General features: G+C 47.5%; 1 protein-coding gene across 1 annotated transcript; it reads right to left on the bottom strand.

Moving 5' to 3' along the window:
- Positions 1-42,494: 42,494 nt before the first annotated feature.
- MARCO (macrophage receptor with collagenous structure) lies at positions 42,495-82,756 on the bottom strand. The gene is made up of 16 exons (XM_060625584.3): positions 82,555-82,756; positions 68,542-68,643; positions 67,227-67,448; positions 65,871-65,906; positions 60,791-60,835; positions 60,430-60,474; positions 60,003-60,110; positions 56,483-56,581; positions 56,351-56,386; positions 55,766-55,864; positions 55,611-55,673; positions 47,305-47,349; positions 46,212-46,310; positions 45,584-45,628; positions 44,907-45,083; positions 42,495-42,755 (listed from the first exon to the last, which is right to left on the bottom strand). Exons 1-16 carry the CDS (start codon positions 82,661-82,663, stop codon positions 42,625-42,627), a joined length of 1,461 nt encoding a protein of 486 aa, XP_060481567.2. The 5' UTR covers positions 82,664-82,756; the 3' UTR covers positions 42,495-42,624.
- Positions 82,757-144,179: the final 61,423 nt, after the last annotated feature.

Raw genomic sequence — 144,179 nt, 5'->3', positions numbered from 1 at the left:
TCATTCCAACTCCTCTGATCTTCCAATAACTGTGGCCTCCCTGACTGCTCCCTTTCCTTGGGTTGCCCTCCGAGTGCAGGAACGTTTCCCTCCCTGTGTCCTCCCAGAGGAAGGAGGAGTAGTTTTTTCCACTTGCCTTCTTTGCGCTCTTCTCTCCAAAACAGCTGAAGCCGGAGCTCTAGCTTTGTCCCCTAATTTGCGTGCACCGGGCTAATGCATGCCCACCTAGCACGCATCATTGCAGCTACTTTGCACCCACAACCTGGTTCTTTAACAGCGACCTGCTGGGCCCCTGGCAAGGCCCTGGAGTTGCTGATGCTGCCAATGTGCTTGTGGTCACCTCGGCTTGGATTTCCTATTTTTCTCCCCCTCCTGCATTTGCCCGCCTCTACCCAAATGTCTCCAGTGTGCTGTCCTACGCGTACCTGCCTATTGGGGTCAGCTGCAGTGACCAAGCAGGGTCCCCTGTGCCCCTCTGCTCTGGTGAAAATTTGCCTTTGCAAACCTTCAAAGTTTGCAAACCTCAGTCAGCTGAGAGAACGCCACTGTCCGCTGAGGGCAGGGAGGGCTGGGAGGGGGTGTGCTTCTGGGTCTTAGCCTCTGCATGAGGCACTGCATCTCTGCACTCAAAGCAGAGATGGCTGGTGCTCAGGATGTGCTGTGGACAGACCAGCACTGGGACAGGCAGCACAGAGTCACAAATGTGAGACTCCAGCAATAAGACATGAATAAAAGAGGTTGGCCCTGAGTATGAAACTGCCTGTTAACAAAATAACTGTTAACAGTCAGCATTATCCATACCATACGGGGCTTTTATGTGGCTTATATCCACAGACGTCTCTTGTTAGGAATGACCAACGTGACGTGTTAAAATGACTTCAATTGTGTCATATCTTGTCCAGTTGAAATTTTTTTTAATTTTATTTTTTATTTTTCTAAATTTCCATCCAAATGAGTTAGCATGTAGTGCAACAATGATTTCAGGAGTAGATTCCTTAGTGCCCTTTCCCCATTTAGCCCATCCCCCCTCCCACAACCCCTCCTGTAACCCTCAGTTTGTTCTCCATAGTTATGAGTCTCTTCTGTTTTGGCCCCCTTCCTGTTCTTATATTATTTTTGCTTCCCTTCCCTTATGTTCATCTGTTTTGTCTCTTAAAGTCCTCATATGAGTGAAGTCATATGATTTTTGTCTTTCTCTGACTGACTCATTTCACTCAGCATAATACCCTCCAGTTCCATCCACGTTGTTGCAAATGGCAAGATTTCATTCTTTTTGATGGCTGAGTAATACTCCATTGTATATATATATACCATATCTTCTTTTCCATTCATCCATCGATGGACATTTGGGCTCTTTCCATACTTTGGCTGTTGTTGATAGTGCTGCTATAAACATGGGGGTGCATGTGTCCCTTCAAAACAGCACACCTGTATCCCGTGGATAAATGCCTAGTAGTGCAATTGCTGGGTCGTAGGTTAGTTCTGCTTTTAGTTTTTTGAGGAACTCCATATTGTTTTCCAGAGTAGTTGCACCAGCTTGAATTCCCAATGTCTGGTTGAAATTTTAAAGGGCTTTAAGTGAGACAAACTTTCCAGGCTGGGACACTCACCTTTGGAGTCGTGGGCCATCATGTCAGAAATCTAACTACCAAGATCGCCATGCTGTGAGGGAGCCTGGGCCACAGGAGGAAGCCATGTGCAGACCGTGGCCAGCAGGCCTGGATAAGCCCCGCAGCAGACAACCAGCATCAACCGCTAACCTTGTAAATGGGTCAGCTTGAACATCCAACCCAGCTGGGGCTTTGGATGACCCCAGCCCCAGATGATCTCTGACTTTTGTAACCCCTCTTGAGACCTCAAGCCTGGTAGATCCCCTCCTGAATCCAGAGCCACAAGAGAGTGAACAAATAAAATCGCTGTTTTAAGCGACTTAAAAAACCAGCCAAAACAAAAGCAAACAAAAATCTACCTTTGTAGAAGTAGAGGCTTTTTCAAGTTCACAAACTGCCGACACTTGCTACAAAGGGTCTTTAACTGTAAGAATGAGGAAGTCACTGAGGGTCCAAGAGGGGGAGTGATTTGCTCGAATCCAGGGTGCCGGTCCCCTGGGCTGTGAAGTCTTGCTCCTGTCACCCTTTGTGCCCATCTGCTGGACAGCTCATCAGACAGAGTCGTCCACTGTTGGACCACAGTGCTCCCTCTGACCCGTGTCATTTATTTACAGAAGGCTTCTTTACTCCAACAACTCCCCCTGGATGCAAATATCAGGGAGCAGGCCCCCTCAAATCAAGCCCTGCTGCCTCAAACCTGGGGTCGCTTCAGTGTCTGAGGCTACCCAGTTCTGGAAGGGCAGGGAGACAATGCAATGGTTGAGACAGAGATGGTGACGTTTCCACATGGCTTGAGGGGAAAGGGCCTGTCTGGGTCACCAGACTAGCCTCCTGTTGGGAGCGAGAGGGGGTGAACAGCGCTAAACCAGTGCTGCTTAGTCAAGCAAACACAGGCAAGAAAGCAACCAAGAAGGAACTCACCCGCTTCCTGATGTGGGGCAGTCTCAGGGACCCCCTAGGGGGGCCCCAAATGGGCTTTTAAGCATCTGGGGGTAGCACTGCCTTCTGGAAAAGTGGATGCACTCAGGGAAAGATTGACGGACCCCAGGAGGCTTATGTCAAGCCCCCGGCCCTCTCCAGAGCACAGACAGGAAAAGCAGCCCTGTGGGTAATGGGAGCGGGGAGCAGGCAAGTATGGGCCGAGGAGCGGAGAGAACGTGGCCCCGTGGCCATCGCCACCTGGAAACAGCCCCCACCCCCATCTCCCACCCAGGAGATCTCCAGGCCTGGGGTCACGGGCCACAGGAGAAACCCAGGCTGCTGGTGGTCTGGGGCCAGTCCTGGCCGGGCCTCGAGAATTCAAGCAATTCACTCTCTTCTTGGAATTCCATTTTTCTCATGTATGTAATAAAGATCAAGCCAGGCATGCATGAGATCATTGGTTTTAAGCTCTTTCTTTTCGGTCAGAGAATTCTTTATTCAAATGGAGTCTTACAAAGAATAAAACAACAATTCTTATGAAGTACAAAGCAAAAAAGAAAAAAAGCAAAGCTTCCTTGGTTACGGGTGGTGGTGGTGGCAGCCGAGAGGTGCCTGGAACTCAAGCCCTGGGCCCCAGCCACACCCTGACCTCTGACCCCTCTGATTTCCCAGTTCTAAGTACCCATGATTTTTTTTTTTTTTTAAGGAACAGGGCATCCTGGAATTTTTTTTTTTTTTTTGGAATGTTTACTTATTTATTTATTTAGAGAGAGAACGAACAAGCAGAGGAGATGCAGAGAGAGAGAGACAGAGAATTCCAAGCAGGCTCCATACTATCAGCACAGAGCTTGACGTGGGACTCAAGCCCACAAACCCTGGGATCACGATCTGAGCTGAAACCAAGAGTCCCACACTTAATTGACCGAGCCACACAGGCTCCCCCACCTTCCATGCTTTTAAAGGAATATTTGTTCTCCCACCAGTTTTCGGGAGAAAATTTGGAGTCAGGTAAACCCTCGGTTCAAATCCCTGTTTTTCGGGACAAGTAACATACCTGGTTTACGTTTCCTTTCTTTATTTACGAAGTGTATCGATATTCCCTCTGGGGATCTTAGGGGGTTACAGTGTCCCGGGACGGAATCTGACACACAGTACGCACTCCTCACGGTTGTCCTGCCTTCCTCCTGTGCAGGTTGGTCTCGTATCTTGTCTCCCCAGTCCTACCAGACGCTGTTCAGGCTCTTTGCTGTGTGATTATGAGCCAGGCACTATGCTGGGTAGTCGCTAGTGGGGATTTAAAGATAAATAAGACAGACTCAGTGATTTCATGGGGTTCACAGGCTAGAAACTGATAATTCCCACACAGATGGTTTGAGGAAATGGACAGGTTCAAATCTAGATGCAGGACTTCATATTTATCTTGACTAATGTTCGTTTTATAGTTCTGGGCTAAATCTTTGGGCTTGTTTCGAATCTTCTTTCTGTCTTCAAGCATAATAGCTATCTCAGCTTTCTTTCCTTTATCTGCAAGTGTAACCAGCATAGTTTCCATATCTTTCTAATGTCATGACCAAGACGGTGACAAGGACTAGGGCAGGAGCAGACTTGGTCTTCCCGCCAAATTAATTCTAGTATGTCCATCAGCCCTGTGGCTGTTCAAAAGTCATCTTTCCTTTCCGTGCACACTCCTACACCTTTTTATTTTATGACACTTTGTAATAAATCTGTTTTTATATGCACACTCATAATTTTACATGCATGCATGAATATGATGGTTTCACACACACATATATCACCATACATGGACATCACTGAGTTTTTTAGTGACTGTTCTACATTAATCTTATACACTTTTCTTTATCTTATTCTTCTTATCAACAGTAACTCATGAAAATCACTCCACCTCAGAGCTTCAACCCACAGGTCAACTGTCACAGCGCTAATGCAGCCTGTTAAATGCTCGCATAACAGACTGTCGTATGAAAAATGTGCCCGAATTTGTTCAACTATCCCTAATTGATAGGAATTCACTTTTTTTTTTTCTGTACAAGCAATAAATATTCTTGTATATATGTCCTTATATACAGGTGCTTTTATTCCTATGAGATAAGCGCTGAGAAATGAGACTACTCTTAATTGTAATAGCTTAATTTTAATAGATGCTGTCAGATCACTTTCCAAAATGGCTGTCATAAATCATATTTCCACATAGAAACCAGCAGAAGGCATTTCCAGTGTTTTAATTTTTGCATACCTGATAGCTTAGGAAGCGACTGCTCATCGTTACTTTCTTAATTAGAGTTGACATGTAAGAGTGTATAACATACTGATTTTCAGTTTCAGTGTGTATAACATACTGTGTATGTTTCAGGTGTATAACATACTGATTCGATATTTGTATATATTGGAAAAGATCACCACGACAAGTGTGGTTAACGTTGGTCACCATACGCAGTTACAGAATTGTGTGTTTGCGTGTGTGATGAGAACTTGTAAGATCCAGTCTCTTAGCAACTTTCAAATATGCCACACAATCTTATTAGCTATAGTCACCATGCTGCATACCGTCATTGCTACTTTAGTTTACATTTCCCTGACTACTTCAGAATTTACATATAGTTCATGTTTGTTGGTCATTTAAATCTGGTCTCCCGTGGATTGTTGTCTTCGTAGTTTCTTTACCTATGTTTCTATCAGTCGTTCGTCCGATTCTTGTCGATTTGTATGAACTCTTTACATAATACAGATTTAACTCTATCTACCGCGTGCATTTTCCCAAGTCTATCTTGTGTGTATCGACCTAATTTTTGGTATCTTTTGCTGTACATAAGTTCTGCTCTGCTTTGAAAAACTGCCGGTTTGCTATACATAAGTTCTGCTCTGCTTTGGAAAACTTCCGGTTTTCTAGTAGCAGTTTGGACGGAGTCCTTGTCTCCAGATTAAAGAGATAGGCTGTTGGATGTAATTTTTATGTATTTCACATTTTAAATCATTCAGCCATCTGAAATTTATTTGTACTTTTTATTTGTTTTGCTACTTTTAAAATTTATTTATTTTGAGAGAGCGAGCACGCACGCATGAGCAGTGGAGGGGCAGAGAGAGAGGGAGAGTGAGAACCCCAAGCAGACTCCGTGCTGTCAGAGCAGAGCCCGACATGGGGCTCTAGCTCATGAACCATGAGATCGTGACCTGATCTTAGATGAAGAGCTGGTCGCTTAACTGACGGAGCCACCCAGGTGCCCCTGAAATTTATTTTTTGTTTTTATTCCCCACAAATCGAAATGCCAGCTTTACTGTTTTATTTCTCCCTTATTTTATAATCTATCTCTGGATTTTCTATTCTGTTTCACAGACTCACTTATTTACATTTATGGGAATGACACATTAATTTGTTTATAGGGACTTTATACCATGTTGTGATATTTGGTAAGTCAAGTGCTCACTGTTTTTTTTTTTTTTTTAAATATATTAACAAGCGTCAGACATTTAAAAAATATATAAATCATTTTATCCAGTTCAAATAATCCTATTGGGGTTCAAATTGGAATTACACTGAATTTATAGATACCAATGCTGGGAAAGTCTAGTTGGCACAATACCAAGTCTCTCCATTCTCAAATATTTTATCTGTTTCCATTTGTTTAGCAGACAATTTCTTTTTTTTTTTTAATGTTTATTTATTTTTGAGAGAGTGAGAAAGAATGCAAGCAGAGAAGGGGCACAGAGAGAGGGGGGCAGAGGAACCAAAGCAGGCTCTCTGCTGCTTTTGACACGGGGCTCAAACTCACAAACTATAAGATCATGACCTGAGCCAAAGCAGGACCCTTAACCCGCTGAGCCACCCAGGCACGCCTGTTTCCATTTATTTAGATCTTAGTTTATATTCATATTCTTTGATAAAATCTTGTAATTTGCTTCCCGTGGGCCTTCGGCCTTTCTTATTAACCTCATTTCTTAGCATTTTCTAGTTTGTGTATGTAACACTTTTTTTCATTTTCTTTGGTCATATACATTGCTGGAAAGGAAGCCATTGATTTCTGTATACTTACCTTGTATCCTGCTACCTTGCCAAATTCTCTTACACACTTTGTTAAGTTTTTCTAGTTAGAGTCTACTGAGTTTTCTAGAAATGCAATAGCAATAATCTCCTCAGCATAAAAAGAGAGCACTTTATCTTACCTTTTTAATGTTTATAGCATTTTCTGGTCGATTTCCTTTACCAGAACAAAATAATTGAGTAATCATACTGAGAACAAGTATCCCTGTCTAGCTACTGACTTCTCATTTAAATATTTTTAGCATTTGGCATTTAGAGTAAGATTTTCTTTTCTTTTTTGTTGTATTTATGTGACCTAATACTTAATTCTTTGTCACACTTATTATAATTAAATCTTTATTATATTATATTCATATCTGAGTATTTTCTTTTACTATTTTAGTTAGTTTTTTTTTTTTAAGTTTTTTAATCTTTATTTTTGAGAGCGAGAGAGAGGGACAGAGTGCGAGCAGGAAAGGAACGGAGAGAGAGGGAGTCACAGAATCCGAAGCGGGCTCCCGGCTCTGAGCTGTCCGCACAGAGCCTGATGCAGGGCTCGAACCCACGGATCACGAGATTGTGACCTGCGCTGAAGTTGGCTGCTTCACTGATTAAGCCATCCGGGCACCCCTAGCTAGGTTATTTTTTTTTTAATGTTTATTTATTTTTGAGAAAGAGTGTGTGGATGTGCATTGTGAGGGAGAGGCAGAGGTGGGGGACAGAGGATCCGAAATGGGCTCTACATTGACAGCAGTGAGTTCAATGCGGGGTTGAACTCCTGAACCATGAGATCATGCCCTGAGGCAAAGTTGGACACGCAACCTGCTGAGCCACCCAGGTGTCCCTATTTTATTTAGGTTTTAACTAGAAATAGCTGCAGACTTCTATCAAGTGTTCTTCAAGCATTTACTGATGGGATCACATAATTTCTCCTTTCATGTATCGACACACCTGATTACGTTAATAAATTTCCAGATACTGAGCTAGTCTACATTTCCTAAATAAACCCTACTTGAGTTTAGCTTATTTTTTCTTTTGAAGCATCTTTACTAGCTAATTGTTTAGATCGAGCGTTCCCATCTGTAGACATACTGGCCTATACCTTTCTAAAATAGTCTTTTTTAAAAAATTTTTTTAATGTTTTTATTTATTTCTGAGAGACAGAGTGCAAGCTGGGGAGGAGCAGAGAAAGAGACACACACAGAATCGGAAACGGGCTCCAGGCTCTGAGCTGTCAGCACAGAGACCGATGCGGGGCTCGAACCGTGAGATCATGACCTGAGCCGAAGTCGGATGCTTAACCGACTGAGCCACCCAGGCGCCCCTAAAATAGTCTTGCTAAAATAGTTTCTGACACTAGAGTTCCGCTGTCTTCATAAAAGAGTGCTGTCCGTCTTTTCATAGGGCCGAGAGTAAGCTATTTGGCATTGGATCACCTGGTATTTCAGTATTAGATAAAACACAGCTGTGACCCTCCTGGGCCCTGGTTATTTACTGAATCATAGCTCTCCACTCATTTTCTTACTTCTTCCTCCATTATTGCTGTTCAGATGTTCTGCTTCCTCTGGTGTCAATTTTGGTAATTTGTGTTTTCCAAGAAATCATCCACGTCTTCTAAATTTTTAAATCATTGTCAAAAAGTTGCAGGATTAATTTCTTGTATTTTAATTTCTCTTGCATTTGTGCTTTTATACACTTTCCCATTACTAATCTCTCTCTTTCTTCCTTAATCAAGTTTGTAAAGACATATTTCATGTTACCGTTCGTTTCAAAGTACTTGATTTTAGATTTATATTCCCTCTCTCTCATTTTAAACATTTTCCTATTTCTTTCATTTCAATTTTTGTCTTGGTGAGTTTCCTAGTCCTAGTTTTAAGAAATTTCTTTTGTTTACATGTTTTAATTTCTTGAGTTCTGAGCTACCTTAATGTTAATTTTAAATGATTAAGGTGTTTAAGGCTAGTCATTTTTATGAGTATGGCTTTTCCTGACCCATGGTTTTGTATAAAGTGCTCTTTTCGCTGGCTTCTTCAGAAGTTGTAATATCCCTCTCTCAATACGAAGATTTTCTAAGATTATAAATTTTAATTTCTAAATGGTTAAGATTTGTTTTTTTTTTTTAATTTTTTTAACGTTTATTTTTGAGACAGAGAGAGAGCATGAACGGGGGAGGGTCAGAGAGAGAGGGAGACACAGAATCTGAAACAGGCTCCAGGCTCCAAGCTGTCAGCACAGAGCCCGACTCGGGCTCGAACTCACGGACCGTGAAATCATGACCTGAGCCGAAGTTGGCCGCTCAACCGACTGAGCCACCCAGGCGCCCCAAGATTTGGGTTATTTTTAAATAAGTTTTATTTATTTTGAGAGAGTGACAGAGAGAGCAAGAGCAAGCAGGGGAGGAGCAAAGAGAGGGAGAGAGAGAGAATCCCAAGCAGGTTCCGCACCATAATCGAGGAGCCCGACACAGAGGGCTTGAACCCACAAACTGTGAGATCATGACCTGAGCTGAAACCAAAAGCTGGTGGCTCGAGCGACAGAGCCACCCAGACGCCCCAGTCATTTTTTATTATATATTTCGAATTTTGTTCAGATATGATTAGAGAATGTGATCTCTACTTTATAGCTATATAATCTCTATTTCTAGACTATTCAAAACATTTCTTTTGGGGAAAGAACATGATCAATATTTTATATAGTTTGTGAACATAGAATAAGTATATTCTTTATTCAAAGCAATTATAAATTTTATATAAAGTCAAGATTATTGAGTTTTTAAAATTAGGCATGTCCATATTTAATGTATTAGATATGAAATATTCTAATGGAATTGTATTGAAATCTTTGTGTATAATTTTAAAAATCAAGCTCTTCCTACATTTCTAATAGTTTTAGCTTTATATGTTTAGCTGATACATTGTTTCGTGCATACAATTTATGAAATATCTTCTTGATAAATTGTACCACTTGTATTATGTACTGTCCCTTTCTTTGTCTCATTTAGTGTTTAACCTTAAATTCTACTTTGTCTAATATTACATATTGCCACTCTTGCCTTTTACTCATTCGCATTTACCGCGTATTCTTCCCATGCCTTTAATTTGAATCTTTCATTGTCGATTTCTTTTAAGTGTGTTTATTTAAATAGTGTCTAAATGCTTTTGGCTTTAACCCTCTCCGATTAGCTCTTTTAAAGAGATAATCCAATGTATTCACAAATGATTTAAAAGCTTATATCCCTGCTTTTTCTTCCCTTTCATATTGCTTTATGGTTATGATTTATCTTACATTAGTTTTTCTGTTTCCATATTTTCACTGGTTTGATCAAATTGTTACTCATCTTTTACCTTTGTTAATCTGTACATTCTAACAAAACTGGTACATTCTATTAACCTTTTTGGTTGCTTGTACTCATAATCACTTATTTTTCTTTTATTGTTATTACAAGCAAGATACTCTTTTACCAAGCAAGACGTTCTATTTTTATATTGCCTTCCCCCCATTGTTGCCCTAGGATATAAAACCGTTAGCCCTTGCCCCCCACTTTTTCTTTCCCCTTCATCCCCTCTCCCAGTCCTGGAAGAGATATTTGGAATGTCTCTCACTTCCTTCCCCACCCTACTGCCCCTGCTGGCCTAGTGTTGCTCAAATAGTTTAGTGCTTTTAGGTCTTGACTGTTATTAGAATTCCCTCGAAATGTCTCCCTTCAGTTTCCAGATTCTGAATTTAAGATGTATATATTTCTCATTTCCAGAGAACCCATTATCCTCCATCCAGGAAGACTGGGTGTTATTTATTCAATTTATTTAATTATTACCTTTTCGCTATGTGATCCCTTTTCATTTTCTTCTAGATCCCCAACACTTGCATGTCATGTGTTGTGGTTCCCTCCTCCAACTCTCTAATTTTTTCCTTCATGAGGTTCATCTCTTTATATTTCGCCCTGCGCATTAGTGTATATTATTTTCACGTGACTCTCTAGGCCACCAATTCATGTCTCACCGGTGCCACCTTTTCCTTTCTTTCATGTGCCACATTGGTTAGTTGGAAAATCCCCATTTCGGCTTCAGAAAGTCTTTGTGTGTGTGTGTTTGCTGCTTTTGGTTGCTAAAGAGTGCTCTGTTTTTCTGTTCAGTCTCAGAGATAAGGAATTTGAAAGCTGACATAGCCAAGAGGAATTAAAATACAAGAGAAATAGTATGTGTCACTTTTGAGCAATAATTATAAAATCTAAAAGAAATGGGTCATTTCATAGCAAATAAACTTTCTAAATTGACCACAGAAGAAATGGAACACTGAAAGGACCAATTATCCCGGAAGAGAAAAGAAAGTGATTAGATTGTATGCCTGAAATTAATATTATACTTCATGTTAACTGGAACCTAAGTAAAAACTTAAAAGAAGTTTTTTTCAAGCAACATCTTTTGTTAAGGTATCAATCTTTTCAACCACAACAAAAAAGAAAGAAAGAAAAAGAAAATGACTAGAGATACACTAGTAAATAACCAGGGTCCAGTGAGACAGCGGGTGGGTTTTTACGTAACATTTAAGGATCAAGAGAGGAACTCTCCTTGGCGAGGTGTGTATTTTTCTCTGATAGGTCATCCTCTTTCTGGGCCCCTTGAATAGAGGTCCAGGAGGGATCCCCAGCAAGGAGACTGAGAGGGACGGCACCTTGCAGGTCTATTGGGGAGTTCTCTTGGGCTCATCCCCAGAAGAGAGGGAAGGAAACAGGACTGGGAAGAGGAGAAGCTGAACTCTGATGGGCGGTGTGCACCAAGCTTGATTTCATGAAGAGATCTGAAGTATGGCCCTTCAGGGTTGTCCAGAGCTGAGGTGAGGGGGCTTAGATTTTACACTCCCATACCCAATCAGGTTTTCAGTGTTGTCTGTCCTGGAAAGTGGGCATGACCTTGGATATGCCAAGGCAATTCCCAAAGAGGGCTGGCTGGCAGTTGTCTGTCTGCCTACAGCCTCCCAGAAGCTCCAGAAGGGAGAGGGCGAGTAGGCAAAAGATCTTCATTCCTAGTCTAGGTGGTACATCACAGCATCCGATACAGATGAGCCATTATTTTTCTTTGTGACCTGCCTGAGCTTCTGTCTCTTATTGGACTATCACAAGTTCTGAACTGGTGGTTGTTGAGTAGTCCCCTCGCTGTGGGCCATTGCTGCTGCAGCAAGCTGGGTGACCGTCCCTCTGAGGTGTGCAGAGGACCGTCTCCTGATCCTTTCTTTTCCCTCAGCCACTGGAGTGTGGAGGACTCCGCTCACTCATTCAGCTATCTCTTGACCAGGCAGATGAGCAGGGGGAGGGGAGGGGTGGCATATGCCCTGGTCCCCTGGGGGACAGATTTCTGCAGGTAACCTCCTCTCGTGGCCTTGCTGACTTACCATGCTTGACATCCTCATCATTCTTTATCCTGGAGGAGAAAGTCCTGTATCAGTTTCCTTGACCATGATCCCCATGGTGCCCGGGCTTTACATAGGTCACCACGGGTCCCAGCCGCCGCTTGACCTGGGAGAGTGAAATTGATGCGAGCTGATAGTGGAGAGGAAGGGGGCTGAACACAACGCACCTTTTCCTGGGAGTCCCTTCCCCCCCACCTTTCTCACCTGGTCCAGGAGACCCATGCAAAATATTTTATTTGTTGAGTAGCTGAAATCAACACACTCACTCAGCAGCCAGTGGACCCAGCGGGTACTGGGCTGGAGGCAGGAACGAAATGAATGTGCTCCGTTTGGAGGTGAAGGAAAAGTTTAATTAGCCACCAGACAGGTCCTTAATTGTGTGTCCATCCCTGGGTTAGGACTCGTGGGGATTTCTGAGAGGAAAAATTAGCAATCTCCGGGAGACAGTGTTCTCTGTGTATACTTCCATTCAAAGATATCATTGTTTATGTATTTCAGTAAAGCCTTATGTCTTATACATGAGCGTGAGCAGGTGGAAATGTTTACTCAGCCTGAATCCCTGGTTGCAGATCTGTCTATGATCCAGGGCCTTTGAAATTCAGACATATTCATGAGGCTGAAACGTAGAAGCTCTTTGTTAAGGCAGAAAAACTGTCTAAAAATAACTCACATATATAATTCTATATATGTCTGGGAATAGACATGTTAATTCAAGTATCCCAGTCGTGGAGGAGCCTGGAGTTGGTGACTCCCGGAAAGGGCTGTTGAGGCCCGTCCAGTCGGGGCAGGGGCTGAACCCTGCCAGCAGTCCTGACTGCCATCTCTACTGAGCGGAAGGAGGCAGAACCACAAGGAACGTGGCAGGCAGAGCCGTGGGTGCACAGGGAGCTCTGTCTGAGCGTGGATGTTGGAAGGAGACACACAAAAGGCAGAGTCGCAGCCAAGGACAGATGCTAAAGCTCGCTCTGGGGGGGTAAGAGCATGTCAGGGAAACTCCAGTATTGAATGAGCCGAGGTTTGGAAGAAAAAGTCAAGGACGAAAGAAAATTAATTTCTTTTCTCGTTTTGCTTGGAGCTGGGAAAATATGAATTTGGGTGCTGTTTGGGGGTCACTGGGGTGTCTTTCTGCCACAGGGGTCAGGTGCTCCCCCAGCCTGGGTGGGGGGGGCAGGTGCATGACAGGCAGCACCAGTCACAGGGCACAGACAGAATGCACACGCACCCACACCTCTTTCGTTGTTTTTCCTCACTAGAGTTTTCACACGAGTGGGAAGGATGCAGGGTTTGATGCGGGAGGGGAAGCCCAGGAAAAGTGGAGTATGGAGAGGGTATACCCAGCTATGAGGGGCAGAGAGGCAGGGGGTGGGGGGCCAGCCCTGCCAGAGCCTCACAGACATTTATCTCATTCGAGTCCTGGGCTCATACAGCTCTATTCCAAGCGGGAAAAGAGATTGATAATATGACTTCAGAGATGCACTCTCTGGGATCGCTCAAGACAGAAAGAGACAAGAGAGAGGGAGAGAATGCTCCCACCAACAAATGCGGTGCTGATGTGCAAAACCGGAAAACAAAACCAAGCCAATTTCCAAATATGAAGCTAAAGGCCATTGACCTTGGTGTTAGTGCCTGGAAAACTCTCTGAGTCCAGTTGTGGAATCGTCCGTTTGTAAAGTGCTTAAGGAAGAAAGCACTTCCTTTAAGGAAGAGCCCAGTGAGGGCTCACGAAGAAAGGTATGCCAAATATAGGTGCTTTTGTTTTAGTAGGGTGAATCTGGCTGACAAGGGTGCCGGAACATCAGCAAAGCATTTCTCAGTCTCTCAAGATAGAGAAGGCACCTCAGGGTCCAAGGGCGCCTGGGTGGCTCAGTAGGTTGAGCGTCTGACTCTTGATTTCGGCTCCAGTCATGATCTCATGGTTCGTAGGTTCGAGCCACTGCATGTGGCTCTGCACTGACAGAGGGGAGTCTGCTTGGGATTCTCTCTCTCTCTCTGCCCCTCCTCGACTCACACACATGTGTGCTCTCTCTCTCTCTCTCAAAATAAATAAACTTAAAAAAAAAAAGAAAAGAGGTAGCCTGGTCCATAACACAGAAGCACGTGGGCTGCCTGACAGTAGGAGAATTTGTGGGGGTGCTGAAGACATGCCCCGAAAGAGTGTTGGTGACTGGAAGGTCTCCTGCGGTCTACCACAAGGGTCTGTTTTTAGCCAGGTTCTGCCTTAGTTCAGAAAGTTAAGCACGGTGGCTACAACCAGTTTGTGACTTGAATGAATCTTCCACCCTTGGCTCAGACACTTAGCAGGTGTGTGACCAAAAATACTTTACTTTGAGCCTCAGTTTCTTCATCTGCAAAGTGGGAGATAATTCTACCCCTACTTACAAAACTATACGTACATACATACATGTATACGTGTAGATATGTGTGTATAGATACATACATACAAATATATGTTATAATGTGTTATGTATCTATATGAACACTAATATGTCTATATGTATGTAAATATATATAACACATACTCTTAGCGCAAGCGTGGGATGTCGTGCGCACTGGACCAGTGATTATTGGGTGGTGGTTGTTTAATTTTTTTTTTTTAACGTTTATTTACTTTTGAGACAGAGACAGAGCATGAACGGGGGAGGGTCAGAGAGAGAGAGGGAGACACAGAATCTGAAACAGGCTCCAGGCTCCGAGCTGTCAGCACAGAGCCCGACGCAAGGCTCAAACTCACGAGAGATCATGACCTGAGCCGAAGTCGAACGTTTAACCGACTGAGCCACCCAGGCGCCCCGGGTGGTGATTGTTTATCTGAGCACATGACCACTTCTTCCTTGGAAGGCAGGGGCAGGAACTTATGTCCTTGAAGGGACCGTTTGGGTGGCCCCAGGGCACAAATGTATGCAAACAATACGGACGTTATGAAAGGGGGAAATTTAAGGTTGGAGTACGCCTAAAAGAAAATAATAAATCCCAAGCAGATTTGCTAAACGAGAATGGATCGCGGCACTCTGGCCAGAGGGAAATTTAGGAGTTAGCGCAGCAATTACCGCCCCGTCCCCCGCCTCCCCCTCCCTGGAGTTATAGGGCGCACCGGAGAGTCTTTAACCGATGCCCTGTAGCCGGAAGAGTAATTCACCAGGCTGGGCTGTACATCTAAAGAGAACCCTGCCTGAGACCAAACATTTTTTCTTCCAAATTAAAAAGCAATTTACATCCCTAAATCACAAGCTGCTGAGCTCTCCCCAACACCACTATGCAAATCTTATTCTATAGGCAGATAGATTGAGACGGCAGTAAGAAAAAAAAAAATCACTGCTCCATACATTTAAATCTTTTCTGCTCTCTCTGCCTAGGGCAGAGCAGAGTGCACGCCCCCACCTCCATTGCTTCCAGAGTCTGGCTAGGTCTGCCCCACGCACACAGTCCGTTCACTGGCTAAGCATCTGCTGAGTGTGGGACAAAGTTCTGGCCCCCATCTGAACTGTCAGCTTGGTATGGGAAGCAGAGAGCTAATCAAGTCCCAGGTGTCCAGCTGGATCCCAAGGAAGAATTAGGTGACATTAAAATAAAATGGGGGAGATGATTAGCTATATAGCATCCATTATGCATGACGGGCTCTCAAGTGGCAATTCTCACAAACGAAAGCCCCCGGTCGGTATCAATACCCCCAGGTTATCAGGGGGATACTGGGTGAGGTGACTATTGCCCCTTGAGACTGGGCTCTGATTCATGCAAGGTGGATTATGTGCCCGCCCTCTGGACCTTTCATGGTGGCACCACGATTGGCAAGGTGGTGGTGAGCGGGAACTCCAAAGGAGTGTGTGCATTTGTGTGAGCATATGCTTGTGTGTGTGTGTGTGTGTGTGTGTGTGTGTGTGATTTTGGGGGGTATCGTCAGAAGAGAGGAAAGCTAGGCTGACAAATCTATCAAGGTCACTACATGTGACATTGTGAAAAGGAGGCAGAGGCATCCAAATGGACCACTGGGATTTGGGTTGGGCCAATGTGACGTTGTCAAATGTGTGGTCCAGTGCTGTCGGCATTGAGAGTCACCCAGGAAATCATGGGCCTGACCTCAGCCCTAGAGAGTCAGACTCCCTGGGGTGGGTCCTGGGGTTCTGCCTTTTTGAGAAGCCTCAGAAGGAGCAGAGGGATAGCTCAACAGTTCAGGCATCAAGGGGCCGAGACACATCTCACCCACATCTTTCTTGTCACCTTGATGGTCTTTATGTGGAGTAGAGCCCAGTGGCTTTCAAACCATAAGGACATCTTGTAGGACCACGGGCCTCTAAGAACATTCATTCATTCATTCGTTCATTCTACACCTGTTGTTTACCTACTATATGCCAGGCACTCTGCTAAGTGCCTCGAGATAAACGGGCCATAATTCCCAACTTCGGGGAGCTTACAGAAGGCAGGAGTGGAATGTGTTGCTTTTTGAGCCTTCCTCGAGAGCCTCGTCATATATTGCTGACAGATCAACCTCTCAGTAATTGAGAGTGAATGAATGGAGTTGGTAGGACCACCAAGCTTTCCTTAATGACTCACAAAACGCAGGCATGCTGTAAAGAATCAGAAGAAAAACCTAGGAAATTGTAAAGACCGGCACGCTGTCCGACGAAGGGCAGGGTGACTTAGCAGTTGGTTGAGGTTATTGTCTCCACGTGAGAATGTCTAGAGCTCACCAGTCAGATGGTGTTGGCCAGTGGCTGGGCCCACAGGGGGCCGTAGGTGCACCCATCACAGATCTTACTTTGGGGCTCTGGTCTATATTACCCACCAAACCCCATCCGTTAGGTGCCCAACTGTCTGTTAAACAGGACATTTTATCCCCTGTCTCTCGTGTTCACTTGCAGCCTACAGCTCATCATGAGGGGGAAGAGAGGACTTTTAACACCAACATGTTTTATGAGGCTTCTCTTTGGCCAAGAGAAGCCAGGAGGGAGAGAGCTGGAGGGGAGGAGGAAAGGCAGCTGTCTTTCCCCGGAGCAGGTGGGAGCCCCTGGGGGTGGGACACAGTGTCTTCAAGTTCATCTCTATGCAGCGGCAGCTCCATGGTGGGCACCCCAGAAACGCTAGCTGAATATGTGGCTGACAGTCGTGACAGCTGACCCCTGATGGGGGAGCCAGCCTGCCTGGCCGGTCTGGGCCCCCTAGCCAAGAAACAGACTCCCCTCCGACGGGTGCCCTGGAACACCCAACATGGTGGCCTCTTTTTCATCTGTCTTCCCGTCACCCAGGTCCTCGCCGAGCTGCAGGGATCTGCTCAGTTCCTCTGGTGAGGAGGTTAAAGAGCCCTCAGCTGTGTGCTCTCCTTTGTGGGGTTCCTTTGGAGCCCCCTGCCTTCCTGCTTGCTTCAGGGCCTTTGGCTTTGCATCCCTATCTCCCTGGTAGGAGCTGATCCAACTGAATATCCAATACCTGGGGTCCTGGGCATCCCCAGCCAGTCCCTTCCCGCATAAGGACACGCGCCTCGGGCAGCTGAGAAGATGCTGTCCGGTTCCAGGCTGTGTCCAGGATCCCGTGTCTTCTCTGTGGCCCTAGGAGGAGCCTGCACATCCACCAGCCAGATGTCACCCACCCGCCTGGGGGTGCGGGCTGCAGCGTTTCTGGAGAACAAGACGACAGAGATGAGCTCCTTTGGGGAGCTTGGAATCTCTTTGGGAGACAAAGCCTCGTCACCACCAAGCCCCCGGGGAGCTGCGCCTAGCACCTTGGACAGCAGGTGGCTGAGGGCTGGAGCAAGGGGTCAACAAGGGCCTCGTGGGAGGCCGGGTGACAGCTGGTGCTACCAGAAGAGGCGGCTCCACGGGGAGGTGACAGGGGTCACTTGAGGTTTGCACGCTCAGGGAGGCCTGGTGCAGGTGGCTCTCTGCCTCTGACATCTCATGCTCAGACCACACGGCTCCTTCAGGACCCTGCAAAGGGGCCTTCTCTACAAAGCCGGGGGACCAGGAGCACTGATCACCCCTTCCTGTGCCCTCGCCCAGCGTCTGCGCTCCTCCCCTTCTGCTCTCTTGGGACTCAGCCTAGGGCACAATGGCTTCGAAGTCAGACCCAGCTCTGCTGATCACACCTAGTGACACCTCCGCATCTGGGCCTTGGACTCCTCCACATCCGTCCGTCATAATGAGATCTCTGCACAGCGTTGATATGATGCTCGCGAGGCCCAGTGCCTGGAACCTCCGGGGCCCTCCACACACATCTGCTTCTCCCCGGTGCCTGGCTCCCCTCACCAGCCCCTGTCCTGCCCCTCCAGCCCCCACCCAGCTCCTTCCTGCCTGTTTCCCCTTCGCTGACTCCTCTCTGGGGCCCAGGAGAGCCCAGTCCCGGGAAGCTTCCTTAGCAGGATGCTTTGGCCTTTTTGGTTAATAGGGAGCAGAGGGAAGGCTGCAGCGTGCAATGGTGGGGATGAAGGCTCAGAGAGCTGGACCCCCAATGAGGAAAGTACACGTCCAGCCAGCCTCTCACCTTTTCTCCATGTTTGCTGTGGCTGGGGGAAGGGGGGCTGCCCGGTTACAGACACTCCAACCCCTCTGAGACCTAACAGAGACCGAGGACAGGGGAGTGTGACGGTGGGTACACACGTTCTGGGTCAAACCCTGCTTTGGCTACCTACTCAGCTGTGTGGCTTCCGGCAAGTTAGTCTCCCTCTCTGCGCCTTGGACTCCTCCGGTAGAAAATGGAAAATGATGCCAGAACCACCCTCAAAGAGGGTGATATGAGGACGAAATGAGATAACACTAACAACATGTTTAGCATGGTGCAGGGAACATGGGAAGCATGAAATGAAGGATAAAAACTAGTAAATATGTGCATTTTCACAGAGTTGCCAAGCCCAAAGAACAGAACGATCCTTAGGGTGTCTGGGGCCCCTGGAAAATATTTGATGAAAAAAATGTGTTATAAAATCCATGCGGAGTCTGATGATTTATTGATGAAGACTTGGAGTAACGGGCAGAGAAGAGGCACTTAATTGTTTACTGGCCCATGAGCGCTCCTGAAGGCTCTTCAGAGGGCCCAGCACTGTCTCTCCCCATTCAGGTCCAGGACCGGTCTCACTGTACTCTCTACTGACAAGAGCACATCCCTGGCTGGTTTCGTATTTCCCACCGCAAGTAACAGGTGGTATAGCACCATTTAAACTCCCAATGCCGTGGCCTTGCGGAGCGTAAGCCCCTGAAGCTGCGTCCGTCTTTGGGGGCTCTGCGGTTCCCCGGTGTCACTCCTTGGATGCTGGTGGACAGTCAGCCATTGTGCTGTCGGTGAGTCACCCTCACCGACGTCAGGCTGCGGTTGCGCTTTGTCCCCGATGACCACGTGTGTGAGACCCGCCCCAAGACCTCCCCCCGCCCCCCTCGGGAAAGGGAGACAGTGATTCATTTTCGGGTCCCGTTCAATTTGCCGCTTGGAATTTCGTAGCGTACACATAACACAACGGGACTCCCGCCCCCATCTTCTCTTGAACTCATTGGGCCGTGACTACCGCGCCCCTGGAAGGTGATGGCTGTCACCGCGGCCCAGGTGCCTGCCTCTTCGCGCCGTCACCAGCGTGGAGGATAGGCCAGTGGCCCCGGGGGGAGCCAGCAGACTGGTGCATCTGTGCAGTGTCCATCTCTGGACTGCCTTTAGATGGGCCCCGGGGCGGGGGTGGGGAGCGTGCTGTCGCCACACCCGTCAGCCATAAGCGATGGCATCGCCAGCATTGTCCAAAGCTCTGAGGAGACAGACATGCCCCCCCCCCCCCCCCCCGCCGCCCACCCCTGGAAACTGCCCGACTCGGAGCCGGAGAGGAGGTGTGGGCACCATCCTCGGTGCCAGTGGTGGGAGGCACACGGTGTAAAGATGGGCCCCGCCCCTCCCACCGCCCTCAAGGGTCACAGACCTGCAGCAGCACCGTGATGGGCATAGGCCCGCTGAGAACCAGCACGTGGGCCTGCAACGGTGGCTCGAACTTAAGGCTCTGTGGTGGACTGCAGGTGGCTCAGAGCCCCCGGATCTATCCTCCGTCCGGCATGAATGAGAATTTCCCCACATCCGCATGTCCGCACATTCCAGGGGCCCCGGCCCATGCGGCCAGTGAAAGGAACTGGCTTTCCTGGAAGGCGGTTCCCCCGCTCTCCTGGAACCGTGACCCGCCAGTGGTTGACGATCCCCAAGGCGTGGGTCCTGAAGCTCCTTCAGGGGCTTTGTAGACGCCGTGCAAAGGGGAGAGGGTGTGAGAGCATCTGGAAGGGGAGAAACAGCGCCTGAGGCTCCTGGCAGTGCAGGTCTGGACTAGGGGTGACCCCCCACAGAGGCTCTGCAGAGGACCTTTCTCAGGTACTAATGGGGACCTGAGAAAATTTCAAGGAGGGGGCTTTTGGAAGCTGGGACCCATGCAGGCCCTGGTCTGGGCTTGGGGTGCCCTGCCTGAGCAGAACTCCCAGCCCCAGCTGGTCCCAGGTACTCGAGGGAGATTCAGAGAACTGCAAGGAAGGCACCCCAAAGTGGGGTCCCCTGGGGCACAGGGCCAAGGGCAGGGGTCTGCTTGCCTAGGCCTAAGGAAGCTACTTCGGGGGGGGAAAAAAAAAAAGCTTAAAACAAAAAAAAAAAAAATCAAAACAATGAATGAGATTTTGAGATTTTAAATCTAAGGGGCATGAAAAACCGAACTGTGTAAGAATTTCTCTGCTCTGCCCAGTGTTCACCCTAACTGCTGTGGGCCCGGCTGGGCTGCGGTTGGGGACACATGGGCTTGGCTGGGGTGGCAGTGGGTCAGGTCCCCAAGGGAGGATGCTGTTTGCAGATTGAACTCAACAGGTTGGTGCCTCTCCCTGGGCCTTGTCTTCCCGTGCCTGTGCAGGGGTACCCAACCTGGTTGCACACTGGGGTTACTTGGTGATGTTCCCAGACCTGTGCCAGACCAGTCAAATCAGAATCTAGGGGTGTTCTGTGTTCAGGAAATGGATAAAGAGAGAGAATGAGAAAAGCATGGGCTTTGGGGACAGCAGGCTTGAGTTCAAATCCTAATTCTTTCACCAGTATGCTGTGTGACTTTCAACAAGTTAATTAACCTCTCTGAGATTCTGTTCCCTCCCGTGTAAACTGGATACCTCATAAGACTGTCATGAGTTCAGTAACGGAGACCATGAACTTCGGGCAGATATGTTTTGTACTTTCCGGACTGTGTGAACTTGGGCAATTATCTAACCGCTCTTGAACCTTCACTTCTCCAGTTTTTTTTTAAACAATGTTTATTTATTTTTGAAAGAGAGAGAGAGAGAGAGAGAAGGCAGGGAGGGCCAGAGTGAGAGGGGGACAGAGGATCCGAAGCAAGCTCTGTGCTGACAGCAAAGAATCCAATGGGGGGCTCGAGCCCATGAACCATGACATCATGACCTGAGCCAAAGTCGTACGCTTCACCGATTGAGCCACCCAGGTGCCCCTCCAGTTTTTAAGTGGGTGTAATAATATTCCCTCACCACCACCCAGGGCTGATAGGATAAGACCAAGTATTTTAAATACCTAACATAGTGCCTGGCACCCAAGAAGGAATTAAAAGCAAAAGATTATTATCTTGCCCATGGAAACCGCCTTGAAGGGTGGAGTATCCAAATCCCCCATCCGGTTTCCGGCTGTCGCCGCTTCCCTGTCACTTTCCTGTCTGCCTCTCCCCGCCCCCCACCCTGACAACACACACCTCATCAATCCTTCTCTCCCCTAACTGCTCCAGTCATATTAATCTTCCTTGTTCTTTCTTATCTCTGAGCCTTTGCTCCTGTCAGGTGCGACGGAATGATCTCCCCTCTCCTCTCTGCCAAAGTAGGATGAGCGTCTCGTTCACGCCTTTGTCAAATTGAAATTTTCTCCATGGCAAAAAATACCAGGAACGAAGTAAAAGGACAAACCAAGGGAATAGATTTACATATTCTTATCCAGGCGATGTGAGGAGCTCTTACAAATTAGTGAACAAGCGTAATAACTCAGTTTTTAAAAACAGGAAATAAGCACACAGGCAGGTTGCAAGCAGGGACGTACAAACGGTCAATAAACATCTGACAAGAAGCTCCGACTCACTCAGTTACTGAAAAACCCACAGCAGAACAATGAGGTGCCATTTTTCACAATTATCTTGGCAAAATAATGATGACAGTAGAGTCAGGCGAAGGAATGGGGAGGAAGACACAGCCGGGGACTGTTCATGGGATTGTAAACTGGTGCAGCCTGTTTGACTGGCAGTTCGACAACTTTACCAACGTTTTCCAGGCTTTTCTTCATTGAGAGGGCGGTGCCACTGCTCGGAGCTATTTTATGGTTGTAATTGCTCATACCCTTCACCTCATTCAACAAATCCATAGTAGACTCCCGGTTGTCGGTTGTCGACAGGCGTGGTTCTTGGTGTTGGGATGGAGAGAGGAGAGCAAATCAGCTAAGCACCGGTTCGTTTCTTCCTGCTGCTGTAACGTGACCTGAAACAACATGGCTTTAGCACCTTACAGATCTGCAGGTCAGAAGCCTCACGGTCCACGTCATTGCAAATGGCAGGATTTCACTCTTTTTTGTGGCTGAGTACTATTCCATTGTGCATATGTATCTATATCTATGTCTATGTCTATATCTATATCATCTAATCTATATCTATATCTACCTATCTCTTTTTAATCTACATCTGTATCTCTATCTCTATCTCTATCTATATCTTTCTAATCTACATCTGTATCTCTATCTCTATCTATATCTTTCTAATCTACATCTGTATCTCTATCTCTATCTTTCTAATCTACATCTCTATCTCTATCTCTATCTCTATCTCTATCTCTATCTCTATCTATCTCTATCTTTCTAATCTACATCTGTATCTCTATCTCTATCTCTATCTCTATCTCTATCTCTCTTATCTCTATCTCTATCTCTATCTCTATCTCTATCTCTATCTCTATCTTTCTAATCTACATCTGTATCTCTATCTCTATCTCTATCTCTATCTCTATATCTTTCTAATCTACATCTGTATCTCTATCTCTATCTCTATCTTTCTAATCTACATCTGTATCTCTATCTCTATCTCTATCTTTCTAATCTACATCTGTATCTCTATCTCTATCTCTATCTTTCTAATCTACCTCTCTATCTCTATCTCTATCTCTATCTCTATCTCTATCTTTCTAATCTGTATCTCTATCTCTATCTCTATCTCTATCTCTATCTCTATCTCTATCTTTCTAATCTACCTCTGTATCTCTATCTCTATCTCTATCTCTATCTATCTCTATCTCTATCTCTATCTCTATCTTTCTAATCTGTATCTCTATCTCTATCTCTATCTCTATCTCTATCTCTATCTCTATCTTTCTAATCTACATCTGTATCTCTATCTCTATCTTTCTAATCTACATCTGTATCTCTATCTCTATCTCTATCTCTATCTCTATCTCTATCTTTCTAATCTGTATCTCTATCTCTATCTCTATATCTATCTCTATCTCTATCTTTCTAATCTACATCTGTATCTCTATCTCTATCTCTATCTTTCTAATCTACCTCTGTATCTCTATCTCTATCTCTATCTCTATCTCTATCTCTATCTCTATCTTTCTAATCTACATCTGTATCTCTATCTCTATCTCTATCTCTATCTTTCTAATCTACCTCTGTATCTCTATCTCTATCTCTATCTCTATCTATCTCTATCTTTCTAATCTACATCTGTATCTCTATCTCTATCTCTATCTATATCTTTCTAATCTACCTCTGTATCTCTATCTCTATCTCTATCTTTCTAATCTACATCTGTATCTCTATCTCTATCTCTATCTCTATCTTTCTAATCTACCTCTCTATCTCTATCTCTATCTCTATCTCTATCTTTCTAATCTGTATCTCTATCTCTATCTCTATATCTATCTCTATCTCTATCTTTCTAATCTACATCTGTATCTCTATCTCTATCTCTATCTTTCTAATCTACCTCTGTATCTCTATCTCTATCTCTATCTCTATCTCTATCTCTATCTTTCTAATCTGTATCTGTATCTGTATCTGTATCTGTATCTGTATCTGTATCTCTATCTCTATCTCTATCTCTATCTTTCTAATCTACATCTGTATCTCTATCTATATCTCTATCTATATCTTTCTAATCTACATCTGTATCTGTATCTGTATCTGTATCTCTATCTCTATCTCTATCTCTATCTCTATCTCTATCTCTATCTCTATCTTTCTAATCTACCTCTGTATCTCTATCTCTATCTCTAGCTCTATCTCTATCTCTATCTTTCTAATCTGTATCTCTATCTCTATCTCTATCTCTATCTCTATCTCTATCTTTCTAATCTGTATCTCTATCTCTATCTCTATCTCTATCTCTATCTCTATCTCTATCTTTCTAATCTACATCTCTATCTCTATCTCTATCTCTATCTCTATCTCTATCTCTATATATCTCCATTCACCAGTTGATGGACACTTGGGCTGCTTCCATAGTTTGGCTATCGTAGACAGCCAATGGATAGATTGGCTATTGATGCCGCTATAAACAACAGGGTGAATGTATCTTTTCAAATTAGTATTTTTGCACGCTTTGGGTAAATACCTAGTAGTCCATTTGCTGGATCCTAGGGTAGTTCTATTTTTAACTTCTTGAGGGAACTGTATTCTGCTTTCCAGAGTGGCTGCACCAGTTCACGTTCCCACCAGCAGTGTGAATGTGGACGGAGCTAGAGTGTATTATGCTCAGTGAAATAAATCAGTCAGAGAAAGACGAAGACCATATGATTTCACTCATATGTGGAATTTAAGAAACAAGACAAATGATCATGGGGCGGGGTGGGGGGGAGAGAGAGAAAAGCCAAGAAACAGTCTCCTAACTACAGAAGACAAACTGCCGGTTCCCAGAAAGGAGGTGGGTGGCCGGGTGGGTGCACTAGGTGACAGGGATTAGGAGGGTGCTTGCTGTGATGAGCACTGGGTATTGTATGGAAGTGATGAAACGCTAAATTCTACCCCTGAAACTAATATTATGCTGTATGCTAACTAAGTGGAATTTAAATAGAAACTTAAAAAACAAGAAGCCCTACAGTCAAGGAATGCATCTCTTTGCCTTGTCCAGCTTCTAGAGGTCCCCTGTGCTCCTTCCCTGATGGCCCCCTCACCTTTACCCTGACTTTGACCTTCCTGCCTTCCTCTAACAAGGACACCGTGGTTACATTTAGGTCCCACCCAGATAATGCAGAATGCTCTCCCCATCTCCAGATCTTTAATGTAACTGTATGTGCAGAGTCCCTTTGGTCACCTAAGGTAACATATTCACGGGTCCTGGGGAATCGGATGCGGACGTCTTTGGGGATCTTTTTTCTGCCAAACACACAGCCTCCTGGAGTTAATATTCTGGTGCTTAAACACAAAGATATTCATGGCAACATTACTTGTAACAGCAGAGAACTTGAAAAGCTTAACCGACTATTAATAGCAGACTAGTTAAATTGGTTATGATGCCTCCATTTAGTGGAGTCCCAGGCTGTCAAAGATCTGAGCAAGGTGGGGGCTGTTTGTAGTCACAGGGATCCATCTCGCAGATGCTTCGCTGAGTGAAAAAGTGACTGCAGGGCAGGATGAAAAGTGAGCTGACAGCTGAGTGGAAAGAAAAGTGCATATGCTTTGATATGCATAGAATGTATTTGGAAAGATACACAAGAAACTGTTAATGAGACCAGAACTGGATTGAGGGTTTGAGTCAGGGCGAGACTCTTCATAATATATCCTGTGGTATTGTTTTCCTTTTTCACCATTTGTAGAAACAACTTTTCAATTAAAAAGAAATCTAGCTAGGGAAAGGATGGAAATGAGACCATCAGTATCTTAGCGGCAACACCTATCACTTCCCAAAAGATCTGCCCCAATTCTCTTCTGACTGATATGCCCTCGAGGGCATCCTAGAGCAGCTCTGGTCCTGGGAGGGCTGGCTGGAGGGCCCAGGCAGCTGGAAGAACACAGAGGTGGGACCTGAAGGCAAGAGGGCAGGCAGGAGAACAGCCAGGTATGATTCCTTCCTTCCTTCCTTCTGTATTTCTTCCTTCCTTCCTTCCTTCCTTCCTTCCTTCCTTCCTTCCTTCCATATTCCTTCCTTCCTCCCTCCCTTCCTTCCTTCCATATTTCTTCCTCCATCCCTCCCTTCCTTCCTTCCTTCTTTCCTCCCTCCCTCCCTCCCTCCCTTCCTTCCTTCTTTCCTCCCTCCTTCCCTTCCTTCCTTCATTCCTCCCTCCCTCTCTTCCTTCCTTCCTTCCTTCCTTCCTTCCTTCCTTCCACAAATATGTACAGAAAGCCAGTGTGCAGAGCCTGAGTCAGCATTGGGAGGGGGAGCTGGGGGGTGAGGGGCACTCCCTGGAGCCTAATCTCTTAAAGTCCCCTCTCACTTCAGACCCACGAACACTTGACAGGCGCCCTGGGTCTGGGAAGTCTGGGCACCTGGGTACTCTGCCTCACCCTTGATGAAGTCAGATGTGAATTTTAGAAAACCCCTTGGGCTGGGAGGGGGAGCGGGGCACAGAGACCAAGAGGGGCAAGACACGAGGCAGGGCAGAAGCTGGAGGTTGGTTCGGGGGAAGCGGGACAAAGATCTGGGTTAAGACAGTGGCTGCTGGGAAGAGGGAAAGGGTCTGAGGATGACCTGGTGACAGATGGAAAAGACTGGGGAAGCTGGAGGGACCCCTTGTCTCCTTTCTGAGAAGGGGCGTGAGGGGGACAATGGTCCTACTGTGAGAACGTGCAGGCAAAGGCACTTGCGGGACGCCCAGAGGATGATGACGCTGCAGGGGTGGACGAGGGGCCAGCAGCACGGTCCTCACCAGAGGGACAGAGCGGTGGCGGTGCAGGGAGGGGAGGCGCCACAGCGACCGGGCTGCACTTGCATGCATGGCACCCCGCTCCTGCTCACCTCACTACCATAGAAATAGCAAAGTCCTCTAAGATGATTCAAGCTTTACTGAAGAATGACAACACACACACGTCACTCACTCGCATTTTCTCTCTTCCTCTTCCCCCTCCTCTTCTTCATCTGCTTTGGAGGTGGCTTTGGGAGGAAGCAGATAGAGTTGGGGTGACCACCCCCAGCTACCACGTGGCACCGTTCCTACCAAAGAACGTATGGACAGCGAAGCAAAGAGAGAGTGAATATCAGTTTTTCAGGGCCAAACAGAAGAGAAAGAAGCTGGGGAGGAAGGCTGAAGGGGGTGGGTCAGGGAGACAGCAGGGTAAAGCTCCAAAAAAGTTTGAGAAAATGAAGGAGAGACAATGTTTCGAAAAACACATAATGCATTTTGAACTTAAAACACATTTTTTTTTTAAAGGAGGCAACGGTTAACAGTGTCAGCTATCTCCTCTCTCTCTCTCTCTCTCTCTCTCTCTCTCACCTATCTATCCATTCATCCATTTGTCTAATCCATAGATACCTAAGGCATGTCTGCCAAGCACAAGGCATTATGGTAGAATCTTTAGGCAACGCTGTTAAAGTACCTATACTCTAGTTGGGTGACACTTGAAAACTAGCCATAAAATATTGAAGTGGCAGCTTACCCCTGAAGCCACAAAGGAAAAGATGGATAAATCTGACCACACACAAAAAATGAAAAGCTTTAGTCCAAAAAAAAAAACAAAAAACAAAAAAACAAAAATAACAAACCCTTCAGTACACACTGCAGAGGTATTTGGAGTGCATGTGACGGTCGGCCCATTTCCCTAATTTACATTGAAAGAATCATTGAAAGACCCCAAATGAGCAGATGTGAACAGGAAGCTCCTGAAAACGAAAGCCAATAGGAAAAGTAGTCTCAACTTAACTCATAATTAAAAGAACGTGATTTAAAACAGCAAGGAGACTTCAATAATCGCACCTCCAGCTTGGCAAATCTTAAAATGCTCATTACTATCAAGTGTTGTTCAGGGTTAGGGGAAATAGGTACCCTCTCACTCCCGGTGGCAAGTCAACTGGGAAACCTTTTTTGGAAGCGCCTTTAGGACTATGTCAGCATTTAGAACACATACCCCATTCGACTCAGCAATTCCACCACCACGTACACAAGGTATACCAGTAGGAACACTCAGGGCAGCACCGTTTGAAGACCGCAAACTACCTAATATCCATCGACTGGGGACGGGAGGGATGAGTCATTTTGCATCTCTATTGTGGAATATCGTGTTAGCCATTAGGAAGGATGGGGTATAATAGAGAACAGTGTGTCTAGAATTATGCCATTATGTTGATAAAAAGCTTAGGCAGTAAGCTGTATGTGGATTACACTCAATTTGTTTTGGAAGGATACATGTGAAACTGGTAACCGTTTCTGTCTTAAAACACTGTATGAATGGTTACTCCATCAGGCCAGATGAGAAATGCAGGAGCAGGTCTTTGGATGGAAATCATGAGTCTGGCTTTTGCCTGTTGAGTTTAAGGCATATTTAGGGGGAAGACAGAGAGGGGCTCAGTGCAGACAGAAAGTCACTGCTATTATCTACTTTATGTTTTCAAGTACTATTTCAACTCTCTACTGTGTGCGTGTATTACTGTTGCCTTGTAACAGATTTTAGGTAAAATTACATACTAAGGCAGTAATGGAGTAGTTGGCCCAAGGCTGCATGTGAGAAACATTGAATTGCTCAGCCAACAGGGGCTGGGATGGGAGGGCTGTCTGGTCACCCCTCTGCACCATGTTGTTTTTCTATTTTGTGAAGTCCTTATGTTACTGCGTATTGTTCATGGAGGTCCTCAGGAAAAGCCCCCCCCAAGATGCCCGAGATGTTCCCCCACCACCATTAGCAGCCCCCGCCATCTTGCCCCAAGATACAGACATGGCAGGTTTGTTCTGAGCAGCTTCCGTTGCATGGTGATCCTTACATGTCCAAGTATTGTCTTGGCCAAAGACAAAATGAGTCACTAACTTGGGTAACTGTGTGTGTGTGTGTATGTGTGTGTGTGTGTCCCAAGGTGGCACAGCTCGGTGAGTGGAAGGAGCCCTGAACTGGGGACAAGGAAACTTGGGTTCTAATCCAACTCAGCAGTTAACCCAGCTGTGTCTCAGTGCCGATCTCATTGCCTCTCTGGATCTCCCTCACTTGCCTATAAAATGAAAGAATCCAATTCAAGTCACGCCCTACAAAGATCCTCGTAGCCCAGACATTCTGGTTTTGCCACATTTCTTTCTAGACCCCATTGCAAGCCTTGGTTATATTTTCCTCCATTTCTCTACTTTCCCATAGAGCCTCCTGTAGAGCTGAGCCAACAGAGGGCTGGAGTGGTTGGCATCCTAGGGTGGAGAGTTTGCGCCTCGAGTCAGTCACATGTCCTCGGATTGGGACTCCGTTTCTGCTTCTTACCAGCTGTGTGGCCTGGAATAAGCTGATGATCTTTTCTGAGACTTGGTTTCTCCCTGTATAGAGTACCCTCAAGGTGGTCATGGAGATTAGAGATGCTTCCTCTCAGGGGCCTGGCACACAGTAGGTGCCCAATAAAAAGGGAAATTCTTATCACTGCACCAGAAAGTAATGACAGGAGGGCACAGAATGTCTACGCCCTCACCTCCTTCAAGGCTTCTCAAATGCCCTTCCTTCAGGCATCTGTGTTGCCTCACTGTTGACTGTATGAGTCATGCCCTATTGGAATTGTCTCTGGATACCCCCATCTTCCTCATTAGACTCTGAACTACTGGATCACGACGTTCGCCCCCCGATCTCTAGTACTTGGCACGGTGGCTAGCACCGAGAACTGCTCTACAAACATTTGTCGAGCTAGTGTAGCCACGTGCAGGCTTGTGGGGCCTGCAGGCTTTGGACGGTGGTTTTGCCCCTGGCCCACGCTTTGGTCCGGACCACCTGTCCCAGCTCTGATTGAGCTAACCCAGGAGGGTTCCTGTACAGATGGGGGTGAGGAGGGCAAACTGATGGAAGCTAACCCAGGGAGGAGGTTCATTTTCAATTAATCGCAGCCTCTTTTGTCAATGACAGGAGGGGCCACAATCGGCATCACAGAATTGCTCTAATTACCTCTGAAAACTCTCCACACTTCGGATGCTCTGGGAGGGCCTCCGCAGCGGGCCCAGGCAGCCCTGATGACTCCCTCCTCTCTTCCCCAGTTAGTCAGCTCCTCTGGGGCATCCCATAGGTCAAACTCAAGCTTCTCTTTTCCACGACCTGCCCTGTTCCCAAATTCTCCGTGTTGGTGACTAGCACAGCCACACTCCTGGGCACCCCAGCCAGGAATCAGCCTGGAGTCCACCTTCCATTCTGGGCATTGAGGGCCCATCCTGTGCCCAGGCCCCTGTCCCAGCCCTGGTCCTCTCTTGGCTCGGCTGCTGAGCCAGGCCCCTCGCCGGCCTTGCCTGTTGAATGTCCAGCCCCTACACCCTCCTCACCCAGCTCTCCCTTTCTACAACAGCTTTGCCCCGGCCTCACTCCTCTGGCCAACCTCGATCAGCCTCCCATGAGCTCTGTCACCTCAGGTTCACCATCCTGCTCCATGTCCCTGGACCCCATATTAGATCCTCTAGTTGTGTGTTGATGATTCCTCTCCCCGGCTGGACCGAGAGCTCTCTGGGGTCCTGGCTGTGATGGGCCCTCTCTTTCTCCCCTCCCAGCCCCTGCTACAGGGCTCCTGGTGCTTAGAATGTGCCTGGGCAAGTTTTGTTGAAATGGAATTAAATCCAACACCTTCAGAGAGAAAGAGGCTGAAGAGAGAGCTTTCTTCAAGGGAAGGGAGGACGGCTGTCAAATGCCGGGAGCACCTCCTGATGCCAGAGAGCTCGAGATGTAACCAGCGGCTGCAGACCGGCTGAGACCATGCGTGAGCAGCTGCTTAGGAGCGCATTTGTTCCCCTGCGCACTTCCCAGATGGCACACCCGTGAGATTGTTGGCATGAAGGCCCCTCCTGGTTCTTTGCTGTCCTCGCTGGCCAGTCCTTGGATGAAGCCCCTACTTGGGGAGTCCTGCATGCACAGACTATTGGAGATGGTAGGGGGCTTTGCAGTGACCTAGTCTCACCCTTCCTTGTCCGCTAGAGAACCCAAGCTCTTCAGAAGCCCCTCCATCAAATCTGCCGGAGGACCCACCGCCCGCCCAAATTCTTTACCCGGGAGTGTGGGTATGAGAAGAGGATTGCCAGTGCAGGAGAAGAACATGAACTTCTAGGTCAGCTTGTGTTTAGACCATTAGCTCTGCTGCATACCTGCTTGCTGGGTGGCCCTGGGCAAATAAGGTAACCTCTCTGAGCTTTGGTCTGTCTCCTCAGTAAAATGGGAGTTATAGACGCTCATGGGATTGTTCCGAGGAATTAATGCATATGAAGGACTTCATGGAGCACCTGGGTTGAGTGCCCAACTTCGGCTCAGGTCACCATCTCATGGTTGGTGAATTCGAGCCCCGCGTCCGGCTCTGTGCTGACAGCTCAGGGCCTGGAGCCTGTTTCCCCCGCTTGCGTTCTGTCTCTCTCTCAAAAATAAATAAAGATTAAAAAAAAAAAAAAAAAAAAAGAACTTCATATGGTACCAGCTCATAGTCAGTGCTTAATAAACGGAAGTTTCCCTACATCCTAAGGGAAACGGACCCAAGTACGTGCCTTTTTGAAAGCATTCTGTCCAGGGCCAGCTGTAGATTGGTTATTCCCGGGGAAGGTGAGGAAGGAAGGAGGAAGGACTTTAGTGGAGGCCCGGGCCGGGCACAGACGAAAGGCGTGTGTTTCTTCCGAGGCAGGTGGGTTGAGACCCACCGGCCAGCCGACCTTGGCCGACCGACCGCAGCGTCTGGAGGTCTGTACACGGGCAGAACCGCGGAGACCGAGGCAGCTGCCTGGCGGGCTGGGCATGGCCTGCAGCGCCCCCTCGTGCCCACAGCGAGAAGGCAACCTCCCAAACCACCACCACCGGATCTGCTTGTCCCCAGGGCTTGTGCCCTGAAGGGAGAGCAGGGTCCTGTCAGCAGGCCCTGAAATCAGAGGCAGGATATGTTTAGAGGAAAGGAGAGGCCTGAAACCCACCCTTTTCCAGACCGCTCCTCAACAGCAGCTCTGCCATCACCTGCAATGGTCAGTCATTGCCCAGCATATACCAGATTCTTGCCCCGGGGAGCGACAGCCTGTGTGCATTAAGCCCCTGTTATGCCCCTTGTTGTATTCTTCCCAGTCCCGGCCATAAGGGCCAGAGGGCCAGAGAAGAGGTTTCATCAGCTTATCAAAGGACTGCAATAAGAAATCCAGATAAAAAATGCCATTAAATGTGTATCTTAAACTTGGAAAGTTCTTGTGTTATCTTTTGCATGATTTTGACGTGCACTTACTGGGGAGACACCATAAAGCTGTTTCGCATGTGTTATGAAGACTTTACCACAGAAGGGCACCTGGGGGCTCAGCTGGTTAAGCGTCAGGACTCTTGTTTTTTTTTGGCTCAGGTCATGATCTCTTTGTGGGTTCAAGCCCCGCGCCCGGCTCTGTGCTGACAATGCAGAGCTTGCTTGGGATCCTCTCTCTCTCCACCTGCCTCTCTCTCTGCTCCTCCCCACCTCGACACACACACACTCTCTCTCAAAAATAAATAGGGGCACCTGGGTGGCTCAGTTGGTTAAGCGTCCGACTTCGGCTCAGGTCGTGATCTCGCGGTCCGTGAGTTGGAGCCCGGTGTCGCGCTCTGTGCTGACAGCTCAGAGCCTGGAACCTGCTTCGGATTCTGTGTCTCCCTCTCTCTCTGCCCCTCCCCCACTTGTGCTCTGTCTCTCTCTCTCTCCAAAAATAAATAGACATTAATAAATAAATAAATAAATAAATAAATAAATAAATAAAAGATTTTACTATGTAGATTTGGGAAGCAGGGCTGAAGGAAGGAATTCCAATTGGGCCCTGGGTCTGGCTGGGGTTCAGAGCAAAGACCCCCCACATTCCTGGGCCGGCCCAGTCCATTGCTCTGTCCTGAGAATGTATTCACTTGTGGCTTCCCCCATGGACCCTGACCGCAGGGGACAGGAACTGGGCCGTTTATCTTTGTGTCAGTGACTCCCTCGTAGAAGGCACAGGTGAATGAATGTCTGACACATTGCAGGGGAACGTGCAAATGCAAGATGTTGAGATTGGGAACAGGGTGGCTCCCAGTGGAAAGGGAAACAGAGGTGCAGCACCGTGTTAAGTAAGAGGGGTCCTCGCCAAAAACGCCTTTGAATTGTCATTAAGGCGTCGGCAGCTATCGATACAAGAGACACCCCCCCCCCAAAATCCGTTGGGTTCTCGGGCAACAGGACTTGACTGGGAGGTGAGCAGTGGCATGGGGTGAGGCCCAGAAGGGCAGAAAAGGAGGCCAGGGGGGCGCCTGGGTGGCTCAGTCGGTTGAGCGACCAACTTCGGCTCAGGTCATGATCTCACGGTTTGTGAGTTCGAGCCCCGCATCAGGCTCTGTGCTGACAGCTCAGAGCCTGGAGCCTGCTTCAGATTCTGTGTCTCCCTCTTTCTCTGCCCCTCCCCCACTCATGCTATCTCTCTCTGTCTTGGAAATAAATAAACATAAAAAAAAAAATCTCATAGAAAAGGAGGCTGGGGCGCGAGGCTCAGCAAAGGCATCTTCAGCAGAGTGCACGGAGGGCCACTTGACCCTGGCATCAGACATGCCTGGGTTCAATTCTGGCCTCAATTCTGTGCACGTTGTGTGTGACCTTGAACACAGACCTCCTCAGCTCTAGAACGGTTTCAGGAATCTTCACCCTGTAGGGTTTTTTTTTGTTTTTTTTTTAAGTGAAGGCTAGTTGACACACAATGTCACATTATTTCGGGACGTACAGCCTAGTGATTCGACAAGTCTATTAACGTGGTGCTATGTTCACAAGTGCAACTGCCATCGGTCACCATACAACACCATCCCCGTTCCATCGACCATATTCCCTAGGCTGTGCCGTTCACCCCCACGACTTATTCATTCCACACCCAGAAGCCTGCGCCTCCTACTCCCTTTCACCCATTTTGCCCATCCCCCACCCCCCACCAATTATCAATTTGTTTTCTGTACTTAGGGTCTGTCTCTCGCAGGTTGTTTTGAAGATCAAATGAGAGGATGAGTGTCTGGCCCAGGGTAAGCCTCGGTGGATGGCAGCATTTCCAGTAAAGGCAGCAGTGGGCTGCACGCCCCCCCGCCCCCTCCGCCGCCCACCCAAACCCCAGAGTCAGATCCTTCTCCCTTGACACTTCCGGCACCCGTCCCTCCCTGCGTTCAGCCGCTGACCTTGGTTCATGCCTTTTGAGAACGTAGAAGCAATCAAATGAGAACTCCACCCGTCCCTCATCTTCCCAATACCCAATGCACGGCTTCTGCGTCTTTATTCGGATTTTCACCTTCCTTCCTCTTGCCATGGAAGAGCTCTCCTGCTCCCACCAATTGCTCTGAACCCCTCTGACCTCTAGCCCTTGTAAGGACGTAGCTGCTGAAATTCTGCCCTGTCTCCCGATTTACTACTTTCTCCCTACCTACTGGGTCCTTCCCATCAACATACAAACAGGACTTAGTATATCTTGTTGTAAAATACAAAGTCCTCCCCTGCACGCCTCGTCTCCTCCAGCTGCGGTCCCCTTCCCCGTCACAGCCCAGCGCACCCTAGGTGTTCTCTGGACCCCATGCCTCATGTCCTCCAAGGGGCTTGTGCTCCAGGACACACAGAGAGGGGGACCAGGACTGAAGGTCTGAGCCCAGGATGGGGAAGACGCTGGACCCTTTGATGGTGCATCGTGTGCTTTTACCGTCCACTTTAAATAACAATCTCTCTTCTGCTTGCGAATATACATTCATGGTATATATTTATTGTCATGGTAGACAACTCCCAACGCATAGAAAAATAGAAAAAATACAATAAAAACCAATGCTAAAATAAATCAAAAATAAAATGAAATCCATCAGGATCCTGCCAAAGAGAAATATTTTGGTGCATTTGTTTCCAATTTTTTTCCCAAAGCGTATACATTTAAAAATTTATTTATTACATACACATACACCTTACATATGTACACACACATGATATATACACACTATGTGCCGGGCACTATGCTGAATAATTGGAGGACACTACTAAAAACACAGTTCCTGCATACACAGCAGAGAGAGGCAATGAACAGTCTTTTTTTTTTTTTTTTTTTTTTTTGGAGAGAGAGAGAGAGAGACAGAGAGACAGAGCGTGATCAGGGGAGGGGCAGAGAGAGAGAAGGAGACATAGAATCTAAAGCAGACTCCAGGCTCTGAGCTGTCAGCATAGAGCCCAACATGGGGCTCGAACTCATGAACCATGAGATCATGACCTGAGCTAAAGTCAGACGCTTAACTGACTGGGCCATCCCGGTGCCCAGAACGGTTCTGAACTATGCTGAGTGCCATCTTACTGACTGGATCTGGGCATATGGGGATCAGAGGAGATGGGGCCGGAGGAAAAGTGGGGGCGAGGAGGGATGAATGGCCACGGCTGTTCTGAGGGACTGTGTGGAGCTCCTCAGGCTGGAGAGTAAATTTGGGCCAAGTGACAAGAAGCGGTTCAAAGGCCAAGAGGTCAGTGGGGCCAGATGACAGAGGGCTCCTTCTACCACGGATGGGAGAGGGGACCTTCTTATAATGGCAGTGGGTGTTCTTTGAAGGGTGTGAAGCAAGGAGAGTGACCAGATGTAAGGCCACTCTGGCCGCTTGGGGAGAATGGCTAGGAAGAGGCCAGACTGAAGGGAGAGAGACCAGCTGGGAGGTGAGCATCACATAGGCCCCTGATGGGAGCTCGGGCTGTGGTAGAGGCAGGGGTGGGAGGTGGGGGGACTGGTGGACACACTCAAGAAGCATCTGAGGGAGAACTCAGACATCTGCGGCGTGTGATCGACTCTTGGTTAGGGGTGGTGAGAAGGAGAAAACTGATTTTATTAAATTGTGGTCCTTCTGTACATACTGTTTTACAGCGAGGGAGACACAGAATCCGAAGCAGGCTCCAGGCTCCGAGCTGTCAGCACGGAGCCCGACACGGGGCTCGAACCCACAAACTGCAAGATCGTGACCTGAGCTGAAGTCGGACGCTCAACCGACTGAGCCACCCAGGCGCCCCTAGACTCCTATTTAAAGTGCCATTTCTCTTTTGATTGTTCTGAACACCTTTAACATAAGTTAAAGGTGCATCTGTGTGGCTCTGTAGCGTTACGCACAGTGCTCCACGGATATACTTCTGTGGGTTTGTAGATGCCTAATTGGCCCAGTTCCACCCCCTCTCCCATACATGCGTTTTGTCCCTTTGCCATCCTCCTACTGAAGGTGGAGGGAACATTCCTGCCCAAGGACTTTGGGCTTGGCCATTGTGACTTGCTCTGGCCAGCGAAATGTGGCCAGAGGTGACAACGTGCCGGCTCTGAGCCTGGGCTTTAAGAAGTATCCTGTATTCTTGCTTATCCTTTGACGTTGCTGCCTTTACCAGGAGACAAGTTGTGGAGGGAATACAGGTGGCACAGCTGGGCCTGATCCACAGCGAAGAGCTTAACCCAGCTGGCCCTGCAGCTTGAAGCAGCGCCCCCTAGTGGAGCCCAGCCTGGATCCGCCAATCTCCAGCCGACCTGCAGGTGCAGTATAAGAATTCTAACCTACCAAATCTTGGTGTGATTTGTCGTGCAGCAATAACGAACCAATACAGGGGGCATTTCTTTTTTTTTTTTTTTTTAATTTTTTTTTCAACGTTTTTAATTTATTTTTGGGACAGAGAGAGACAGAGCGTGAACGGGGGAGGGGCAGAGAGAGAGGGAGACACAGAATCGGAAACAGGCTCCAGGCTCCGAGCCATCAGCCCAGAGCCAGACGCGGGGCTCGAACTCACGGACCGCGAGATCGTGACCTGGCTGAAGTCGGACGCCTAACCGACTGTGCCACCCAGGCGCCCCACAGGGGGCATTCCTGATTCGTTCCTTTTTCTGTTTCAAAAAGCTCAAGTCACATCTCGCCAAATTCCCCTCCCCCACACCCGGGAGATCCATCTGTATTTCTATTTGCAGTGGTTAATGGTGTTCTTTTCCTTCCTCTTTGACCAACACCAAAGATTTTTTTTTAATTGCTAATTTGACATTCAAATAAATGACCTCATGGGTTGTTGTTGCTGTTGCTGTTGCTGTTTTTTGCATTTCTTTAATTGAATGTAATGATGAACTTAAAACAATGATTATTGGACCATGATCTCTTGTGAATTGATGGCTTATATTCCTGGGACTTGATCTAATTGGCCTCTGATTGCTCCACTACAAAGGGGAACTGAAGAGTGTTTAAATGAAAGAATTCCTCGAGTTCTGATCCCCTCCTCAGTCCCAAAGACTTAGAACATCCCTATCAGGGGAGTGTTGTTTGCATATTATTTTAATGCAGGCTCCCATATGGCAACAATACACATTTCCTGAATGGTTCCCGAGTCCAACATGGTGCAAAGGAATAAGTGCATAAGTAGAAGACCTGGGGATGAGTTTTACTGAGCAAAGAAAAGTCGCCTTATGTCTCCCAGCCTCAGTTTTTCCATCTGCAAAATGGAGGTATTAATGAAACATTCCGTCTGATGCGGCGGCGAAGGATAATCGGCACAAAAATATAACGCATCCAGCATAGTGCATATCACACAGTTGGCTCTCAGAAAATCTTAGGTTCTGTGCTGATTTCTCTTTCCTTACATGGATGGGCCATTGGGATTGAGTGAAAAGAAAGATTTGTCTGCAGCAACAGTCGTCAGAAAAGGTTTCCTAAAGGAAGTACAACGTCAACTGGGCCATACAGGGTGGAAAGGATTCTGGAGTGGTGGGTGGAAGAAGATACAATATTCTAGGCGTGGAGACAGGTTACAGTGGAAGCTTGGAGTCAAGCTGTTCTCATAACTACTGTTACTCAGTTCCCAGTATGTACCAAGAGCACGGGCAGTTAATCCATGTGAGGCACTATATTATTTTTATTTTTATCATCATCATCGTCATTTTCCCCCCTTTACAGATGGGGAAACAGAAACTCAGAGAGGGTATGTGACTTCCCCAAAGCCACACAATCGGTCATTGGTGCTGGGATTTAAATTTGATCCCAAACCCCACACGCTTTCCCCAAAACCACCCCCAGCGGCCACGCAGGAGAGAAGCTATCCTTCAGCTGCGGGAGCACAGGAGCCTCCGGCCTCTGGGCGGCGACTTCCGGATGCACCTCCACTTCCTGGTCAAGTCTGCGCACTTCCGGGGCAGCCTGGCCAGGGACTGAATGGGGCAGGGGACGGTGTAGGGCCTGACTATTCCTGCCCAGCACGGGACGCCTAGAGGGGACAGAGTCATGTCTGCATGTGGGTCTCCGTCTCTAGTGCCTTTTGTCTTTCACAGGCCTTACCCCCAGTAAACGTCTCCCACTGCCAGCTCTGTCTGTGTAGGGCCCTGGAGGACCCACGGACCCCATCTTAGTGCATCCTACCCCACAAGCGTGGCGCGGATGGGAGGGCTCTGAGAACACCCTCTTGCCTGGGGCACAGGGCCCAGCAGGGCAGTTGGGGGGAGGCAAGGGTCGAGGGGTGGACTGTGGAGGGTGTTGAAGGATCATAGTAAGGAGCACGGAGCATTTACCATGTGCCGGGCACGATGCGAAATGCTTTCTTTTTAGCTATCATTTTGATTAATCCTCACAAGAACTCTGAGAGGGAGGAATTCTTACTATATTTTATAAACAAGGAAACCAGGGCCCAGAGAATTTTTTTTTTAATTTTTAATGTTTATATTTGAGAGAGAGAGAGAGAGAACGAGCGGAGGAGGGGCAGAAAGAGAGGGAGACGGGGCAGGCTCCATGCTGATAGCAGAGAGCTCCATGCAGGCTTGAACTCACAAACTGCGAAATCATGTCCCGAGCCAAAGTCCTACGTTTTACCGACTGAGCACCCAGGTGCCCCCCGGGGCCCAGAGAATTTCAACACCTTGATTGTCCAGGTAAAAGCCTGTTATAGGCTGCCCAGCCCAGGCAGCCTGGCTCCAGAACCTTCCCTCTTAGGTGCATCTCTATGGTTGGATGCCAGGGAGCTCTCTGGGCTTTCCCTGCTGGGCAGGGGAGTGATGGGGGCGGGGGGTGCAGATTGTGCACAGAGGGCCATCTCTGTCCTGCTGGGCCGGGGGGCCCTGTGCTGGTTTGTGACCTGCGGGCCTCAGCCAGGCCACAGCATTTCCAGGAAGAGGAAGCAGGAGGGAAGAGGATTACTGCACATGAACAGCAACGTCTGGCAGAGGTTAGGCAGTCATGCCCAACATTCAGCAGCCCCAGCCCAGCCTAGTCTGCTCTCGGGCAGTTGAGGATGCTGTCATGCTAATTTTACCCACTTCCCCTCCTGCCCCACAACCAGCCCTCCATCAGCCGCAGAACCAGCGTGCCCACGCTGCGGCCATGTGCCCCGCCCTGCCCTGCCCGGCGGAGGTTCTGGAAGGAAGGTTTTCTCAGCTTAGCTTGGTCTGAGAGCTAATGAGGGGAGCTGCCTGGCTGAGGTGCGGGCGGCAGCAATTTTCCTTGGTCTCTTAAATGTTACTGGTGCCAGACAGACCTGGGTTCAAATCTCTCTGCCTCTTACTGGCTGGGTGTCCTTAGTCGAGTTAATTGTGTTAGGGGGTTACTGCTACATAGCAAACCACCCCCAAAGCCAGTGGCTTTAAGCCACAGCCATCTGTGATTGCCCATGCGTTTATGGCTTGGTTGGACAGTTAGTCCCTCCAGCGTGGGTCAGGCTTGACCAGCCTTGGCTGGACTCCCTCATGTGACTGGGGCCTAGGCTGGCTGGTGGAGGCTGGCCCCAGCCGGGGTGACCGGACCCTGCTCCACATGCTCATTCATCCCCCAGTGGGCTAACCTGGACTAGTTTTCATCACATGATGAGAATTCCCAGAGAGAGAGAGAGAGAGAGAGAGAGTGTGAGAGAAGAGACCTGGCCTCTGTTGACGAGCTGCAGGGTCACGTTGTGAAGGCCACGGATGGAAGGGTGATGAATTGGGAGCCACGTGCCGCGGGTTTATAAGATGAGAATAGTATCACTTGCATCGCGTGATGCTCTCGGCTCCCTGTCCTTTTCGGGGATGTCACTCACGTGCTGCCACAAGACGGGGCACAGGAGAGGTGCAGGGAAAGGAAGTGTGCTACGCTCACAGGTCCTAGTGAGACAGAGTCACTGCAGGCCGAGGGGCCGCCACATGGTGGGGAGTGTTCAGGTTCAGGGAACAGGTTGAGCCATACAGGTGGGGAGCAGAGAGACCGAGGACCCATGGGCAAGGGCCTTTATGGGGGGGTCAGGGCGGTGCACAAGCAAAGGGCGTGAGGGCTCTTCACGGGTCCCCTTTGGTGTTTGACTATCACCAGGTCATAGTCGTGGGAGGTGGGAAGGGGCACCTGTGGCAGGGGGCCACCTTACCATACCGGTACACCTGGTCCCCTGGGCTGGGTGCTCACAGCGTGTTTTGTGGGGATGTTGATGCAGCAGGGAGATAGGAACTTTTAAAATTTACAATGCACCTAGTAAACCATGAGCTCCGTGAGTTTGTTTTGAAAGCTACCCTTATAAAATGTAAACTACCGAGGATTAGACTCACCTTTGGAGAAAGCCGTTCCTTCCTTTCCTTGGGAAGGGGTTTCAGTGGGGAGGTCCTCTGTCACAATAATTAGAGTACGATGCACAACATTTGAGGGAAGACGGTGATGCCATCCCAGGGCAGAAAAAGCTGAGTGCTGGGTTTAGCCTGCCTTCTTCCTTCCTTCCTTCCTTCAGGGAGTCGATCAGAAAACAGATAGCAAGAGCCCGTTGTGTGATGTGTAGGAGATAGATCGATTGTCAGGGGCACTTTCTTGTAAGCCATGTGATGCATGTGGCCCACTGCCTCGGGGAATGGGGAGCCTTTGAAGGCCTTATGTGGGCATCAGCATGGTTTCTTTGTCATTTCTAAAGATCTCTCAGGCTGCTGCCCAGAGAATGAAGAGGTGGCTGATGGGGTGTGGTGCAGGGAAGAGACTGATTAGGAGATGTTCCAAGCATCTGGACTATTGGTGCTGTGGCCTGAACCGTCGTGGTTGCAGAGAAGGAGCCAGCTGGATGGGCTGGAGAGATGTTTTGAAGGCAGGGCAGTAGAATTAATGGGACTGGGTGCCTGGTGCTTGAGGGGTAAGGGATGGGGAGGCGTGGGCTTTGGCATTCAGTTTCTGTCTTGGGCCCTGATGGAGGGAGCCATTGGCTGAGATGGGGACGCAGGAGTGGCAGACGATGAGTCAGACCTTAGCTTCCTGACCTTGAGACACCCACATGGAGGTGGCTGGTAGGCAGATCTGTATGACTAGGGCTTGGGAGAGAGCTCTGCACTTGGAGTATAAGCTAGGGAGTCAATAGCTCAGGGATGGAAACCAAGGCCATAGATGGGAAGTGACTGTGAGCCTAGGCCTTAAGGAGCATCGTGTGTGCCTGCTTACATTTTTATGCTGCTGCCTTCACCAGGAGACAAGTTGTAGAGGGCATCTAGGTGGCAGGCTGAGCCTGACCCTCAGTGAAGAGCCAAACCCAGCTGGCCCTGCAGCTTGAAGCAGCGCCCCCTCGTGGAGCCCAGCCTGGATGGGCCAGTCTCCAGCCGACCTGCAGGTGCACGAATGAGTAAAAACTAAGAATTCTAACCTACCCATACTTGGTGTGATTTGTCGTGCAGCAATAACTAACCAACACAGGGGGTGTTCCTGATTCGTTCCTTTTTCGGTTTCAGAAAGTTCAGCTCACATCTCACCAAATTCCAGCTTCTCCATCCCGCAGAGATCCACCTATGTGTTTATTCGCGGTGGGTAACTCCTAGGCCCGGGCCTTCCATTGCCCCTCTGTGGGTTCTAACCTTGGCTCCCCTGTTTACAAGTGACCCTGGGCATTTTTTCCGAATGCCCTGAGGCTGAGCTCCCCATGGGTCCGGTGCAAATGATGGTACCTCAGAGTCATATCACACATGCATCTCACTCTCCCAGATTTACCATTTACCCAAAGCATTTATAGTGGACAGAGAGAGAGAGAGAGAGAATACTCGTGAGAGTGCACTCAGAAAATATATAACCCAGGGGAAGCTGAAAAGGGAGTCAGAAGCCAAGTTGCGCAAAGCATGAGCCCCTCCACCCTCTTGGTTTAATTCAGTTCATTCAGTACATGTTTACTGAGTCTCTACATGGGTGAATAAAACAGACAAAAGTCCTTTTATTTATGGAGCTCACATCCCAAGGAAACTAATTTTCATGCTTAAAGGCGCCATTCCTATTTATCACGCACCATGATGTCAACCACATGCCGACGTCCTCACTCGCTGGCGAACGGCCCCAGTGCTGGGGCTGAATGATGGTCATGCCTCACACTGACTTCGGGCACTCTTCGGTTTCCACATCGCGTTTAGATCCCCCGAGTTGAGACGCCACTGTCTCCCCGGGAGAACTCAGTGAAATGTGTGCGTGGAGTGGGCTCATCCGTAAGGGATGAGAGGTAGGAACGAGTGATTTCGGCCCCAGCCAATGACATTACCAGCTAGTGCTTTGAGCTTTATTAGTGACCCCACCCCAGAGGGACCCCTCGGAGAGCAGTGGCCCTCCCCCAGGTGAGCTGAGTGCCCATGCCTGCAGACACTTTGGGAGAGGAAGTGGAGGGGCTGTGGGGGGTCAGCTGCATTCCACGCCTGCGTCCTCACTGTGGTTGCAGTTGTGAGAGCCCCAGCTATTCTTGTTGCAATTCCACAGGGTCCCTTCTGTCCCTTGACATGCAACGTTATCCAGCCAGATCTGCCCAGTGCCTGGAGATACGGAAGGCGAGGAGAGAGAGGAAAGCACAATTAGGGTCAAACTTCCATTTGTGGGTAGACTGCCAATTTCCCTTGCATCCACTCAGGCCCAGGGTGCTGACAGCTGGTCTAGTCTCTCTCTTTCTCTCTGTCTCTCTCTTTTTTTTTTTTTACTTTTTTTAAATGTTTATTTATTTTTGAGAAAGAGACACAGTTCGAGTGGGGGAGGGACAGAAAGAGAGAGAGAGGGAGACACAGAATCCGAAACAGGCTCCAGGTTCTGAGCTGTCAGCACACAGCCCAATGCGGGGCTCGAACTCACGAACCGTGAGATCGTGACCAGAGCCGAAGTCGGACGCTTAACCGACTAAGCCACCCAGGCACCTCTCGTCCACTCTCTTATGTTAACTCCGCTTCTATTCTGCTTTCTACCCTTTGGCAAAGGTCTCACCCAAAGATTAAATGAGATAGATTAAGATACATTATGATATTCAAGCTGTTATTAATTATTATTACTTAAGCTATGCACTGTTTGAAATTTCCTCCTAGGGGCTCCCAGTGTTTACCTCTTTCCTGCTGATTCACAGCAGCCATACCTACCTTCTTCAAATGGCCTTTTATTACCAGGCCATCCTCTGGCTGGAAAGCATTCACACATTCTTCAAAAACCCCTAACTTCTGATATAAATGATTTCAGATCAATAGCACAGGGAAAAACAGCAGGATGACAGAGTCCCCACTTACGATGGTCTGATTTATGACTTTTCAAGTTCACGATGGTTCAAGAGTGACCCACGTTCAGTAGAAATCATACTTGAGAATTGTGAATTGTGATCTTTTCCTAGGCTAGAGACATGCGGGGCGGTGCTCTTGGGGTGCGGGCCAGCACGAGCTCTCAGTCAGCTAGGCGACCACGAGAGTCAACAACCAATAGACTTAGAGCCCTTCAGTACCCAGATGGCCATTCCGTTCATCACTTTCAGTATGGTAGTCAATCAATTACAGGGACAAGTTGACAACATGATAAGTAGGTTTCGTGTTAAATAATTCTGCCCAACTGTGGGCTCCTGTAAGTGTTCTGAGTATGCTTAAGGTAGATGAGGCTAGGCTATGATGTGTAGGTGAGGTGTATTAGTTGCATTTTGTGCACAATGTTTTCAAATTAGGATGAGTGTGTTGAGATGTAACCCCATCGTAAATCGAAGAAGATGTGTATTCAGTTATAGTAATTTATACTACAGTGTGGCCATCTATATAAGGGTAATCTACATGAGGAAAATATATCCTTTAAAGTAGTGTCACAATCCAACTGGAACTCAGATTAAAAAGCAGGTGGGTGCTGGGGCACCTGGGGGTCTCAGTCAGTTGAGCGTCCGACTTCGGCTCAGGTCATGATCTCATGTGGGTTCGAGCCCCTCGTCGGGCTCTGTGCTGACAGCTCAGAAACTAAAGCCTGCTTCAGAGCCTGTCTCGCTCGCTCTCTGCTCCTCCCCCATTCACGATCCCTCTCTCTCTCAAAAAATGAATAAACATTAAAAAAGAGAGGAGGCATTTTGGAGTAGAGTAAGGGCAGAGAGTATTTAGAAGTGTGGGCAGGAGAAGCCAGCCTAGTGTCCCTGCCAGGTCAGCTCTTGTGGCCAAAGAAATGATCTCAGCCTGGGGTCTTCACTCCTTTGTTGAAAGTTTGGACCTTTTGCTGGAAGACACAGGACATCTTTCCAAAACGAACTTTAGGAAGTCCCTGCCCCAATTTATTTTCTCTTCCTTTTGCACCTTCTCCTTAAAGACGGTCACAATATGGAATGTCCTCGTGTCTAGTTCCCAGAAGACTGAGAGGAACCCCCGCGTTTGCCCGTCCTGCAACTTCTCTGTCCTTCCGGGGCCAGCGCCTCAGCTGGCCTTCAGAGAGCCATGCCTCGGCCACGGAGCGACCTGGCTTCAGGGAGGCGCAGACCGCGATCCAGGCCAGGTCAGCCAGAGCCCCGACCAAGAATTTGCCGTCACTGTTGCGGAAGACAAGTCCTCTCTCTCCTGGGGCCGCCAACCTGGAAGGCTGGCAGCCAGGGGCACTTTTCAGATGCTTAAACCAATCCCTCTCTTTTAACCCAAACTCCCTGAGGCACTTGGAACCGAAGGGAAGGCCTCAAGGAAAGACGCACTCACCAGGTGCCACATTGACAAGGGCCCTTCCCCTGGAGTAGCCCAGCATGCGGCAGAAGACAGTGGCATCTGAATGGTCCCAGTCGTCGTCACAAATTGTCCCCCAGACGCCGTTATAGTAAACTTCAGCCCGGCCTCTGCTGCTAGTGCCGATAATCCTGACGGACACCAGGGATTCACCTGGGTGAAAGACATACGTGGGAGAGGTGAGGAGAGCAGTCTAGGGCTTTGCATGGATGTGTGCTCTGCCTGTCCGTTCTTGGAAGCTCTGTCGTTAGGGAAGAGCCAGCCCCCCGCTTGGCCGTCACCAGAGCAGGGAAGATCCCACATACGGCACAGGTACGACCCGGCCGGCAGCCTCCATGCACCTGCAGCTGGCCTGGCCTGGCCTTGTGGGGAGAAGAAAAGGAAAAGTTGAGGGGGTAACGGGAGGGAGGGAGAGAAGGGAGGGGGAGACAAAGGGAAGGGGGGAAGAAGAGAGAAAGAGAAGGAGTCGGGGGGAGAGGACGGGAGCTGTGGCTCTCCGCCATGGGCAGGCCTAGCCGAGGGATAAGCCTGTTAGCTTTTCCCAAACCGAGGGATTTCTCCGAGAACCAGGGCCTCTCCCCACCGCACCTGCAGTTTTCAAGTGCAGAGTTTCCTCTAAACCACAAATTAAAGAGACTAGAAATAGTGATTACCTTTTTGACCTTTTTGTCCCTGTATTCCTTGCTGTCCAGAGGATCCTGTCACAAGGACAAAAAAAAAATCCCGCCCCCCCCAACACACACAATTTGAAGGAAACCAAGAAGCCAGGATCCCCTCACCCCTCTTTGCCAGCAGTGGAGGAGGGTGGGGAGGTCAGATGGTCTCCTGCAGTTTTGCAGGTGACCTGGCATCATGAGGGCTGGATGGACCACGGGCACCCATGGTTGAGCCAGACGAAATAGGCTTACAATACAGCATGAAGGATTTGAGCTCGACCAGAGAGGAGCATTTAACAGGGGAGAAACATGTGACCCCATCATGTGACATGTGGGAAGTACATGTGACAGACAGGGGAGGCATCTCCTTTGTGGAAAGTTGCAGCGGCCGGGGCATTGGCTGGGCGTCATGCGGACACACGTTCACGTTTGCCTCTCTGAAACACCCACAACGTGCCTTCTTCACTTCTGTGTGCTCAGGGCCAAGGGCAATCCCAGCACAGAACTTGTCCGGGGTAGAGCGGGGGAAGCCAGTAAACGTCTACACCTCTGGTTCTGGAAACTCCCAAACCCCTGACAACAGGGACTCTCCTCAGAACCCACAAATCAGAGACCGAGGCCTGACCTTTCACTCCTGGCTCTCCCTTTTGGCCTTTTAGTCCCGGTGCACCCCTGAGGCCTGCCAGGCCTGGGCTTCCCTGGCTTCCCTTCATGCCTGCAGGGCCTGGAGAGGAGAGAAACCATGTTAGTCAGATGCTTCGCTCTGCTTTCCGAGGGGGGCCAAGGGCCTTGGTCCTCAATGACTGAGTTGTCCTCGACTACCACGTTTCCCACCTCCGTGAATGGGCTGCTAGGATGTTCAGCCCGTGTCTTTGGTCCACCTTGGAGGGACAGTAGGGTGCAGGGTGTTGTTCTGATCTCCCCACTGACTCTCCTACGAATGCCGGCTGGGAACACACAGGTAAAAACAGCGGACAGGATCCTGGAGGGCCTCACCGAGCGACATAATTGTGTGGAAGGTGTGGCCATTCTGAGAGAACTTGCCGTCGTGTTTCTAGGTCTCGAGTTCTCCTTTAGTAAGTTCAAACAGGAACGGAATACCCAGATCATGAGGCAGAAAGAGGGTTCAAGAGATGTGTCTGAGAAGTTTTGCGTTGGCGCCCGTTGGGGTGGGGGCTGTGGAGAAGGCTAGAAGCGAGTGCTCTGTGGGAAGTGCCATGCGCAGTGACCGACCACGCGCTTGGGCTTGGGAGGTGATCATAATAGGCTAGCGGACAGCAGCAGGAGGAGGGGAGGAGCTTGAGGGGCCAAAGGGAAGACAGAGATGGACCAGCGCAGGTACGGGGAAGCAGATGAGGCCTCGCAGCCCACTGGGGAGGTGGAGAGGAAGGCCGCACAGCTCCATGGTGGCCACACGGCCTGAAGCCACCAGCCGGCCCCGGCTCTCCAGGCTCTTCTTCACCCCTTCTCTACCCTCAGTGCGGCCTCTCTCCCTACCCGCCCAGGTCACTGAGTTCTGTCGCTCTCCAGGTTTTCCAGGGGCAGGAATCTGAGACTTGAAGGACAGAGTCCTGGAGTGTTAGCATCAAACAGGCTTGGACTCTAGCCCCTTTGGGGGAAGGTCACAGCAGCATGTTCAAAGTCAACAAAACCTGTCCTCCAAGCACGAGGTTTTCCAGACATCATTCTGAGAAATTAAAATGAAGCTGGCCCTTTACCTGGAAATCCTGATTCTCCTTTTGTTCCTTTCTGTCCTTGAAGTCCTAAGATCGAAATACAAAAAAGAGGGGAAGATAATAAAACTTAGATATTAGACACTTTTAATCTTAGACAACCTCTACCTTTTGTCTGATTAATGCAGACGGAAAGATACATTGGTTCTCCACGATTGTTTAAAGCCTCCTGAGCAGAGCATAAAAGGAGACAGACTGCAGATAAATGGGGACACGTGTTGGGGACAAATAGAGATGGAGTGGAGGAAAGTCTGCGTTAGACAGACAGACAGACTCTGGATTTACTGGCTGGCCTTCTTTGTCCGATTATAACCTGACTTGATGGCTAACTCTAATCCCGTTTCTTCCTGATGCATTTGATTGGAAAGAAGTTGAGGGATATTTTGAAAACAAAGCTCTCTTTATTTCCAAAAGCCTGTGGAGGGGACTCACTGGCCACCAGGAGTGCTTGGGGGCTCTCACCCATAGTAGATGCCCCACAGAATTTGTGGGTTCATTTCACTGTGGCCCTAATGTGGCTAAAGATTTATGTGGCTAAAGGGTCTCGTGTCCAGAAGATGGAAAAATTATCACTGCAATCATTGGTGATGATCGTATTTGTGGTTCTAATGTGAAAGATCCTTCCTTCCCCCCTCCTTTCCTCCCTCCCTCCTTTCCTTCCTTCCTTCCTTCCTTCCACCCACTCACCCCGTTATTCACTGACTCATGGAAGGCCCACTGTCCCCAGCACCATGCTGGGTCACAGGGAGATAATACTTTGTTGGTTTAGCAACATTGTGGTTTCCTTTTTTTTTTTTTGTATAAACTTTTTTTTAAGTTTATTTATTTTAAGAGAGAGAGAGAGCAAGCCAGCGGGGGAGAGGCAGAGAGAGAGAGGGAGAGCATGAGAATCCCAAGCAGACTCCATGCTGTCAGTGCAGAGCCGGATGAGGGGCTCAGCCCCCAAATCGTGAGATCGTGACCCGAGCTGATATCAAGAGTCGGACGCTTAACCGACTGAGCCACCCACGTGCCCTGCAACATTGTGGTTTCTGGATTTTAAGTGCCTGTACCAATTTGATTTCAGAGAGAGACGACTCTCCAAAACCCACAAACTTGGGGAAACGAAAGCTCAGTATCGACTGTGAAGTACCAGTTACTAGAGGGTAACCAGAGGAACACTGTGCTCACCACCACACCCTCGACTGGTGTCCTTCCCATGGCACAAGCCCACTGGTGGCAATCCCTGGCAGCCACAGGGAACTCAGTTCCCCAGCTTGCCCATGGCCTGGGGGGAGTTCCTACCTGGGGAACTTCCTGCCTCTGACTTCAATTTCTGACTTTCCTAAGCACCTACTGTGTGCTGGTCAATGGAGGGCAGGCAATGGGCCTGGCGGGCCTCTTTGGGACCCCTTTCTGGAATAATGAGCAAGGGAATTCCTGGCTCCCAGCAGCCCTTCAGATGATTCTCCTGAGGCCGGGAGCTGCCTGGAGGTAGATCAGAAGCCCCAGGGGCTCAGACCTTGGCACCACAGAGGCAGGAAGCACTGGAATGATCTGAGAGGGCAACTAGTTCAGCTCCTCGTGTTAGGGATGGGACAGAACTGAGGTTCAGGAAGCTTCTTCTAAGGGCTAAAGGAACCTCAGAGGTCAGACCCTGGCAGGCAGGCCCCAGCTCACTCCGGGGTCATTTGCTCATGCCCCAGCCCCCTTTGTGGAATGCCCCACTCCCTTCATCCCCCAGAGAACTCGGATCAAGCCTATGAAATCTGCTAAGATGTCAGATGTCCCTGACTGCAAAGCCTTCTCTGGCCTCGCCCATGGATGGCATACTTCCTTTCAAGGTGGCAAAGTGGCCAGAGTCAGAGAGCCTGGGCTTACATCCGCCTCTGTGACCTTGAGATAGGTGCTGCCCTCTGGGAACCTCACTTTCCTCCTCTGAGTCTCCTGGCTGCCTCGGGGGCCCTTGGGAGACTGAAACGGAGTCATCTGTGTCATGTGCTGAGCCTCACGTCTGGCGTGGGCTCAGTAGACCCTGTCACAGGGACCCCATGGACCCTGTTTGCACGTGTCTGTCTCCCCTCTTGGCGGGGAGTGCCTCGGACGCTGGCCCACGTGAGTTCCAGGCTCGCTGCCCAACAAGTCCCATAAATGTTTGCTGGTGACCTGAGGTCACCCAGCAGAGGTGGCAGATGCTTCTTGTCCGCTCACCTACAGCTGAATTGCATGCGTCCAGATGAGAGAGGAGAAGCCACGCTCAGAAACACGTTATTAAATAGGAAAACGGGTCATACATTGACTCTTGGCTCTTTGCATCCTAGAGGGCACCGTATTGCAAAACTCTCTACCTTAAGAGTCTGTCCCTGGAAGCAAAGTTCAGGGACCCCGGGCCTTGTGACCTCCCCTAATTGTCCCCTCCTGAAGAAGTGCCCATCTCCAGCTGTCCCCAAAGCACCAAACGACAAACACCCTGTACAGACAGGAACCATAGGGAATCCCCTCTTCTTTAGACCTATGGTCCCTGCAGCCTGACCCACCTGGCTCATTTCTCACACCCTCCTTCCCAGCCAGTCACCCCCCGGGGACTCTGCCTCTGCAGCGTCCTGCTTTCTGCCAGGCACCGCTCCAGGGGCTTCACAGACACCGCCTCATTCCGTCTTTCAGCTGCCCTGCAAGGTAGTGCCATTTTCCTTCTTACAGGGGAGGAGGAAGTCCACAGTCACAGACGCTAGGTGATTTATCCAAGGTCATGCAGGGAGTGAGCGGTGAACTTGAGTTGTAACCCAGGTTTGGCCTCCCACTGGGTGCCGTAGCTCCCTGTGTCCTATTCGCAAGGCAGCTCACACCTTCCTGAAGTTTCCCTCTCGGGCTGCCTACTTGGTACCAAAGACACTCCCGGCCCCACCGGGGGCCATCTCGTTCCCCTAAAGGAGTAGTCAAACTCGGGGTGCATCGGAATCACCAGCACAGGGCTTGCCAAACAAAGCAGCCTGTTAGGCTCTACCCCGGGATTGCTGATTCAGTGGATCGGGGGTGGGGATCTGAGACTCTGCATTTCTAGCAAGCTCCCAGGTGATTTTAATGCTGCTGGTCCAGAGGCCACACTTGGAGGAGCAAGGCCTTAAACAATCCTTAAACTCACGGCCCACCTTCTCCAAACAGCCTTCCCGTCTCTGAGGCAAATAAATGCTGAGTTTCTCCTCTTAACCACAGCTTCCTGAGTCTTCCTGGATATTGCACACATCTCAAGCTGAGGGGACCCCAAAATATTTATTTGCAAGGTGTTTATTTAGAGAAATATCTTTCTCCCAAGAAAATCGTGTAGTTAGAAAGCACACGTCGTCTTATTGTTCAGCGCTTAGCTAGTATTTTGCCTAAAAGCTTAGGTTCCTGCTTTGAGGGGAAACTGCCAACTTCAAACCCAGAGTTATCAAACTAGCAGGGATCTGGATACTATTCTAGACGATTCCTCGCATTCCACAGGGGAAGAAACTCAGGCCCGGGGCAAGCTGGGGAGCAAGTCTCCCAACTCTGATTTAACGTAGAAATTTCCAGTACATTAGGAAACTTCCTTCAATACTTTCCTGACATACAGACTAAGTGCAGCCTGGCAGGTTGAGGATAAGTTTAATAACTGACAGATTGAGCTGTGTAGCAAGAAGGGGACCAAAAACTTGGATGCATGTAGAATTCTACAGATACCTCTGAGAAATTTAGAGGAAAATGAGAAAAGTTTTACAAGCGACAATTTAGTAATGTGATTTGGTAGAATTTAATAAGTTCTGGGGCTAACCCAGTCCTTAGATATGGCGGCTGGAATGAACTGAGAAATTATATTCACAGTATAGGGCTTAATTGCTATTATGACGAATTCTTTTTGCTTACCTTCAAAGTAAAATGTCCTAAAACACAGATGAGAAAATGGATTGCAGGTTATTTGCATTTTGGCTTTGCCTCAAGAGGAAAATCAAAGAACGTAGAAAATTCAGATGCTTGTTATATTTTAGACGGGAAGGCTGTTGAGATGCAGAACTTCTGATCCGATTGGTGTTTTGGAGCTTAAATGTTTTGGTTGCTTCTAACATCATTTTATGAGGTGGAATGATAGAAAGTGAAATGCCAATCACAAGATGAAGTAAGTTCTTCCTCGTGTCCAAACAAACTTCAAAATGGCTAAGGGATTTTGAGCTAAAATTAATTTTTGTGTGGGGTTTTTGTGTTTAGCAATTCTCCCCACTTCAAAGTCAAGTGATTTTGTAATCCTTTGAAAGCTCAAAGGTTAGAAAAAAACAGGGGCGCCTGGGTGGCTTAGGCGGTTAAGCGTCCGACCTCGGCTCAGGTCATGATCTGGTGTTTTGTGAGTTCAAGCCCCGCATCAGGCTCTGTGCTGACATCTCAGAGCTCGCAGCCTGCTTCAGATTCTGTGTCTCCCTCTCTCTCCGACCCTCCCCTGCTTGCCCTCTGCCTCTCTCAAAAATAAATAAACATCAAAGGTTAGAAAAAAACCAAGTTTGGGGAGTTTCGTAAAATGCCGTTTGGTGAATGGGTGAAGGAAAGGACCGTTAGAGAAAGTTCTGCTGAGTGATAATGCCCTACTTAATAAACTGTGCACCTTCCCTTCCCAGCAGAAGAAAAAGAATTTCCTCCTCACTGTCTTTAATCTGAGACGGCTCCTTTCTCGCAAGAGGTGTCAATGAGGGGAAACATTTCACTTGGATGCGCTGGGGTGTGGTTAGTGGCTGTTCATAGCGGCAGGGGGATCTGGTGATGGGGCCAGGATTTACCCATCTGCTGTGGAATGGGAATACAGGCGATTCTGACTTCTCTGGAGTTCTACACTATGTTATTCTATGTGACAAAATCTGGAACAGCGTAACTTTGGAATCTGACTTTGGGATCAACTCCTGGATTCAGAGTATATTAACTGTAAGCCCCCCGCCTGCCTACCCCAGGAGAGGTTTTGCCTTCGGGGAGTCTTTGCTTCTCCTGCTGTAAGGTAGCGAAACTCAGGAGTGTGGGCAGGGGAACTAAGATGATGGGAGTAAATCCCAAGCACAGTGCTTGGCCCAGAGGCATTGTTAATCATAAACAGATTTATTATATATATAATATAATATATTAATATATAATAATATTATATATATTATATATGTGTATATATACATATACATGTATGTACATATGTATATATGTATGTACATATACATGTATATATGTATACATATACATATATGTATATATACATACATATATGTATATATACATATATATAATATATTAATATATATTAATATATATTATATATGTATATTATATATAATATTATATATTAATATATTATATTATATATAATATATATATAAATGTATATTATATACAATTAATGCACGATAATGGGATCTAGCTGTTACTTAGGTCAAGCGAAGGCACTATAATTTCTCTGTTTTCATCTAGGGAGGCTAGATATTCTCTTGAGAGATTAATGATTTTATTTACAAAATGGGAAATGCATTGGTTTGAAAAACTGGCTTGATAGGATCAAAACTGGACAAACACCGTAGTGCCTCCGGTCTGGGGAATACCGATGTCCTCACATGGAAAAGCATGCGTTATCTTCTATGGTGAGAAGGCCTGGCCCCTGGGTGGGAGCCCAGCCTTCCTTTTCCCACTTCAGAAATCTAACTTCTCCAAGAATTCATTAACCTCTGACCCCGGGATGGTATGGAGACCTGCCTATGGGCCGCCAGACTGTGGACCTATGGCAATTCCCTCCTGAGATGTCCATGTGGGCCATTAGCTCCTAGATCAAGACAAGCATTTGGATTTGTGTGGGAAATCTGTGCAATTTTACATAAGCTGTAATTATCACATGCTCTGCTTTGGAAACATAATCACCATGTTTACTTGGGGAGTCAGAACTAAGGAAGAACCCTTAGAATGTGCCCGGTTGGTATTCACCAGTAGGCCTGATCGATGGAAATCCCCAAAAAGGTGCTCAGCAAATATACAGGAACTTGATAATGGGGTTAAAATGATCCCCAGGCTAAGGGCCAACTGTCTCTCTGCTGTAAGGGAGGTGGGTTTGGGGGTAAATAATGAAGAGCCGTAACAGGGCCTGAGAACTTCATGTTTCCTTCTCAGAGTGGAAGAACCTGCTGGAGCCTCAGCTCTAATCTTCCCTGGACTGGGATGGAGAGAGAAGGTGTTGCTCATCAGAGCGCCTGATGGGGGGCAGGGGGCACGTTCAGGCTGCCTGGGCAGAGAGACAGCATGATGGAGTGCAGTGGGTAAGTCCATGGGCGTTGGGTCGGCCAGGTTTGGGTTCTGGCCCTGGCTGTGTCTTCTCCTGGCCCCTCGAGTCTGGGCAAGTTCCTGTGAAATTGTACTCACAAGAGTGCCGCTCCCACTGTGTTGTCACAGAAAAGCTCATTATCAAGAGGGGCTTTTACTATGTAAACCCTCCCAGGACGTGGACTACAGGGCAGAATTCCATACCCTCAGACAGTGGGAGACACAAGTTGGGGGCTGGGGAGTAGGCACAGTGTTCCCTGTGCGTAAAACCATGCTTTACCCCTAATACCCTTGCTTAGTTAAGAACCGTTGGTCTGGCAGTGGGGGAAGGGTGTGGACAGGTGGGGACAGAGACTCATTGCTTATAGCCGAGGGATAAAAGCCATCATCACTATGAAGCCAAACAAAAAACTCAGGGAGAGGGCAGCCTCAGGCCCTAAATTCAGACCCCCTAAAATCTGGGACCAGGGAAGATGAAAATATATATGATCAGGAGGAAACAGCCAACAAGTCAGGGGCATCTAACCCCCACACCCAGATGGAGCCTTTCTAGAAGGTGAAACCTTGCTGGCTGCCTTCAGGTGGCATCTATATGGCATCCTGGAGCAGGTCCCCTGCCCACACTGACACATAGTGCATAAACAAGAAATTGACTCCGGGGCTGGATGGACTGGAAGGGCAGTGGGTGTTATAGCGGCCTGCGCCATGGCTCCTAATAATCTTCAGAAAAGCCGAGATGGTTGAAGGCCCAGAGTCCAGGGCCAGCCAGGAGGTGGCCCCGCTTATCCCTCTGGCCAGAGCTCCTGACCCTCTCTCACATCTCAACCCTAAATGCCAGGGACATCAGCCTACAGAGCCCTCCCTCATTCTTCTGTGACTTTGCCTGCTCTGTTCCCGCTCTCTAGATTTCCCATCCCCTCCTCACCATGGCCAAGCTCCACTCATTCCATGAGACTCAGCTCAAGCTCTTACATCACTCCCGGACTGCGCTACCTTTCACCACCCCTGCCAGACAGGGGACACTGTGAGACTGAAGCAGTTAGCTGAGTTAAGTCACATTTGTTTAAGGAATCAATCCATCCATCAGTCAACCACTTGATCAGCGAGCACGGAGAGGACGTGCCCCTGGTGTGGGTCTGTGCACCACTCTGCCTGAGGGCATCGGGCTGTCTAACCCGGCAGGACCTTCTGCTCGGGCGGAGGATGGAGCCACAGAAGGCTGTCCACAGCCATAACCTTGAGCTGCTACCACATTCCAGGCTGCGCTTGGCTTTCTAAAGGGCATTTGTCACGTCTCACTTCTCCATGCAAAAGCCCACAACACAGTGTGCCTGGCACATCCTGGCAACAGTCTGTGTGCCTGTCTCCTGCACCAGCCTGTATGTGTGAGGCCAGGAAGCAGGTCTTACGCATCACAGTGACCCAGTGCCCAACACAGTGGCCCACACTTTCTAGACCACTGTAGGCGCTCAGACTTAGGGACGCGACAAAATTGGCGTAGAGGTTCGCAAAGCAGACCGCACTGGTTTGATGCTTTGTAACCTAGACGAATTTGGCATGAAGGTTCATCCTGTAGTCACTGTGAGTTTGATTACGTGGGTCCCTCCTCCCAGCCCGAGTCCCTCTGGGACAACGTGCAGGAAGGGGTTTCTTGACACCCCCTGCCCACATTCAGAGCCCTGACCCTGGGGGCCCCCCTGCAGGTCAGCAGGAGAGAATAGAAACTACGCACACAGCCGGAAGGCAGGCCAGGGGACAATGAGGGCCAGCTGCCCTTCTCTTCTCTTTAATGGTGGAGGTTTGGTCATGGCATTGAGGCCTTTCAGGGATGCTGGGCAGAGAGAGGACAGCCCTAGGGCTCTGAGCTAAAAGGGCCCTGACAGAGGGAGGTGTCCTTAATCGGGGTGCCTCAGGGGCCAGAGCACAGGAGACTCTGTGCCTCCTACTGGGGGGCCCCCTGAGGCAGTGTTCCTCCCTATCTACCCAGCACCCATCCACCCCCTACCCACACCCTCCGTTACCTGAGTCCCCCTTGCTTCCCTTCATGCCGTCGGCTCCTGGCGTCCCGGGTATCCCTGGTGGTCCTGTACAACAGATGTCCGGAGAGCATGAGGGCTGGGCTCTGTGGCTCTTCAGACACCACTCCCCATGCCCACGGCAGGGCCAAGGACCTCACCTGTCAGCCCAGGGGGGCCAGCGCTGCCGGGCTCACCCTTGGCACCTGGGGATCCTGCTGCGCCCGGAGAGCCGGGAAGACCCTGCGCTCCAGGTTGTCCTGCAAGTTAAGTGACAGCTGCAAGGTTGGGGGGTGGTCGGCAGAGAGCTGGCTGCCCACCCCTCGGCTCATCTGTCTTCTCGGCTGTGACACGTGTACCTCCTACCAGCGTGCATGTTCCCTGGGCAGTTTTCCACATCTCCCTTTAGAAGCCACGAGCGAGCCCAGTTAGTAGGAGAAAAGTTACAGCCTGAGCCGTGTGTTCATCGTTACCATCACTCTGCAGTGCCTGGGGCTCGCGGACTCCCTAGGCACCCCGGTCGTGGGTGTGGGCTCCACACCCCTGCATGGCGGACTGCGGCAAAGGTCTAAGGGGAATGCCAATCGAGCCTGTTCCTCCCAGGCGGGGCCCGGTTTTCAGAGACCCCCCACGTGCTCTGGGTTAACACTACAATGAAACTAAAGACAGTGGAGTCGTGTCCCGGACTTGACTTTGCCCAGGGACAGTAGCAGCTCGAATGATGTCTGGATCCCCAGAGTTCTTACCTTGGTCTCCTTTCATTCCAGGAGATCCAGCCGCACCTAAAATGAAGAAGGACTTTTAGAGATTTTGTTCCCCTCTAGCTCAGCCTGTCAGAGAAAAAGGGAATATGGACAGGCCGGTGGACGGCCTCTTACCTGGGGGGCCTGGCTTCCCTGAGTCACCTTTGCTCCCCTGGGCTCCGGGGGGTCCCATGACCCCTGTATCTCCTTTCATGCCCATGTCTCCCTTGCTTCCTGAAAAACCAAGGAGTTGTGGTCAGGCACGGAGGGGGACGCAGCTGGCAGCCAGGTCCCGATGACGCTGTCCCACCCAAAATCCAAACTCAAACTCCTTGGGATCCGCCTACCTGGTTCCCAGAAGTGGAAGATACAATGGTTGGCCTCAAGGAGCACACCATCTTGCCCCAGAGACCAGATGGAAACGCGTGAGAAATAGACGAGGTCATGGAGCCCGGCTGGCATGCAGCCGAAGGCCCAGAAGCCAGGCTCTCAGGACCCTGGTCAGCACGCTGGTCCCCTTGGGAGGGACCACAGCCCAGGCTGAGCTAAGTGCTGCCCGGCTCATTTTAGTGTCTGCATTTGGGGAATTTTTTTTTTTTCAAGCCTCCCAAACTGAAACCTGAATATTCCAGAATGCCGATCCCAAGTGCCGAGAATAGAAACGTGAAGGCATGAGTGGAGAGGAAAACATTGCAGCAGCTCGGACTCCTGCCAGTGCTCCAGCCACAGCCTTTCCTGGTGCCCAAGGTCTCAAATTTTCCACTTGTCATCAGCATTCGAGGCTTGTCCCAGCCTGTCCTCTCCTCGGTCCTCCATTGCTCCCTCCTCCTTTCTGCGGCTGCATGGCGCATTATCAATTGGGGGAGGCTCCTTGCATGGGGCCTGCCAACCTCTTCCCAGTCTGCGGGCTTGGCTCCCGAGCGGGCTGCACACCCTCGCTAGCCGTGCCAGGCTGGGTCTGTTCATCAGCAGCCCCCTGGCTTGGCTGGTGTTCCTGGAGCTAGTCAAAGTCCCATCCCGGCAGTTCCCTCAGCCCTGGGACAGGCTTATTGGGATGGAATTTGGTTAAAAGGCTCCACTCCACTATCTTCCCGATATCAGAGCTGGGAGGACTCAGAGGGATAGCAGCCTTCCCTCCTGTGCGTTGGGAAAGGAGACAGAGAGGTCTGAAGCAGCGGGGCGCGGGAGGTGGGGGGGAGAGTCACGGGTCATGCGAAGCTTTCTGGTCTAAGCGTGGGGTGACGTTAGGGGCAAGGCTCAGGAAGTAGCTTCTTTCAGGTGGTTTAGATACTTGAAGGATGACTATTCCCTGACGGGAAACAAAACAATCAGAAAGAACTCGGTTCTAGCTGAGATCACTTATGGCCTCAGGGGCAAGCCCCAAAGAAGGCGATCCTTGCTCATTCAAGGTGTGCGCTTTGGCAGAAGGGACAAATGGCATTTGGCAGATGGGACTAGGAATTACTTCCCTGGAGGAATATGTTGGTGCCCGACTGCCCCGGGCCGGCCGGAACCACCATGTTATGGGAATCCCTAGGCTGCCCGAGGATTCGGGAGCGTGCTCTGGGCCCGAGTCTGTGTGTGGCTGTGTGTGGCTATGACTGCCGTGTCTCCATCAAAGGGGGCGGCCTGGGGAAGCAGGGCGTTCTCGGTGAAAGGCCCAGAGTCTAGCCCTACCAGACGAACATCAGCTGCCGTCTGGTGTCAGAACTTTGCCATCACAGCTCAAGGCAAGGTGAGGAAAACGCACCTGTCCCCTGGCCCTTCCCCAGGGACATTACCCCTTAGCGGGGACAAAGACCACAAAGCCTCAGGACCACTGGAGCGGGGCCCCTCGTGCCAGCCCTGTCTGCCAGCAGGGGCTTAGGAAAACAGCGGGTGAAAGAGACCTTGCGATCTTGGGAGAGGAAATTTGGGAAGAGGAGGGGTGGGTCAGAGTCCTGATTTCTGAAGAATTGAAACTTTCGCATTTCCCCTCGCCAACCACAGCTTTTCCAGGCCGAGTGCGGGTGGGGGGGGGGGCCCACCCCGGTGTCGGGTATCTGCAAATCTGGGGCGCTGGATGAGTGTGGGAGGGAAAACAGTAGGGCGCAGACTCCACAGGCAAAAGTGCAGGCTGTCACCGCCTCCCCTGGGGCTGGCAGGGCCACCTTGAGAAAGTCTGGGCCTCCCTTTCCTGTTACATAGAGAACTATGGAGAGCAGCCTTTGGAATCGCCGTCAGAGGTCAACTGTCTAACCATCCGCCGGGTGCACAGATGCCCCCCCCCTCCCAACCCTCCCGGTCATCTCAGCACAGCTGGCTCTCCTGATACCTTTGATCACGGCTCCTCATTCTTCAGGATGGCTGACACCTGCCTGTAAGGGCCCTCTTCCTGAAGCGTGCACCCCAGTATCTGATAATGTGAATAATTCCTATTCGTAGGTACAGTGCCACGCATCTTCTGTCTTCTACTCCAGTTGTAACTCAATCCTTATTCAAGGTTGCTTTTATTATCCCCCTCTTACAGCTGAGTAAGTTGTGGATCAGAGAGGTCAAGTCATTTGCCCAAGGTTGCCCAGCTAGTGAGCCATACGAGGACCCAGATGTGTCTGACCTTAGAACTGAAGTCCTTCCCTTTCTACCTTAAGGGATCCCTAACATCATTCATACGGACGGTTATCATTTGTTTAGTGTTTAACCGTGTGGCAGAGAGTTTGAACACATGATCTCTAGGGACTGCCCTACAAAGTATGCATAATTTCATTATTATATATATGTTTATTTATTCCTGAGAGGGCACGAGTGGAGGAGGGGCAGGGGGGCGGGGGACGGAGGACCCGAAGCAGGCTTTGCGCTGACGGCAGCCAGCCCGATGAGGGGCTCGAACTCACAGACCGTGAGAGCGTGACCTGAGCTGAAGTTGGAGGCTCAACTTCAACAATCAGGCGCCCCCGATTATTATCATTTTAATGGCCATTCTTTTCGGAAATGAAGACACTAAGCCTCCGCTGGTTAAGTCACGTGCCTAGAGGCACACGTGGACAGGTGCAGAGCAGGGGCGACGTCAAGCCTTCTAGCCGCACGGCCCTCATCCCCCCTCTACTGCACCCCATAACCACCCGAGGGGGCTTCCAGAGGCCAAGCGACAAGGGGCGCGAAAAGTGCTCTGTCGTGGCCGGAGCCCCTGGGGCAGCGCTTCTCAGAGCGTGCCCCCCAGACTTCCGGCATCAGAATCATCCAGGCCTTTGAAACACAGACTCTTGCACTTTGAACAAGGGCCCCAAATGGTTCTGACGTAGCACCTGCTTCTAGAATCAGCCCCTTCACCCTCCCTGCCAGCCAGTCTCCCCTCCTGCCCTGTGCCCACCTCACGTCCCACTGCCACCCCTCGCCGTCCTCTCCTCAGAGCTTGTCGCATGGCCTGTGTCCTCACTTGTCACCGGTTGTGCCTGGCATAACGTTGTGTCTCTCCCCCCCCCCCCCCCATGCTACTCTCAGCTCTCACATTCCTGGCCTCTGCTCACCTGGACGGATGGGACACATGTGCTCCTGGGGGAAGCAGAGCACAGCCCTGCCCTCAGTGGGACCAAACAGACATGCTTACAGAGGGTCGGGGCCCAGCTCCCCCTCAGCCCCTCCCCCACAAGCACCAACACCCCCACCAGGCCCTTACCTGGGAGGCCCAGGTCTCCTTTGTCTCCTTTAGCCCCAGGTTCGCCTTTCAGGCCAACGAGTCCCCTATCACCTTTGCTGCCCTTCTCTCCTTGCCGTCCTGGGGTGCCTGGGCAGAGAATGGCCAACAAGATGGGCTCCTGCCGCCCTCCCAAGGAGGACTCAGGAGCCGCCCACGGGCTGTTCAGCAGTGGGGCAGGAGGCATTTTGAAAAGAAAAGAAAGGGGCCTCTGGAAGAAGTCCGGGGGATGTTAGGTCATCTCTTGGGTGTCTCGATGAGGCACCGTAAGACTCCAGAGCAGAGGACTGTGGGAGGGCACTGACCCCCTGGGGCTGTGGGTGGGGATGTGGGGAGGGGGGACCCGGGCAACTGGCTCAGCACCTCAGCCAAGACAGGGCTGAGCCCAGGCAGGGGAAACATGCGTTACCAGGGGCTCCTTGTTTCCCTGGAGCGCCGCTGGGTCCTTGGAGGCCTGCGGAGAAGGAAAGAAGAATTAGTCACAGTGTTCCAGGCTCTTCCGTCAGCTGACGTTCTAGAGCCTGTAGGAGGGGGCGAGGGCCCAGCACGAGGGGAAGGAAGGGCTTCAGTCTGTCTCATTCTCTGTCTCTCACACACACACAGACACCCCAACAGTATCAACATTCACCCTTCACAACAGCAAGAAAAAGAGAGATTGAGAGAGAGAGAGAGGAAAGAAAAGGCTGAGTTGTTAGACACAAGGGTGTAAATGAGCCAGGCCCCTGCCTCCTGACTCCCCCCGCCCGCGCACTCACCCAGCCCCTGCCCACCTGCCTCTCCCTTGATTCCAGGCGGGCCTTGGAGTCCCGGGAGGCCTGGAAAGGAAAAGGAATTCAGAACGTGGCCTGGACAAGGAGGAGAAAAAGGATTACGGGGCTAGTAGACAGACGCTCGTATCTGCCGCTCCCTGGCATGCCTCGGTCCCCTCAGTCCCCTTCTCAGCCGGTGGCCTTGGCAGGCCAGGGATGCCAGACATGCCCTGGGCCCCTTTTGACCTGGAAGACCTGAAGAAGAGGGGCACAGACACCAAGGGGCCAACCAACGAGGTGGGGTGACAAGGCCACTTATCACACCTTTATGTATTCAACGAACTGTCGCTGAGCACCGAGAACGGGCCAAACGGTGTGGGCAAGAAAAGGAAAGGCAGGGCTCCTTCCTACAAGAAGCTCAGGGCCTAACAGGCGAAACGCAGTCGTATCGATGACGTCACCTGAGAGAGGCTGCATCACACAGACCTCGTGCGAATCTCTCCCTCATTTTGAGCCTCAGCTTGATCGTCAGTGAAATGGGGCTAATATGCCAGCTTTGCAGGGCTGTCCCGGAGGCAGGCTCTGGATAAATGGAACCTGCTTTTGCTGCACCTTGTGCGCGGTTCTGTCCCTTTCCCAGGGCTGTGTTGCAGGCTGGAGATGCACAGCACCCCGGGAGCGCGGGACGTCCTGTCCTAGTCCGTTCGGGTTGCTATAGCAAAACACCGCAGGGCGGGTGGCTTTGAAACGACAGACATTCATTTCTCCCTGTCCTGCAGGTGGGAAGCGCAAGGTCCTATATCCAAGAGCTGGTGTGGTCGGGTTCTGGAGAGGGCCCTCTTCTGGGTTGCAGACCACTAACTTCTCACTGTGTCCTCACGCGACAGTGGGGAGCTGAGGGAGCTCGTTGGGGTCCCTTTGATAAGGGCACGGATCCCATTCAGGAGGGCCCTGCCTTCAGGACTGAATCCCCTTCTAAAGACCCCACCTCCTAACACTGTCGCTTCAGATGTTAGGTTTTCAACGTATGAATTTTCATGAGAGAAAAACACTCAGGCTGTGGCTCGTCCCCCACATCTCCACGAGGGGGGTGACTTTCTGAGAGGCGTGGCTTTGCCTGAACTCACACATGTGGAGAGAGGCCGGCAGATTCCAGGTCTCCCGATGGCAAAGCCTATCCCCGTGTCAGGGCACCACGATGACAAGGCCTCTTACATGCTTTCTACTTCAGGGTAGAACCCCAGTCTGATTGGTGGGACCCATGATGCCATATCTCTCCTACGTGCACAAGACGGGGGGGTGGGGCGGGCAGAAGCAAGGAAGGAGAGCAAGGGACTAGGGTCTCTCTCACACAAATCTCAGGGAAGAGCACTGGAGAATCAGTTCAGGCTCTGACCGCTGGCCCCCACTGACCAGCCTTTCACACGGCCTAGCCCGTTTTCCCATGTCACATGGGAATGCCGCCACCTGCCTCACAGGGTCCTCAGGGGACCACATGGGGTCATGGGACACGGTAAAAACCCAGGGAAAGTGAGCTTTGGCTACACTTACCAGCCAAAGGAAAGAGGCAAGAACTCCAGAGACCCTGCGAGTACAGGGCTCAAGGCCAGAGGCTCCGGCCCCTGGCCCTTTAAGAGTAGTGCCCCACTTGTTGATAGGACAGGTCCAGTCCCTCAGGGGAATTTTCGAGGCGAGTCCCTAGGATCCTATGCCCGTCAGTATGGCTCCTTCCCACCACAGGCTACACAGGCTGTACCAGCTCTGCTGCGGTGGCCTGGCCCCCGGGGCGGGAACGGGACTCAGGCTGCAGAGTCCGACTCTGCCCCTCCAACTTTGCCTGAGTTAGCTTAAGTCAACGTCCCTCTGAGCCTGCTTCCTCATCTGTGAAACGGGGGTAATAGCAGCAGCCACTTGGGGTTAGCATGAGGAGTCAACCAAAATACGTAGCTAGGGGTGCCCCCTTCACCTCCCCTGACCCAGGCCGGCCTCGTCCCCGCCGCTCCTAGCCTGTCTTCCACCTCTGCTCCTCTGGTTCTTGCACTCCAGCACGTGGGTCTGCCTTCTTTGCCTTCCTACGCTCACCAAACCCCCTTCCTACCTCAGGGCCTTTGCACATGTGGGTCTCTGTCTGGAACCCATATTTCCTGACACCTTCTGCTCATACCCAGGTCAAGGCCACTAGGTCTCTCTGGGAAACCCCTTCACGTGTCGGGGTTAGGCCCTTTCTGTGCCCTCCTTACCTAGGGAGTTGTCCCAGTCTATCAGAGCAGAAGGGGCTGGAACCAAATCATGCTTCCCTGGGGGCAGGGGTTCTGTCTGTCTTTTTATGTCTGCGTTCCCAGTGGCTGGACGTTGCCTGGTCCTTAAGAGGCTTTCAGTAAATATTTGTTGGAAAGTCCGGAACACACAGGGGAGGGAAAGAGGTGTGGGTGGGTTCCACATCACCCTTTCCCCAAACTTGACTTAGGTGCAGCTCCCCTCTCCATCCCCGCTGTTCTGGAAGCTTGGGCCAGAGTGCAGTTTCTCGGCAGGCTGCCTCAGGGCCAAACCGGTCATCCTGAGCCCTGCACCCAAACGTCCTCTGGGATCCACCTATTGGTCACCAGGGGCCTTTGCAGGAAAATGTGCCTTTGGGGAGCCCTAGCCAGGCGAAGCAGGCCATGGGGGAGGGGAGAGAGATTGCAGCCTCCCCTGGGTGGGCCAGGGTGGTGGGGGACGCTGGGAAGGTACTGGTGGTGGGGGCGTTGCTGAGCTCCAGCTGCTAGAATCAGTTTCCAGCCTCTGGTTTCTGGGCTCCAGAAGAGAGAGAAAGACAGGGACAAAGAGGTAGTCAGGGACAGAGAGAGGCTTCAAGAGACATGGAGAGAGAGTACTGGAGATTATATACATACATACACGTACAGAATCTTCCTTGACTCACAGTGGGCTTAGGTCCCGATACACACAACATAAACTGAAAATATGCTAAGTCGAAAATGCATTTAATGCACCTAAACATTAATGCCTGTGACAGCTCAATCTCACCCACCGTAAACATGCTCGGAACACTGACATCAGCCTACAGTTGGGCAAAGTCATCTCACGCAAGCCCACTTTATAACACGGTGTCGGCCCTGTCATGTAACTTCCTGACTAGTGTACTGAAAGTGAGGGTCAGGATGGCTGTCTGGGGACAGAGTGGTTGTCAGCGGCGTGGTTGTTTGCGACCAGGAGCTGCCCCGCCCAGCTTCGCGAGAGAGCGTCGTCCTGCCTGTCGCTAGCCAGGAAAAGATCCAAATTCAAAATTCAAGGTACAGTACCTGCTGAATATGTATCACTTTGGCACCGTGGTAAAGTTAAGAAATTGTAACTGGAGCCGCTGTATGTCAGCGACTGTGTATACGTTCACACAGAGAGAGAGACGGAGACAGAGGGACAGAAGGGAGGACGCTCTCCACCCTGAGGGTGAGCTGGGCTCTGTGTCTTGTTCCTGGAGCACTGGGCCTGGGGCGGGTGATGGAGCAGATTTTAAACGTCAGACTAAACCCACTGGGTTGACAAGAGGTGTAAGCCCCCATCATGTTGGCTACGGCGGTAGAAGCTGTTGGAACAGCATCTCCTTGGAAGGGAGGAGACGACGTTCAATCAGGCCGGGACTGCCCCGGAATTAGCGCATTCAATCTGCCCCAGAAAATAACAAAGCAAATAGTAACAACAGATAACAGCAACGACACTATCGAATGCTTCCTCTGAGCTGGGCGTTGGACTAAGCATGTTTACCTTCATCATTTTAATTCTCGCACCAATCCCGGGAGGTCCTGGGATTATCCCCTGCTGCGAGGGGAGAACACAGAACTCAGAAATGTTAAGTGACTGGTTCAAGGCCACCCAGCTCCAGAGGGAGCCACTGTTTGTCCCGGTGTGATAGTCACACAGTGCACACTCAAAACTCTGCTGCCTCAAAACTCTTCCTGGCCAGCAGGGGCGCCCAGGTGGCTCAAATAGTTAAGTGTCTGACTCTTGGTTTCGGCTCAAGTCATGATCTCACGGTTCGTGGGTTCAAGCCCCGCATCCGGCTCTGCACTGGTGGTACAGAGCCTGCTTGGAATTCTCTCTCTCCCTTTCTTCCCTGTGCGCACGCGCGAGCTCTCTCTCTCTCTCTCTCTCTTTCTCTCAATCTCTCTATCAAAAATAAATAAATAAACATTAAAAAATAAACAACACAACTCTTCCTGGCCAGCAGCGTGATCTGGGCCATATGTGAAAGATTCTGAAGCCAAGGAGTTTTGTCCCAAGAAGGCTGTGTACCCTTATCTTCCGGGTGGAATTTCAACCACTCAGGTGACAGAAAGGAGTAGGACGTGAATGAAGCGTGTGCACACGTGTGCAACGAAACCCGAGTGTGTTCAAGGAGAAAGAGAAAGCAGCCGAGGGGGTTGTCCTCAGAGAGCACTTGCCATTGTCAGACATTCGTGGCCCGCCACTTCCCATGAATCTTCCAGCATCCCTATGGAGTGAGCCCAATTGTCTCCCTTAGTTTTGACACCAGTGAGTGGCTGAGGGTCCAGAAAAGTTAAGTACCTGGCCCCAAGTCACACAGCTGGTAAGCAGCAGACCTGGGATTAGAGGCTGCCCCTCCCGTTACGGTCCACCCCTTCCCCCATGTCATTACGGTGCTCTAGGAGAGTTGTGCGGCCCTGTCAACAATCACGGCAAGGTGGGGAGACGAGCTAGGTGTTGGGTAATCAGCCCTGGAATCAGTGCTTATGGGAGACAGAGGGGGAGTCCTGCATGGGCAGCAGGGACGCCAGGAGGAGAAGGAGCAGGGGGGATGCACGTAGGTTGGCCTCGGAAGATGGCTTAGAATCGGCTGGGCGCGGTGGAGGGAGAGGTCACTTCTCATTTCAGGCAAGGAGCAGGGTAGAGGCCCAGAGGCTGGGAGTCCCAGCACGGTCAGGGAACAGAGAGCAGACCCGACTGAGGACCAGTGAGTTTGTAGGGGGGCTCTGGAGGCCGGTGGGAGGTAAGCTGGGGTTGAGGCCCAGAAAAGCACAGGCCCAGGAGCCCCTGGGGGAAGGCTGTGGGGAGCGGGCAACGTGGGTCAGAGCGGAAACGAACGTACCTGGAGCGCCTCGTTCCCCTTTGATCCTGAACAGCTCTGCAAGGGGAGAAGAGAGGGTTGTAGGCTGGGCCGGGCGGGCGCACCCAGCTCAGAGCTGGAAGGCTGTGTGCCCTTGGGGCTGAGGAGCAGGGGCTTCAGGCAAACGGGGGATTTGGACAACAGGGGCCCAACGCTCGGGTATTTTCCAGGAATGAATGTTTTCGAGAAAGCCGGATGTTTGGTTGCAGGTAGTGGTCTGCACCGGAGAGCTGTGGATCCCTGGGAGCTGCAGAAGTGTGGAGAGAAGGTTGAGACCCCCGGAGTCTCCCCTGTGTGGTCAGAAGACCTTGGAGCCAAACCCACGAAGGAAGAGCCTCAGGTTAAAGGCAGGGCCCCTCGTGTGGATCACCACCTTTGTATGTCAATGAAGAGAGGGCTGGTCCCGGTGTCTGAGTGGCTAAGCCTGGACTCCACCCATCTACCACGGCTGTCACCTCTCCTCACATCAGGGCTCGGCCTCTGTCTGCGCTCACGACGCAGCCTCGGAGGGATTTGCCCACCTGGACCCTGAGTCCTTTCAGCATGTGCTCCCCTGGGCACAGAACCACCGTCATGGAATCAGCCCCCAAGGCTGTCTCTGGAGACAGAAGAGCCGGAGCTCCAGGCCACAGTGTGAACGCTGCAAACATATCACACCTAGGAGCCGGTTTGGCCCAGATCAGCTCTTCCTGCGTGGGCACAGCCAGAGGGTGGCAGGTGCAGTGGCGGACAGCCTCGCCTGGCCCAGGGAAGACCGAGGGAAGGCGGAGGGCATTGGCATCTCCACCGTCCACTCTGTTTTCTCCCGTGCGCAGCCCTATCTTCCAAGCCACCACACTTCCCCAGCAGGCCCACTGCCCCCTCCCTCCAGGGTTCCCACGTGACCTGGACCAGCTTGGTGCCTTCCGTGATGCTCTCTTCAGCCACGAGCCAGTATTAGTTGGCTGCACGGGAGTGGTCTTGGGAATCGTCCCAGGCTCTGTGTTTTACCCACCTTCCCAAACATTCTAGATCCATCTGTGGGCTTTGTGACTAAGACCTGGCCTTGGGCCGATTGCTCTGGTCCCTGGCTCTCGGAGGTCATACTCTGCTTGGATAGGGCACTTGCACCCTAGGCTCTTGACCCACTGTCTGCAGCCCCCGATGGGGCTGTAACCTCATGCCCGTCCATTTGGCTCTCACCCCTTGTCTTGGGCCCCAGGGTCTCATACTCTGGGTTCTGGAATGCTCTCTTTGCCGGGGAAGGACTTTCAGGCCCAAAGATCCCCTTACCCATGAGCCAGCAGCCCCTACTTTCCATCCTCTGAAGGGTCCCTGTGCAAGGGGAGGGGGCCAAACCTGGGTTTCGAGTGAAGTTGTCCACTTTCCGCAGCAGATGCTCCTGCCTGGTGCGGACCTGGGTGATCTGGGCCTGTAAGACTTGTAGCCCCAGCGCGCCCCCAGGGAGGTGCGGGATGGGCATTGACTGGAGCAGAGAGAAGGACGGGTTGTCCTCGGCGCCCAGCGTTCCATTGGCGAAGTGTATCTCCAGGGCCCAGAGCCGCTCCTGAAGATTCAGAACTGGACACCCCACCCCCACCCCACAACACTCTCTTAGGGACCTCATTAAAGCCCCGGGCATGTGAGCATGTCCCTGACATTCCTGTGTCATATGTGCATGGCTTCTGTGGGTCCTGAATACTAAACACACATGTCATGTGTTATGAGGACCTAACGTGAGCACAGAGCTCTTTCCGTACCTTGCACATGTGTGCTTTATACCGGGCATGACGTTACACATCATAGAATATTCCTGCGTGGCCTAGGGATGTACCCACAGCATCGCGATCAACTTCAGCCTTCCTGGATACTCTGGGTGTGAACGTATGATGACTAATGTACCGGTGTGATCTAATCATGTGTGACCTTAATATGCGAGTGACACATGTTTATGACAGCTGAGCACACGATGTCCTTGCATGACTTCTGTGTCTGCGGGTGGAATTGCTTCATGACCTTAACATTTGGACTGGGGACACTTTGAAAGTAAGATCATGTTAAAATGAACAACCGGGGGTCCCCCGGGGGGCTCAGTCGATGAAGCGTCCGACTTCCGCTCAGGCCATGATCTCGCGGTTCATGAGTTTGAGCCCGGCATGGGGCTGTGTGCTGACAGCTTGGAGTCTGGAGCCTGTTTTGGATTCTGTGTCTCTCTCTCTCTCTCTCTCTGATCCTCCCAACTCACGCTCTGTCTCTCTCTCTTTCTCAAAAATAAATAAAAACATTTAAAAAATTTAAAAAATAATAAAAATAAAATGAACAATCCGCTCAATAGAGCCCTTTCACACCCAGACGCTGGGGATCCTTGATGAAAGACACACATGACATCCTGGGTGAAGTTATCGCACTGTTCACCGCTCTAGACACACATAGGTTCACATGTGCTTTCTCTCTCTCTCTATCAATATGTCTCTGTCTCTTTCTCTCATACATACACACACACACACACACACACACACACACACACTCCTCCCTGGCCACTCCCCACCCCCTCCATCAATGTAGCTGCCCAGAGACTAAGAACTCTCTCTCCACAGGTGACCCCAGGGCTCTTCGCTCAAACCTGAGCCCTTTGTCAGCCCAGGAAGCACCAGACAGCACCAGATCTCTTTACCTTTTACCACCAGCAGCCCGGCACCTGCGGTGAGGAGAACCAGGTAGATGGCCACCATGACCATGAAGCAGTTAACCGTCTTTCTCTTCCTGGACTTCGGATCTGAAACACAACCCCGGTAGAAGGTGGCTATTGTAGAAGGCAGAGAACAGGGAGCCCCAAACTGCGTCCGATTCCCCTCTGTGTGAGGGGAGGGTAAAGACCGTGAGGTCTTTACCCCGTGAGGTCGAGGGTAAAGACACAATGTCTCACTACCCCTAAGTCTTCCCCCGATCCTCCTCTTCCCACAAACCAGGAAATGCTATCATCGGTCACTCACTGGTGTGCTGGGCACACAAACACCCATGCCACACGTCATCAGTTGGAAGAGTGCAGTCCTTAAACCAGGCTCACTGCCAAAGCCCCTTCCAGTGCCTGGAAGTAGAGGGCTCTCAAGAGACGTTCGGCGGATGAATTAATGAGTGAACATACTTAAATTTCAAAACTTTGGGAGGAGGATGCTTGTTGCCTCTTTATAAACTGTGGGTGAGGTTCGGAGAAGTTGAAAAACCTATCAGGTCGTGAGATGCAGATCTGGAAATCAGGTTCAGGCTTTGGCTTTCTTTGTCTTTAGATTATGTAATTATAAAAACACAACCTGCTTAATATAATTTATCAAACAATATAGAGAGCATTGCAAAGGTTAATGATCTTGTCATCAGGGACTTCAGGGGACCTGAGTTCCTTGGCGTCCTAACCCACTGACATAAGCTTTGCTGGCGTTCTGGGGTGTGGCCTTCGTCCTGCTTATTCGTGGAAACTGACAAACCCGTACCCTGCTGAATGGACTTGTTTTTTCTTTCGATTTTACCCAGATGACGTCATATTACATATAATACAGCACGTTGCTTTCTGCAATGAGTGATTTTCTACGGACATTCCTCCAGTCTTTTGTTTGTTTGTCTTTTGTCTTTTTGTAGAGAGAGATTGGGCCATTCTTTTAACAGCTGCCTGATATTCCTTAAAGACAAGAGCCACAATTCCTGCAGATAACGTCCCCGTTGACAAGCTGTTTCCAGTCTGGGGTGTTACAAAAGGAGGCCACGGTGGTTCTAACTCCAGTGTTTTCCCCATTCCAGCTGTCTCCCCACTTTGGGGCATCCAAAGGTGGGGAGCCGGCCTACTCGGTGCCAGGGACTGTCCTCTATCATCTCTAATGCTTCCCACAATCCTGCAAGGTAGGTGTGATTATCCCTTTGTACAGACCTGGTGTTCAGAGAAGTTAGGGCAACACAACAGGCATGTGTCCCTGGGTCTGTCTAACCCCAAGGCCTGAGCTTCCCTCATCAACCTACACTGACAGTCGCCCTTGGAAAAATGCATTTGCAATGAACTCCAAGGGCAGGTGTGAGGGCAAAAGGGATCATAGGTGAGCCTCCCAGGGGAGGGAGGCAGGGGTGGTGAACACATTTTTTTTTTTTTTTTTGCTTTGTGGTAGGTGACGGTGTAGAGGAACCTCGCGTCTAGTTTCTATCACCTGTGGAACCGTTACTATTCTGCTGATGATCCTTCCAGCCACCTGCAGGGCACATGCCTCTGCGTTGGCATCGTCTAATGCATGGTGGTCTCAAGATGGCTCTGGCAGAGGCAAGAGGAGTGGTTATTTGATTGGGTGGTTTTTTAGTTAGTGGCACTTGGTTACGCTTCGTCTAGCACAGACTGTCCCCCGCACTGCCCCTCCCAAAAGGGGGGCCCACACGGCGGCCTCGGTGAGCACTCTGACACACAACTTGGCCAAGTCGCTTCCCTATCTTCAGCCCTCCAGTGGCTGTTCACTGCCCACTGTCCTGTTCACCTCCTGCCAGCCAGTTGTCCCGTGGCTACACCTCCACACCACACCCCACGTGGACCCTGACCAAGAGTCAGGCCGGACCACTCGTGGTGACACCCTTCTGATTCCAGGCCATGTATCTCCTCTGAGTACATGGCCCTGCCTCCTCCCTTCTGCGTGACTAATTCCCCCTCATCTTTGGGGAGCACGGCGGAGCTCCTCCTGCTCCAGGACGCATTCTCTGACTCCCCTGGGTTAGGTGGGATCCCACTCTGCCTCCCCACATCGCCCTGGGTTTCCGCTTGATGAGGCATCCATCTCCCTGAACCGTGTCTTGTTTATGTCTCAGTTTCCCCCAAATAGCCCGGAAGCTTCTTGGACTGCCTTCTGGCACCAATGTGGTGTAGACCACACGCGACGTGCTGGAAGATGAATTTTCAATGGATGAATGAGTGGCCGCAGAGGTTGGGCGCTGAGCACGTGCAGAGTGGAGCACTGCCAGGTTAGAAGTGTTGGGAAAGCATCAGGAGCGCAACGGCAGACCTCAGGTAAGCGTGTCTTTGTGGCAAGGATGGGCAACGCACAAGGGAGGCCTCGCGTTTAACAGAAGATGGCGGACGATGAATACAATCTTGTAGACAGCACTACACCTTGTAAAAAAATGTTTGTTTTAAGATATATAGAGAGAGAGGCAGAGAGAAAGAGAAAGAGAGAGAGAGAGAGAAAGAGAGAGAGAGAATCCCAAGCAACCCCATACTGTTAGCACAGAGCCCGATGCGGGGCTCGAACTCACAAAGCAGACAGCACTAAAGCCAAGGAAACAATGGGAATAGAAAGATAGTGTGCTTCAGAGACACGGTGTTAGAGAGGTCAGAGGTGGCAATGAGGGCCAGCATGGAAAATATAGATATTCTCTTTTCTTTAATTCACATTTTAGTATAATTAAATTGGCAAGGGGACACATAGCTTTCTTTAACGGCTTTAAAACATATTTAGATTCAAGTTAGTTAACATATGAAAATACGAGTATGTTCAAACCAGATGGTCGGAGGGGTGGAAGGCATTTGAGTAAGGATGATGAAAGGAAAACCAGACATGATAGTATGAGGGGAGTAGTTCAGGGGTGTTCACTCAGGCCCAGGATGCTTTTTTTTTCTTTTTATGTTTACTTATTTTTGAGAGAGAGAGAGAGAAAGAGAGAGACAGAGCATGAGTGGGGGAGGGGCGGAGAGAGGGAGACAGACTCCGAAGCAGGCTCCAGGCTCTGAGCTGTCCACACAGAGCCTGACGTGGGGTTCGAACCCACAAGCTGTGAGATCATGACCAGAGTTGAAGTCGGACACTTAACCGCTTAACCAACTGAGCTACCTAGGTGCCCCAACGAGGGTGGTTTTTTAAGCCGGAGCTATCATGTAACACAGAGGCAAGGTATTTTAGAAACTGGGAATGGCATTTCTCTAACTGACTTTGTACAGAGCTGATAATCTGATAAAGTTTTCTTTTTTTTTAAAATAAGATTCGGGATGAATCTTCTTAAAGTTTTTATTTATTTATTGTGAGAGAGAGAGTTACGGAAGGGGCAGAGAGAGGGAGAGAGAGAGAGAGAGAGAGAGAGAGAGAATCCCAAGAAGGCTCCGTGCTGTCAATGCCGAGCCCAAGGTGGGGGTCGAACTTGCGAACGGTGCGGTCATGATCTGAGCTGAAATCAAGAGACGGACACTTACCCGACTGAGCCACCCAAGCGCCCCAATCTGATAAATTCGTTACCGTCTATGCCGATCATTTAAGCTCTAAGGGAGTAGAAGAAACTGCGAAGGAGTTTCTCCTCCAGACTGGATCTCCCCAACAAGGAAGAGCAGTCTGAGACGAGAGAATGAAAGAAGCCGCTGGCAAGCTAGAAAGAGCTTCCCTGGAGCAAACCGTGGTGAGTCTGGCTGAAGAGTTTAGAGAAACAGTTTTCAGAAATGTGGCAGCTCTATTGTTTGACTCCCAATGAAAATGTGGCTCCAGAGGCAAATAAAATTTCAATTCTATAAAAGATCTCCACGAATAAAAAAAAAAAATCCATACGCAGACTCTAGGGTTCCCAGGCTTGCCCTCTCCCAGCTCCTTGTGCTGTGGCAGATTTGGCTTTGGTGGGTGCAGAAGCACCCCCCCCCCCCCCCCGCCCACCCCGCCTTGAACCCAGCACGAGGCTGCTGGTGGGCAGGCCCAGGAAAGTGGCTTCTGCCCTATTGGCTTGATGTCTCCACCCCCCCGCCTAGCACCACTGGACAGTTTGAGGAAGTATCTTCTGCCCCTGCAGGCGGCACCAGAAGGGAACCAGCAAGGATACCCATAGCATCAGGGGAACAAAGTAGACCGGAACAGCGTAGTGAGGGCTCTGAAAACTAAGTTGATATTGGAACCACAGCCCACAACGTGGGCCAGAATGCATGTGATACCAGCGATGTGATTTTCTACCAAAACAGAAGATTTAAAAGGATCCAGCGTCTCCTAACATACTACACAACGTGTCCACGATACAACGGAAAACCACTCATCATACCAAGAACAGAGAAAATGGCAACCTGAATGAGAGAAGATAATTGGCAGGTGTCAAAAACATTGGACTTATTTGATAAGGACTTGAGAGCGGGTAAAACAAAAAGGCTTTAACGCTCAATTACAAATACTCTTTAAACAATAAAATAAAGAAAAATCTTAGTGTTTATTTCTTTTTGAGAGAGAAAGAGAGACAGAGAGAGAGAAAGGTAGCATGAGCAGGGTAGGGGCAGAGAGAGAGGGAGACACAGAAACTGAAGCAGGCTCCAGGCGCTGAGCTGTCAGCACAGAGCCCGACGCGGGGGCTCGAACCCATGAGCCGTGAGATCATGACCTGAGCCAAAGTCGGACACTTAACTGATGCTTAACCCAGGCCCCCCAAACATATTTTTTTAATATACAAAAAAATAGAGAATATAAAAAAGAACCAAATGGAAATTGTAGAACTTCAAACTACCAATTAAAAAAAGAATCTCACTGGATGGGCTCAACAGTGCAATAAATGTGATGAAGGAAAGAATCAATGAACTAAATGATAGAACAATAGAAATCACGCTTTCTGGAAAACAGAGTAAATTGACTAAAAGAATAAATAAAGAGACTTAGAGACCTATGTATCAATAGCAAAACACATAACATTCATGTCATTAAAGTCCCAGAGCGTGAAGCCGAAAAAAATATTTAAAGAAATAATGGTGGCTGAAAACTTCTCAAATCTGGTGAAAGTCACAAACCTACCAATTCAAGAAGCTGAGCAAACCCCAAACGTGATAAATTCAAAGCACTCAATAACAAGACACATCACAAGTAAAAAAGCTGGGGAAAAAACAGCCCTACATACCAAGAAAATTAAAAATCTAAAGAAAAAGAAAAAATCTTGAAGGGAGCCAAGAAAAAATGACTCATGACCTATAGACATACCGATTTGAATGATAGCAGATTTCTCATCTGAAAGCGGAAGTGACATGACATTTTTCATGTGCTCAAAAAATGAGTTATCAACTGTATCCAGTGAAAATATCCCTTAAGAATGAACAGGAAATAAAGATATTCTCAGATGAAGGAAAACTACACGAAGTTATTGCTGCTAGATCTACCTTTACAGAATGGCTAACAGAGGGCGCCTGTCTGGCTGTCAGTGGAGCTTGTGACTCTTAATCTCAGGGTTATGGGTTGGGTGTAGAGATTACTTAAAAATAAAATCTTGGGGCGCCTGGGTGGGTCAGTTGCTTAAGCGTCCAACTTCGGCTCAGATCATGATCTCACAGTTTGTGAGTTTGAGCCCCGCGTCAGGCTCTGTGCTGACAGCTCGGAGCCTGGAGCCTGCTTCAGATTCTGTGTCTCCTTCTCTCTCTGCCCCTACCCTGCTCATGCTACCTCTCTCTCTCTCTCTCTCTGTCTCTGTCTCTCTCTCAAAAATAAACATTAAAAAAATTTTTTTTAATAAAAATAAAATCTTAAAAAAAAAAAAGAAAGGAAGAATGGCCGAAGGAAGTTCTTCAGACAGAAGGGCAATGATAACAGCAGAAAGCATAGCACTTGCAAAAGGAAAGAAGAAGAAAAAAGAATGAGTAAACATGGAGATGTGTTTAGGCCATCTCTCTCATGATTTTTTAATTTTTTTTTTAACATTTATTTATTTTTGAGACAGAGAGAGACAGAGCATGAACAGGGGAGGGGCAGAGAGAGGGAGACACAGAATCTGAAACAGGCTCCAAGCTCTGAGCTGTCAGCACAGAGCCTGAAGCGGGGCTCGAACCCACGGACCGTGAGATCATGACCTGAGCCGAAGTCGGCCGCTTAACTGACTGAGCCACCCAGGCGCCCCTCTCATGATTTTTTAAAATCACATTTTTTTTAATCGATTTCTTAACAATTTTTTTAATGTTTATTTATTTTTGACAGAGAGAGAGACAGAGCGTGAGCACTGGACAGGCAGAGAGAGAGAGAGGGAGACACAGAACTGGAAGCAGGCTCCAGGCTCCAGGCTGTCAGCTCAGAGCCCAATGTAGGGCTCGAACTCACGAACTATGAGATTATGACCTGAGCCGAAGTCGGAGGCTTCACGGACTGAGCCACCTGGGCACCCTTTAAAATCATATTTGATGTTTGAAAAAAAAAATCATAATTATGTGATACCTAGTGCATGTAGAGGAAATGTTTAAGATGATTACATTTCAAAACTGGAAAGGCTCAAAAGACATAAACGGAAATAAGATTTCTACACTTGACTGAAGGTGGTAGAATGTTGATGTCCGTAGACTGTGATAAATTATATATGTACGGTGTAGTGCTCAGAAAAAAAAAATTAAGAAAACTATTTCAAATGATGAACTAAAAACAAACAAAAAAATATAAATAAGTCAAAATGGAATCCTAAAACATGTTCAAGCAACTCATGGGAAAGTAAGATAAGAAAAACTGCTAATGGGAACCAGAGGAACAAAGAGAAAATGCATAATAGCATGGCAGATTTAAGCCCTAACACATCAATAATTGCTTTAATGTCAATGGTTTAAAGATGTCAGTTAGGAGGCACCTGGGTGGCTTAGTCAGTTGGGCGTCTGACTCTTGATTTTGGCTCAGGTCTTGATCTCACTGTCGTGGGATCGAGCCCCATGTCAGGCTCAGCATGGAGCATGGAGTCTGCTTGTGATTCTCTCTCTCTTTCTCTCCCTCTGCCCCTCTCCTGATCGTGTGCACGCTCTCTCTCTCTCTCTCTCTCAAAATAAATAAATAAACTTTAAAAAACAAACAAACCAATGAGAAGGCAGATAATGACAAAGTGGATTAAAAAGCATGACTCAACCATATGCTATCTCTAAGAAAGTCAACAACAGAGCTCCCATTTGTATGAAGGAAAAATTGATATAACTGAAAGAGAAATCAATATATCCACGATAATACTGGGGATATTAACATCCCACTCTCAGAAACTGATCAAAAATCAGCAAAGCTATAGGAGAAATGAACAACAGCATAAACCAATAGAATCTAAAGAACAGTTATAGAATATTCCATGCAACAATAGCAGAATACACATTCTTTCCATGCACACATGAGATATTCACCAAGATAGACTATATCATGGGTCCTAAAACAAACCCCAACAAAATGGAAAAGAAATGAAGTTGCACAGAGTATGGTTCCTGACAATCGAATCAAAACAGAAATCAGTAACAGACAGACAAGGAAAACCTCTAAACACTTGGAATTTGTTTTTAAAAATTAAATAATGTATGAGCTATAAAGTCATAAATATTTTTTTTTTTTTTGAGAGAGAGAGAAGGAGAGCAGAGGAAGGACAGAGAGAGGGGGAGACATAGACCCCATGCAGGCACCGTGCTGTCGGTGCAGAGCCTGACATGGGGCTTGAACCGATGATCTGTGAAATCATGCCATGAACCAAAATCAGGAGTTGGATGCTTAACTGACTGAGCCAACCAGGTACCCCTTAAATAAAAATTTTAAAAAAAGCAACTGATTGAAAGTGAGAATACAACATATCAAATTATTGGATTCAGCTAAAGTAGCACTGAGAAGGAAATTCATAGCAGCACTAAAGGCTGACATTACAAATAAGGAATGGTCTCAATCCAATAAGCTAAGGTCCTAGCTCAAGAAATTGGAAGAGAGCAGCAAAATAAACCCTAAGCAACCAGAAACAAACAAACAAACAAAATAACAGAGATCAGAGCAGAAATCAATGAGATTTAAAATAGGAAAACGAAAGAGAGCATCAAAAGAACAAAACATTGGTTCCATGAATCAAATCAGTAAAATCGATAAAGCTCTGGCAAGACTCACAAAGTTAAAAGAGGAAAAGACACAAATCATCAATATAAGGACTCAAATAGGAGCTATCACCACAGTTCCTGCAGCCCGGAACAAGAAAATAAGAAAATCCTGTCACTGACTTTATGCTCACAACTTGGAAGAAATGAATCAATTTCTCAAAAACTACAAACTACCAAAACTCAGCCAATAGGAAATACATAATATGAATGTCTGTATGTATTAAATAAACTTAATTTGTACTGAAAAACTCCTGAAAAAGAAATGTCAAGGCCCAGATAATTTTATTGGAACATCCTATCGAACCTTTAAGAGAATTAACACTAGCTTTACATACTCTCTTACAAGATAATGGAAGAGTAGAGAACAGTTCCTAACTCATTTTAGGAGGTCAGGATTATCTTGAAAATGCAAACCAAAGATAACATAAAAAAAGAGAACTGAAGATCAGTACCTTTCATGAAATGTGACATAAGAATCCTCCACAAAATATTAGTAAACCATGTTAAACAATGTATAAAAAGAATTTATATATACCATGACTAAAGGGGATTTCTAGGTATGTAACTCTGATTCAATATCCAGAAATCAATCAGTATGATCCACCATATCAATGAGCTAAAGAAGAAAAATCAGATAACCATATAATGGACACAGAAAAAGTACTTGACAAAATCAAATTCATACTGAAACTCTCATAATTATAATTCATAATTCTAACTCTCTTTATAAATAATAAATTCATAAGTAAAAACTCTCAACAAACTAGAAATAAAATAGAATTTCCTTAACTTAAAAAAAAAAAGGAGCATCTAATGGGGGCCTGGGTGGCTCAGTCAGTTAAGCGTTCAACTCTTGATTAGGGCTCAGGTCATCGTCTCACAGTTTGTGAGTTCAAGCCCCGCTTTGGGCTCCACTCTGACAGTGCAAAGCCTGCTTGGGATTCTCTCTCTTCCTGTCTCTCTGCCCTTCCTGTGTGCACGTGTGTGCTTCTTTTCTCTCTCTCTCAAAAATAAATAAATAAAACTTGAAAAAAAAAGGAGCATCTAAAAATATCTAAAGTTAACATGATACATAATAATGAAACAGGATCATTTGCTCTGAAGATTGGGAAGAAGGCACGGATGTCTGTTCTCACTCTCTTATTCAGTCACTACTGATATATTCCTGGCAAATAGGTGGAAATCACAATTAAAACATAATGGCATTTACAGTCGCTCCAAAGGAAATGAACTTTTTAGATATGAAGGCGACAAAATGTATACAGGAGGTGTAGGCTGAAAATTTGAATACCCTGATTAAAAAACAAAACCAAAAAAACAAAAACAGAGACCTAAATAAATGTGGAGATGCACTGTGTTCATGGATTGTAAGACTAAACATAGTTAAGATGTCAATTCTCCAAAACTGACCTGGAAGTGTAACACAATTCCAATAAAATCCCAAAAAGGTTTTTTTTTTTTTTTTTGTAGGTATCAGTAAGCTTATGCTAAAATTTACATGGAAAGGTACAAACTGTAGAATAGCTAAAATCATCTTGAAAAAGAATAAAATGTGAGGAATAGCTACTTGATGTTTCGACATCGACAAGTATGGTGTAGTATTGGTTACAGGAGTAGAATTTAGTGATTCATCACTTACATATAACACCCAGTGCCCATCCCCAACAGTACCCTCCTTAATACTTATCACCCGTGTAGCCCATCCCCTCACCCACCTCCCCTATAAAACTTTTAGAATTAAACATAAGAGAAAACTTGTGGGCCCTCAGGCCAGGTGAAGAGGGCTTAGACTGTAAATCTGTAAATCTGTAAATCTATAAATCTCTAAATCTGCAAAAGGGGAAATTAGACTGTAAATCTGTAAAAGGGAAAATTGCTAGGTAGGGCCTCCCCCATAGAATTAAATACTTTTGCTTTGTAAAAGACTGTTAAGAGGATGAAAAGACATGTTACAGACTGGGAGAGGATATTTGCAGACATTAGCAGCCGTTAGGAAAACGCAAATCAAAATTACAATAGGATATCGCAATCAGGCACCCATCGGAATGGCTAAAATAAAAATAGTAAAAATACCAATTGCCGGCAAGGACTCAGAGAAACTGAGTCAGCTGTACGTCACGGGTGGGAACGTAACATGACACAGCCACGCTGGAAGAATAGATCCGCCGCTTCTTAAAAAACCAAACCCACACTTAGAATGCAGCCGCTGCACTTGGAGGCGTTTATCCCGGAGAAATGAAAACTTAGGCTTACACAAAAACTTTTTCGTAAATGATCATAGCAGCTGTATTCGCAGTAGCTGCACACTGGCAACAGTGTGTTACGTCTTTCAAGGGGTGCGTGGTTAAACACGCTGCGGTACATTCATATCATGGGATAATACTCACGAGAAACACCCCTTAATAAAAAGAGCTGTTGATACATAACACCAACTTGGATGGATCTCGAGGGAATCATGCTAGGTGGAAAAAAAGCCAATCTTAAAAAAGTTACATACTGTGTGATTCCGTTTATACACCATTCTTTAAACGGCAAAACTGTAGAATTGGGGAACCGATTGGTGATTGCCAGGGGACGCGGATCGCTGGTGGGGGGCGGTGAGGGGTATGTATGTGTGGCTATAAAGATAACATGACACAGAGTCTTGTGATGCAACAGTTCGGTATTCTGATGCTGGTGATCGTTACACAAATATGCACATAGGATAAACTCATAGAGAACTATTCACACACACACACACACACACACACACACACACACACGAATGCATGTAAAACTAATGAAATCTGAGCTCTATAAGTTGTGCCAATATCCATTTCCCGGTTGTGATATTGTAGCTACGCAAGATGTTCTCACCGGGAGGGAGAAACCGGGTGGGGGGTCACAGAGACTTCCCTACACATGTTTTTGCAACTTTCTGTGAGTCTGTAATGGTTTCATAATAAAAAGCTAGGAAAAAAAGAACTCAAGGGTGGAGCTGGATGTCTAAAAGATGCTGAGAAATAGGGACGTGACAGAAACCAAAGTCAGAACAAGGACCTGGAGTGACAGCAATCTCGCCAGCGCCCAGTGTTCAGGTCTATTTGGAGAATATTTAAAATCATCTTTAGAGCAGGAAGAAGAGACAGCTAGACCCACCGCTGGGGGGAACGGTGCTTCCTGCTAAGCAGAACAAACAACTTTTCCACCCGTGTGTTTGGGGGTTTTCACTGTCAAGAAGTATGTTCTCAGACGGAAATTGGTGGGAAGGCGTACAAGAAGCAAGACGTGAGGCCCGAAATAGTGGAGGGCTCCGGGTGAGAGGTCCAGACAGATTCCATCCCACGGACCGCAAGAGCTTCCTGATGTGCTAACAGAGCTCCTTCTTGAGAAACCAGACACACTGGGGGAAAGACAGGAAGCTCAGTAAAGAAAAATGTCCGTAATTTTCCAAAAGGTGCACAGGAGCGCATCCCAGAAGGATACTGACACAGGGGACAAGGGGAGAGTTTCTTGTTCAAGGCCAGACGCTCTGCCGTTGAGGGGGAGGGGGAGGCTCGTACTGGTCCCCAAGGAAACACCGGGGGTTTTGGTGGGCCTTCTGCGCAGCAAGACCAGCGGTAGGTTGAGTCTCTTCAGAAAACGAAAGCCATCTTCAGGAGACATAAGGAAAGGGAGGGAGCAAGGGAGGAAGAAAGAAAGGAAGATGCTTGGAGCCATTTAGTGCTGAAGCAAAGAGTTTTATTCATTTCAGTAAGCTCTGAGGGGGTCACTATGTTACAGAGCCTCACAGAGATTACTGTTCATAATGGCATTCATCTGGAAAGTTCCATATGGTCCGCGATCTTTGTATGAGAAGACAGGAAGTTGTCAATGCATTTAGAAAAATGTTCCTTCCAACGAAGCTGGAGGGTTTTGTTTGTTCGTTCGGTTTTTGGTCAGAATTTTAGTTAGTGGCCTCTGTAAACCAAGTCAGAAAGCTGGAATCCCTCCTTGAAGCTGGCCTCCCCCCTCACTTGCGTTGCCCCGCCATTAGAGTCCTACTGACGTGACTTCTAATATCTTCCAGAGCATTCTCTCTTTCCCTTCCTCATAACCATTGCCTCTTATTGTCTCTTGCTGCCATGCTTCTCTCTGTCCTCAGAGTTACTCTTTGTAGCTCGTCCTGTAATCAAGTAATCTCAAATGCAAACCAATGCCTCTTTGCCCAATGTCAAACGTTCAACGCTCCCCATTGCCTTCAAGACAAAGTCTAAATTAATTGGTCCCAGTCTCGGTCCCCTCTGAACTTCCCCACTCAATGTTGACCCCACCTCATGGAACCATCTGTATTTCTCTAAATATCCCCTATGAATAGATCATAAACTTGTGGTCCTCTATTCCTGCTCCAGCCAGCATCTTCTGTCACTAATTCCCTTTATTCTTTCAACTTTAGAAGAGTTCCCACCTCTGACCTTCACATGAGACCAGGTTGGATCTGTCCATAGATCTGTCCTGTGCTGGTGACAAATTGCTCAGAAATAGTTTACGGGTGGCCTCATCCTGCCATCCTCCTGCCACCACCAACGTGACTGAAGACTCCCCATTTACTCTTGCTTGTTCCCTCGGTGCCGAGAACAGTGCCCAGCAGGTGCTGAATATGTTTGATCAGCTGACTTTGCTTGCACATTTTCAGTACCTTAAAAGGCACATATCAGCAATGCTGCATTCCCCCAAGTTCTGAATAGCCAACAATTTGCGTGCATGCGTTCTCTGTTACCACACTGCAAATTCCTAAAGGCAGAACACCCAACCCCTCATCTTTGTACCCCCTTAAATCCCAGCCGGTGACCACACGAACAAATGCTGGATGGGAGAGACAAATTAGGCCAGGGGACAGAACTTCGCTTGCTCTGAACATACAACTTCCAGAAAAGACTGGGAGCAGGAATGACTCATTAGTTCAGAAGGCAATTCCGAAAGGATATTCTGGAATGGAAAACCAGAGATCCCCTGTGGAAAACACCCCCTGGTGACTTTAAAGTCTAGAAGATTTAAAAAATGCACCACCTGTATAACAATGAGGGAGAAAATAAAGACGACAGAGTTGCCTGAATTTTTAAAACCTGAAGCGAATCTAAGACAAACTAATTATGAAGCTACAAACATAGCCTAGCCCACACGAAATGCAGAAAGCACTCCCTGATCAACACATCAGTTATTATGGAAGTCACCTAGAAGAATTTTCAAGGAATTACATTAAATAACTATGTGGCACTGGCTTTAGTTTTGTGGAAACTTTTCATCCCTCTTGTTTCGTTTTGCCATTTCATCGCACAATCTGTGTGTCCAAATAAGACGCTAATAAAAAGCAGGAGCGGGGGCGCCTGGGTGGCTCAGTCGGTTAAGTGTCCGACTTCGGCTCAGGTCACGATCTCACGATCTCGCGGTCTGTGAGTTCGAGCCCCGCGTCGGGCTCTGGGCTGGTGGCTCAGAGCCTGGAGCCTGCTTCCGATTCTGTGTCTCCCTCTCTCTCTGCCCCTCCCCCGTTCATGCTCTGTCTCTCTCTGTCTCAAAAATAAATAAACGTTAAAAATAAATAAATAAATAAATAAATAAATAAATAAATAAAAAAAAAGCAGGAGCGTATGGTAACTGCATTAATCTGGGGAAATTATTTGAATACAATTTATTGCGAAGCTAAAAAAAGCAACCCCAACTATATGCTAACGATACAGCATCTATTACTCGCATTCTACGAATTCCAGCTTGAAGCATTCCAGAAATGGATTAGTGAGAGTCTATGGCACAAACCTAGGCTTCCTATCACCTTGTCCATTCTCATGTTGCCAACAGAAAAAGTACATCACCAGGGAATGCCATTACTGGGAAGGAGTACTTTACCGTTGATTTCAAAGGTCTCCATAGCAGGGAACATGGTTTGGTTGATAGTTTCTCTTTCTCCAGTGCTAGCCAAGAACTTGTCCTCCTTGAGAATTTCTTTATTTTCCATTGTGAAGCTTTATAGATGGCCAAAAAGTCCTGCAGCCAGCAGAAACGTTCCCCTCAAGAGGAACCACTTGGGGGAAAGATTGTTCCTATTTAACCACTGCAGCTAATTGTAGGACACACGGCACTTCCCTTTGGCTCTGACTTCTGAATCTGCAAAATGTTTCCTGACATGATCAGAATGGGACATTTCTCAAAAACAGGCTATTCACATGTGGAGCTCCTGCTCCGTGCAGCTGCTCGTTAAGGGGGGGGGAGTGTCAAGGTGGCTTTAGGGCATAAGTCACAGGTCCTTGGAACCACCCCTCGCTCCAGGCTCCTGAGAGCAGGGTGGTGGATGACCCCAAGGAGGATGTTTCCCTCCCTTCCCTCCGCCCACCAGAGCCCCGCCATCATCGCAGACCCAGGACACTGTCCCAGGACCTCCGCAGCTTACACTGAAATCTCCCTCCTTTGGCCTCCTTTGGCCTCCTTTGGCCTACTTTGGCTTCAGGGTTCATCTTTGCTCCTTAAAGTGTGGACCCGGGACCAGCAGCATCAGCATCACCTGGGAACTTGTTAGAAATGCAGTCTTGGGTCCCGTCCCCATGTGAATCCAAATCTACAGTTTCACTAGATTTCCGGGTGAGGTACATACACGCTGGAGAAGCACTTCTCTGTAGCACACATTGTGGCTTTTGATTCTGTTTCCCCTCGTATTTTCCCATGCTCTGTGTGGGTCCGCCCGTGTGCTTGCTCTGGCCCCAGTAAGACCTGGACTCCTGGAAGGGAGAAACCCCTTCCTTGGCTCCCTCTTGTCAGGCATTCCCCATCCTTCCTGGATGGATAGCCGGGTGGTGAAGCCACAGACCCTACAAGTTCAAGTGTTCGGGTTCGAATTCCACCTGCTCCGCAGAGGAGCTGTTTGACCACGGGGACATCAGGCGGGCTCCAAGCGCCTCACTTTCCTCGATCGTAAACTAAATAGGATGGTGATATTCGTTTGGCTGTTGGCTAAAAGGATGAGACCGTGAATAACGGCCAGGATGGCACCTGGCAGGCAGTGGGTGCTCAGGGGGCATGGCTATGATCGCTAGAGACGTGAGCTTCCTGGTTTCCGGGGAGATGAAGGGAACGGCTTTTGCCTCAAAAGGAGCTCACAGTCCGGTATGCGGGGAGAAAGTGGATACAACCGAATTCTAGAAAACTGCTGTGAAAGGAGGCAGTCACTGAAGCCCCTGACAGAATGGCCTGGAGGCAGCAGGGCCACCAGAGAGCTTGCTGATCAGCTCCGGGTTCGAGGGCTGACCGGGGCTTTGCCTGGAGAGCGAGATGGGTGGGGGGTTCCCAGGTCAGAAGGGTGGTGAGTACAGCGCACAGGCAGGGCCGAGGCGCCACGAGACTTTGGGGCTGCTTGGAACCCGAGAGGTGAGGAGGAGAGGTGGCCGGAGATGAGGCTGGGCCCCGCCGAGTCACTTTCTCTGGCCTGTGGCGTGTGACAGAAAGCCAAACGGGAGAGGAACTCGGGAAAGTGAGTTACTGGCAGTGCCCACAAGGCAGAGGTCCCCAGTGGTGCCTGCGGTTTCAGTAATCAGGAAGTCCCTGGCTGGGGCTGAGGTGCGGGGAGCTGAAGCCAGCACAGGAAAGGTTAAAGGCGAGGAAAGGGAAGCAGCTGTCAGCTCTAGTCAGAAGTCTGGGCCACGGAAGATAGTAGAGGCTGCGGGGGGTGGGGGTGGGGGTTTCCCCTGCAGGAGGGCAATCCTCCAGGGACAGGAACCTGCTCATTTCTGCTCCCCCTGCCTGGTCAGCTCCTCTCTGGCCAGGAGTAACCCTCATTCCCGGTGGGCTAGTTGCCGAGTGCATCATCCTTGGAGGGAGCATTTAGTGGATCTCAAACGTGGTTCTTTTGGCTGTAGATACGGGGCCAGAAAGACCTGGGCCACAAACCCAACCCTTTCATGAACTTGCCGGGTGACCTTGGGTGACTTTCACTTCTCTGGGCCTCAGCACCAAGTAACAGTGCATCGAACCATTAACGGGTGTCCAGGGTTTCTCAGGGCCCAGCACTGCGCTAAACACGTGTGTTACTCAACACTCTCTACAACATGCAACTAGCCTCAACTCTTGTGGTTAGAAAGTGAGGCTGCCAGAATTGGAATCCAGGGTATTCTCTCTCTCTCTAGCCTGGTCTAGACCGAGTTTGATCCAGAAGCTGTAACCCAGTAGCTCACACTGGAGGAGTTTTTTGGGAACACACATACCATTTCTCCCCACCCCCCACCCCCCCAGCCTGAGATTCTGGTTATAACACAAGCCCCATGGTTGGATCTATGTGCAGCCAGGCTGAGGACCTTTGCACGCCCAAAAATAAAACAGTCACACGTAGCACAGAGACGCGTAGGACTCCTTCCTGGAAGCATCCATTAGGGGCACCCCTACAAAATTATTGCTATTCAGCCCTTTCTGACACGTAGTAAATGGATACTTCATAGGATTCAAGCTAATCCTCTCGGCCTGCAGGGCTGGGCCTAGAATAGGTCATTGAGGCACCAGCTTCCGGTGCAAAGAGATTCAGTAATCAAGGTCGTTAACATTTTAACACGATATTTTAAAAGTCAGTTAAATGCAAAAAGCCCGTGATGAACAAAATGTCAGCATCTTAAAAAAAAAAGACAGGATCCCACGCTGCATTTGCAATGATCCATCGCTTACTCTCCCTGGTCCCAGCGCTGCTCTTTACTAAGTTTCGGCGACCTCATTTGCAAAAGGGGACACCGGTAGTTGTCTTGTTTGCCCACAGGGTGGGCATGAGGGTCCGACAAAACAATAATAGCGTAAGCTTGTTTATCAGTGGAAGGGCCCTCAGGAGAGTGGCATCTCCTGTCAAGCCAGCATGTGATGTGAAACTCCTGCACTGTTAATATGACCCTTAAAAATCCCTTATATCTCCCATAAAGTACAAAACACGCAATTTGGGAAATACTGTACAGTCTCTTCTTAAGTGTCTTCCACTCAGACACTTTTATCTTTGGGAACAAGGATCGGGCTGTTTTTTTCTCTCGAGCACCGGCTGAAATGGTTAACTTGCCTTTGGGACTGTGTTGTTCAAGAAATGCGGGGTTTGGCTTTACTTTTCCAGTGCGTATAATTGGATTGGAGAATTTTTTTTTTTTTACATTTATTTATTTTTGAGAGACAGAGTGAGACAAAGTGAGAGCGGGGGAGGGGCAGAGAGAGAGGGAGACCCAGGATCGGAAGCAGGCTCCAGGCTCTGAGCTGTCAGCACAGAGCCCGATGCGGGGCTCGAACTCACAGACCGTGAGATCATGACTTGAGCCGAAGTCGGACGCTCAACCGACTGAGCCACCCAGGAGCCCCCCCCCCTTTTTTTTTTTACAAGGATTGAAGAATTTAAATGTGTGTTCAGAGTTGCTCTGATGTAGTTACCTCAAGTTCTGTTGTTCTCCAAAGTGACAACCAAGTGGCTCACGGTGCTCTTATCAGACAGGGGTAATGTGGCTGGAGTCCCAGGCAAGTGGGACCCCATGCCTGGTGGTCTCTGTACAGCTGGGCTTTCTATGAACTAGTGGATCCCCAACTAGTTTAGCTGGTGGGTCAGCCGGCAGATCAAGAACTTCTGAGCAGCCTCGTTCCAGCTGAACACTGGGGCAGCCATGTTAATGCATGATGTAAAAATCGCCAGCACAAACCCAAGTGTTCAGAACAGGCAGACAAAACCCCACAGCAAGCAGGCAAGCCCAGTCTCCAGTGGTGGTCCCAGAGTTTCCATCGTACCTCCCTGGCTGTTAGACCACTTATTCTGTTGTCTGCCTGAGCTCATCAGCAGAGACAATGGAAAGGGGGATCCAGGCAATGTATAAAGCATACCAAAGAAAAATGTTAAAAGTTCTTTGACTTTATTTTTCTTTCTAGCTGTGCGGGATGGTGGTGGTCAGTGGCCCCCCCACCTAGCTCATCGCCTGGTGCTTAATGAAGCTTGGTAACTGCTGATTGCAAATCGGGCTCCTGGGTGGCTCAAATGGGTGAGCATCCGAGTCTTGATTTCGGCTCAGGTCATGATCTCACGGTTTATGAGTTTGAGCCCCGTGTCGGTCTCTGCGAGGCTGGCATGGAGCCTGCTTGGGATTCTCTGTCTCTCTTCTCCTGCACGCACACTCTCTTTCTCTTTCTCTCTCTCTCAAAAAAAAAAAAAAAAAAAAAAATTAAAAGAACATTTTAAAATAACTGCTGATTAATTAAAAAAAAAACCAGCAACACAAATGGCCATCATTGGGTGAATAGGTAAATAAATTGTGGTATGCCCATTCAATGGGATATTAATCAGCAGTGGAAAATAATAAGCAAAAGTATGAGCAAAAGAAGCCAGACCTCAAAAAGGGCATCGTGTAGGACTGCATTTATATTAGGCTTCATAACAAGCAACATTCATCTGTGGTGTCAGAAAACAGAACCATGGTTCCCTGGGTAGGGGCTAGGGGGCAACTGATTGCATAGGAGCACAGAAGAATTTCTGGGGTGATAGCAATATTCTGTATCTTGATTGGCACATTACTTCCAAAACATACTGAACTTCATGCTTGAAAGGTGTATACAGTTTCCAAAATATACCTCAATAAAGCTAAATGGATATAGTATATAAATTATACCTCCATAAAGTTAATTAAAATAGCAATTAAAGGCCTCACTGAGCCACCCACACCCTCTCCTCCCTGAGTGGGGAAACTTACCCACGCTTTGGGACTGCCACGTCAGGACTGCAGCCTGTGCTTTCAGAACAAAGAAAAAAAAAAGTGAAATAAACAGGTCTATGGTGAGATTTTCCCACTGATCCAATGCTACTCCCCCCACCCACAGCCCACCCAGGGCAAAGGTCTGATTTCAAGAACATGAGTTCTCCTGACCCCAGACCCTATCGTCTACTTTCCTGACATCTGCAAAGTTTTCACAGACGCCAAATCCTTTATTCCCTTGCCCCATTAAAATGTGTCTTCCCAGGGGCGCCTGGGTGGCTTAGTCAGTTAAGCATCCGACTTCGGCTCATGATCTCACAGCTCGTGGGTTCGAGCCCCGCGTCGGGCTCTGTGCTGACAGCTCAGAGCCTGGAGCCTGCTTCCGATTCATGTCTCCCTCTCTCTCTGCCCCTCCCCTCCTTACACTGTCTCTGTCTCTCTCTCAAAAATAAACAAACATTAAAAAAATTTTTTTTAATGTGTCCTTCCAGGGGTGCCTGGGTGGCTCAGTCGATTAAGTGTCTGACTCTTGATTTCAGCTCGGGTCATGATCTCACAGTTCATGAGATTGAGACTCGCGTTGGACTCTGTCCTGACACATAAAGCTTATTTAGGATTCTCTCTCTCCCTCTATCTCTGCCCTCCCTGCCCATGCTCTCTCTCTCTCTGTCTCTCTCAAAATAAATAAATTAACATGAAAAATAACTTAAATGTGTCCTCCCAAGAGAGGAAACATTTACTTATCCATTCTGAGGTATAAACAGGCAATATTATTCTATTCCCAGAGCAGGTTTCGGGGGTTGGAGGTGATGCAGCAACGGGAAACAGTGGGACCACCCAGGTCCCTGGAAGTCTCTGAATAAGAAGATGTTAAATATGCACTGAAAGAGAGGTAAGAGTCACTGTTAGGAATTTTGGTGTCATAGTTGTGCCAAGGGTCACCTGTGCTAATTCTCATCGATCTGAGACAAATTGTGCCCGAGCAATCCGGGGCTAAGGGCAAATGGGATGGAACAGAGAAGGTAGGAGACACATCAGAACTGCTGTGGAGGCCAGTTGGTAGTCACCCCCCATTCGTTCAACTGATGATTATCGAATGCCTACTTGTCCCAAGCTCTATGTTGGTGGGAAAAGAAAAGAGAGCCCTATCTTCCCTGATGAACTCGGTCTTCACCCTCCCAGGGTCACATGCTCCTAGGGGCATCTCTACCTTGTCATTTTTCATGATTGTAAATCCTTCATAATCCCTCCTGTCTTTGTAGCTCATTCCTCTAAGAGAGTACTTCCAATAATCCTTTGCCTCAAGTACTTCTGCTCTGTTGTTCTGCCATCTTCCACTGTCCCTTACCCCTTTCCTATCCTCTCTCTCCTACTCAATCAACTTAAATTTATGTTCCTTATAAGCACCCCCTCGCCCACATGCTCAATCCCCAACCCACTCTTGCTTCACTGTACTCACTTGACAAAAACCCCAATGTGGATTGGACCCAACCCTTCGCACAACCGAATGTGACTGGAGAAAAGGATGCTTATGGTCTTTTTTTAAATCTTTTAACACGCACTGAAAATGAACCTTAATCCCATCTGGCCATTGTAGTATGGGTTCGTTTGTTTGTTTGTCTGCAGTATGCTTTTCGACCTCCTCTCCCATTCAACCCCCATTTCAACCTTATTCAACCTCCTCTCCCATTCCACCCCCATTTCAACCTTATTCAACCTCCTCTCCCATTCAACCCCCATTTCAACCTTATTCAACCTCCTCTCCCATTCAACCCCCATTTCAACCTTATTCAACCTCCTCTTCCATTCCACCCCCATTTCAACCTTATTCAACCTCCTCTCCCATTCAACCCCCATTTCAACCTTATTCAACCTCCTCTCCCATTCCCCAGTCTCCCAACCAACTCTTCCATGCTTGTCTTCACTCACCTTGGCTCTGTCTCCATCATCACTCCCAGCTTATGACTTTGCTCCCCTCTTTAGTAAGAAAACGTGAGCAACCTGGAGAGAAATTCTCCAGGCTTCCATCACTAGCATCTGCTCCCAAGATCCAGCCTGTGTTCCTGTGACATAAACGAACTTTCCAAGCTCCTGTCAAGAGCCAAGCCTTCAACCTGTGCACTGAATCCGGTCACCACTCACCTGCTCAAGGGTACCTTCCCCGGGGTCATTCTTCCTTCTCTCTTTATAGCATCGATTGTACTGTCTCTCCTGGATTATCCTCAACTGCTGAACATACGTAACCATTGTTTCTCCCATAAACTGTTATTTTTCCCCTTCAAAAACACTGGCACTTGACACACTTCCCTACAACCTACTGCCCAATTTTTTGCTTTCTTTTGTAGCAAACTTCCTCAAAATTATTGTCTGTGCCCTCTGTCTGTAATCCTTCTCCTCCCACGTTCTTGTAAATCCACCCCAATGAGGCTTTTATTCCCAGTGCTCAACCAAAACTACCCTTGTTAACCTCACCAACGGACTCTTCCTGGTGCCATCCTACGGTCAAGTTTTCGTCCTTATCATACTAATCAGAAGCACTTCAGAGGGATGCTCACTGTCTTTTCCATGAAAAATGTCTTCAGGTTTTTCTTTTTTTCTTTTTTTTTTTTAAATTTTTTTTTTAACGTTTATTTATTTTGGAGACAGAGAGAGACAAAGCATGAATGGGGGAGGGGCAGAGAGAGAGGGAGACACAGAATCGGAAGCAGGCTCCAGGCTCTGAGCCATCAGCCCAGAGCCCGACGCGGGGCTCAAACTCACGGACCGCGAGATCGTGACCTGAGCCGAAGTCGGACGCTCAACCTACTGAGCCACCCAGGCGCCCCAGGTTTTTCTTTTTAAGACATGACACTCTCCTGATAGTTTTTCTGCCTCACTGGTCACTCTTGGCTTCTTTTAGTGATTCCTTCTCTTTCCCCCACCTCTCAGTGTTGAGCACCTCAGGGCTCTATCCTTTGTTGGCTTTTCCACTTACACTCACTTCCTTGGTGATGCTGTCTCATCTCATGGTTTTAAATTCCACCTATGTGTGATTACTCACAAATTTATATTTCTAGCTCAGACTTCTCTCTTGCACTTCAGGCTCATATCATGTCATACAGACATCTCAGGCTGGCTGCTGAAACTGCCCTCCGTCTTAGTTGATGGCAGCCTCGTCTCTCCAATTGTTTCAGTAAAAAATCTTGAAGTCAACCTTCACCCCGTTGTCTCCCTCTTTCTCTTGCCACATTCAACCTATTTGGAAATCTTTTGCCTTTACCTTCAAAATACACCCAGACTATGAAACTTCTGAGTGTCTCCCTTTTACCACTCTCGTTCAAGTCACCATGATCTCTCATCTGAATTACTTCAGTCAATATAAATGGTGTCTGTACTTCTGTCCTCGGTACCACATAGCCCACATTCAATATGGTAGCCAGAGTTATCCTTTAAAAATATAAATCATGAGGGGTGTCTGGGTGGTTCAGTCAGTTAAGCATCTGACTCTTGATTTGGGCTCAGGTCATGATCTCACAGTTATGAGATCAAGGCCTGCATTGGGCTCTGTGCTGACAGCAAGGCCTACTACAGGGCTTCTCTCTCTCTGTCCCCCTCAAAATAAATAAATAAACTTTACAATATAAATCATGAGTGATGTTAGGGAAAATAGTGGATAAGAAAGTAGCAGGAATGGCTCTCTCCAGCTGGACAACAATTATACTGGTAGAAACCGTCTGAAGTGACTATGTTGTAACTGTGGAGTTCATTTGAATATTTGTCATTTCCAGGAAACAGCTTAGCTGATAAATGGCAGTTAATTTCTATTGATTTCAGCCATCAGTATGGTGGCAACTACTCATTTCCCACCCACTCTCGGCCCCATGGCAGACAAATGTGGGGACAGCAGCCCACATTTCTGACATGACTTGCTAGAGCCAGAGTGGGCAAGAAGGACCTTGTCTTTCAAATAATATTGGAGTTCTGTGTTCTGAGTATGCATTGCTGCTTCAGGCTACTGAGGGGAAGGCATGGAAGCTATGCCATTTTTTCATTCCCCACCAACTGATTCAGCTCCCAAGAGATTTAAAGGAGTTATCACTTGTTTTGGGCATTCAAAAATAACCCTACATATGGTGGAATTTAGAAGGTAAACCCAGGCGTAAAGGGAAACATTCAGTTTTCCACCTCTGGAGTAGGGGAAATCCCCATTCTTTCTAATTGTCATTCTCTTCCCCGTGTTTCTCTTTTACTACTTACACAAAAACCTTTGCTTATGACGTTTCTGGTCACCAAATGTATGGAGGTTATACACCACATTGAACAATTTGACGCCAGCTGGGTATCCGACAATTTAACTCATTCCAAAACTATCTACCTGCAGATGACATCAGATCCCATAGGTTTAGGACTCAGCCTCACAAGACTGTCCCCTGTGCCCACACAGACACTTCAGATCCCATTTGCAAGGCCAGGCTCTCATTTATGCTTCTGACCAACTGGTGGCAGATCAGAGGGCCCAATGATCCCTTCCTTGGGTTTAATTAATTTGCTAGAGTAACTCACAGAACCCAGGGAAATGATTACTTATATTCACCAGCTTATTAAAGGAAAAGATAAAGGTTACAGATGAAGAGCCAGATGAAAAGATACATAGGGTGGGGTATGGGAGAGTCCCAAGCACAGGAGCTCCCATCCCTGGGGGGTCGGGGTGCATTATTCTTCTGCTGTGGATATGTTCACCAACCTAGAAGCTCTCTGAACCCCATACTTTTGGTATTTTATGGAGACTTCCTCACATGGGCATCGTCAGTTATTAAGCCTGTTTCTAGCACTCGAGCCCAATTGTTGTCCATCCTCTGAAGGATGAGGGCTGTGGCTGAAAATTCCAAGCTTCTAATCATGGCTTGGTCTTTTTGGTTACCGGTCCCCATCCAGGAGTCGTACAAGAGCACTTTCAGAATCACTTCAATAGGACAAAAGATTCCTCTAGTATTCTCATCACTTGAAAATTTACAAAGATTTGGGGTGCCTGGGTGGCTCAATTGGTTGAGCATCCAACTCTTGGCTTCAGCTCAGATCATCATCTCATGGTTTGTGGGTTCAAGCCCTGTGTCGGGCTCTGCACTGATGGTGTGGAGTCTGTTTGGGATTCTCTCCTCCCTCTCTCTCTGCCCCTCCCCTGCTTGCACTCCCTCTCTCTTTCTCTTAAAACAAATAAATAAAACTTAAAAAAAAGAGAAATTTACAAAGGTTTCAGGAGTCTTGTGTCAAGGATGGGATCAAATACGAATATTAGAACAAAAGATGTTCTTAACATTCTCATCACTTAGGAAATTACAAGGATTTGGGGGGCTCTGTGCCAGGAACCAGGGACAAAGACCATTTTATATCTATCTATCTATCTATCTATCTATCTCCTATTAACTCACACTAAGGGACTAAGGGGAAAAGGCAGGTTCAGAAAAGAATTGAGAAAACATTAGCTTTTACCTTAGACTGATTTCCAGCACAGAAACACTCTACAACAATAACAAACAAACAAATAAACAAAAACTCAGAAAATTTTGTGGAAGATGGAGAATTTGATTTACAGATTGACCACATTATAAGATTCAAATATCCATCTTTCAACAACAAAAAATCACAAGGCATATGACGAAATAGGAAAGAATGGGTCCTTCAAAGAAACAAATTAAATGGACAGAAAATGTACCTGAGGAAGTTCAGATGTTGAATTTAGTATAGAAAGACTTTAAAACAATTGTCTTAAAGATGCTCAAAGAGCTGAAGGAAGACAGAAATAAATATAGGGGAGAAATGTATGGACAAAATGTAAATATCAGTAGATAGAAAATATAAAAGCAGACCAAAAATAAATTCTGGAGTGGAAGAGTACAATAAATGAAGTAAAATATACACTATAAGTGTTCAAAAGCAGATTTGAACAAGCTGAAGAAAGAATCCGAACACTTGAAGATCTGATCATTGAGATGAGTGAATCTCAACAGAAAGAAAAACAGAAGGAAGAAAATAAACAGCATTTTAGGAATCTGTGGGGTACCATCAAGTGGATGAATATACACATTGTGGGAATCCCCAGAAGGAGGAGAGGAACAACAGAAAGAATATTTGAAGAAATAATGGCTGAAAACTTCCCAAATTTGGTGAAATTCATGAATCTGCAAATCCAAGAAGGTCAACAAACAAGTAGGATAAACTCAAAAGAGACCCATAGTGTTGAACATTATAATCAAGTTGTCAAGTGACAAAGAATCTTAAGGGCAACAAGGCAGAAGTGACTTGTCACATACAAGGGACCCTCAATAAGATTTCACCTGATTTCTCATCAAAAACCTTGGATGCTAGAAGGCAGTGGGTTGGTATATTCAAAGTACTGTCAACTGGGAATTCAACATCCAGCAAAACTGAACTGCAGAAATGAGGGAGGAATCAAGACATTCACAGATAGACAAACAAAAGCTGGAGGATTTTTTTGTTTTTGTTTTTGTTTTTGTTTTTGCCACTAGACCTGTCCTGCAAGAAACGTTAAAGGGTTCTTCAGGTTGAAATGAAGCTAGACAGTAACTTGAAGCCATATGAAGAGATTAAGATCTCCAATACAGTAAATACAGGGGCTATTATAAAAATTAGTATTATTGTAATTTTAGTGTATATCTCCACTTTACATTTTCTATGTAATGACAAAGGCATAAAATTGAGTAAACTCTGTTGTTGAGCACACAACGTGAGAGACGTAATCTGTGACACTGATAACAGAAAGAGGGGACAGAGCATCACAGGAATAGAGCTTTTGTGTGCTATTGAAGTGAAGTTAGTGTAAATTCAAATTACATTGTTATAGCTTTAGGATGTTAAATGTAATCCCCACAGTAACCACGAAAGAAATATCGATAAAATTTACACAGTAGGAAATAATAAAAGAATCAAAATGTTTCACTACAAAAAATCAACTAAATGCAAAGCAAGCAGTAATGGAGGAAATGAGGGGCAACCAAAGGCTATAACTCATGTAGAAAACAAATAGCAAATTGGCAGCAATAAATTCTTCCTTATCAGTAATAACTTTAAATGCCAACGGATTGAAGTCTCCATTCAGAAGACAGAGTCTGGCAGGATGGAGTTTAAAAACCCACAATTCCACTATATGCTGTCTACAAGAGACTTATTTTAGATTCAAAGACCCAAACAGATTGAAAGTGAAAGGCTGGAAGAAGACATTTGATGTAAATAGTAACCAGGAGAGAAGTGCCGTGGGCATACCAATATTAGACAAAATAGACCATAAATTCAGTGGAGCATTCGACTCTTGACCTTGGGGTTGTGAGTTCAAGCCCCATGTTGCTTGTAGAGAATGCTTAAAAATAAAATCTTTTGAAAAAATTACAAGAGACAAGGAAGGACGTTATATATTAATAAGAGTTTCAATCCAGCAAAAACATATAACAATAACAGGCATTTACAGACCTAATAACAGACTTGCAAAGTGTATGAGACAAAAAGTGGCAGAATTGAAGGGAGAAATAGTTCCACAAGATGTAGTGGTTGGAGATTTCAACGCCCCACTTTCCACAATGGAGAGACCATGTGGAAGAAAGATAAGTAAGGGCTTGGACAACATAGTCACCAATTAGATTGAACAGATATGCAGAGACTATATCCAACAGCAGCACCCAACGTTCATCTCAAGTGCATGTGGGACCTTCTTGAGGATGCATCGTATACTAGGCCATTAAACAAGTCTCGATAGATAGAAAATAGATAGGAAAAATATATATCATACAAAGCATTTTCTCCAACCATGGTGAAATGAAGTTAGAAATCAATGACAGGGGGCACCTGGGTGGCTCAGCCGGTTGAGCATCTGACTTCGGCTCAGGTCATGATCTCACGGTCTGTGAGTTCGAGCCCCTCGTCGGGCTCTGTGCTGACAGCTCAGAGCCAGGAGCCTGCTTCGGATTCTGTGTCTCCCTCTCTCTCTTCCCCTCCCCTGCTCATGCTCTGTCTCTCTCTGTCTCAAAAATAAAAAAACATTAAAAAAAAAAAAAAGATATCAATGACAGGAGGGTGGGAGGGAGGGGAAAGTGGGTGATGGGCACTGAGGAGGGCACATGTTGGGATGAGCACTGGGTGTTGTATGGAAACCAGTTTGACAATAAATTTCATATTAAAAAAATAAAAAAAAGAAATCAATGACAGAAGGAATACTGGAAAATTCATAAGTACAAAGAAATTAAACAACATACCGTTAAATAACCAATGGGTCAAAGAAGAAATCAGAAGGGAAATTAGAAAGCCCTTAGAGGTGAATGAAAATAAAAGCAAAGCATACTAAAACTTACGTACACTTATGAATGGTTAAAAGAAATGTTATATTGTGTATATTTTTACCACAATAAAAAAAAATGTAAGCCATATTGGTTATAATGGCCTAATTCCATCCCTGCTGGATAACAGGCCTTCCACACAGTAAACCTGAAGGATGGGCATCTATTTTCCCCTTCTCTCCACCGTCAAGCCTTGTTTCTGTCCCACTGTCCCCAAGAAGTCTGGGTTCAGAGGGACACCGCCTTTGGGGAGAATCACGATTTATTCGCTAGCTATTCAGTGTCATATGACTGAAGGAATGAATGGAGTGATCTGAACCTAAAAACAGAAGTGGGTGCTTGTGAAAGAAGCTCCAGGGCTGGGATTATTGCTTAGGTTTCTCTTCTTCTGACTTTCAGTTCTGGACATCACTAGCATTGGACCTCTGACATTTAGAGGGGCTGAATGGTCATGTGGTCTGGAAACACAGGGTGAAGAATGTTTCGTGGTAACCTCATGGCATTCCGGAGAGCACATCGGGAGTTTTGGGAAAGAGGGGAGTAGTGAGTTGCAGTTTGAGGTAACTGACAGATGGGCAGATAGCTGATACCTGATTGCTGCATCATGGTGGGCAGCTGGCTGCACAGATCCAAACAGAATTCTGTATCACACCATCTCCGTGCTGGCTGCAGCCGGGGCCCAGGTGCCCCCGGGGGACAGGGTAATAGTCAGGAGGGGTGAAATCGGTGCTCATTTGACTGTTGGACCCGAGCTAAGCTCAGATGCAAGTGGACGGGGGGTCGGGGGGGGTGGTTTCTGAGGTGACACCAGTCTTCCAGAACTATTGGAGCTGGGCCACACACGTGCTCAGGATTGCTCAACTGCACATTCGTTTGGGGGTTTGGAGCTGTCCAGCATCCATTTTCCCTTCCTCGAGCACCCCAACGTCCTTTATCAATATCACCTCTTCCTTATTGTCATTCAGTCCACTGCAGTAACTCAGCCAAGGGGTAGGCAAATAAACAAGCTAAGCCAATGGCACGATCCCCTACTGGTATTTAATTCATAAGCAGAGAGAAAATAGCTCAAAAATAGTTGGGGCTCTGCTCCTTCCTAGCAGTGTTGTCCCAAGCAGGTCAATGGCTACTTGATCTTAGCCCTGCCCTGTCTGCAACCTTTTCAAACTGCCTCAGTTTCTCTCTTTTCTAAGCCCAGTTCTTCCTGTCAAATCTCGAAGTCCTCTACCTTCTTCCCCTAAGTTTCCTCTTGCTAAGTTGGCTAGATTTGCTTTCTACTGCATAGAGCTAAAGAACCCAGAGTCCCCTAGCTTTGCACAAAGGGCTTCCAGGCCTTCTTCTGACCCTCATTCTGCTTTCCTCTCAGGTCTGTGTGCCCCGTGATTCTGGGTTCCCATTGTTTGGGGTAAGGTACCTTCTTTCTCAGCCTGAGCTTTGTGGGACTCAACTAGCTTGAACTCAGTCCAGGGGAGGGTAGGCTCACAGATGTCAGAAATGATATGGTTGATTCATTCTCCAATAACCTAATTCACTTCCTGATTTTTTTCCTTTCTTTACGTTTTTACTTAAATTCCAGTCAGTTAACATACAGGGCGACCCTGGTTTCAGGAGTAGAATTTAGTGATTCATTGGTGTTCATCACAAGTGCCCTTCTCAGTACCCATCACCCATAAAACCGATCCCCCCCGGCCACCTCCTCTCCAGCAACCCTTTTTGTTCTCTATAGTTAAAAGTCTGTTTTCTGGCTTGCCTCTCTTCCCCCCTGCCCTGTGTTCAGATATAGGTAGAATAACTATTGATCCTTTTTTGGCAGTTCTCAATGTTACCGATTTCCGGAGGAAACAATATTTTCAATAGTAAAATAACAGACAAACTTGTTGGACAACAGCGACCCAGAAACAATCACCAACTGGCAGCGAGTGGGCCATCCCTCCCCAAAAGTCCCTCAGGAAAGGCCCAGGCCAAAGGAAGGCCTCTCCTTCTTGGAGTTCCTGACTTGGTATTGAGTTGAGAAGACCCCAAAGGCCACTTTTGTGTTTAGTTACGGCTGACCTGCATTCGCGCCCCTTTCAGTGTTTGAGGTCTTCCCCACCTTTGGAGATTTAATGGGAGGAAAAGCGTGTCCGCTAGTGAGGACGGACAGTCTAGTTGCTTGAGTTCCCAGGCTTGCTTGCAGGGAGGCATAGGCATGTGGCCAACCGGACACACCTTCCACATTCCTCCCAAGGAGAAGCAGGAAAGGGAAGTAGGGGGTTAGTGAATTGCAGTTTGGGGTGACTGACTGTGGGCCGATAGAAGGGAAGGGGCAGCATAGGCAGCGGCAGGTGCGTGCTCACGGGATGGGGTCTATGGCATTTTCCCAGGCCACAGTCAGACGCTCAGCCTATTGAGCCACCCAGGCGCCCCCTCTCCAGGTTCTTACTGCTGTCTCCTCCACCCACCCATCTTTCTCTGGTCATCTTGAATTACTACAGTTTATCAAGGCTGTTCCTTCAGTTTGAGGAGATTTTCCTACTCCCAAATCCCCACTGATGAATGACTGTCACTCAGTCTAGGGACATGTTCCCTATGAATACCATTGCCAAGTAGAACTGATGATCCCTCACACTTCTGACTCACCTTTTCCAAGCATGTTCTTTTTTTTTTTTAATGTTTATTTATTTTGAGAGAACAAGAGAGAAACAGAGCATGCAGGGGAGGGACAGAGAGAGAAAGAGAGAGAGAATCCCAAGCAGGGATGTGGCACTCAATCCCACGTGAGCCGACGTGGTGCTCAATCCCACGAACTATGAGACCATGACCTGAGCTGAAATCAAGAGTTGGATGGTCAACTGACTGAGTCACCCAGGCGGCCCTCAATGTATATTCTGCACAGTGATTCATCAATAACACAAATTAACTGCACCAGTGGTGGTTTTTTTTTTTTTTTATTGCTCTCCTCCCTAAACTGTGAGTTCCCCAAGAGCAGAAACCACACATTACCATCGCCTGAACTCCAGTTTGAGCAGGAAGAAAGAAGTGAAAGGGTGATTGGGAACTATCCAGACACTGAGGAGGCAACGCCCATGCAGTGTGTCCACAGCACCAGGAGCTGTGCTCCCCGGCGACAGGTGGAAAGAGGGGAGAAGAGAGCAGTCCAGAGCCCCTTTTATTTTCCTAGAGACTCTGTTAGATTTGATCTCAAAGAACGGTGATCAAGAAAGGCCTTGTGGGGACCTATGGCTCTTTTTAGCCAGCACAAAGCTTCTCTTACAAGGACTGTAAGGAATTTTATGGCCAATTCTGTCTGAGATTTTTTTCTTTAGGGTCCTTAACCTCAGTCCCTGGATGTTAGCTATTGACCCTGGGTATTGGTCTTTCTGAGAATTGGACACCTTAACAAGGACCCTACACATCAATGGGTTAAATTTCTGCACAGGGGTAATACTGGGGGCTGAGGGCTTTTGCTGAGGCTGTATGTCCTCTCTGCCCGTCCCTCCTTTTCACCTTTTTTTCCGTGGGAAGCTACGCAAAAAAGCAACACAGCACTGACTCCTTCATCATTTGTTCTGACTCGGCCCTTTCCTCTAAATGAGGCTGCAATCTGGGGACTCGTGATTCTCAGCATGGTGCTGGGTGTGGCGAAACCATCTAAAACATAAGTGCAAGGAGTTCTACTATTAGTCTACAAAATTCCCAGTCTATTATTATTTCTCTTGTGTCATTTCTGATCACAGAAAGGAGTTAACTAGCGGTGACTGTGCAAACTGGATACCAATAAGAAGGGAAGCAAAGTCCTGATGCAGAGGTTTTAAGGGCTGGGTGGAGAGGAGCTGGATTGATTGCATTTCCGTACACTCACTTCCAGAATGGTAGATTTCATAGAATCACTTCCCCAGAATGTACCCAGAATATTGACATTTTAGTTCCCACCGCGGACCTAGCACAGTCAGGCATTTACATAGGCTCATTCTTCACAACAATCCTCTTTCATTGTAAATGTCAGTTTTCTTTTTCTACAGATGAAGAAACTGAGACCCAGGGCCAATAAAAGCACATGCCGAAGGTCACACAATCAGGCTGTCTGACTCTGGAACTCACGTCCACTGAATCCTGGACTCCCCGAGCACTCAGGGGGGCCAGAGTTTTCTAAATGGTGCCTTCGTTAGAAGGTTTTTGTCTGAAACAGTGGAGTTGGTGCCATCCACTGTAGGAAATACCAAGAACCAAATGCTGGTGAGCCCACAAGAAGAGAGCGAAGTATGTCCTTTCCCCTGCTTAGGGCGCTTGCTGTCCCTCTGAAAGAGACTGTGTCCTCGGCTGAAATTTATCCTAAGGGCATGCTCACAGAATGCACTGTGATCCAAACACACCACAGCATAGTCTGTTATAGCAAAGAACTGGAAGTTGTCTGAATGGCCTTCCATAGGGAACACAAGCAATACATCAGAGAACACAACACGACCACCAACAAGAATGAGGTAGATCTGATGATTTAATTAGGAGGGCATTGCAAGACTTCTCATTAAGGAGGGGGAAAAAGGGGCAGAACAAATGAATAGTTTGATTCCAGAGATGCAAATTAAGAAATGTATGCTTAGGCACACTGTATGACCTGTCCTTTATAAGTTTTTAGAAGTAGAACAATACACAAAGACCTTTCAGCAGTGCCTGTCTTTGAGAAAAAAGATCGGGAGTGGGAGGGATAGAATTTTTAAATCATGGTTAGTCATCATTTCATAATAAAAATTCTTAAGCTTTATGCTATGTGTATATCCTCCTTACACTGTCCTAAGCTCTTCATGTATTTTAAGGTGTTTGATCCACGTGATAATAACGCCACGAAATTGGTATCATCAGCTCCATCTTGTACATAAGGAAATCTGGTTCAGAGAAGTTAAGTAGCGTGCCCAAAGACCTCCTAGCTGTTAATTGGCAGAGTAGGGGTTTGAGCTCAGGCACTCAGGCTCCAGAGTGTAGGCTTATAACCACAGCACTACACTGCCTTCTAGAACGGTGTCATACGTGCACATCAATCACAAAGGAAAATTGATACAAGGCTTATTTCTTTCTTTCTTTTTTTTAATGTTTATTTATTTTTGAGACAGAGAGAGACAGAGCATGAATGGGGGAGGGGCAGAGAGAGAGAGAGACACAGAATCGGAAGCAGGCTCCAGGCTCTGAGCCATCAGCCCAGAGCCTGACTCGGGGCTCGAACTCACGAACCGTGAGATCGTGACCTGAGCTGAAGTCGGACGCTCAACTGACTGAGCCACCCAGGTGCCCCACAAGGCTTATTTCTAAAAAGGAGCAGTCCACTGACCCACACTACCTCTTTAGGGCAAAATTTTCAAATTTTTCTAGCTATTACTTATTATTATTCCCTTATGTGTATGCTGCTATTTTTTTTAAGTTTATTTATTTGTTTTTGAGAGAGACTGCATGCTCATGTGCAAGTGGGGGAGGGGCAGAGAGAAAGAGACTCCCAAGCAGGCTCCATGCTTTCAGCTCGGAGCTGACCTGGGGCTCAAACTCCCGGACCACAAAATCATGACCTGAGCTGAAATCACATCCGGCACTTAACCGACTGAGCCACCCAGGCACCCCAGTGCTGCCATTTTTGATTTACTAATTCTAGACTAATCTTTTGACTTTATGGAAGATAAGGATTTAGCGCTCTTAGCCCTTACTTCCTCCAATCCTGCTCTTCCCAGATTTAACTGAGTCTGTAGTCAATGTTTGAATCTCCATGACCACGTGCATAGGTTCACATCTTAGCTAAGTCATCAGCTGTAATTGCCTGGCCTTGGGGTTTTTGTTTGTTTGTTTGTTTTCGTTTTTGGTCTTTCTTAAGTTAATACTTGGCTTTTTTTTTTTCATTGCTTTAGTTTCCCTTGAATCCGTTCTTAATTTTTTCTAAATGTTCCATCAGATCTGCTTAAAGGCAACCATAACTAGTTTTCCAGGATCAACTACATTCAATATTCTATGAATTCCATTTTTTCTGAGAGAACTCACTCCTGGAGGTCTCAATCAAGTGGTTTTTTTATACTGCTTGAATTTTTTAAGTCATGTGCTTATATTGCATTAAAAATACTAACTAAGGGTTTAAATCCATTTTATTGAGGTGTAATGGACATATGATAAACTGCACATATTGAATGTGTGCAATTTGATGCATTTGGCATGTGTCTACATCTGTGAAACAGTTAGTACAGTCAAGATGTCCATTACCCCACAAAGCCTCCTTGGACCCCTTCGTAATGCCTTCATCCTGCCTGTCTTCGTAACCCACATCCCCAAGCAACCACTGATCTACCTTCTATCACTATAGATTAGTTTGTATTTTCCAGAGTTTATATAAACGGAATCATACGGCAGGTACACCATTTATTTGACTTCTTTTGTTTAGCATACTTATTTTGAAACTCATCTACATTATTGCATATATCCATGATTTCTTCTTCTTTTTTTTTTAACTTAGTAGTTTTCCGTTGTATGGATATACCACAACTCGTTTATCTATTCACCTCTTGACATTCATTTGGGTTTGTTTTCAGCTTGGGGATATTACAAATAAAGCTTTTATAAACATTTGCGTGCAAGTCTTTGTATGAACACGTATTTCTTTTTCTCTGGGTAAATATCTAGGAGTGGAATAGCTGGGTCACACGGTAGGTACATGTGATGGTTAATTTTATGTGTCAACTTGACAGGGCCAAGAGATGCCCAGACAGCTGGTAAAACATAATTTCTGGGTGTGCCTGTGAGGATGTTTCCAGAAGAGATTAGTATTTGATTCAGGAGACTGAGTAAAGAAGATCTGCTCTCCCCTCACCAAAGTGGACAGGTGTTTCCAATCCATTGGATTCCAATGGATTGGATTGGATTCCAATCCAATCCAGGATGTTTCCAATCCATTGAGGATGGGGGGGGGGTGTGGAACAAAGAGGTGAAGGAAGGGCTAATTCTCTCTCTCTTTTCTTCAGTTGGGACATCCATATTCTTGAGCCCTTGGACTTTGGAGCTCCTGGTTCTCAGGCCTTTAGGCTCAGACTGAATTAGACTACAGGCTTTCCTCATTCTCCAGCTTGCAGATGGCAGATTGTAGAACTTTCCAGCCTCCAGAACTGCATGGGCCAATTCCTAAAATACATACCGTCATATATGTAATATATATAGCCCATTGGTCCTGTTTCTCTGGGGAACCGGAACTCATACACCAACATACTTGTTATGGACACTCACTGATTTTAGCCATTCTAATAGGTATATTATAATATTTCATTGCAGTTTAAATTTTCATTTCCTTAATGATTAATAATATTGAGTATCTTTTATTTTATTTATTTTATTATTTTTTTAATGTTTATTTATTTTTGAGACAGAGAGAGACAGAGCATGAACGGGGGAGGAGCAGAGAGAGAGGGAGACACAGAATCGGAAGCAGGCTCCAGGCTCTGGGCTGTCAGCCCAGAGCCCGACGTGGGGCTCGAACTCACAGACCGTGAGATCGTGACCTGAGCTGAAGTTGGACACTCAACCGACTGAGCCACCCAACCAACTGAGCCACCCAGGCGCCCCTTGAGTATCTTTTAAAGTGCTTATTTGCTACCCAGAGATCTTCGGTAAAGAGTCTCTTCAAACTATCCACCATGTTTTTTTTGTTTGTTTGTTTTTTATTTTTTTTTATTTTTTTTTAGGTTTTTTTTAATTTATTTTTGAGACAGAGAGAGACAGAGCATGAATGGGGGAGGGGCAGAGAGAGAGGGAGACACAGAATGGGAAGCAGGCTCCAGGCTCCGAGCCATCAGCCCAGAGCCCGACGCAGGTCTCGAACTCACGGACCGCGAAATCGTGACCTGAGCTGAAGTTGGACGCTTAAGCGACTGAGCCACCCAGGCGCCCCCTATCCACCATGTTTAAATTGAGCGTTTGGTTTCCTTGTTGTTGAGTTTTGAGAGTTCTTTATATTTTACCACCACAAGTCTTTTATCAGACATATGGTTTGCAAAGCTTTTCTCCCAAACTTGGCTAGTTTTTCATTCTTTTAAGAGTTAAAAAAGGAAAACCATAAAAGAAAAGCCATACGGTCATTTCAGATGCAGAAAATAAAGAGCATTTGAAACCATGTGACATCAATTACGGATAAAAACTCTCAACCAGTTCGGGATATAAGGGGACTTTTTTGACCTGATGGGAAGCACCTATAAAAATTTTAAATTAAATATCATATTTAATGATAATAGACTGAATGCTTTCCTTCTAACATCAGGAACAAGGCAAGTATGTCTGTCCTCACTGATTCTATGCAACACTATACTGGAGGGTCTAGCTATTTGATAAGGCAAGAAAAAAATATAAAAGGAATCTTGATTGGAAAGGAAAAAGTAATACTGTCTTTATTCACAAACAACATGATCATCTATATAGAAAACCCAAAAGTATCTACCCAAATGTTACTAGAACTGAAAAATGAATTTAGCAAGGGTGCAGATTACAAGATAAGTAAGCAATTAAATTTCTGTATGCTAGAAACAAACAATCAATAATTAAAAAATTTTTAATCACACAATGGGTAAAGCATTCACATACATGAAATGACTAGGGATAAGTCTGACAGGAGATGTACAAGACCTATAGGTTACAATCTACACACTATTGTTGACAGAAATTAAGTAAGACTCCAAACTTAATATGATGGTCATGGGTCAGAAAACTCATAGTTAAGATAGCATATCTTCTTAAATTTGAAGAAATTTCTTCTTAAAAAAATTTTTTTTAAGTTTATTTATTCATTTCGAGAGAGACAGAGAGACAGAGAGAGTGAGGGAGGGAGGGGCAGAGAGAGAGGGAGAGAGAGAGAATCAAAAGTAGGCTCCACACTGTCAGCATGGAGCCCGAGGCAGGGCTCAAACTCATGAAACGTGAGATCGTCACCTGAGCCAAAACCAAGAGTCAGACACTTAACTGAGAGCCGCTTGGGTGCCTCTGAAGAAATTTCTTCTTCAATTCTTAAATTTGATCTAAAGATTCAGTGCAATCTCAATCAAAATTAATAGGCTGATTCTAAAATTTATATGGAAATGTAAAGGATCCAAAATAGCCAAAAGTACTTGAAAAGAAAAACAGAGTTAGAGGACTTAAACACTATCTGACTTTGACTCATCTTAAGTGATTTTTACAGCAATCAAGACAGCACTGGGTTTGCAATTTAATAAAATGCTTTTTCAAATCTTTTGCTTATTTAATATCAAGTTTTGAGAGTTCTTTCTCTCTCTGGAGGTGGTGTCCAAAATTTTTTTTCTAGTCTATGACTTATCTTTTCATTTTTCTTGAGAGTATCTTTTGATGAGCACAAGTTTTAGTTTTGATGAAGACCAATTTATACACTTTTTCTCTTTTATAGACAGTGTTTCCAGCATCATATATAAGAAAGTTTTGCCAAACCTTAGGTCACAAAGTTTTCTCCTATGTTTTCTTTTAGAAATTTTATAGCTTTGAGATCTTGAATTAAACTCTGTAATCCATTTAGAGAAATTGAGAAGCCTAGGACCCTTTCAAGTGATCCTGACTTCATACCCACGACAATCTTTTTAAAAAATTTTTCAATGCTTATTTATTTTTGAGAGAGAGAGAGAGAGAGAGAGAGAGCACAAGCTGGGGATGGAGGGGGAGAGAGAGAGGGGAACAGAGAGAGAGCATCGGATCTGAAGACGGCTCTGTGCTGACAGCAGTGAGCCCGATAGGGGCTGGAACCCACCAACCGCAAGATCATGACCTGAGCTGAAGTCGGATGCTCAACCACCTGAGCCACCCAGGTGCCCCCACACCCAAGACGATCTTTTAGCGTGATGAGCTTGAGTGATTGTTGATGGTTTTGCGTAGACCACAGCTCAGTGATGGTACCAAGGTCAGTTTCTCTGCTGTCGGTTGTTTCCTGGTATGAGTCCTTCCTGGTTCGCATGAGGGCTCTGCCTACCTTTCCTCACAGCTCAGTGCAAGAGGGGGACTGCTCGCTGCAGGCCCCTTCGCATGCCAAAGTGGACCACGTGTCTACCTCTGCATGCACAGAGGTCGCCAGCCCTAGGATAGGATTATCGATTATTTTAAGTGTGAGCCGCATGTCTGGCCACCCAAGGCAAGGGACAACAACTTCCTTGAAAACACAGGCACTGCTCAGACGTGGTGGTGGTGAAGTACAACTTGAGGTACCTCTTAGAAGAAGAGAGAACAGACGTTGAAAAAGCAGCCCCAAGGCCATTACAGATGGATTTGGGGGTCGGGGGAGAAGACAGTTTGGATGATGCCTTGTGTCTGAAATCATTAAAATTTTCCACAGTCATTACTATTATTTGAAGATTTCATCCCTGGAAAACTCAGACCAATCAAATACAATAATAAAAACGTTTAAAAAAGCCGATAAGGTGGCTGGTAGCAAAAGGCACGTGCAGCCGTGGGTTCCTTTATTTTTTTAAGTTTATTTATTTATTTTGAGAGAGACAGAGACAGCACGAGTTGGGGAAGCAGAGAGAGAGAGGATCCTAAGCAGGTTCTGCACCATCAGCGCAGAGACCCACGCAGGGCTTGAACGCACGAAACTGTGAGATCGTGACCTGAGCTGAAACCAAGAGTCAGACGCTTAACCCGACGAGCTACCCAGGGGCCCCTGCAACCATAGCTTTCCCTACATAAACTACTCTCAGTGGGGAAATAAAATAAACATATTGTGAGAAAATATCTCATACATATGGCAAACCAAGGGATGAAATGCCTAGGAATCAATATTCAAAAAAAAAAGAAAAGAATGCTGAGGCTCTGAGTGAAAAACACTTTGAAATTCTACTGAAGTGCATTTTTAAGAGACTTGAATAAATATCTTCATAGCAGTGGAAGAGAAGAGAGAGTCCACAACCATTGAAAACATACACTAAAATTCAGGGTACAGAAAGGGGTATATTTCACATCAGAAAAAAAAAAAACGGTGAGCTATTTGAAAAATTATGTTGAGACAGCTGGCTAGCAACTCCTTACCAAAAAATGAAATGCTGAGATATCAAAGATTTAAGTGTAAAAAATATTTTTTAAAAAACTGGCATTACCAGAACGAAGAGTGATCTGTTTTAGGATATTTTTAACATTCTCAGATTAGAGAAGAACTTTCCAAGCAAAACCAAAACACAGGAACTGTAAATTTTACCACATAAAGGTTACAGTTAGCTACATGGGGAGAAAATACGGTAAAAAATTTTTCATTTTAAAATGATAAAGTCAAGAAAAATATTTAAAGCACATTTCACAAAGAGTTAGTTTCCTAAATACGTAAAGAGTCTACAAATAAATAAAAAATACTAATAGGCGAAAGGACAAAGCACATGAACAAGCACTTTGTAGGTGGAAAATGAGTCATAAACAAATGATAATGCAAGTCATACTTCCATTTTTAAAATGTCACATTGGCAAATATCAATAAATTTGACGAAACATTATTATGAAAAGTAGTGTCGTTATCATCACTCTCATGCAAAATTGATGGGAGTATAAGTCACTGCCCCTTCTTCGAGAAGCAAATGCAACTTCTATTAAGATAGCTTTGTTTTGACTCAGTAAAGCCACTTCTAAGTATTTATTTCACAGATATTCTTGCACATATGCACAAGGATATTCATGGAAACCATGTTTGTAAGTAAAAGACTCAAAACAACCTGAATGTCCCTCATTAAGGAGTCAGTTAAATAAATTATGATCCATTCATACGGGGGAGCCCTACTGTAGCACAATAATGATTTTGGAATATCACCTAGTGTATTTATTTTCCTGTTTGCTATTTTTTTTTTCTTTTCCTTTTTTCCTTCCTCTGTGCCTGGGCCATTAAGGTGAGGCCGGGAGGGCTCGTGTGAGAGGAGCTTATACTGCCTAAGGGTAGGGAAGGCTAATACAACCTAGAGCACAGAAGTCATTTTTCAGCTTTGACTTCTGGACCTTAATAAGGTTCAGGGTGAAGCCATGCTCTTGAAAGTTCACCATTTCCTGAAATAGAAAAGGGACGTCTCAGCGCTCCCAGAGCTGGATTCTCATATTTCCTGAACAAAAGTTTGGAAGACAGGCCACAGAGTAAAAGACAGTGAAATGACATAAAAGGAATGACTGAGGGGTGACACGGCCAGCAACCAAGCAGCCACAAAGAAGGTGCTGGGTAGGAGAAGGGAGTAGTAACTGGGTAGGGCGATGGGGTTTGGAGTAGCTGGTGGGGGGGTGGGGGGTGGGGGTGGGCTGGATGGAGGTCCAGAGTCCCCAGCCAAGAAAGAATTCTTAAAGACATCTTTGGTGCAAAAAGGTGATTTTATTAAAGCACAAGGACACAACCCGTGGGCAGAAAGAGCTGCACTGGGCTTGTGGTTGTATACTACGGAGTTGGGGGAGATAACACAAAAGGGGGGCCTTCTGAAGGACTTTGATGTGCTAAAGAGGACGCTGAAGATACCTGAGGCCTTGCTATCCTCTACCTGAGGTTGTTTTCCCTCTAGGAAGGCATTAACGTTAGGGGTTCCTGGAGAAATGTTCTACTCTGTATTTGCCTCAAGTATTTGTCAACGGGCTGCAGGTTAGAAGGAAATTTAACTTTACCTGCCATTTTCTTCTTGCCTTTGTTCCCACATCACTATGGAGGAGAGGGTGATGTTGGGGCTCCAGAAAACTGAGTCTGTGGGTTTCTGGAGATTAGGTCATTGATAAGATTGCCTTTTCCTTGTCATTTACTATGACAAATATTTGGAAACTGATGGAGACTCAGGTCCTGCATGACTGTGACCTCTGCCAGCTAACAATTTGTTAGCTTCTCTTAGCTTTAGGGCAGCCAAGAGTGCCTGAGGAATGTCACACGTATCCCACCTGGGGGTGGGGGGTGGGGGTGGGGTTGCAGGGTATCACCTTGCCTTATGCTCCCTCATCATTCAAGGGGCAAGTCCGGCTCCCCTTTCATGAAGGGAGCACGAAGATAGGATGGAGGGTGAGGGAGGGAAATCCGATCATCTTGGGGCTCTTGTCCTGCTTTTCCAAGATAGTCCTATGGACGTGACAAGATGTTAGCATAATGTCATGTCCCCTTTGGTTTGGGAATGACTGGGGGCCATACCTGAGGGGTAGGTAAACCTGAGGGCAGTCCTCAGACCCCAAGATCCCAGTGTGATGTGGAGAAAGCACCCAAGAGACCCCAAGGAGCTCTGGAAGTAGCTTTAGATCAGACCCGGACACAGAAATGCTTGGGCTTAAGACAAAAAGCCAGACCTTGATTCCGAAGGCATTGGCAATCTCTGGAGCACAGAGACAGAGGGTGCCGGCCCTTTGTGGGGCCAGCCAATCTCAATGAATACCAGTGGGGGTGCTCAGGGCCGGGAGCTGATCACTCTGTAGGACATACTATCATAGGGAAAAAGGTAAGATAAAATAGGCAGAGAGAGAAAGGTTAGGACCTGAGGTCCCAGGTGGGGAAAAACCCATATTTTGGAACAATGCTGGGAGCTTCTGACCACAGCAAACCCCCCTGGGGTGTAAGGTTCCTTTAAGAATGTAACAGATACTACCTACTCCCCTCTAGGTTCCTCTGAAGAAATTGACAAGAAGACCTAACTAAAAATAAGCAGTAGACCATAAGACATATGACCCACAAGGACCGATAGAGACCACCCCTAATACAATGGAAACGAGCCAATCAAAAGGGAATGACTAGGCGTTTAGAGTTACCTAACCAGTGAGAGTAGAGCCTGAGAAGCAACAGGTGTGGGGGACCAACCAAAACCCTATGAAACAAAGTCCCTTGCCTATAGTCACGGGCATTCACTGTAAGGAGAGCTTTCCCGCTATTCTTGCTTTCTGGTCTTACGCTCTAATCAAGTTTTGCCTGCCACTCATTGTATTTTGTGTCTGCCTCTTCATTCGTCAAAGCCACGAGACAATGAATCCTGGATACTGAGGCAAACAATCCTACAACGATACAACCCCAAAAGTGTAAAATTGGGTAACCTTGCATTTGCGATGCCTACTTAACAGGATGAGGCACAAGAAACTGATTCCAGTGGTTAGACCTGGGGAAGGAGCTTACAAGATTGAAGGTCGGTCAAGGTCTGTGCAGACTCAGGGCAGATGTGAACTCCCCAAAGCAAGGGTCAGTGTTGCCCCCATTAGATCCGGGACTCACTTAGCTCAAGGTCATTGTCCCCCCCTATCAGACTGGGGCTCTGTGAAGGCAAGAAATAAATATGCCTTCCCCAGGAAGTGTTGGGTCTGGGGGCTTCCTGACTGTGTCTGTCAAGAACTTGGTGGTGACCTCACTGAGTCATACCCCTCAGGCCACTAACCATCTCCTCCCAGACCTTAGCAAACTTGGGCTGTGTGAGCTGGATGGGGACTGAGCGATGGCTGAAAGGACAGCCCCACAGGTGGACCTCACCAGCCATGTAGAAAGGAGAGTCTGATTTATGCCTGTTGTGCCAGTGTGAGTGTTAATAATATCCCCCTTTACTCTTAAAAGTGTCCTGGTTTCGATGATAAATCATATGGTCACTATTTCTAAATAATCTGCATAGTGTCCTGTCCTCTGAAGCTCCTGGGAGAGAGAGTCAAGGCCCCTCTCCCTTGGGTGCCCAGAGGCCTCCGCTCTCATTCAACAAGCACTCATTCATCATCTCCCGAGAGATGGTGGGGATGTATCCCGCTCGGTCCCTGGCCTAGTCCAGCCAGGGAGGAGGCAGGGAGCCAGGCAGAGAAGTAACACCACCAGATGGGGTTTTGCTGGGTGCTCTGCAACTGTTCCAGGAAGCTCTAGAATTGCTACTCAGTGTCCTCCAGCCCCTTCCCTCGGAGGGAAATATGGTCATTGCAACAATGATAAAAAGTTACAATGGCCATCCATTGTGTGGTGCTCTCAAAAAGCAAGCACCTTCCTCCAGGAGTTGCCAGGCCAAGGTGGGGAAATGACTTTGACTCTGCCCACCCCCACCCCCCAACCCCGCGGAGCCCAGTCTGATGGGAAATGCATAGCTTCGATCTTTGGTACTTCCCGGACTGATGAGAGACACTAGCCAGGCACTTCACCAAGAGACTGGTATAAATTCTTTACAAAACTCTGCAAGGCAACTGTCCTCATCCCCATTTTACACATGAAAACGCTGAGGTTCAGAGAGGAGATATAACTTAACAAGGTCATATAGGAATTTAGTGTCACGGCTGGAATTCAAACTCCAAGTCCCATCATGTGTGACACAATGCAATTTGGTGACAGCGTTTGGGGGAACAGCTGTACCTTTTAAAACCATTTCCATTCAGAAGGACACCAGTCCTTCCATGCCTCGAGAACTGCACCAATTTCCATGCCCAGGTACATGGTGGCTGGACACCCAGTATGTGTCCTGCACACACAGGTGACTGTTTCCTCAGAGGCACCAGGAACCACCTCCCAAACATCCTACCCGGCATCCAGAGCAGAGGCGAGCCCGTCAGCGCCACCAGGAACTAGGCTTCCTCCCAGCGGCTCTGCTCACCAGGGTTCCTTCTAGAATGATGGTCCGATTTCCTCATCTTGTTAATTTTTAGAAAAAGTTTTCATGTTTATTTATTTTTGACAGACAGAGCGAGACAGAGAGAATGGGGGGGAGGAGCAGCAAGAGAGGGGGGACACAGAATCTGAAGCAGGTTCCAGGCTCTGAGCTGTCCACACGGAGCCCGATGCGGGGCTTGAACCCACGGACTGTGAGATGCCCGAGCCGAAGTCAGACGCTTAACTGACTGAGCCACCCAGGCGCCCCTTAACAATACCTTGATGGACTATACGAATCTAAGTTCCACGGTGCTCTTGGAATTAGCTTTACCATCTTACTGGTTCTCTCATTCATTCCTTAATATGCTGAATAAAATCCGTGACACATATGTATTCTATGTTTGTCAGGGAAGTCATGTTTTTAACTTTTTCAAAATTGCATTTTGACACTTGAGAGAGAGAAGCGTCCGCTGTTTCTCAGTTTTGAACTTCCAGCACCTAGGACAGTGCCCGACCTAGAACTGGGAGTCATAAATGTCCACCAAATGAACGACTCAATTAGAGCCTATCCACCCCGATCATAGCTCACAGATCTGCATTTTGTCAGGATCTTTGAAGTCTCAGCTCAAAGGAGAAGCTCTGATGTAAGAATTTCAAGGACTAGGAGAATCTGTAGGGGACACGTCTGGGCTTTTGTGAGCCCAGCCTGATCTTCCTCAGAAGCCCTACCTGCATCTTGACACAGAAGCAAGGCACTTCTGTCCTGATGCACTCGGGGACACACCTTCTAGCTCGGCAGAAGCTGGGATAGGCACAGTCCTTGGAGCCCCCTCAGACAGACCCTGGAACAGCGACGTGTATATTGCCCCCTGAAGTTAGGAGGGAGTCAGTCTATAATAGCCCTCCCTCATCTTTCACCACTACATTCCATTGGCTTAGCTGGTCATCGCTGGTATTCAGTGAAAGCCCACCAGGCAGCCAGGAGCCAGCACGACCTACTTTGTCCCCCTCCTACCTGCTCTAGTTATAGCCTTTGTACCAAGAACACTGTCCTTCAGAAAGACACGGCTTACAAAGGTGCTGTTCCCCTTATTTCTATCATGGCTTCTTAGTTCGTTCTCCCTTCTCCCTAGAGGCACTGCCAGGTTCTCAAACACTTCAGGCACGTTCGTTTTCCACCTCCAATCAGCAGACCCCAAGGAAGACTGATACCCCAAGGAAGGTCTTCTGAACGCGGCCAAACAGAGTTTCTTCATAAAAAGCAGTGTCCTTCTCTTGTCCAGGAACTTTGCTTGAGCTGAAGGAAACAATTCGTTTTGCCTGTCATGATTTATCCTTCCCGGCAGCGGTCCAGTGTTTATCATTCCGCACAAGGCTTGGGTAGGACTGAGTGGATCGGAACTAAAGTAGCTGATTTATATTCAGAGAAGAGTTTAAATTAACTGTGCAGAAGTCAAATCTCGCATTGCCCGTGTTTGCTTTTTCTGAGCAGTGCCGAGGACTTAGGCTCTGGTCCATCCAAATTCCTCATGGGCCAAGTGCCCCAATTACAGATGGTTTTGTGAGCCTCCGTAGCCTCCGAGAGCTGAAGCAAGGATGATTCAGGAGAAGGCTCGGTGTCCTTCAGCGGGCTGTGGGCAGGTGACCCCGAGGGAAGCATGGCTGCTGTGGGCTTAGAGGAGCTTTGGCTGGGTTGAGTGATCGTCACAGTTCTCCATGGCCTTCCCCCAGCGACGTACTCAGAGCACGGTAGACCCTCAGAGGGTCTTGCGTGCACGGCAGTGCTTTCTCGTGGCATGGACACTGGGCAGGGGGAATGGGCAGTGCCAGCGAGGAAACAGACTGGCTTGCGTAGATCAGGGTATTGCTAATGTTGAAGCTCTGGGAGTGGAGTACCAAGGGGTCATTACGCCATTCTCTCTGTTTTGAATATGCTTGAGATTTCCATAGTTAAAAGATGTGTGCTTCTGTTTTAACGGAAGAGCGTTTTGTGGGCAGGGACCTGAGAGAGAAGCAGAAGAGAGGAGATCTTGAAAGTTATAGTTAGACAAGCCCCTGAAATCCAGACAGACCCCACTGTTTCCTGACGCCCTGCGCTGTGGGTTCGGAACCTGCTGGAGGGGCCAGGTGTCTGGGGCCAGACACGGCCGCTGATACCAAGGGGCAAAGCGCTTGACTGGGAAGTTTCTGGGCGGCTGGCACTTTTGGTTGCCTCCGCAACTGTCATTCCCCTTTTGCCCTTGCTGGCAGAAGTCCACTCTGCTTATCAACATGCGTGGGAGAGGTGGGACCGGACCCTGGGAGGGAATCATGTCAGTGATTGGCTTAGGGGTGGCCATGTGACTTAGTTCTGACCAGTGAGGCGCAAGGAAAAGTCTTTGGGTGGGGCTGCTGAACAAAAGAATTGCATCAGGAGAAACCTTTCCTTCGTTGGGGTTTTTGCATGCTGTTGTGGCATTTCAAGGACCCGAGGCCTCCTTTTTTCTCTCTGCCCTCACCTCCGCGATGGTCCTCCTCCATCATACCTCTCCAGCCACACTGGCCTCCTTGCTTTCCTAGAACATGCCAAGCACACTTCTGCCTCAGGGCCTTTGCACTTGCTGTTTCTTCCACTTAGAATACTCTTCCTCTAGATTCTCACTGGCTCCTTCTTACACCCTCCTTTAGGTCTGTTCTCCAATATCAACTTCTTAGTGAGATCGTTCCTTGCTGCCAGTTTAAAAATATTCTTATCTTTTTCTTCTTTCCCCTTTATCTTTATTCTCTCTTTCTCTTTTTGTATTGTTCTCTATGGCACATACCACAACCATACTATGTAGTTTTCGTATTTATTTCATCCCTTATCTCCCTTTACCCTCTAGAATGGAAGCTCCCGAGGGCAAGACTTTCTGTCACTTGTATTCATTATGGTGTCCTCAAAACTGAGAAATGTGCCCAACACATAGTAGCACTTATTAAATATTTGTTGAATGAATGAATGAATGAATGAATGCTGTACTTCAATCTCCAACAACTTGTGGAGATTGTGACCATGAGGACAAATAAAGAAAGTCACAGAGGGCGCCTGGGTGGTTCGGTCGGTTAGGCGTCCAACTTCGACTCGGGTCATGATCTCACGGTCTGTGGGTTCGAGCCCCGCATCGGGCTCTATGCTGACAGCTCGGAGCCTGGAGCCTCTTCAGATTCTGTGTGCCCCTCTCTCTCTGTCCCTCCCCCACTCATGCTCTATTTCTCTCCATTTCTGAAAAATGAATAAACATTAAAAAAAATTTTTTTTAAAAATCACAGAGAAACAGATCTACAGCCCCATCGTCATTGAGCTACTGATTTAACAACTCTATCGATGAATGACTGTTCTCAAAGTAATGATATTCTAATAGTTTAAGCCAGTGTTATTAGCTGGAGAAGTTTTTACTTGTGGCTGAAATCATCCTAAATGATACACCCTTCAAAGATGCTGGGGTGAGAGCCAAAGAAAGCTTTATCATTCCATCCTTTTTTTTAAGTTTCTTTATTTATTTTGAGAGAGGCAGAGAGAGAGCTCAAGTCGGGGAGGGGCAGAGAGAGAGAGAAGGACAGAGGATCGGAAGCGGGCTCCAGGCTCCGAGCTGTCAGCACAGAGCCCGACACGGGGCTCGAACTCACGAACCGTGAGATTGTGACCTGAGCGGAAAGAAGATGTTTACGTAACCTACTGAGCCACCCAGGCGCCCCGATCACTCCGTCCTAAGAGGATTTAGGCACCAGATTTCCAGAGGAGGGATAGGATATCTGGGCTCTGGAGCGTCTGGAGTGTCCTCAGTTGAGGTGTCCAGTGTGTCCTTCAACTGTCCCCTGCCACACTCACCATCTTGGTGTTTCTACCAACACAATGGACATCACAATACCCACTTCCATTACACACACCGGGTCCAGGAGCCTCAAAGAGATTGCAGTCCTTGGAGTTCAAGAAATAACCTGTCAGCATCCCCGTCTTGTAAATGAAGTAACAGAGGTTGGTGGCGCTAAACCGGGTCCCCTTAACCACACAGCTCCCGCAGCAAGACTGGACAAGCACCAACGACGCTTGCCTTCCCTGCTGAGCTTCTTTCTTCCTATTGTCGCGAGTTCCAGGATCCGCTGTATTTCTGGGAGGGCTGGGGATTCGCACACGACCTCCCTCTCACAATAAGGGGAAGGGGGATGTTGATAATTATCTGGTCATCTGAACTTGCCTAGTCAGGTAGAACAGGTCACTGGCTGGGGCTCTGAGACCGCCACCAAGGGGGCTAGGAAGACAAGGCTCAATCTGTTTTTCATGAAGCAACCAGAGGGCTCTTTTACAATGTGGGTCACATCATGTCATCTTCTGCTCAAGAACTTTCCAAGGGCTCTGAAATGAGAATGCAGACTTCTTAGCAAGGCCCCCTACTGCTCAGACTCGCCTCACACCATCTCCTCATCCCCGTCTCACTAAGCTCCAGGCTTTCCCTGTTCCTGCCCCAGGACATTTGCAACCACTGTTCTCTCTCTCTCTCTCTCTCTCTCTCTCTCTCTCTCTCTCTCTCCCTGGGATGCTCTTCTCACTCTTTGCATAACTGACTTGTTTTCCACCTTGAGGTTCCAATCTCTGTATTTCTTTTTTAAAAATTTTTTTAATGTTTATTTATTTTTGACAGAGAGACAGAGCATGAGCAGGGGAGGGGCGGAGAGAGAGGGCCACACAGAATCCAAAGCAGGCTCCGGGCTCTGAACTGTCAACACAGAGCCCAACGCGGGACTCGAACTCACAGACTGAGAGATCATGACCTGAGCCAAAGTCGGACTTTAAACCAACTGAGCCACCCAGGCGCCCCCCAGTCTCTGTATTTCTTTAAAGAAATACTCTGACTTCTCTCCTTCTGCAATGGCAGTAATCCATTTCCTCTACAGATCAACCTGGTGTTTCCTTCAGAGCTCTTACCAGAGCCTGCAGCTGCCTGGGTTGATTATTATTTACCGGACGTCTCCCCAACTAGACTGTCCTCCCTCCTTAGCGGCATCGACAGGGCCTCACTCGATGCCCAGCACAGAATAATGCTCAGTAGCTGTGTTGAGTGAATAAATGAAAGGATGAATGGATGCTTCTGTTCACCTCAACCTTAGCCCTGGTGAGCCAGTTGTCCACAGGACTCTGGCCCAAAGACCCCGTGATGGCCCTGGACAAATCAGAAGTGTCACAGCCACAAAGAAGTGATGCTCCAGCTCAGTCCAAAGGGGACGGCACGAGCCGGGCACCCTCCAGGGCATACATCTGCTTCCAGCAGTCATCCGGTCCCGCCCTGAGCAATCCTCAACCTTCTGACCACCGGTGAGCTCTGCCTCCCAGGTTTCCCCTCCGCTGATGGCCCGGCCTCCTTGCAGCCAACGGGGCAATGCAGCGATGACTGAGGGACGGCCACTGAGATGTTGGGGCGGTGGCAAGCAGGGGTCCGCCCAGGGGTCTGCCTCGGTCTTCCCCTGTGCCAGTTGGCTTCATGGGGCCGTAGTGAGAAGAGTATCCCACGGATCAAGTATGTTTGGGGAATTCCGAAGAGGGAAGTGGAAATCCTCACCGTGTATAAGGGGTAGAGTGTGCAATATTAGAAAGATAACTAGTAAGGTCACGTGCACCCTTCCTCCTCACACCCAGCCCCAGGTGGGTTTCCACACCCAGTGAGGAAACTGCTCACACGAGCGATACACACACACGCACGCACGCGTGCACGTACTCAAGTACACAGTTCCCGCAACAAAAAGACGTATTTCCCTCTCTTTAGAAGTATTTAATGTGGGGCGCCTGGGTGGCTCAGGTGGTTAAGCGACTAACTTCAGCTCAGGTCATGATCTCATGGTTCATGGGTTCGAGGCCCACGTCGAGCTCTTTGCTGACATCTCGGAGCCTGGAGCCTGCTTCGGATTCTGTGTCTCCCTCCCTCTTCTCCTCCCACACCCCCCACGCTGGTGTTCTGTCTGTCTGTCTGTCTCTCTCTCTCAAAAATAAATAAACACTAAAAATTTTTTTTAATAAAATAAAATAATAAAAAAAATTATTAGAAGTCTTTAGTGTTTCAGGGAAATTTATTCTCAGATCAGAAACTCCCTGGCCTGTACCCCGATGATTAAGGAGGTGAGAATGGCCACACCAGGTCAGCCGCGTGGCTTACGCAAGCCACGATTCCGTCTCTGCTGGGGATCTCCGCGACATGATTAAAGGAATGATGGGGATGTTTTTCCTGATATCAAATGCTGAGTGTTCCTGATGTCCCCAAACATCCAGTTTCCCTTAATATGTTCCCATCTAGGTCTGTCATCCTTGTCTTAAACCTAGCTATAATTTCAGCTGTCAGTTTATTTCCCAAAGTGAGAGTAGTAAACAAGACTTTAATGACTCCAACACCAAGTGCTGTTGTGCAAACGGGAGCTGGGGAAGGATGGATATTGCACTAAGACGTGGAAGTCCTGGATCTTGGGCCTTTGCCCCACTGGCTGGCTCAGAACCCGGGAAGGGACAACCTCAGGGGGTCTCACTGTCCGCACCTGCACATGTGAGGAAAATTAATACCGTCCTGCCAGGCAATGGACCTAAGGGTCTCCGTGGCACTGAGTTGTCTGCAGGGCGCGGCTCATGACGCCCACGAGCTTGCAAAACACACAGCTCCTCCCCTGGGAAGATTTGCTGGTGTGTCAGAGGAAGTTCTCCGTCTCTGTGTGCTGATCCACCAAATTTCAGAGTGAAGATCCATCAGTCCCTTCTCCTGACTCTTGGAGAGGAAGATTGGTAGAGGAGACACAGGTTCCAGGGTCCCCGTTACCGCAAACACTATTAGATGTCCTCATGCTTCAGGGGAGGATGGGCTCCTGGATGGTTCAGTCGGTCGAGCCTCCAAATCTCGATTTTGGCTCAGGTCGTGATCTCACAGTTCATGAGATCGAGCCCCGAGGGGGGCTCTGCACTGACAGCACAGAGCCTGCTTGGGATTCTCTCTCTCTCTCCCCCCTCTCTCTCTGCTCCTCTCCCGCTTGCTCTCTCTTAAAATAAATAAGTGAACTTTTAAGAAAAGTCAACGTTGATTCCTGTCCCCATGTGTGCAGTGGACATGTGACACAGTTCCAGCTAAGCTGGTTTGAAGAAAACTCCACTGGAGGAAGAAAAGGAACTTCTAGAAAGGTTATGCTCATTCTCGCGGAGGGACATGCTCTCTTCTGACCCCTGGATATTATTGGGAGAGGATGTGAGGGCCGGCACTGCTGATGCTACTTTGCCCCACTGAGGGGAGGAAGTGAGGAGCTCAGGATGTTGGGGGGAAATACACGTGGGTCCTTGAGGCCTGGAATTGCCCAACCCAGGAACAGACTTGGTGTTTCAGGAGGTAATAAACGGCCCTATTGTTAAGCCATTATCTGATGAATTTCTTTTTTCCTGCAGCTGAAACATCATGACTCTATTAGTCAAGCTAAGTTAGTTATGCGTGAGAGCAAAGGACACCAGCCTCCCAGGGCTCTTGACACATGTTAGTTTCTCACTCAGGTCGTAAGCCCCTTGGGGTTGGCAGGGAACTGTGCTTATCATGGCCCCTCACAGACCTGGCTAGTCGAAGCTGGGAAGAGAACCCTGTGAATGGCACGCTGGCCCTAAAACTTCTGCCCTAAAGGGACATCTACAGCGCCCCCTCACATTTCATCGGTTAAGGCAAGTCGCGTGGCTATGCTTTCCCTCCAAAGCCCCTAGGAAATCTGATCCTGCCATCTGTCCGGAACGCGGGAAGACAAGACTATTTGGTGATTGACACTAATATCTACCACATTCACAGACAGAAACTCTATTGATGGCGAGTGGTACGTATGGCCCCAGACCGACAATGTTACTTCTTCGAAACTTGGTTTCCTCATTTATAAAATGTCATTCCTTTGAAAGGTTCCTCCATTCCCGACTGTTGTGCAGATACCGTGAGTAATAAATACGAGGCATTTTTTAAAGCACAGCAAAGCCTCCTTGAGCGGGTAGCTGAGGGGGTGTTCATGCCTTCTCAGCAAAGATCACGGGCTTTAGGCATACAACTTCCCTCACCTCTGTGTGTCTACAGCCGATCCACTTGGAAGTGAAGACATAGACTGTTTTCCAGTTTCAGAGACAACGTTTGCTTTGGCAGTGAGGGTGGGGGATGGTGGAGGAAGGGGACGAAGTTGGAGACGCTTTTCCCCATGGCACTTTGAAGGAGCTGTCTCAGTCTCAGGGAGCTATAACAAAATGCCACAGACTGGGCGGCTCACACAACAGAAATTTATTTTCTCACAGTTTTGGAAGCTGGACGTTCAAGATCAAGGGGTCAGCAAGGTTGGTTTCTCTTGAGGCCTCTCTCCCCTTGGCTTGCAGACGGACGCCTTCTCTCTGTGTCTTCACATGGTCTTCCGTCTACATGTGTCTGTGCCCTAATGCCCTCTTCTTCTAGGGACACGTTGGATTTAGAACCCACCCCAATGGGCCTGATGACCTCATTTTAACTTACATCTCCAAAGACACTGTCTTCTAACAGGGTCACATTCTGAAATGCTGGGGGGTTAGGGCTTCTACATGTGAAATTCGAGGCCACTCTTTGCCTTCCAATGAGAAGTAGTCCACAGGAGAAACACATACTAATTGGCACTGCAAGCAAGAAAAGAGGAAGAAGGTAAAGGAGAAGGAAGAAGATGAGAAGGGAAAAGGAGAGAAGGAGGAAGAGACAAGGGAAAATGGAGACCAGAGGTCTTGGCAAGTGCATGGCGATCTCCAAAGGGATTCAGTGTGGGGGCATCACGCAGCGCGGAGGGTCCACCCACCTGGACAGCTGGGCCAAGTCTGCAAGTGACAGCAGGCACGAGGAGCGAGGAAAGCCCGCTCGAGCCACTTCCGGCCGGCGAATGTTGCCAGCTTGCTGTGTGCAGAGGGATTGGTGGTCTAAATGAAACCCAGCACCGCAGAGTTTGCTTACAGATATAGTTGTATAAGATATTCATAATTAATTGCGTAGGTTTAAATGCTTGTGAAAGTTTACTTATCATCTTAACTGGAGTCTGCACCAAGTTCATCTTAAACAGAATCGTAATTTAGGGAGCTCAGGAAGATACGAGCCATCATGAATATTTTGAAATCGGGGCAAATTCCGCTCTTCATCTGAGCTCCTACAAATCCTCCCCACCGAGCAAAGAAAAGAGGGTACAGAGAAAGAACCACGCAAGTATAAGATATTATCAGGACGTGTTCCGGGTGATTAATAAAGGTGCTGCGTGTGTTTGTTTCTCAGGCCTCCCTGTAATGCACTCGGTTCCAAAACCTACAGGAGACGACAGTGGGCAGCAGAGGAATCCACTGAGGACAAGGTGGCTAGACTACCCATCATTTCTGTTGTGCTCAGGCATTGCTGACTGACCACCTCGCAGACACTGCACAGCCTTGAGCAAAAGCAATGTAGATCAAAAAATTATCTTGAAAGCACTTGATTTTCCATCTGCCTCCCCATCCCCGGCCCGCCCCCCCAAAAAAAATTCAAGTAACCATCAAGGGGAAAGGGGGATTTTATTGGGCCTTCTCGCAGTTACTTTACAGCTTAGTTTGGGGCTAGGGGCATTTTCATCACCATTAAGGCTTGCTTCCAGAGGACTGTCTTCTTAAAGGAGGCAGGTTGTGTCCATACTCGTGAGGCAGAACCAGAGGAGATGATTCAGTCAAATCAGCCCTCAAACATTCAGTTCTGCAAAACATCCAAATGATGAACAGGTATTTCCCGCACGGTCCCAGCGTCTCACTCCCTCCGGGTCTCCAAGGGCAGCCTCAGCCTGGCACTGACTCATGAAGTGCTTTGTCTGACTGCAGACACAAAGTGAACAAGAAGCGATTTTTATTGTTATTGTCATCATTAATCCTTCAATTAAGGTCTCTTTTATTCATGTCAATATCCTGCCCTTCTCTCCCCTCCCTCTCCTAAATCTCATGCATTGGGCTGGTTTCTCCAAGCTCTCTTAGCTCAAATTTTAATTAAAGTGAGCCACAAGCCTTGAATCTCTAATGAGCCCCTCTCCCAGATTCCATTAGAAATCAGAGTTGCCACATTCCGTGGTGTTGTTCATTAGCATGGTATTATTTCTTGAATACAGACCGCCCCTGTTCCGCAATGTTTTGCTTTAAGCTGACATTCGGACGTGAAATTGTCCCTTTCTCACATTTTGCATGGGCTTAAGTGACACTGTCATTGAGGATATCAAAGTGAAACAGGCAAAAGATTATCAGCTGGGTCTGGCTTGCCCCTAGAGAGGGGTTGCCATTTATTCTGTGTCATCGGAGACAGAGGGGTGGGAGGTTCCATACTGGGGAACTTTTCAGATGACTGAGGCCTCTCCTTCTGGATATCAAGACTTCCTTCGTTTTACTCAGTTAATGTAAGTTTTCTAAAATACAGCCACTTCTTAAAGAGAGACCAATGCTTTCTTGTTGCTTCAGACCCATCATTATGATGCGCGGTCAGCCAAGATTTGGTACTAAGCATCCCACAAGCACCCGCTAGGTGACAGCCCTACTGCAGAAAGCAGAGGCTTTCCGAAATTGGGCTTCCAGAAAAGTCTACAGGAGCAAGGAGAAAGCAGGTTACTGCCTTTGCTATTTGTCCTATTGTAGGACGTGAGTGCTGGAGAGAACCTCAGCCGTCAAGGACTCCAGTGCCGTAACTTTGCAGATTGGGGAAGGCAGGCAGATGTTCCCTCAAGGTCAAGGTCACCATGGAGTTTTGGCTGGTGTGGGCACGGAGCCAGTTCTGACCCAGAACCTGTGCTTTTCCTGGTCCAGAGCAGGGAAGCCTCCATGTGTGTGCCTTCCACCACACGCAGTCCCAATGCCAGTCCTTTTTGCTGGACAGGTGCAAGGAAGTGGATCATCACTGAGGGTCTGCCAGCGCAGAGGCAGGTGAGTGGACAATATGACCTTGACCCGATGATCCTAGGGGAGAATCATACTCTCCTTGGTTCTCTTGTCTAAATACACGTGTCTTTGTCTCCAGTCCTTCTTCACACACTCAACCCTACGATTATTTGCTGATGTTGTATAGACTTGTTATTCGTATGCTCCTTTAAGCCAAGTTCATTAAAATTTTTTTTAGCTTTTATAATACAAATCGTCAAGCATGTGCAAATGTGAGGGACTACTGTAAAGGATCCCCATGTAGCATCTCACGCACACAGCCCACCTTCCATTTATTTCCGTACTCACTTTCCAGGCCAGGCCAGACCTCGTACCCCTCCATCTGGAAACAGTTCAGTTTACATCTCTAAAATGACACTGTTTCTGTTATTATTGTCTTCTAACAATAATTTCTTTTTAAAAAATGTTTATTTATGTTTATTTATTTCAAGAGAGAGCATGAGCAGGGGAAGGACAGAGAGAGAGAGGGAGAGAGAATCCCAAGCAGGCTCCGCAACGTCAATGTGGAGCCTGACGTGGGGCTCGAACTCACAAACCATGAGATCATCTGAGTCAAAATCAAGAGTCGGATGTTCAACCAACTGAACCACCCAGGAGCCCCAATTTCTGTTTTAAAAAGATAAATACAGTAATTCTTTCTTCTACTTTCTTTGGTTTATTTTTTTCCACTTTTCTGTTTTTTTTCAGTCTTCAATTTATTTTCATGTTTTTGTTTCAATCAGTAGAGATATGTAATGGTGTTAATTTCCTTGTGATAACTGCTTTACCTGAATTTTATAGAAATTTCTAATCTAATATCTATCCTACAAACTCTGTAGAGAATCTGACATAGAATATTTTCATTATTATTTTTTACAAATGTTTATTTATTTACTTTTGAAAGAGAGGGAGAAAGAGCACAAGTGGGGGAGGGGCAGCAGGGAGAGGAAGACACCATCTAAAGCACGTTCCAGGCTCTGAGCTGTCAGCACAGAGCCTGAGGTGGGACTCAAACCCACGAACCTGAGATCATGACCTGAAGGAAAGTCGGAGGCTCAATCGATTGAGCCACCCAGGCGCCCCTCATTATCGTTATTCTTAAGACATTCTGTAATTTTGTTTTGTAATTCTCTTTTTACTCAAAACGTGTTTATTTCAGGGTAACTTGTTTTTTGCTTTAAATTTCCAGGTATAAAAACCTTTGACTCATTATAAATTTCTAGTTTTACTGCATTATGATGAAAGAATTTTTATGTAATATAATTTCTGTGTCTTCAGATATATGGAGGTCTCCTTTGAAGGCCAAGGCATGGTCCATTACTGTGAAAGTTACACGTGTATTCCCTATTGTCAGGCTTCCTTCCAAGTTTGTTACACATCTTTAGACTTACTGATCATTTGTATATGTCTGCTACATCCTTACCAATTTTTGTCCATTTGGTATTTCTTACACTGAGGGTAATATATTAAAATCCTCCCTGGTATTGCATGGATGTCTACGTTTCCTTTTATCTCTGATAGCTTGTGCTTTATAAACATTGTCAGTGTGTAATTGGCCGTGTAGACATTCATGCTATTCATCAACATTGTGAATTGTAGACTTTAACACAGGAAGTAGTCCTGGGTTTCTTCTGATGCGTTGAGGTAGGAATTCTACTTTGTTATGTATCAAATTGCAATTCTTATTTTCTTTTGTTTGCAATTCTCAATATAACAGTCGCCTGTTGTATGTTTGTCCAAACTTTTGCTTTTAACCTTTCTGAATCTCTCTGTCTTAAGCATCACTTTTTAATAAAGCACTGCATTGGGTTTTGTTTTATTAGACACTCTGAAATCTTATGGCCTCAGCTCTGTTTCATTAAGTGTTTGTGAGTTTCGTAAGCGTGGTTTACTATGTGGTCTTTTTTATTTGCTCTCGTTTGTCAGTATTTCTTTTTTTCTTTTTAGGAGGGTTGGCAGTTTTGTTCTGCAGGTTACTATGTTTGACTAATATCTTCAGATAATACTGCCAGTCCCCCCGTCCTTTTTTAATCACTTCCTGTATATTGGTTACTTCCTATGGACAATATTGAAATTGGCTTGTTCAGTTTTCTCCCCTTTCTTTCCTCTATCATCCAGCACTGACCTGGAGGACAGTGATATCTTTGTACTCTCACTTAATGACTCTAAGACAATTAGCAAGTTTATTTCATTGTTCCCATATTCTTCCCATCCTCTTTGAATAGTGGTATTGTATTTATATTGTGAGAGGTGACAGTCATTACCTACTGCACTGCCTCCCTCATAAGCATCATTTACTCTCGATCCAGAACACATATATTTTAATGTACATATATATTAATACTTACCACCCATCTTTGCACTGATGTCGCCCCAGGCAACTAAATGTTTTAGCTGTTTAACATTGCTTTCTAATACATTCCTGAAACATGGACCATGAGAACAATATTATGCCCGTTGCTCCATGATAAGAACAGTGGGTTCTGGTCTTTTACTTTTATTTGGTTGAATATAGAAATCTACAGTATTGATGTTGAAAAGTCCAATGACAATCTGATTTTCTTTCCCTTATGTAAGGCATTATCTTTTTGTCTGGACTCCCAATGGATTATCATTATTTTTAATCCAGTAGTTTTACTGGACCATGTCTCGGTGTCACCATTTGGGGTCATTTTTCCTAGGTTTGTGCAGTGGCCTTTCAATGTATGATTTCAAGTGTTTTTGTTTTCTTAATTTCAAGATTTTTTTTTTGATTTATAGACTACAGTATTCTGTTCCATGGCTTTGGTCTTCTTTGTGAACTCCTCTAACCAGAGGATGGATTTTCGTTTCATATCTTCTGTATCTATCATTTTTTTTCTTGACTACTCTAAACACTTTTTTTTTCTTGTTTTCTTCTTTATGTTTCAAATTGGCTACTTTCCATCTTCTTCTTGTCCTAAGGCACTATCCACTCTCATTTGCCACTCAGGTGTTCACTTTAATTCAGTTTTCATTTATTTATTTTTTTTTAAATTTTTTTTTAACGTTTATTTATTTTTGAGACAGAGAGAGACAGAGCATGAACAGGGGAGGAGCAGAGAGAGAGGGAGACACAGAATCCGAAACAGGCTCCAGGCTCTGAGCTGTCAGCACAGAGCCCGAAGCGGGGCTCGAACCCACGGACCGTGAGATCATGACCTGAGCCAAAGTCGGACGCTTAACCAACCAAGCCACCCAGGCGCCCCCAGTTTTCATTTATTTAAAAAAAAATGTTTATTTATTTTGGGTAGAAAGAGGCAGAGAGAAGAGAGAGAGAATCCTTAGTAGGCTCCATGGTTAGGGTGGAGCCTGGCACGGGACCTGATCTCACGGTTCATGACCTGAACTGAAATCAAGAGTCAGATGATTAACCAAATGAGCTACCCAAGTGTCCCTCAGTTTTCATTTATAATTTATTCCATGTTTTTCAAATTCTTTTCTGAAAGCTAACCTCTCTTTTCAATTCTTCTTTATCTCTAACAACCTCATTTCTGAGCTTTCCTGCTTCATTTTTATGTAGTCTTTTCTCTCATTAAAAAAAATATTTTATACTGAGAACAAACTGAGGGTTGATGGAGGGGGGGGAGGGGAAAGTGGGTGATGGGCATTGAGGAGGGCACCTGTTGGATGAGCACTGGGTGTTGTCTGGGAACCAATTTGACAATAAATTTCATATAAAAAAACAAACGCTTGGGGTTCCTGGGTGGCTCAGTCAGTTGAGCGTCCGACTTCAGCTCAGGTCATGATCTCACGGTCTGTGAGTTCGAGCCCCATGTTGGGCTCTGTGTCTCCTCCTCTCTCTGACCCTCCCCCACTTGTGCTCTGTCTCTCTCTCTCTCTCAAAAATAAATAAACATTAAAAAAAAACAAATGCAAAAAAATTATTTTAGCTCATTTGGGATATTAGGGTATAGTTTTCATGGTTTGTGGTATGTGTTTTAGACAGCTGTCATCATTTCTGGGGGGGGGGGACATTATTTTATTCTCATTTTTTCTTCTTATAGTTACTTTGTAAGTTTTTTTGGCACTCCTTTCCTGTGGCTCGTTTCTAAGGGCTTTCTTTCTTTCTTTCTTTCTTTCTTTCTTCCTCTTTCTTTCCTTCTTTCTTTCTTTCTTAATTTTTTTTGAGAGAGAGAGACAGAGAGAGAGAGAGTATGAGAGCACAAGCAGGGGAGGGGCAGAGAGAGAGGGAGACACAGAATCCGAAGAGGGCTCCTGGTTCTGAGCTGTCAGCACAGAGCCTGATGTGGGGCTTGAACCCATGAACTGTGAGATTATGACCTGAGCTGAAATCTGACGCTTAACCAACTGAGCCACCCAGGTGCCCCAAAATGACATTTTCTTATACTTTCGGGAGTGTGAGTGGGCCAGCTCGTCACAACTATGGCTTCCCCTTTGTGCTATTTTTATGAAGGGATAAAAAATGTAGTTTCTATCTTGCCTCCTCTACTTCCTTCCCCTTAGATCGTTTGTTTCCTTTGCCTCTGCTGTCCGTGTCTTGCTCAATTTGAATTCCACCCTCAGTAGCTTCTCCTCAGGGGAGGGCTTTTTCCTGGAAGCCATACCTTATTTGCTTCTGGTAAGTTCACAGGGCCCACACTATTCCAGTATGTTCAGACCTTACTGAGGTCTCTCGGTGCCTACCCATAAACTGGATTCTGCGAACTCCTTTCCAATTTCAGCTGCTAACCCCAGATCAGCCCTCTGTGTTCCCCAGTGAGTGCCTGTGGTGATTGTGGGGTCCTGTTCTCAGGGCCACCAGAGACCCTGTGTCCTCATTCTGAATAGATGTTGATCAAACAGGGCTTGTAGCTGCCTGCGACTTGTCTCCACCTACTCATACTTTGGGGTTTGTGGGCATATCTTTTCACTCAGTTTTGTGATAGAGATGGTCTGAGCATTTTAAATATTGTTATTCTGATCAGCATATATGCATTAATGAGTCACTGACAGAAATTTTAGAACTACACTTATACAACATCCTGCCAGAATCCGTCCCGAGTCATTTTGAACATATTTATGCTACTAGTTTATTATTTTTTTAAATGTTTATTTATTTTTGCGAGACAGAGAGACAGAGCTCAAGTGGGGGAGGGAGCAGAGAGAGAGGGAGACACAGAATCCGAAGCAGGCTGCAGGCTCCGAGCTGTCGGCACAGAGCCCGACGCGGGGCTCGAACTCACGAACCGAGAGATCATGACCTGAGCTGAAGTCAGTCGCTTAAATGGCTGAGCCACCCAGGTGCCCCAAAGCTACTGTTCTGTGTGTGTGTGTGTGTGTTTTTTTTATCACAAATTCCTTGAAGACAGGAAAAATAATCATCTGTGTCCAAGAACAAAACACAGAGTGCCACATGTGGATAGGTTTCCATTCTTGTTAACAAATCTTGGTTTACATTCTTGATAACGTTCTCTGTTAACAAAGTTTTGCTATCATTCTTGTTAACGTTCTCTGTTACCAAAGGAGATCCTGAGGCCTAAAAAGAGAGAGGATTTGTCTACTTCTTATTGCCAAGGGGTGTAAGCAACGTCGTTGTATGTACTGGGAACTTGAGAGCACAGGGAGAACCGCTTTTTGGAGGCTCTCTGCCGTCTCAGGGCCACGTATCTGAAACCATTTAGCACATTTACTTAGGTCTCCCGCCTTTGTTGGGATGAAAGCACTTATTTCCTGATGTATTTTTATAAACAAGTCATTGATGCACAGGGCTAACTCACAAAGGCTACCATGAGCAGATAGATAGTGAAAGAGAAAAAAACTTTCCCTGGTTGGGACAAGGGACCAAAAACACGGGATTTTAAACAGGGAAAGTTAAGCAAAACAAATGTTCATTAGTAAGAGAGGAATGTAGTAATTGGGCATTGGCTGCTAAGGGTAGAAGAATTCTAAAGAATCCAGAATGGCAGACCTAGGGAGCAGGCCTGCCCTAGGGCTCAGACCGAGTACCCTAGGAAAAACAAACTTGGGAGCACCCTCCTCTCTCCCCCACCCCCCAAAGGCTGAGATTCAGAGCTTGTTGGAGAGGATGGGGTTGAGGCCCACTGGATGGTACAGTTTGCTAAGGTTGACACCGGTGGAGACAGCCACGCAGGAAACGGACCCCCGGGACGACAACAAAACTTTCCTGGAAGGTGCTGAAGGGAATGCTGTTGAACTTTCTGGAAAGCAAGCTGGGGGCACTGGTGAGACTCACCAGGAAACTCCTGGCAATCTACCCTCAGGGGTTGTTCTTGAACTCGATGAGATGCCTGCCAAACTCCCCGGAAAGCCACACACAAAGGTGGAGAAGGCTCCACGGGTGCTCCGTGCAGGTAGAAGGAGCAAGAAGGAAGCCAAGCCTCCGGAGCCGGGAAGAGAAGCCCTTTCCTCCTGCAGCGTACCTCCAGCGCCCTCTACCGGCAAAGCGTAGCATCGTGCCGGTTGGCAAGGGAGAACCGTTTGCAAGATTCAGTTCTAGTATCACAAGTCTGGCAAACAAGGATGGATTGAGAGACGTGACGCGATAAACTGATAAGGGCACAGGAGCACCGTCGTTGAGGTGGTACACACACACACCACACACACACCCAGCAAAGTAACACAACACACCTGTGGCTATCTAGGTAAAAACTACGAAACAAGTACTCTTCTTCTTTAGTTCACAGTCTCCCCTAGATGCACAGAATGTCCACCTGCCTGGAATCACAGGTAAGGCACACCACCCCCCACCCTGGTCCCGGGCAGTACTCCAAGGTCCAGCCTTTCCAGTTTTCTTACCCTCCTTCCCTTAGATCTTCAATTATGGCTACACTGGATGATCTCACAAAGTCATGAAAACTGGAAAAAAAAAAGCTGGGAAAAAACAAACAAACAAACAAACAAACACCAAAGTCCTGCTTAGGACTCTGAAGCTGGTGTGTTAAAGAGGAAAGGTGACTTAGCCAGGGTGCTCTTGTGTGCACCTGTTGGCCCAGCTACGGTCCATGTAGTGCCCCTCCTTACTCTCCCCTCCTTCATTACATGGTCACTCCCAGTGTAGCCAGCAGTCAATGCACCCCCCCCCACCCCGGTTTACAGATGAGGAACTCTCCCCCATTAATGGCAGAGGCTCCCCGGGGTCATGGAGCGGACTGGACCTGTAGCCACAGAGTGACTTTGGCTGGTTACTCATCGTCTCTCTAAAATGGCCCAGCAGGGCAGGTATGGTCAAAGGAGGTAAGGTGTGCAAAGCATCGGGCACAAGTTGTGGCCTGAGGGACACGCCACCCCCATCACCCAGCTCTCCACCTGCCCACCTCCCCATCTCCGACCACCTGTTCTCCATCCACCTGTCTTTCAGATCAGGATGACGGGATGTATTCTTATAACGATGGGGCACAGTAACTATTCAGAATAATCATTGCCAACAGGGAGGTTGAAATGGTGTCAGGGCTGTAGGTGCCCCAGACTTGCTAAGCAAGAAGGGGATATTGAACCCTTTCTCCAATTCGTGCCTCCTTCTGTGCAAATTTCCCTCTTCCTGAAGCCTACCAGGTGCTTAGAACAACCGACCAGCAGCACCAGCCACCCTCAGGGTAGGCCTGTTACTCAAGTGCAAATCTACCTGGGAAAAAGCATCCCAAGGTCGCCATCTGGTGGCCATGCTGTAGAAGACATCCCCTGGCCAGTTTGATGGCTAACCAGGTGGGCAGCTACCCTGAGGCCATTTATAAGAGAAGAACCAGGGGCAGGGACTCCAGGTGCAGGACACCTGGTGATGGCGGCTCAGGGGGGCTGAGAGGGAGCAGGTATCTGTGAGGTTCATCCCTCAGGCCACACTCTGACTTGGATTCAGAGACTGATCTGCCAGGCTTTGCTGCCCTGGTTACTCCAGGGTTTCTCAACCTCACCTCTACGGACATTTCGGGCTGGATGATTTGTTGTCATGGGGGGGGCTGTCGTGGGCGGCTGTCCCATGCACTGTAGGTAGCTTAGGAGCATCGCTGGCCTTTGCCCGCTAGAGGCCAGTAGGAACCCCTGCCCAGTTCCCAGTCATGTCAACCCAAAATGTTTCCAGATGTTGCCACATGTTCCCTGGGGGAGACGGGAAGAATCATCCCTGGTTGAAAACCACTGGGACACTCAACCAACTCGCCATGCATTTAGCAGACATTCCAGTTCTTAGCAAAATGGCAAGGAGAGCAGTGGCGACTCTGTCCAAGTAGATCAGCAGTGGTCCCCAGGTACCCAGAGTGTGCGAGGTCTGGTAAGCTGAGATAAATCAGCCCCAGGTCCCGGTTCTCTGGAGCATGCCTCCATAAAGCTTTGTCATTGGGGTCCCCCATCCGCCATATACACGCACGGGTGTTGTGAAGCTGACCCCCTTTGCAGGTCTTAGGTGCAGGACATCATTATTTCATTATCACTCTATTGAAGTGAAGTGATTAGAGTGTCACTCTATTGAAGAGAGAAACAGTTCAGTACTGTTCACGGGGATGCTGGGCTGAAGCCTCTTCAGGGAATGGGGTCATTCGGCCCATCCTCTGTCTTTCAGTAGGTCTGTCCTCTAAACCTCAAAGGAAAACAAAATCTGTTCCCATGAGAATTAGATGAGTTCATCTCATAACCTCCAGAATCAGGAGAGGCTGTAGTCCTAAGAACAGCCTCCGTGTGTGTGTGTGTGTGTGTGTGTGTGTGTGTGTGTGTTTATCAGCACGAAATAAATGCCAAGCCTCATGGTCTGCATTTTCCTGCCTTCATTCCTCACTGTAACTCTGTGCAGTGGGTGCCATTTTACAGATGAGAATTGGGCCACAGATAGGTTATGTAACTTGGCCAAGACCCTGGAGCTTCTACTTGGTAGACCTGAATTTTGAATGTGGATTCCACAAGTCTTCTGTATGAGCTGAATTCTCAGCCATACCATTTGGAACTTGTCATCAGTACATTATGGTGTCGGCTTAAAAAAAAAATTTTTTTTTAATTTATTTTAAGAGAGAGAGAGAAAGAGAGAGAAAGAGAGGCAGAGAGAGAATCCCAAGCAGTCTCTGCGCTGTCAGCACAGAGCCTTGACTCGGGACTTGAACTCATGAACCATGAGATCATGACCTGAGCTGAAACCAAGAGTCAGACACTTAACCGACTAAGCCACCCAGGCACCCCATTTCACCGTGGTGTAGGCTTTGATGAAGTTTTCCTTTTCCTCTGCCTTGGGCATGCTTACCTTGACTTCTCAAGCAGCTAGAGGCACCTCAAAGTAAAGGACCGTGCCTCTTGCTTTCCTAGGGTTGCTTTCAGAGCCAGCACGGTGTTTGGCACAGAGGTGCCCAAAAGCACCCAACAGGCTCACCAAGGCAACCCCCTTCCATGAAGACCAGGCCCTTCCTGGAAGCCTCCCGAGTTCCGCAGGATTCCTATTGCCCCCTCTTTCCTTAGAACCATACCTAATGAAGAGATCTGTCTCATCTCTACCCACATCTCCCTCCGGCGGCAATCTAATTAGGTTCTGTCTACAATTAACCATTCGTAATTAAAGAGGAGCAAAGCCCATGTGTCATTCTTAAACTTCATCCATTAAACAACAATGTCCAATTTTGAAATCCCTCTTCAGACGAGGAGAAGCGGTACATGTGTGGGATAAGAATTCTCCAGATATGCTAACCTAAATGTAATTATGCAAGGAGAACAGAGGTTTAACTTCATTCTTCCTGGAAGTGCTGTAATTAAAACTCAATTAGGGGCAGTGCTGGCCAACATCATTATTTGAGTGTCACCCTATTGAAGAGACAAAGAGCTCAGCACAGCTCCCGGGGATGCTGGGCTGAAGCCTCTTGAAGGAAAGGGGTCATTTGGCCCATCCTGTGCCTTTCAAGAGTCTTCTAAAAGTCCTGTGCCTTTCAAGAGTCTTCTAAAAGCACCATCGGTTCAGTTGCCTTCTCTTCATTTGTAACTTATCAAGACTGTTCTATCCAAGCATCTAGATCAAAGGAGGACACAGCCATTCAGATGTCTTGTCTATTAACAGTTCGCTCCTGATGGGCCTGGTGTTTCACATCCAGTGCCTTGTTTCATCTTTATCTCAACTGTAGCAAGTAGATATCATCCTTACTTAAAGACAAGAGAGTCAGGGTTCAGTGAAGTTAAAGAAACTGTCGGTCACACCAGTGTGAAATGTTGGGACCAACCAGCCCACCTCCAGAGTCTGTGCTCGTTAGAAGTAGTTTTCCAAACATTTGATATTTGCTATCAGAGCCCAGCTTACTCAGTTTTTGAATGTAAAACAGACACACAAAAAGCAAATATGGGCGTTCTGAACCCTTCTTGCATGCATGGTGTTAGCAAGACGGCCGGCGAGCTTCCCTTCCTAAATCCTTGCCAGGAATCTGGGTGATGCTATGTGGTTTGGGATCAGTCATAATGGAACGATGGTGTTTCCATTGGCTAGGAGGAGGCGGGACCCAGACCAGTCACCTCGGTCGGAGAAACGCATCCCAGACATAGTCCACGTCTTTGGTGGGGCTGTGTGCATAGACCACCCATGTCAGCAGGTGACCCTTGTGGCTCCTTCTTGGGATTGCCACCGAGAGTACACATCAGTCAGGCCAGGCACCTCGCCCAGGACCACCACTGACAGTTGGTAAGTGGTCCCCTTCACGTGGAGGGGCACTTGCTGGAGGGCAGGCGGGCCCGAGATCCAGCTCCAGCCAAAGAAAGGGCATCTCTTCTCATTTGCCCAAAGGTGCTGGTGACAATGGTGTGATCTTGCTGGTTTCAGAGTGCCAGGCCCAGAGCCCGCTGGACATGCAGCCACTAGCTCTTTCCACATGGAAAACAGAGTAAATTTGACACGTCTGGATCTGCCCCTATTTATTCTTCTTTTTCTAGGGATCTAAGATCCTCTCCACTCATATCTTCTCTAATTATTTCATTCTACCACCCATGGGCGTCTGCCTCCTGCCTCCCTAGTGAACGGAATTTTGTTTCTTTGGGGTTGAGCATGGCTGGATTCTCTGCCAACGCATCTGTGATGGGAATGTGGTTGAAGACGCGGGAGGGGCTAACGTGGGCAGCCTGGTGGGAAGGCTTGGTGTGATTTGCGGCACAAATAGAGCCGTCATGAGTTAGGGAAAGACAGTGGGATGCGGCCAATGAGCTGGGGAGGCTCCATTCGGCCTCATGTCAGGTTGGAGGGTGAGTGGTTTGGGTTGTTCATTCATTCATTCACCCATCCATTCATCCATTCAAAAACAACTTACTCCCCAAAAGTACTTGAGACGGTTTAAAACATACGGAAGGTTAAACAAAAGAGAACACGACACAATGACTTTAGGCAGCTGTATGGGCATTTTTAACAAGTGTAAACATACACCTAACCTTTGGCTGAGCAATGTTATGCCTAGGTCTTTACCCAAGAACGACAAGTCCATGTGCGTCCGTGGAAGACTTGACAAAAATATTTGTAGCCTCTTTATTCATAAGAGTCCAAAAGGAAAAAAGTCCATGTATCTGTCAAAGGAGAAAGAATAAACAAACCATAGTGTGTTCATACACTACGTTTCCAGTCCGCCATGAAAGGGAACGCGTTTCAGATAGGTACAGTATGGACGAGTCGCACAGAAATTACCCTGGGTGAAAGCAGATAGACCCAAAGGTCCACGTATTAATAAGTCTACTTCCGTGAGGGTCGGAAAGCAGCCAAAGTAATTCAGGATCGTGATTATCCCCGTGCGGGTTGGGGCAGCAGGAAGGAAACATGAGGGGACTTCCTGGGATAGAAGAGACGTTGTCTATCCTGATTCGAGTGTGAGTTACACGTGCACGCATTTGCCAGAACTTATCAAACTGTCCGCCTAAGATCTGTGCATTTCGCGTCATGTGGAATACACCTGAAACAAAGCAGGACAAGCAACAGACACCACCACAAATTGCTTAAGAAGCAAACAAATGAAAAACAGAGAGCCTACGGCCAGAGGGGCCACATTCAAACTCTGGTCCAGCTGTTACCAGTAGTAGGACTTCCGTGACACTTGGGGGATGGTCAACTCTCAGTGCTATTTATTTATTTACTTAAAAATGTTTATTTTAGAAGGAGAGAGAGAGAGAGTGCGAGCAGGGAGTGCGAGCAGAGAGAGAGAATCTTTTTTTTTTTAATTTTTTTTTAACGTTTATTTATGTTTGAGACAGAGAGAGACAGAGCATGAACGGGGGAGGGGCAGAGAGAGAGGGAGACACAGAATCGGAAGCAGGCTCCGGGCTCCTAGCCGTCAGCCCAGAGCCCGACGCGGGGCTCCAACTCATCGACCGCGAGATCGTGACCTGAGCCAAAGTCGGACGCTTAACCGACTGAGCCACCCAGGCGCCCCTGAGAGAGAGAATCTTTAGCAGGCTCCCCACTCTGCATGGAGCCCAATGCAGGGTTTGATCCCACGAATCCTGGGATCGTGACCTGAGCCAACATCAGAGCTGGGCGCTCGACCGACTGAGTCACCCAGGCGCCCCTCAATGCTATTTAAAAGAGATATTAATTGGGGCGCCTGGGTGGCTCAGTCAGTTGAGCGACCGACTTCGCCTTAGGTCATGATCTCACGGTTTGTGGGTTCGAGCCCCGCGTCGGGCTCTGTGCTGACAGCTCGGAGCCTGGAGCCTGCTTCTGATTCTGTGTCTCCCTCTCTCTCTGTCCCTCCCCTGCTCATGCTCTGTCTCTGTCTCAGAAATAAATAAATAAATATTAAAAAAAATAAAAATAAAAAAATAAAAGAGATATTAATTTCTCAGGAAACTGACCCTTTACCTGGAGACCATAAATGTGGTCTCCAAGATGGGGCTTTAGAAAGGGGCTCACAAACTTCTCAAAAAAGGGCTGAGTATAATGTCCCTTTGTGTCGTGAGCGGGTTCATGGTTTTCTGTGAGACCTCTAAGGTAACTTCTCCAGGACCCCAGGGTGAGGTGATTCCTATACATGAGCGATAAGGTCAAACATGGAGGCTTCTATTCCCTAGAAGTGAGGCGCTAAATCCACCTCCCTTTAAGGGTGGGAATCACACAGAACCTGGCTCTCAGAGGTGGCTCCCACAGGGGGAAGGGGTAACACACATGGCTTCTTGGGGTTCAGCTGGAAACAAAGCCCAGCCTGGTGCTTTCCCAGCCTTATAAGGGCAGTGATGTGTGTGGGCACAGGTGGAGGGGTGCAGAGTTGGGCCATGGGAAATGCAGGTGAGAGACAGCCTCAAGCTTGTAGAGAAGCTGTGATTCAGACTTTCAAGAAGGGGCAAGGGTGCTTGAAATGCAGGGTGAACTGTGGGGTGGGAACCCAAGCCCAGGAGAAGGAGCAACTCCCCTGTCTACCTTCCTATTCTCCTCCAGCCTTGCTTCCTGACTTCTTACTCCAAGAGGAAGCTCTTGGAGTCTCTCCTCAAGGCCTCAGCAGTTGCTTCTACTCCGAAAATGAAGAACGGTGGACAATGGGGCTTGGCCCAGATGCACTGTGAGGTGCGGGACAAATGGTCGCTCTCGAGCAGCAGAGCAGGACAGAAGTGGCTGACTTTGGAGCTGGGCAGACTTGAGATTTGAAGGCGCCTCCATCATGCATTCGTTGGGTGACCTTTAGAGAGGCTCTTCATGTCTATGCACCTCAACTCATCATCATCTATAAAACAGGAGTAAAAATCTCTCCTGGGGCACCCAGGTGGTTCAGTCAGTTAAGCATCTGACTCTTGATCTCCACTCAGGTCATGATCTCAAGGTTCATGAGATCGAGCCCTGCGTCGGACTCTGTGCTGACAATGAGGATCCTGCTTGGGATTCTGTGTGTGTGTGTGTGTGTGTGTGTGTGTGTGTGTGTCTGTTTCTCTGCCCCTCCCAGACTCACACTCTCTCTTATATGCTCTCAAAAGTAAATAAAAATAAATGAAAGAAAGAAAGAAAGAGAAAGAAAGAAAGAAAGAAGAAAGAGAAAGAGAGAGAAAGAAAGAAAGAAGAAAGAGAAGAAAGAGAAAGAGAAGGAAAGAGAGAAAGAAAGAGAAGGAAAGAAAGAAGGAAAGAAGAAAGAAAGAAAGAGAGAGAGAAAGAAAGAAAGAAGAAAGAGAAGAAAGAGAAAGAGAAGGAAAGAAAGAGAGAAAGAAAGAAAGAGAAGGAAAGAAAGAAAGAAGAAAGAAGAAAGAGAAAGAGAAAGAAAGAAAGAAGAAAGAGAAGAAAGAGAAAGAGAAGGAAAGAAAGAAAGAAGAAAGAAAGAAGAAAGAGAAAGAGAGAGAAAGAAAGAAAGAGAAAGAGAGAGAAAGAAAGAAAGAGAAAGAGAAGGAAAGAAAGAAGAAAGAGAAAGAAAGAAAGAAAGAAAGAAGAAAGAGAAAGAAAGAAAGAAAGAAAGAAAGAAGAAAGAGAAGAGAAGAGAAAGAAAGAAAGAAAGAAAGAAAGAAAGAAAGAAAGAAAGAAAAAAGAATCTCTCCTTTGCATGGTGTCATAAAGTCTAGAACTAGACAGGACCTGACACTTAGCAGGGCTCTGTACACAGTAGGCACCACATTAAAGCTCCCACAGCTACTACTGACCCACCCAGGGTCTCTGACTTCCTTCCTTTCTGCCATCTGATGGATTCACTGTCATTTGGATTTATCAATTCATTGAACTAATAAGCCATGAGGCCTTCCTGAATGCTGGGTGCTGTGCTAGGAGCCTGGGACACAGCGGAGGATAAAATGGGCGTGGCTTTATCCTTCTGGGGCCCACGGGCATCTCGGGAGCCATTGGGGTCTGCCAGGGTCCCAGCAGCCCCTGCTTCCATCCAGAAACTCCTTCAGGAGAGACCCTGGTGCTCTGCCTTCTCAGCCTGCTTGACACGCTGGGGCCCATGGGGTGAGGGGACATCGCTGGCATCAGCCGGTTCCCGGTTCTGGCGGAAGGCACCTCTGATGAGGGGACCAGAGATAATCTCCTTGCGACTCATCACTGCCGGGTGCCAACAGCCACCCTGGCGTCTCCCTGGCTCTGCCTGGGGCTTGGAGCCACGGTACACCTTGCAACCCGGCGGGAGACGCTATCATGTGCATGTGGGCTGGGAAAGCTGGCACAGCTCTAGGGGTTCCTGCCTGGGGAATTGGTCCTGGTTACAGTGATGGCAATGGTCTGTCCTAGAGGGAGCCAGTGCAGCCAGCGCAGCCCATCCAGCACAAGTAACAGTGGTGTCAGGACCAACAATCCCCAGGGCAGCAGTGGGGGGAGGGGGCCAGGAGGGGGCCAGAGGGGCACACCCCCACCAATCTTAAATAACAGCAACAGCATCGACAACCATTCTTGTCCTGAGGCCCTGATCCCTTATCCAAGATCCTGGGAGCCAGCCGCCTTTGGAAATTCAGAATTTGGGGAGTGGGTTAGGAACGTGTGTGGGATACATACTGCCTTTCCCGGCTTTCCCAGCAGGTCTGGGCAGCACCCCGTAATCAAACACCCTGAGCGGGTGAGTATTCAAACCAAGGCAGAGAAATGATTTCGCATTCATTTAGGAAAGATTTACTGCCAAACAAGTTGTGCAAAAGCATGGTTTTCCGAGCCCTTTATGGACTCATGATCACAAAGAAGGGATTGTGGGAAAGTGGTAATTACAAGAATGGTTACAACAACAATAATATTGTCTCTACAATTGTTGTTCTTGATCTTATCCAAGTGGGAGGAAAGCTTTTCCAGAAAATTGCCTTTGTATTGATCCAAAACATGGGTTTGAAATGAAAACAGCATTTGGCCAGGTCAAGGCCCTGCCCCTGCAGAAATGGTAGCCCACAGGAAAGGCTGCAGCAGGAGATGGCCAGTAGGACTTCAGGCATGGAGTCACTCCCAGAGGTGAGTGAGGGCCATCAGAAACCTCAGTGAAACCCTAAGAGCCAACCCGGTGTTTCTGTCTGAAACAGAGAAAAAAAGGTGTGGTTTCCCTTGTTCCTGAAGATGTGAGGGCTGTTTCTTCCTAGCTTACAGTGATTCCGGGTGTACATGAGGGCAGGAAGTGTGGACATGGCCTCCTGGAGTGGACCCGGGCACAAGGTTGGGTGGGGAGCCTGCAGGGGACCTCTTGGCTCCAAGAGCCACACTTCCCCGAGCAGCCGGCCGCATGGGCAACCGGCATGTTCCTTTGTCTGCGTAAGTGCTTCCCATTAACCCTGACCTTAAATGATGGCACTCAGAGCAGAACCAGAGTCCGTGCTCCCGCAAGAGCCCCAAAGGGTGGCCAGTGCCCTGGACTGACCACCGGTCACTGATGGGGGTCTTACAGGTGCGTCTCAATCGCCTGGGGGACCGGTCCGGAGACTTAATTTTTAACTTCGTTACCAAAGAACATTTGCACACTAAAGTTTAGGAATGTGTGGCAAAAAAAGAGGAGGCAGCTCTGAGATGCAGGGGTCTGAGAATGACAGATCCAGCCTCTGAGGAGCCCACCATGGAGGTCCTTCACCACTGCCTATCTCGGAAGGGCTCCCTCAGAGAGGATTATGAGTGAACGTGTGCCACGTTCCCATGGTTATTGCATCAGATCTTCAAACAATCCTTTGAACAGGGTGCTGTCGTTCATTTCATATTTGCACCCAGAAAGGAGCGGGCCAGTGGTAGAGCTGGGATTTGAACACCAGTCTGCTGCGTCTGAACGCTTGCTGCCTCCTGTTGCTGTTTGTACGACAGTAACCACGGGAGCAAGGTGGATTCTCCGCTGTGTATACCTTCCTAAACCACTCCACTGACTGTGTCCACTGGAGTGAACAAGGGAGTTTGTGATACAGCCAGAAGAATCCTGGGAGCCTGTTTTACCCCTGTTTTTAAAATAGGTGAGTCAGGGCACCTGGGTGGCTCAGTCGGTTAAGCATCCAACTTCAGCTCAGGTCATGATCTCACACTCCGTGAGTTTGAGCCCCACGTCTGGCTCTGTGCTGACAGTGTAGAGCCTGGAGCCTGCTTCAGATTCTGTGTCTCCCTCTCTCTCTCTGCTCTCTCCCGCTCAAGATCTGCTTCTCTCTCTCTCTCTCTCAAAAAGTAAATAAACATTTAAAAAAATAAAATAGTTGATTCAAGGGTGCCTGATTGGCTCAGTCAGTTCAGTGTCTGAGTCTTGATTTCAGCTCAGGTCATGATCCCAGGCTTGTGAGATCAAGCCCAGGGTTGGGCTCCACACTGTTTGTTCATCCCTACTTGGGATTCTCTCTCTCTCTCTCTCTCTCTCTCTCTCTCTCTCTCTCTCTCTCTCTCTCCCACCCCCTCGCTCTTCCTCTCCCCTGCATATGCTCTTTCTCTCTAAAATCAAAGATAATAAAACAATAAAAATTAAAAAAAAAAAGAGTCTATCCAAGGGCTGTTAATGCAAGTAACACTGTCAAGAATTTATACGTAACTTACAGTTCACAAAGTCCTTGTCCATGTTGCATCTCGTTTCGACACTCTCAGTGCAAAGACAGGATCTGTAGAGGAAGGCTTTATGTTTCTCTTTAATGAGTCTGGGAACAGAGGCTCACTGAGAAATGTGCATCCCCCAGCTACCAGGCAGACGGCAAGGACTCCAATACCAGGTTCCTTCACCATCTATGTGGTTCCCATCGGACCCCATCATTCTACTTCAAACTTCCTTCCCAGGCTTCCTGACATGGTCAGTCTCTACCCAGTTCATCCCAGTCTACCTCTTTGAGTTCCAAGAACTTAAAGATTTATATTGCTGTAATTGATGTATATTGCCATACATAATTGCACTCTAAGAGTTAATTTCAGAAAGTTGACATCAAAGGGTCACCTGGAATGAGAGTAATGTTTCCCGACTCCAGGGACAAGGGAACGCCCACCGGGGGATTGTGCCTCCATCAAACCAACTTCACTTCCACTATCTTTAAAAGAAAATCTTCACAGGGAAAAATTAGCTCACGTGCAATCCGGAAGTCAGTTGCCTTCCCATATGTTTAAACCCGTTTACTAGTTGATGAATGCCTTTGGGAGCTCAGCTGTGAACTTTTTTTTCCCAACAGAACCTCCCCGCTGTGACCTATTAGGGGGCACAAGTATTGATTTAAATACACACAGTGGAATAGCTTCTGTGCATGTTCACACTCATCCAGCGGAGGCAAGCTGCAGCTAGGCACAGGGTATATTTCGATCGTGCTGCTGGGGGCCCGGACCTCCCCTCTAGCCTACTGCGTAAGCTCATCTCCATCATTTCATTGACCTCCCGACAGTGTGACCTTACCTGTCATGTCATTGCATTAAGTCATTATTTTGATCCATGGGGCACCTGGGTGGCTCAGTCAGTTCAGCATCTGACTTTTGATGTCCACTCAGGTCGTGATCCCACAGTTCACGAATTTGAGTCCCGAGCTGGGCTCTGTATTGACTGCTTGGGATTCTCTCTCCCTCTTTCTGCCCCTCCCCTGCTTGCTCTGTCTCTCTCTCAAAATAAATAAACAGACTTTTAAAAAAAATTGATGAAAATTTTTTGATCCACTTAGCACCTCTGACAGAATTTTATTCATGCATAATCTAAAACAAAAGTTCATGAAACAACTCTTGCCCTTACTTGTGAATACACTCTGACATTTTTATTCTCTTCTTATTATTTTTTTTTAATGCTGGACGTATTCCACTAAATTGATTTTATAATCCACTAATGGGTTATATTGGCCTAGGGGTTCGCACTCACTCTCTTGTGTCTGATTGCCACCTTTGGAGGAGGCGAGCCACTCCTGAATCTCTGCTTTCAGTTTTGATGCTCAACTGCCTACTGAGTGTAGACAGAAGGACTCGAAGTTCTTGTAGCCCAAGCGGAAACCAACACCTTTTTCCTCCTCCCCACCCAGTTTCCTTCCCTTGTGTTCCCCACTTCCTGGGTGGTTCACTCTTGATCTGGGGGGTCAAGCCAGAAACCTGGTTGATGTCTTCCTCTGCCTCCTCTGTCTGCCTATCTCCAGTCAAACATTGAGTCCTGTCTAATACCCTCAGTAAATATCTCTTTAATCCACCTACTCTTTCCAACACTACACCCTGTCCCCTACATGAGGCCATCATTGTCCCTGAATTACCCAACGGTCTCTAACTGCTCTCCCTACTTTCCAGCATGGTCCCCTCCATCCCACCCGCCATACTGGGAGAGAAGTCCTTCTCCAGTGTGAACCTGATCAGTTTACTCGTTAGCTTAAAAGCTGTCGATAGTCTCCTGGATTGGGTGGTAACATGGCTCCCTTTGCCCCGGAGCCTTCTTCCATTTCCTGACCCCAACCCCACATCTGCCTCTTCTTAGCCCCTGCCTGGGCTTCAGGGTCTGCTAAGATCTCGCTCGCTGTGGGTCTCCCCCTACTCCATATAAACAGCAAACGCAAGTCAAATCTGATCCTGGCACCCCTGTACGTGTTTTTTTTAGCACCCTTCCCCTCACCTATCCCAGCACTTAGCACCCTGTAATAAATGCATTTTTTCTTTCTGGAAGCCTCGTAAAGACAGAGACTGTATCTGTCTAGTTCTCCGTTTAGCACCAGTGCCCAACCTAGGCAACAAATATTTGCTGAACGAAAAATGAATTTTGGTATGTAATCTGTTCTTTTCATTCAATACCTTGTAAAACATTCTACTCCGTCATTTTAAAGAAAGGGTCTAGTATATTACTGCATGAATGTACTGTGATTTATTTAACTACGTGTCAGGCTCTGAGATAGTTACACGTTTTTCTGATTATATACATTATTACGGCGAGCAGCTTTGCACACCATTCTCAACCCATAATCTTCATTATTTTCTTGGGCTGAAATTCCTAAAAAGTGGATTGCTGGGTCACAATGCGTGCGTGTTTTAACAGGTTCGGTTTCATATTGCCAGACTGCCCTGCAGAAAATCTGGGCTAATTTTCAGTATTACCAACAATGTAAAAAGAGTACTTATTCTCCCTCATCTTCAGCAATGTTGGGTTTCATATTTAAAAAAAAAATATCTTGCTCAATATAAAAGGTAGAAAACAAGTTCCTGTTGTTTTATATGAAATATTAGCATTGGCAATTTTATAACATCTTTTCGTGTGTTGTCTGTCCTAGGAAAGGTTACAGCTTTACACATGATAACAGTTGTTGTTTAAAGAGTGTCTACTTCCAGGTGCTGTCATGCAGAGAAGAGGAAGGACACTATTTCCTGAGAACTTTCTACATGAAGACATTGTTAGGAAGTTCTGTTTACATGACTCCTCACCCAGATTCTCACAAAATTCTGCAAGGTGTGTAGTATTACCTTGATTTTTGCTGGAAGGCTAACAGAAATAATGATAAATGATAAATGATAAATTAATAATGATGAATGATTACAAATGTGACCATATTTATTGTGCAATTACTACGTGCCAGGTATAGATGCTTAGCACTTTCAAAGTTTCACTCAACTCTCACAACAACCCTATTGCACAGATACATATGTAATTTTTTGGCAAAGATGCCAAGGTAACTCAATGGGAGAAGGATAAACTCTTCAACACGTGTGCTGGGCCATCTGGAAATCCATATGCAAAAAAGCATTTTCCAACCCTTATCTCGTGCCATGAATAGGACTTAACTTGTAATGGATCATAGACCTAAATGCAATGTAGCCAAAACTATGAGAATTACAGAAGAAAATATGGGCATAAACTCTGTGGTCTTGAGGTAGGCAAGAATTTCTTAGATAAAACACAAAATACATAAGCTATAAAAGAAAAAGAGTACTACATTGGATTTGACCAGAATAAAAAAATCTGTGCTCTTCAAAGACACTATGAAGAAAACAAAAAGATAAGCCACAGCCTGGAAGAAAATATTCCCAAAATGTATACCTGGAAAAAGCTTCTGTACTGAATACATGAAGAATTCTTACAACTTAAGGAGAAGACAACTTAATTTTTATTTTATTTATTTTATTATTTTATTTTATTTTATTTTATTTTATTTTATTTTATTTTATTTTATTATTACTATTTTTTTATTTTAGAAAAAGAGAGCACCAGAAAGAGAGAGAGGGGCTGAGGGAAAGGGAGAGAATCTTAAGCCATCTCCATGCTCAGCATGGAGCCAGACACAGGGCTCGATCCTATGACCCTTAGATCATGACCTGAGCCGAAATCAAGAGTTGGATGCCTAACCTACCAAAACACCAAGGCACCCCAACAATTCAATTTTTGAAAGAATAAAAGATATGAACAACACTTAATGGCCCATAAGTACAAGACACGCTAATTTTAAAACCAAAATGAGATACCATTACACATTTCTACAGTTGGCTAAAATTTAAATATTGACAATACCAGATGTAGGTGGAAGAACTGGAACTTTCATACGTTGCTAGTGGGAAAGCAAAATGGTACAACCCCTTTGGAAAACAGTTCGGCAATACCTTATAAAGTTACATTATACTTACTTACCATGTGACCCAATAACCCAACTTCTAGGTATTTACCCCAAAGAAATAAAAACACATTTGTGTGCAAAGAACTGTAGCAAATATTGATAGTTGCTTTATTTTTTTAAGTTTATTTATTTATTCTTAGAGAAAGAGAGCACCCATGCACACATTGGGGAGAGGCAGAGAGAGAATCCCGAGCAGGCTTTGCACTGTCAGCACAGAGCCCGAGGTGGGGCTCAAACTCACGAAACTGTGAGATCATGATCTGAGCCAAAATCAAGAGTCGAATGCTTAACCAACTGAGCCACCCAGGAGCCCTGATAGTGGCTGTATTAACAAGAGCCCCCAGATAGAAAAAAAAATCCCTAATGTCTCTCAAGAGGTAAGTGGGGAAATAAAATGTGGTACATCATAGTGAAATATGGATCTCCCCCAGATGAAAAGAGGTGAACCACTCACCTATGCAATAACACAGATGAGCCTCAAAGTAGTTCTGCTCAGTGAAAGAAATGAGACACAAAAGACTATAGGATGTCTGTTTCCATTTATCAGAAATTCCAGAAAAGGCAGAACCGTAGTGACAGAAATGAGATGAGTGGTTTCTGGGGGCTGAGGATGCGAAAGTGATCACAAAGGAGCAGGAAGGAACTTTGGGAATGATGGAAAGGAAGGAAGGAAGGAAGGA

Source organism: Panthera onca, chromosome C1 (genome assembly GCF_046562875.1).
Source record: "Panthera onca isolate mPanOnc1 chromosome C1, mPanOnc1 haplotype 2, whole genome shotgun sequence".
NCBI classification, from domain to species: Eukaryota; Metazoa; Chordata; class Mammalia; order Carnivora; family Felidae; genus Panthera; species Panthera onca.
Note: the sequence above shows the minus strand (reverse complement) of the source record. Positions and strands in the feature narration are given on the sequence as shown.

Coding starts and splice junctions, on each gene's coding strand:
- MARCO (XM_060625584.3), bottom strand. CDS start 82,663: ATGGAAAATAAAGAAATTCTCAAGGAGGACAAGTTCTTGGCTAGCACT. Junction 67,449..68,541: donor CGGGCTGCTGGTGGTAAAAG/GTAAAGAGATCT, acceptor TGGGGTGTCCAG/TTCTGAATCTTCAGGAGCGG. Junction 46,311..47,304: donor AGGAGAATCAGGATTTCCAG/GTAAAGGGCCAG, acceptor TCTCCTCTCCAG/GCCCTGCAGGCATGAAGGGA.